The sequence below is a fragment of the Aphelocoma coerulescens genome, chromosome 23 (genome assembly GCF_041296385.1).
Source record: "Aphelocoma coerulescens isolate FSJ_1873_10779 chromosome 23, UR_Acoe_1.0, whole genome shotgun sequence".
In the NCBI taxonomy this organism is placed as follows: Eukaryota; Metazoa; Chordata; class Aves; order Passeriformes; family Corvidae; genus Aphelocoma; species Aphelocoma coerulescens.
The window spans coordinates 5113096-5250373 of NC_091036.1; the positions used below are offsets into that span (position 1 = coordinate 5113096).

Sequence of the window (137278 nt, forward strand, 5' to 3'; positions counted from 1 at the left end):
ACTCCTGGACCACTGACCCAAGAAACCACCAACCCAAAAGAGGAGAAACAACAAGCATGACACTAATTATCATGAGAAGCAAGAGAATCATTAACCAATAGATAGAACACTAATTAAAAGAGAACTATGTAACTTCTATCCAATGAACACTGATGGCTTAGTAAGAAAACTTTTGAAACTATGTGTGAGATACAGGTTGTTGAGGTTTTTACTGTGAGCAATGTCAGACATTCCCAGCACCCACAAGTTGATAAGGACAATGTGTTCCTGTCTCTTTAATAATTAAATAACTTATCTGCTAATTAAAACTTGGTCTTAAAGGAAATCTCAACTTCCCAGTTTATCTGATTTGCACAATTAAAGGCTGGTGCTAAGCAGCAGCTGCATTTCAGTGGTGACTGAAATGATCCTTTTATAAACACTGTCCTTCAGCTGGCCTGAAATGCTGGGTACAGAATATTGGGATTCATTTAGGAAATCCTGTCAGGTCTCTCTTAGAAATCATGGCATTCCAAGGACAGAGAGATAATGAATGTGATAATTTAATAATGCTTTTCACTTATGCAATAATCCTCATCCTCAAATCTAAATTAAAAGAATCCTTATCCTGAAGTCTAAAATAATTCTAGTTGATGAATCATTTTGTAAAATTTCTCAAAGTATTTGAAGTTTTTTAATGGCAAAAGATGTTACATGTGGAGTGTGAGCCTACTGTGAAATTCTATAGTAATTTAAAAACAATTTTATCTTTAGATAGCTACAAATGAAAAGAATGAATATTTTAATCTTCTTAAATGCAAACAAAATACAGTAGCAATAAAAAATTTAATAGGGATTTATATTTAATTTTTTTGAGAATTAGGAATTCTAGAATATTCTCAATATGGGGCTGCACATTTCAGGGTTCCCCAGGTGCTGTGCATAAAAGGCCACTGTGAACACACAGGTGTCCCAAAAGCATGTGGGTCACAGCACACAGATGCTGTGGACCAGCTGAAAATGCACAGAATTCTGAATGGGATTTTCTAGGAAGACAGAAAATAGAGAAATAAATTTACTACATATAAATATAATAAAGAATAAATATTTATTAATTTAACAAAAACGTTGAGAAATTCAAGTATGAGGAAGACCTTAAAAGACAAGTTTGGTTTAGGAATTAAGGTATCTAGGAAAATAAACTTACTGTTTCTTTTTGCCCTCTGGTTTCTGAGGCATTGCAAAGGCTGCCTTCACATTTTCAGGCTAAAGTTTAGAAACTGTGTGTGTTTTTGTGTTGACTAAACCTCTGTTTTCAAGTAATCCCAGTGCCAAATGTGCAGCCACTCAGGGTAACCTCAAATATCATGAGAGCTCCAGTGGAGTCACAAGACTCAAGGAAACTGCTGTAACTTCTTGGGGCTACATTGTAAATTTCCATAGTTTCATATAAAAAGGACTTGTTCAAGCATTCTAATGGGAACAGACATCTTTGTGTCATTGCGTGGTTCTCCTAAGTAGACTAGGGAGTGATGGAAATATCTGATCTTTCAACATCCAACAGAAAATGCTTTCAGACCACTATACAAAGTTGTGCTAGTTTGAAAACAAACCAGTGGGAGACACCAAGTCAGAATAACAATTTAATAGGAAAACAAAATAAAGGCAGAAAACACTGGTTCAAACTGACAGAGTCAAGACACAACCTGACTCCCTGTTAGGCAGGGTGGTGGTGGCAGTCTGGTAGAATGGTGGCTGCAATCCTCTGAAGTGGTGATCCTGTAGTAAAGGGGTCTGCTCCTCCTAAGAACGTCCAGTGGTGGCTGTGTAGCTCCTGTCCTCTGGAAATCCAGTGGGAAGGTTCTTTCTGGTGTTCAGAATCTCAGATTATATCCAGGATGGAATGCTTGGTTCCTCCCTCTGGGTGGAGCATCTCACAATTGGGTAATGAGTCATGAGGCCAAGTGTTGATTAGGCTCATCAACAGGAGATAGTCCGGAGGGAGTTATCTGGGGGTCATCAACAGAAGATAGTCCGGAGGGAGTTAACTCTGAGTCATGGGCAGGACAATGATGGGCCATTAACAGAAAGATAGTCTGGGGGGAAGGAGGCAAGGAAACACTGCCTCACCTGATTTCAACAGCTCATGAGGATGGGAGTAGAATACACTGCAACCCAGGACAAAAGTATTCTGTGAGAAATAGATCCTGTCACTAGAACAGGTCATAAATCAGCTGTGTGCTGTTGAAATCTCTGCCTGCTGCAGGTTTGCTGATGCTGATGCTGTGATGGACAGACGAGGAGGTGACAATGAGAGCCACCATTTAAAACCAGACCGACCCCAGTGTGGTCTGAGACATCCTAGCCCATTCTCTGTAGGGTGTTGGAAGCAGAGCAGGACATTCTTCAGCTTGTTCAGACCTGGCTTACTCCTGACTCTTGGGTGTTGCTGGCTCAGCATTGGGGAGATCTGATTGTGGCCTTCCAGTACCTGAAGAGGACAACAGGAAAGATGGAGAGAGACCTGGAGTGACAGAACAAGGGGAAATAGCTTCTCACTGCCAGAGGCCAGGGTTAGATGGGATATGTGGAAGGAATTTTTCCCTGCGAGGGTTGGGAGGCCCTGGCACAGGGTGCCCAGAGAAGCCTTGGCTGCCCCTGGATCCCTGGCAGTGTCCAAGGCCAAGTTGGATGGGGCTTGGAGCAGTCTGGGATAGTGGAAGGTGTCCCTGCCTGTGGCAGGGTCTGGAACAAGATGGTCTTTAAGGTCCCTTCCAACCCAAACCATTCCATGATTCCGTGATTCTACATGAACTGTCTGTGTACTAATGTGCCTAAAAAAGACACTGCAGAATACATAGATAATGTGGTGATGACTCCTGCAGAACAGACCAAGATAAATGCCTGGATAAGGCAGGAAAAAGATAAGATTATTCCACACTATTGTTTTTGAATTGCTTTTTAATTCACCCCTAGAGTGCCCATATTCCAATCTGCTGTGCAATCCTGCATGAGACTATTCCTCTTTAAACCAGTGACATTTAAAAAGAAACCACAAAACCCCCTCCACATGCAGGCTGCAGTTCAGTGAACTGGATGAATGATCTTTGCACATCCCCACGGGCATGCACAGCTGAATATAGATCACCCAGAAAACCTGCCAGCCGTACGGAGTAGGGCTGGGCACTCCTGAAAACCTGCCAGCCCTGTGGGTTGGGGCTGGGCACTCCTGCCTCTGCTCCAGCGCAGGGTCTCTGCAGAGAATTCCAGCGGCAGGTGGAACAGCCTTGCGATGTGTTTTGGGCCAAACACAAATTAATAACAACAAATAATCTTGTTTTCTTTCCAGTGAGCATCCAAATAGGACAGTTTTGGGAGATGGGCAGAGGAAAACATGGCTGTTGCAGATGTTGTACCCGCAAAGAATCATGAAATTGTTACTGTTGGAAAATACCTCTAAGATCACCAAGTCCAACCATCAACCCAGTACCACCACCACATTCACCACTAAACCATGTAGTGCTTTGGGCACTTCTTTGTCCTTGTTGTCACAGACTGAGAAGGGATGTGTAGATGAGCAGTTCTGTCCCAGAGATGGGCAAAACTGTGGACACCTCTTAATTTTAGGTGCTCGCATACTGCCAACTCTTCCAAGGCAGGGCTGTAACGCTGTAAGAAAATACAGAGAATATTTCAGTGGAAAAACAATTGCAGTGGTGTCTCCTGTTGGGCCCTGAGCAGAGGGGGCAGACCTGGGGGCAGTGAGGACGTGGGTTTGTGTCCCAGCTCAGGGGCTGCTCTGGCTTTGTCCCTCCACATGCTGGGTAGGATTTGCGTTTCCCTGGCGCTGGTGATGTCAGGGGCTGCCAGGACAAAGGGGAACAGGAGGCTTGGAAACAACAAGGATCAAGGAAAGAGAAAAGCCAAGTTTTTAAAAGCAAACGCTTAGTCATAGAGACGTAGACGCAGGAGGGCTGGCAGGGGCCTATTTCCATCCTGAAACTCCCCCTCATTCCCAGACTTGCTCTGGCTGTGTTTGCTGTTGAGATAACATCCCCTTCCCCCACCACCCACAGACAACTGAAGGAGCAGCCGTTGAAAAAGGAAAAAAAAAAAAAAAAAAGGCAGTTGCCTTGCTCTGCCTGCAGGAGAAATGTCAGGAAGTGTCTGGTGGTGGGTGGGATGAAAGGAGGAAGATGAACTCTAAAGAGAATATTCTAGCTCTGCTCGTGCAAACAAATGCCCCTCTGTATTCTGCTTGATAAGAACATCCAGGAGCAGGTCCTCCTGCGTGCAGGAGCATGGAGTAACTTATGCACCTCTGAGGGATTTATTTGTACACACTGCATTACCCACAGCACTCCATGAACTGGATGGGAAAAGATGGAAACGGCTCAGGAAAAGCACAAGCATCATCAATAATTAATAGTGCCTTTTTTTAATACAAATGATCCAATATTAATTATGAAGTTAATTTCTGTTTGGATGGTTTGTGCATGTGTATGAAATTTGGACCAGGATTTGAGTTCAGTGCAATCATGCTTTTATTCTAATTACAATAATTATAAATCTATTTTGCATCCTCTTTTTAAGTCTCAATAACACAGGCTTTTGTTTCCAAACATGCCAGACAGCAGTTCTTGCACACCAAATATGGCAGCTCTCAGCTCCCCAAAGAGAATCTGGTTATAAATACAAAAGAAATTGGTTTGATTCATTGTCAGTGTGCAAACGTAAAAATAAACCCCGAACACAGGTCAAGATAAGTACTTTGGATTTCTAAAGTCACAGAGTCAACAGGGAGGAAGGAACTTAATTGCACACATCATGAAATATTTAAACAGACAGTGACCAACATACAGATGTGGGATGCAGACTTTTATAGCTAATTCTGTGTTACAAACAGCTGATGCTGCTCTGCATCAGGGACTGTTTTTCTTACTCTGGAGCGTTAAAAATCATCAGTGCACAATTTTGAAGCTTTTTTTTTGTACTGGGTGATCTGTTGGGAAAAATTCTACACCAGAAGAACAAAACCCAGACAGAGAACTGAGTTTCTTATTTAACTGTAGACCATCAGCTTGATGCCCTCTTGGGACATGAGTGCATCTCATCCACAGTTGGCAGGTGGAGGTTGCCATAAGAGCAAGCAGAACATTTCTCTTTGTTGCACTTGTTTTTCTTATACAGTCATTATCTATTTTCCAGCTATATTCATGCCTTGCTTGTGCTACCAGGACAGATATATTGGAAAGTTTTTCTACCAGAAATCCAGTTTGTAGTAACAGAAGTTTTGTAGCAGGGTCATGGCAGATTCTTCTGTTGAAGCAGAAGAGAGGCAATGTGAGTTTTCTCTTTGCTTTTGGGTCTTTTCTTTTGTTTTTCTATCTGCTCTTGTCTCCCTGAAGAAAATCTGAACTCCCATCCCAAGTAAACCTATTCCTTGTGACAACCCCGTTGTCCTTTGGCAGTGGGAGAGTTCATGCTGGCACCAAGCTGTGCCCTCTGAGCCCCTGGAGTAAGACGGGGTGAGATCAGTAAAACCTGCACGACACATCTTAGACTGCTTGCAGGCTCTGCTAGACATCGTAATACCATGATGTTTAGAGAATATTTGCCGTAATAAGATGCCAAAACTAATTTTCAAAAAGGGAACTGTTAGACTTTTGCAAAATCTGATGGTGCTCAAGGTCTGGGGTAGGTGTCAGGTTGTCAGACCAGTAATCCCCTGGGAAGTCTCTTCAAGTGCCTGATGCTACAGCAGGATTAATTTCATCTTTCTCTTCTAAGAGTCACTGAAGAATGACACAAATAACCTCTGGAGTTCTTGGGCCATTTGTGTTGTTTGGAGACCTCCTCTCAAATCGTTATTGGGAATTACTGCCCACTCACAAACTCTGGTTGCTGCTTTTTAATATCATCCTGAATTCATGCTGTGACTACATCACTTTTTCCAAATGCAGAATAAAAGTGTTTATTTTAATATTTCCACCATTTTTGTGTTATGAAAAAAGAATGGTTTTAATTTTCTGTTCCCCTTTTTGTGTGAGTTTTTCATTTGGAAATAGCAATGGATTAAAAAAATATATATACAGAGAAGATATTGCCAGGCTTTAGATTTTTGAGAAAGTCATGGCAGCCTGATGAAATACAGCATTGTGAGTCTACTCCCTTCTGCCCCACTGACATTCCGTGCGTAGCCAAACATTAACCAGAGCTCAGCTCAGAACTGCTGGGATTTTGCAGAGTTGATGTATCTGTTTCCCTGTCTCTCTCTGAGATGGAAAAACAGGATTCTCTGTAACAGTTACATCTCATTCTTGCCACATATTTATTGTCACAGATAATAATAATAAAACCAGACTGGTTTGGGTTGGAAGAGACCTTAAAGCCCATCCAATTCCACTCCCTGCCATGGGCATGGACATCTCCCACTATGCCCCATCCAACCTGGCCTTGGACATTTGCAGGGATGGGGCAGCCACAGCTGCTCTGGGCAACCTGTGCCCACCCCCACAAGCGAGAATTTCTTCCATATATCAAACTCAATTTCCCCTCTTCAGTGGGAAGCCATTCCCCCTTGTCCTGTTCCTGATGCAGAGTCTCTCTCCAGCTTTCCTAGAGGCCCCTGCAGATTCTGGAAGGTGCTGTGAGGTCTCCAAACAACCTTCTCTTCTTCAGCTGAACAGCCCCAGCTCTCCCAGGCTGTCTCCACAGGGAAGGTGCTCCAGTCCCTTTATTAAGTTCATGTCCCTCCTCTAGATTTGCTCCAGCACTTTCATGCTCCCCTTATGTTGGGGGCACCAAAACTGGATGCAGTATTCCAGGGCAGTCTGACCAGAGAGAAGAGGGAGAGGACCCCCTTCCTCAACCTGCTGGCCTTGCTCCTTTGGATGCAGCCCAGGGCACAGCTGGCTTTCTGGGCTGCATCTAAAGGACCATGGCCAGCAGGTGACAAAATATGACAGTTTTAAATTCTCTTAATTGAAGAAATACAAAATCAAATTCTTTATCATGGAAAACCATAGAAAATTAGATTCTCTTAATAGATGACATGGATACTGTTAACTGTAGGGCAGTGGGATAAATTCTAGTTATGTCTATCTCATTTCTCTCCACAGCTCAAGGACATGTCTGGATTGACAGCTTTGTCGTACAACTGTGCTGAGTGTTCCTGCATGGCAGTGAGCATCCTTAACTCCAATTAACAACATTGGGAATGGAGGGCTCTTGCAGCCTCTTGGAAGACAGTCTTGGCATGCTCAACTGTCCAAGGATCACTCTGCCCATTGGCAGTGCAGCTACTGCTGAGAGAGGAGACACAGGCAGCAAGAGAAGGGAAAGACCAGTTTATCCAGATGGTATGATCTTGTCAGGTCACAGAACTTCCCAATCTCAGAGCTCTCTATTTTTAAGCCTATAGGCATATTTGTCATGGTATAGAGGGAAAACCTGTTGGAGAGCAGATTTAATCTGTGTTCAAGGAGAGGTGAAAACAGTGCTGGAGGGAGAGGAGAACCCTCATCACTGAGTGCCCAGGAAAGCTGCTGTGAGCTGAAGAGCCACTGCAGCAGCTCTTGGCCACTCCTGCCATCCCGCCTCAGCTTTGGGTACCAGGTGATGCTGTTGGCATTTTGCTTCTTCCTTTATTCTAGCAAAGATGATATTTCTTCATGACACCATGGTGAGCCCCAGAATGATGAAATGTTCTGCAGGAATCCCTGTTCTTCCAGGCAGGTTTATCCCAGTGCTCCACAGACTTGTTTTAGGAGAATCTGCAGCAGGGCAAGGACTCTGCACCTTCTGGATGCCTCCCTGCTCTGCTCTCCCTTCCCACTCCTCTCTTTGCTTCCTGATTCTTAAAATTCCTGAGCACCTCTAGTTCTGGGACATACTGGAATTTGTGCACACAGCCCTTAAACTGTTTTCTTCTTGGTCAAAATTGTCCAGGGAGTGCCCAGGGAGTGCAGACACGGCATCTCCTCACAACATTTAATTGCTTCTTCAGTGAAAAGGGATGTTAGTGAGATTTGTGTTTGTTTGTATTTGGGACACTTACAGAACCTCATGGGGTAATTATTCCTAATTAGCAGCTTGGACACACGCTGCTCCTTCCTCCTACGATCTGCAATTAATAATACAGAGATAATTCAGATTTCTCCTTGCCAGTCTTGTGTTTATGTTTATAAGAGGAGGAAACAGTTTAGGAAAAAAAATTATCTAAATCAATCACCTGCTGAGCTCCACACAGGGATTACCTGAGGATTATCCTGTGCTTGTGGCAGCTGAGACATTCAGAACTTTGGGCCCCTCTGTGTCAGCCTGATTCCCTCTGTCATATTCCTCTAAGGCTGCTACAGGTCTTTTCCTTATTAGTCACGGACTGCTTCTTACCATGGCTTAATTCAATTTCTAGATCAGTTGCACAGTATGAAAAATCTTCAGAAGTAGTAACACTAGTGTTATTTTTAAATAGATTAATATTTTGAGGGCGAGAAAGGTCTGGAGTTCTTCCGCTTTTGCTTCTCTCAATGGCCCCTATTGAACTGAACTAATGTATTTATGCACTGAACATCCCAATAAATAGATCAATGTGAAGGATGGAGAAACACTTCAACTCCTACCCCAGGTGTCACAAGAATTTTCAGTCTCAGATGTGTTTGTTTACAGTGGAACATACTGGGGAGAACATCCCAAGCTTTCTTCCTCAGTGTTTGTTTTTATATGAAACCAGCAAGCTGCCCAGCATGAACACTTACAAAACAGGTGATTGTTAACAGAGGTTGTTTTTACTTCAAGTCCTGCCCGGGCACCAGTTTTTCTTTGATTTGAAGACCAGGATAAACACTCATATTGCAGTTGCAAAACGTGGACTCTTACCCTGGCCTCTACTAGATCTGGAGAAATTCAACGCCACTTTGTGGACTTCAGATAAATTCTACGGATTTTTGTTGTACAGATTTTTTTCATAGAGTCATAGAATCACAGAATATCTCAAGTTGGAAGCAACCCAGAGGGATCATCGAGTCCAGCTCCTGGTCCTGCCCAGACACCCCAACAATCCCACCCTGTGCCTGGGAGCATTGTCCAAATGCTCCTGGAGCTCTGGCAGCCTTGGGGCAGTGACCATTCCCTGGGGAGCCTGTTCAGTGCCCCACCTGCCTCTGGGGGGAAGAACTTTTCCTAATAATCAACCTAACATCCCCCTGTCAACAACTCCAGCCCTTCCCTTGGTCCTGTCCCTGGTCACACAGAGCAGAGATCAGAGCTGCCCCTCCCTTTTTCTGTTCTGATTTTTGTCATGCAGATTTTTGCAGAATTAGGAGTAGAATTATACTCTTTATTTCTTTTGAAGAATGATAAAAATTTGTAGCTCCCTAAAATACAGTTCACTTACACTTAAGACACAACAAAGGCAAACTCAACCCTTTTCCACTCAATATTATTTGTTTCCTGAAGAGACAGAACCAGACGTGACAGCGCTGCAACGCCAGTTGTTTGTGTGTGATAAGAGCCAGTCCCAAATTTGTTCTTGCAGTGATTTAACCTCTGAGACACCTCGTGGTGGAAACACTCACTGCCGGCAGCAGGGGCACGGCCAGAATCCATTTTAAAACAACGTGGAGTTTCCATCCTACAGTGCTTGGAAGTGGCTGAAGTCCCACAGCCATTACACCACTGATTCGGGGCCAGGATCAATCTGTGGCTCCTTTTTGTTTAAAAAATATAAAGCCATAGGGAATTTGTTGTTGTTGTTGTTGTTGCTCTCCTGCAAGGAAAGCCTGGGAGAATTGGGATTGCTCGGCTTGCAGAAAATAAGACTTTGGGAAGACCTAATTCTTTCCAGTACCTGAAGGAGCTGGCAAGAAAGACGGACAGAGACAATTTACAAGAGCCTGGAGTGACAGGACAAAGGGGAATGGATTCCCACTGCCAGAGGGCAGGGCTAGGTGGATATTGGGAAAGAATTTTTCCCTGTGAGGGTGGGCAGGCCCTGGCACAGGGTGCCCAGAGCAGCTGTGGCTGCCCCTGGATCCCTGGCAGTGCCCAAGGCCAGGCTGGGCAGGGCTTGGAGCCACCTGGGATAGGTGTCCCTGCCCGGGGTAGGGGCTGGAACAGGATGGGCTTTAAGGTCCCTTCCAACCCAAAACTATTCCATGATTCAATGAAGAATGAAACTGGCCTTTGACCTCCCCAGGGTATCAGAAATATTTATGAGATTGATGATGTTGTATCACAACACTGCCACAGTTCCAGGTCTGTGCAATTAACATGGGACTTTCCCTTGGGTTTCTCACGCGGTTTGTTTTTTTGTATTTTTCAGACCTGAAACTGAATGTGAAACATCCTTGGGAGCTTGAGGGGGGGATGGACTGACACACTGGGGAAGGGAAGGTATAAAAAAGTCGTGCTGGAGTGTCTCCCGCGCAGCACTGCTGAAACCAGGGACACTAAAGAGATGGAATGTGCTTTTGGCCTGTTTTCTGTAATGGAACATGGAGTGTCGGGACTGTAACCACTATGGACTCGGGTACAGCTGCTTTATTTTTCACCTCAGACCGCACCGGGTACATGTTGGGAAATTTCCGTCGATTTTGTTCGCATCAAGCCGTGTCCTGCATTCCCAGGGAGTATGGAAACCGCGGATCGCTGTTCCCAGGGTTTTTTTTTGGTGATTCCCTGCCCAATTTTTCACACAAAAGAGTGAACGTGACCCTCCATGTTGGCGCCGGGGCTCCGCTACCACCCTTGAATGCATAAATCGGACATTTTTTATGTCAGATTGGGTTTCAAAGCAGAAGCGAAGGCTCCGGCCGCGCCGAAGCAGCGAACTGTAATTGAAATTACGTTTATTTGACATTTTTCCAGCCGCAGCCGGGGCTGAGGGTGCCCTGAGGCGCCGCGCAGACAGGCCGGGGCCGCGCCTCCGCCTGATTGACAGCCGACCCAGCCAATCACGACGCGCGCTCCCGCCGTGACTTCGCCTCCCGCCGCTCAAGCTGCCCAATCAGCACGCGGGGGGTTAACGGACCGTCCCGTGCCAACGTCGGCGGTCAAACGCGCCAATGGACAGAGGGCAGGCTCGTTACCAATGAGATCAAAGAGCTTGCGGACTTGCGGCATCCTATTGGTGATTTCGCTTGTCAGTAACCTCCGCCGGTGCCGGTGGTTGGCTGGTGGCTCGGAGGGGGCTTCCGGGGGCGGGGACACTATATTAAGGGCGGACAAAGGCGGCGGCGAGGCCGTCTAGCTCGCCGCCATTTTGCGCAGCGGGCGCTGAGCTGCAATAGTCGCCGCGGCCGGAGCTCTCTCCTCCTCTCTCCGCTCCACCATGTCGCGGGATCGCTTCCGTAGCCGTGGCGGCGGTGGCGGCGGCTTTCACCGGCGTGGCGGCGGCGGCGGCCGCGGCGGCCCCAACCACGATTTCCGCTCGCCGCCGCCCGGCATGGGCATGGGACAGAACCGCGGCCCGATGGCGGGCGGCCCGCAAGGCCCAGGCGGTCCGCCGGGAGGAGGCCCGAAGCCCGAACCGCCGAAGCCGCCTACGTCCACCCCTGCTCCGCCTTCTTCATCCTCTTCAGCGTCCGCCACCACGGCGGGACCCACCGGCAGCCAGGCGGGAGCGCCTCCATCCTCTGCGCTTCCCGCGGGGCAGCAGCCACAGCAGCAGCCGCCGGTTTCGGCTCCCTCCTCGTCTCCCTCCGGCCCACAGCCGCAATCGAAGCCCAGCCCCAGCCCCACACCGGCCGGCGGCCCTAAGAAAGGACAAGGACAGTCTCCCGGCGGCGGCCCCAAGGGGCCGGGTGGCCCGCAGCAGGGGCCGCACAAGGGCGGGCCGGGGCACCGCGGCGGGCCGGGCGGGGAGCCGCGGGGCCGTGGGCAGCAGCACCAGGGCCAGCAGAGCCTCGGGGCACTGCAGGGCTCGGGAGAAAGGAGCGAGAAGCTGTCGGACGAGGTGAGTCACGGCGCTCCCCCCCCCCCCCCCCAACATCCCTCAGGCACAAGATGGCGGCGGCTCCGCGCGCCCGCGCCGCCATCTTGAGGGGAGGAGCGGGGGAGAGGCGGCGGCGCCTCAGCGGGACCCGAGCGGTCCCTGGTGTCGGGGCGGTCCCGGCGCTGCGGTTTGGGTCCCGTCGCGTTGCCCGGGGCTGCGGTTTGGGTTCCCTCGAGGTGCCCCTCGCGGTGGCACGGTAGTATGATTTGGATCTCCTCGCGGTGTCCCTGGCGGTCCCGGGGCTGCGGTTTGGGTTTCTCGGTGCTCCTCAGGGCTCCTCGCAGCTTGGTGTGCAGCACCCAGTGATGGCTCGAACTGGTGTGATTCTTTGTAGGGTTTTAAAGCGAACCTCTCTCTCCTGAGGCGACCCGGGGAGAAGACGTACACACAGCGCTGCCGGTTGTTTGTTGGGAATTTGCCTGCTGATATCACAGACGAAGACTTTAAAAGACTGTTTGCCAAATATGGGGAGCCAGGAGAGGTTTTTATTAACAAGGGGAAAGGCTTTGGATTCATTAAACTGGTAGGCATTCATGTTGTGTGTTCTTCCGTTTCGTTTTCGCGGTGTGGTCATGTACAACTTAGTTTTCTAAAACTGGGTTTTGAACTTTTCCCCAGGAATCTAGAGCTCTTGCAGAAATCGCAAAGGCAGAGTTGGACGATACCCCCATGAGGGGCCGGCAGCTCCGCGTTCGCTTTGCCACTCACGCCGCTGCCCTGTCGGTGCGGAACCTCTCCCCCTATGTATCCAACGAGTTGCTCGAGGAAGCTTTTTCCCAGTTTGGTCCGGTGGAAAGAGCTGTTGTGATTGTAGATGATCGAGGTAGATCAACAGGAAAAGGCATTGTTGAGTTTGCATCAAAGCCAGCTGCAAGGAAAGCGTTTGAACGGTGTACTGAGGGGGTGTTTTTGTTGACAACGTAAGTACTTTGCCAGGATTTTTTAATTTTAAGCTGAATAAAGACTGTAGGATTCTAGTTTCTCAGAATAAAGGCTTTTAGACGAGTAAAATGAGTATTTTCTTTTCAGCACTCCCAGGCCAGTTATTGTGGAGCCATTGGAACAACTGGATGATGAAGATGGTCTTCCAGAAAAGCTTGCTCAGAAGAATCCGATGTATCAAAAGTAGGCCACTTTATTTTGCTATAAAGAGGGTATCAGTGATGTTTTAAGTAGTACTGTCCCTGGCACTGAGGAATACGGAAAATTTTTCAGTAACAGGATTTAGATTTTCGATTGTATTTCCAGTTCTTGGGGGTTTTGTTTGTTCGTAGTTGAAAGTAACATAATGATTTGCTTAGTGTATTTACTGAGTGTTACACAAGCAGTGTTGTACATTGTATTACAAAGAAATAACATCTTGACAGATGGTTTTGGTGTATGTAGAAACTTGAAAAATCAGACTTAAACTTTCATGCTATTGTTGCGAGCTGTCATCTCCCTTAAGGCATGTCTCGGGTTGATGATCCCATTGGGAATTTGGAAATTTACATTCGTGGTTTGAAATGAGGAAATAAAGTAAAATTTTAACTCGTTCCATGATTAGTATGAACTTGTTGCGTGTGGATTTGCCTTATGAGCTGACTACTGGCATAAAGGAGCAAAGACTGTAGAGTAGTATTAGGGTAAAGAGAAATCTTTTCTGAAACAGCAGGTTTGTGTTAGAATCTGTATATTAAATCTGTTTGTTGTAGGAATTTTATATTTTCCCAGATCACAAAAGGGAGTGCAGGAAGGGAGATCCAGTCAGTCTTGTTTGGCCTAGAAAGTGTTCAAAATTCTTGCTTTGATCAAAAATTGTAAGTAGTTTAGAGGCAGCTTGGAGAGGAGTGTGGATTAATGCAGCGTTTCAAAATGTTAAAATACTTTATATGGGTAATGTAAGGAAAGCTTTTGAACTTGGTAGTTTTGTTCCATTAATGACTGAATTTTAAGTTCCAGTTTCTTTATATGACAAAACAAACTGTTGGCGCTCGGGCATTTTGAGAACTGTTTGTGTGAAGGTGAAGGCTGTTACTTGCCTTTGACACAGAGTGCTTTGGCACTGGGAAAACCCACCTCGGTTGTGCCTGCTCAGGCAAAGGCCTGTCTTGTTTAAGGATATTTTGCACCTGGAGTTGTCAGCAGTGAGGTGTCTAAAAAGAGTTAAGAATGAGGTAAACAAGCAGTAGCACTCTGAAGATTTGCTTGGATGAGATAGTGCAGGAGTCTCCATATATGCCATGATAATTATTTGTATCTAGTGCTGTTGTCTCAGTGTGTAAGATGTAGCACTTCCATCACAGCTAGTTCCCTATCCCATGGTTGTCAGGTATTTTCAGGGTGCTCTTGATGTTCCCTGATAATTCAGTTATTTTGCTTGTGATCTTGTATTGACCTTGAGCTTCCAGGATTGCCCACTCTGAGCATCTTCCTTTCTGCAGGGAAAGAGAGACTCCTCCCCGTTTTGCTCAGCCTGGCAGTTTTGAATTTGAATATTCCCAGAGATGGAAATCTTTAGATGAAATGGAAAAGCAGCAGAGAGAGCAGGTGGCAAAAAACATGAAAGATGCCAAGGACAAACTTGAAAGTGAGATGGAAGATGCTTATCATGAGCATCAGGCAAACCTCCTGCGTCAAGGTAATTAGTTCTGAATTCTTACTATTTTTTGGCTTTAAATGCTAACTTAAATATATGGCTGTTTAATGATTTAGTGAGTAAGTTTATACTTCTGACTATGAACTTCAGAATTTCAGAGTTAAAGAGGAACTGGTAGTTTTTTGATACTTATATCAGTGGGTATTGGTAAGAACGGTGATGACACTGGAAGGTACTTCTCTGCCACAGTGCAGCTGAGGCGTATCTAATTCAGATATAATTAAAATGTGACATTTTGTGAAAAAGCTGCTCACAGGCTTCATTCCTGCAGACCTTATGAGGCGCCAGGAGGAGCTGAGGCGTATGGAAGAACTCCATAATCAGGAAATGCAGAAACGCAAGGAAATTCAGCTGAGGTTAGTTTGGCTTTCATGGGATTTTATTCAAAGTTACATTTATGCTTTTTTTTTTTTTTCCCAATTACTTACATATGAAAGTTTTTATTTTTCAAGAAACACCATTGCTGCTTCAGTTTGTGTTTGCGAAATTGAACTGCTATGTAAGTTTCTCCTCAAATGTTTGAGCATCATAGAGTATGGGTTTTTTTGCTTATGTGTAATGGTTTAGTGCCTTTATATTGCTGGAGCAAGGGATGGTGATATGTGTTCAATGTGCTCCACTCCCGTGGTTTAACAGTCTGCTTTGGGGTGACCAGGCAGGAGGAGGAGCGTCGCCGGCGGGAGGAGGAGATGATGATCCGCCAGCGGGAGATGGAAGAGCAGATGAGAAGACAGAGGGAAGAGAATTATAGTAGAATGGGTTACATGGATCCAGTAAGTGACATCATGGTGGGTTTGGGATGCATTACCACGTTCAGGAGTTGTGTTGATGTATTTTCAAGGTCGCTGTGTTTTGCTTCCTTCGGGTTGGCGACTGCACTGTGTTTGTGTGGGGGCAGTGGCAGTAGTTGGCTGTACATGTGCTTTGTGTCCTGAAAAGTCTGGATTTTGGTGGTCGATTATCCAAGGGTAAAAGGTGTTTTTTCTATGCAGAGAGAGCGAGACATGAGAATGGGTGGTGCTGCCACAATGAACATGGGAGGTAAAGAATCTTTTAAGTAATTACTTCATTTGGCTAACCTAGAAATTGTCAGAATATGATTATGTATTTCTCTCTCTTAGATCCTTATGCTTCAGCAGCCCAGAAATTCCCACCTCTGGGAGGTGGTGGCGGCATAGGTTATGAAGCTAATCCAGGAGTTGGCCAAGCAGCCATGAGTGGTTCTATGATGGGAAGTGACATGGTAACGTATCCTGTGGTGGCTTTAGCTTAGCACAAGGGAATTGTTGTGGTTGGGAATGAGTTCTCCAGTGTTCGGATGGTTGTGGAAATGTCACTGTTAACTGCTGACTCTCTTAGCAGGTGTTTAACAGAGGACAGCGTGGCAGTGTGTAGCACTAGAGTAGTTGATAACCTTTATGGTAGCTTACACACTCAGAAAATTGTTTGTAAGTGAATTCAAATGTGCTCTTCAGCATATTTGCAATTAACTGACTTCATTGGACTTTGGAAATTCTGCGTCACTGTTAGGCTTGGAAGGATTTTTTACGAATTCTAGAGAATCTGACAAATTTCATCAAAATACTTAATGCGGTAGCTTTTCAGTAATTTGATGTTCTGTATTGATGGACAAGAGAGATTTTTTTTTGTTCTCCTTCCCAGTGTGTAACACTGTTTTGGCCCTTCCAAGCCTAGGTAGGCTGGATGCATGTTGGTCTGGGTGTGCTGTTCAGTCCAAAATCTGCGCTCAGGTCTGTTCCAGCAGCAGATTACCTTAAGTAATCAATGGTAAACAGCATATCCCTTAGTCTGTGCTGATGTTGCTGTAGAAGAGCAGAAATGCTGGTTTTTAGCTTCAGGCATGTTCCAGCTATCCTGGACTGTAGCCGTTTGTGGTTCCTGTCCCCCAAAGAAATGATAGCCTGATCTGTTTTCCCGTGTTGGGCATGTCACAAAGGTAGAGCCTGTTAAAGCTACAGCGTATCTCCTGTTCCGAGGTATGTTTCCAAACTGTACTATTTTTGGCACACTACATGTGTGACTGGGCTTGGAGCCTGCTTGGTGTTCCTACACTGAAGCACCATGGATATAGATTACAGAAGTGCTTAATGGGCAGGATGGGAATCTGTTGGCTTAAGTGGCGATACCAGTGTGCTTTCACCCTCCTGAAAGGGTGTACACTTGTAGCACAAGCTGAACTAAATGATTTTTGGGCGGGTTTAGGCCTCTGGCTTAATGTGCTGAGCTACCATAGTAGCTTGTCAGATATCTTCTGTTTTATCTTTTTGGGGAACCATATCTTTGGAATGGTAACTTCAGAGAGCATCATGGATTCAGTAGACAGTGCTGTTGGCCTTAAGGTATCTCAATAATCTACTGATATCTAAGCAGTTCCTGAGCTTCCTGTGAGCAGTTAGGCAGTGTGTGGTGCATACTGTGTACATATTTCTCCTGGAAACCATGGTACAGGTGCATGTTGAACTTGTGTAGTACCTGAAATGTGATCTGGTCAAAAGGTGTGACAGTGAGGTGGATTAACTGCCTAGAGTTTCTTAGGCTGGAGATCTCTGCCACACAATGCTGTCACAGTTCCTGGGCTGATACCTTTAAACAGAACTGGAGATGAGCTGAAGCTGCCATGAATTATGCAGAAATAACCTAAACAATATTTGTGAAACTCCTTTCTTGGGTGCTGACTTTCAGAAGTCAGGAGCTCTGAAGTGTGCATTTTCAGTTGCAGATACTTTTTGTTACAAACCACCTACCATTGTTCTGTGACTCGGTAGTGGGAACCTTGGTTGAAATGAAAATTTAAAGCTCTCTTTGACCTCATCATGTCTTTAAGTTCTGTAGGTTGAATGCTGATCACACCTAGTAATACAGTAACTGAATGAAGTACATGCAACTAGAGGTACAAGTAAATAGACCCGAAGTCTCTGCTTTATTGCAGAGTAACTTAGCTGTTACACCTTGGTGTGAAACCTTTCAATGCTGTTAAGCTGTGCATTTTCCAAGAGCTTGTGGTGAAGGTGGGGTGGGAAGGGAGATACTGCCTGGATGCACACAACCCTCTGTGCATTGCTCTAACTGGAAACACTGAGTGCTTGGAACACGTTTTGCATCTGATGCAGCACCAGCAGCTCCGGAGTACGTGGGGTTTGAACAAGTGCCAGTCTTTGCTCGAGCAGTTGCGTTGGTTAGGTAAAGCACTGGTCAGTAGCTTTTTTCACATTTTTTTTTTTCTTCTTGCAATGCAGTAGTGCTCACAATGAGTATTGGTACTGCCAAAGGCCTCTGCAGTTTAGTCAGCAGACCGTAGTCTTAACCCCATCTTGAAAAGCACATGGTCTCTAGACAGCACATGCCAGTCCTGGTGAGTAGGCATTCTGTTACATTTGATGAATGTCAGCTCCTGCTTCAGCCAACCGGAGCTGCGTTCTCTCATTAGGCTTATTTGGAAATGACAGTGATGTAATCTGAGCTTTTACTGCACTAAAGGTGAGAAGTTTGCAAGCTATTTGCATTAACTTGGTTGAAAATTTTGCTAGAGCTCATTTGGAAAAGTTGTTAATTCACATCTGCACTAATGCTTACATTTCTAGCACTGCAGGGAGGATCTGTTCTTTGTAACAGATGTATGAGAATGCATCAAGTGGGAACATACCTCAAGGCATGTATTACAATAAACTAATTTTTAAATTACCCTTTTTTCCTTTCTATGTTCCCGGTACCTGTGGATCGGCTCAATGGTGATTGTATCGACGAACCTTGACTACGGAACCTTCTAAAAATATATACTTAACACACATGGACATCAACTACTTATAATGAACTGTTAATTCTGTTCCAATAGCGTCCTGAACGCTTTGGGCAGGGAGGTGCGGGGCCCGTGGGTGGCCAGGGTCCTAGAGGAATGGGGCCTGGAACACCAGCAGGATATGGTAGAGGGAGAGAAGAATATGAAGCCCCAAACAAAAAGCCCCGATTTTAGATGTGACCTGTAGTTTCATTCCAGTTTGTTTTTGTCTGTCTTGTTTAGACACCGACTTCTTAATTCTTGCATTTTAGTAAGAAAGCTACGTTTTTATGGATGTTAGAAACTTACTGACCTAATATTTGTAAGTGGTCTGTTTGGGCGAGTACAATTTAATTATGTAATGCAGTGTTTCAAAATCAAATTTAGCTGTTTTTTTGATGTATAACGTCCCTAACTTGATGGCAGTGTACCTTGTGCCACTGAATTCCCAAAGTGTACCAACCTTTTTTTTACTGTGCTTCAAATAAATAGAAAACTAAATGTAGTAACTCTTCTTGCCAGTCGTGGTTAAACAAAGGAGGCCAAATACCACACCTGCCACTGTAACCCGAGAGCCTCGAGCTGAGGTCGGACTAGACCAGGGTGTGGAACTGCAGTGAAGAGTGAGATCTCTTCCCATAGTGCCTCTCTAGCCAAAGATTGGGTTATATTGTAGCTGAACTTTGCAGTAGGTGCAGATTTTTTGAGCAGTAATTGTGCTGCAATAAGGAAGCAAATGGAAATCTTACAAGTGCTGTAAGATACATTATTTAAAGCTTCACTGCAAGCAGTGCAGTAATGAATTCCATATTTTAGCTATGGGTGGTGGGATGGTAGCACTTACCACCCTGGCAGTTACTGCTTGGAATCTTTCAAAGACTTTAAGCAGAAGACTAGCAATGGTTATTTTAAAATAAATTCATAGAATGCCTTGTATTGGCTGACTTCCTAACTAAAGGATTGTTAATGTGATATTTATATGCTCTTAAGCTGTCTTGAGATTACAGGATCTGGCCTTGCTCCATATTGTACACCTGCCTGAAATTGCTTGGCAAAAAGACCAGAAGTGTTACTCGAGTGATTAAGGTTAACTTGCTTATGTCCTCATGCTAACAGTGGACTAATTTGCCTAGTTCAGAATACAATCATTTGTATTATGGGGACTGCAGGAACTATTCTTAAATCGTGTAGCTGGTGGGCAAATCCTAAAATCCTGTATGTAAAATACAGCAATCAGCTTGCTTGCATGATGGTTATCGCTCTTTTATTATTGATGTTTGGAGATAATGCTTCAAAAGTAGTATCTGAATCTGGAGTTTTAAGAGTTAATACTACACAGTGCAAATAAACTCCCTTTAAGGTTCTTTTTGTAGAAGATCTGATGAATTCGTTAGTTTGCTGTTCATTTTATTAAGCCCCAGAAGAATTTCAAAGCATTCTGGACTCATTGGTAAGGTAGTTGCTTTGCTTATTATTACAATATACCAGGTAAGCTGGGAACGTGACTTCCCAGTGTCAAATACCTCGGTGTTAATGCAGGATACATCAACCTGCTTGGCACAAAGTAGGTAAACTTAGCTTGGCTGTACCTTCACATGATCCCCAACCATTGGAGTTCTGTGAATAGCTTTAATCTTCCCAATATCTTTCCATTCCTTGTGCTAATCATTGGCTAATTCTAAATTTTCTGCTAAATTTTCCCTGTGGTTAAAACTTAAGTGTCAGATTGCAGGGTTTTAGGGTACAGATGTCTGATCCCTCTTGAAGTACTGTTACCCCTTAAATGACAGAATAGCAAGTTGGGAAATGCTGATACAGATAACACTGACTTGGAATGTGAAGCTCACTAAAGAGCGATTCAGCTTGTTCGGTGAATGCTTTTTGTTTACCCAGAAAAGTTTGGGGGTTGATAACATGCTACAGCAATGAATTGCTCTTGAGGAAATTCCAAATTGGCAGTTCATAAACTGCAGACCAAGCATTTGGAAGTTACTTGTATTGGATAGTTTACAAATGAGCAGTATCGATGCAATTTGCATTATTGAAGCGGATTTAAACAATATCTTTTCCGGAGGGTGTTCATGGGACACCCACAAAAGGTGAAGGTGTCCGAGGTGGGGAATTCTGAACGTGAACATTAAATTAATTTTTTCAGTTTATTTTTCAGATTACATGTCATTCTTTATTAAAAGAGATGCTGGTGCATATCCTAAAGTATGTTCTTTTGTAGTTCTGTAACTTGGAAGAGTGAAGGATGCTGCTGTCTTTGTACCTTACAGAGCTTGTCTTTGGGTACCCCTGTTTTGTACGTAAGCTACTGTTGCGAGGTATTAAAATAGCTGAGCTGCAAAACGATGATTAGTAAATACATTGAAAGATTTGGCGGTTTTCAAAACATCTGCAAGTTTGGTTAAATCTGGCTTTGTTGTAGCTGCATAAGCAGAATTTCTAAAACAAGTTCTGCTTTGAGTTGCATGTACTAAACAGGCATATGATGACCTAGCCATCTTGTTTTCAAGACCTTTTAAAGATGGTGTCTTAAAAGCTGGCAAACATGTCAACTTTAAAATCTGATAAAAGTTACTAAATGTGGGAGGCGAGAAAGTGACGTTCCTTTGATCTGTTCCTATGAGGTTTTGGACTTTTTTCATAAACTCAGATTTATATAATTGAATCTTTTAAAATCTTTCAGAAAAGTTCTTTGCTGGTCAGACCTGTTTTTGGATGGTCTGGATCACATAACATTTTTGTACTGGACTTGGAGGACATTGGCTGTTGCAATTTAGCTTGTTTTATCAAAATTGAGTCCATTTTGACACTTGGAGCTCTAAAAACTGCAGCAAGTAGAAACTGGTATCGTTACACATATGTCTTCACACTTTCTCAGAAATGAATACAGAATAATCTTACCTTCTGGTGTAGATACATTACACTAATCATTTATACAGCTGATGAGAAACTGAAAATGCTTTTGAGATTTTGTGGTATTTTTGTGGTAGACAAATTCTTGGCTTCTCCTTGGCAACCATTTACTGTGGCAGCAAGTTCTTGCTGGAGTTTGAGACTGCAATTTACACTTTAAACTAGTGGCCTGCTACATAACTGCACTTAGCCAGCATTTCTGCAGTTCATAACTGTGAGGAACGTAGTACCACAAATGGCAATGGACATTAGGACCCGGATGTAGTATTCCTGCTTGCTCCAAGATTCTCATTGCCGACTGCGTACAGGTAGGTAACAAGCAATATAATATAACTTGGTGACTTTCTATGTAATCTGATACTGTGGGTATTCTGACATCACACTTCTGACTGTGGAATTACAGTGCAGCACTCCATACCTGTATGCTGAGCTTGCATCAAAGCTGTGTGGTTTTCGGTTTTAAGCTTTTGTCTCATTCAGAGACAACAAGTAACTTACTGTGGTTCTTAGATGAGGATTTCCAGACCCGATTCCTCTGTACATACGACTTGGCTTGGGTGGATTTTTCTTAGTTCCGATGTAACAAAGATATTCCTAAATGAGCACTGTGGGGAAAAGGGAATGTGATCTTAAACTCACTTGACTAGTTGACAAGGTGCTCTCAAGTGCCTAGAAAAGAACACGTTTTAACTTTCTGTAGTGATGAAGTGGCCCATCTGCAGCTCATCCCTGTGTAGAGTCTTGGCTCGGTGGGAATATGTTAGTAACCACTGCTCTTGCCTTGTGTGTGCTGTGTAAGAGACACCTCAAACTACTGGTACAAGCAGCTCTGAGACTGATCCAGGATACTTTTGAGGACGTAAATGAGTGCTTGATTGAATATCCCTGTGAGTTTCATAAAGCTTATTGGACATTGCAGTAGTCTTTATTTTAACCTTTGATTGACAAGCCTGATACATTCCTCTGCTTTAATTGACAGTGATGAGATTCTGTACTTCTGCCTTGCATAGTCATCTTGGTAGTGTAATGTACAATTTCATTTTTCATCAGTCTTGGGATGTAATTCTAAACTCTTCATTACTAGAACTCCTGACTATAGTGTTCCAGGATTAACATGCTTATGTTGCCAGACATCCAGACGTGCTGATCTCCAGCTCTTCTGCATTAGCTCTTGAACCTGAGTTTCAAGTTCCCTTGTTCCAGCAAATGATCTGGCTCTTGTCTGATACTCAGTTTATTTCACAGGTGTTGTAATGTGTTTTCCCTTGTTCTGCAAAGTTCTGCTTTGCATACTCGTTTCTGGTGTTATTGTCACTTCTGGACCCTTCTTTGTTACCTTCCAGGCAGGACTCTCGCTGGTGACCAGGGATCTGCTGGACAACCTTGCCCTCTGCTGTACCCACCGTTCCATGTTCCATTGAACCCTTGAAGTAGCAGCTGCACCATAAGATAGTGTCAACAAGTCTTTGGTTACACCACAGCGAGTGTAGCCCATGCCAGCTGGTCACAGAGTGACACCTTGTCACAAAGTCAGTTTGGCTTTTGATGATGGTTTACCTTACCTGTGACTTGAATCCATTTTGTGATGGCTCATCCTTACCTGGGACTGGGATCCAGTAGCAAACCTGCTGGCAGCCAGTGTGCTGTCAGGTAGCAAAACTGAATTAGTGATCTTAAACCATTGCTCAAGATCTGACTTAAGTTTTTCCAGTGTGTTCTGGATACTTGACTTGCAGGAATGTCATAAAGCGGTTATTGGCACATCTGCCTCATTCTACGTACTTGAACTAAGCAGGTTTTTGACACTCTTGGAGCAAGCAATTTGTGACTGAACCATGGGGCTCAGACCAGCTCTGGCTGCAGTAATGAAACTTGGTGCGGTAGCAAACTTAGTCATGTCTGCTCTTAGTCAGTCTGTAATAAGTGGGTACAAGAAATGACATTCAAGTGCTTGCATTGTGTTTCATCTTGGTTTTATCTGTGTGTGAAATACACTTTTTCTCAAAAGCTTACCTGAAGCTCAGAAGTGTGGTGTCAGAATACATCTGCGTACTGCTAGGCCCTCCGAGCAGAGCCTGGTGCTGGCAGGAGAGCACAGCACAGCGTGGATGGGGCTTTATTGTAACATTAAGCATACAAAGTGTTGATTTGCTTGCAGTTCTCCCCATAGCTAAACACTGAGGCCTGTGAGTAGTTCTAGGACTGGAGCAGTAATGGGGTTGCATGTCTCTGTTAATCATTGCCAGCTGCAGTGACATGATCAGGAAGGCCAGTGTTCTGTTCCATTCTATTCAATGAGGCTGAGCATGTTGGGAAGGATGCATCCAAGTATGCTGCTCTGGGGAATCACTTGGCTTCTTCCACTACCAGCAAGTTTTGGAATCAGCTAATTAGCTTCAGATTTTTTTCACTCCATACCAGCTAGTGGGGCTGTTAAATAGCTGCTGCCTGGAAAAGGAAAAAAGGGAGGATTGGCCTTCTCCCACCTGTGTCATTGCTGCTAGGTAATGATTGACATGTTAGGACTTGGCTGTGCAATCCCGCAGTGGTCTGTGAACACCCCATCTCTATAAATGTTGCTTCTGAACACCAGTACTGAAGAGCTAACTGGGGAGGGCTGGGGAGGAGTGTGGCTAGCAGGGAATATGCAGTTTTCAAAGGATGCACAAAGATATAGTATCCCTTATGCATGGTGTTTGTTGCTATGGCAGAGAAAACGTGCATAACTCTCCTGCTCCCGAGGGCCGTGAGGAAACCCAGGTGGTGGGTTGGAGACTAAAGCCTGAAGCTGTCCCTGCCTGGTCAGATCATACTGTGCCCATGGTGGGATCTGCCTCCCAACTGGAGCTGTGCAGAGCCTTGCACCACATCCCCAGCTCCCACCATTGCGGGCTGCCCTCAACTATAGTAAAGGGGGGTCTTGAGGAGGGAAGAACCTTGCTGAGGGTAAAAGCAGTGACAGTGCCAACCTCTAGTGTCTGCCTTTGGCTTCTGAAGCACTTGTAGGACTATAGAAAACGAGGGCTCCAGGAGGCCAGGGCCACTGCACTCCCCCAGGAAGGGGAAGAGAGGGGCCATTGCTACAGGAGACAAATAGGGTCATAGAGTTAAAGTAGCTGACAAAATTAATGCCTTCACATAAGGGATAGTATACCTCTGGCTGCAATCAAACCTCACTGTGCTCAGACCGGGGTTATGGTTTGTGCTCAGGGTGCAGTTCTTCAGGCAGCTGCCTGTATATTTCTTCAGCTCTTGATGAGTATTTAGGCTAGCCTATTTCTGCCCCTTATTCTTCCACGTAATAGTTTGGAATAATTGATAAGTTCCCCCTTGTAACTAATCAGTCCATGTATGTTAAAACCTTATTTTTAAGTTAGTTTTGAAATGGTCACAATTTGCTGTGTATGACTCTAATAACTTCAGTTGTTATCCTTTAGGTGAAGATGAAAGCTGAGTGACACCAGAGTGCTCATCCATGGGAAGTGAGTATTGCTTTTTTGTCCTGGATGGATGAAATCATAAAGGTTTCTGGGCACTTGGTGTTCAGTCACTCAGTACCTTTGAATTGGGGAACACTGAGAAGTTGGGATGAGTGAATGCATTAAATGTGTAGGGTAGAGCATGGTCCCTACTGTCATGCTGTGGGCTTGAGCACCGTGACTCCATCTGGGCTTAATACCTTGACAGCAGCGGCTAAAAATACCTTTTTAAACGTGGGTTTGTACAAAAGATTTCACAATCACTGTGGGTTTAGTAACTTGGGAATGTTTTTCCAGTTGAGGAGTCGAACATGAGCACATCCAGCACGGTGCCCAGTGGTGTGTGGAAGGGACCAAGGGAACAGGTGGACAAGTAAGTAGTTGGTGTCTGTGAGGGCTTGGTAGCCCATCACCCTGTGTTGGGTTATGTAATTCCTGCCTGAAATGTGTGATTAATATCAATTTTATATAAAGTTTCCGAATCTTGCTTTTGTAGAGCCAAAATGTAACCGTTGTCCGAGGCTTTTCAGCCCTGCAGCAGCAAATAAATTCTGTCCTTTGTGTGCTGCAGGTGGTCAAACAAGAAATGACCAGTCCTGCACTCAGGCTGCAGTTGGTGATTGTCAGCGTGGAAAAAGGAGAATAGAGCAGCTGCTTCTCAGATGTTAATTCAACTAAACCTTGTTAAAAAGCTGTTCTGCTGAAATACTTTAACACTGAATTTAAAAAATAACCTAGTGTATAAATCGGCATGTACAGAAGCACAGCAAATAGCAGTTCAGGGAAATAAACCAACTTGCAGAGCTGGAATTAATGACATTTTCCCTCTAATTTGCCACTAAACTACAAAGGGAAACTTCAAATATTTAAAATCTTGTTTGAGGAGCAACATGCTGAGTACCGTAATTCAGGAGTCACAGGTAAGTAACAGTAGACCTGTAAGGTGTGAAGCCAGTGGGATTCAGTTGGTGAATTCCTATTGAATCCTGTGTGGTTTGTCACTGCTGCTCCTTGCTCTGGGGTAGGAAAACACTCAAAGCCATTTCTGATCTTAGAAGTATATGAATTATGTTCATTTAATCTCAAATCTGATATGAGTACTTGAGAATATTTGGCAGGCAACATGGCCTGTGGTTCTGAATGGTGATTCCATGTCGTGTAGTTCCTGCTGTTTTCTGTCTTTCTTTTGCAGTCTTTCTAATTATGTGCTTTGCACTTGCAGAAAAAGAAGTCTGAGTGCAATGAAGAGGAACCAGGAACATACAGCTCTTAAAAATAAAATATTTAAATATTTTTATAAATGACTTCTGTTTTATTCCGGAGGGTATTCAGTGAGTAAGCAGTTTGTCAGTGTGGAGTGTTATGGCTGGGTCTGAGAAACAGGAATTTCTGGAAATTTCACTCATTCCTTACTCCCATTTTGTGTGTTACATAGTTTTGTATCATAGAATTCCAAATGTTTGCCGGTGCTTGGTTAATGGCTTTCTTGGTGATGACTGCAGTAATTTAGCCTGAGATGCCAAGAGTTAAGAGTTCTCTAGAAGCCAGAGCAGTGCTGCGTTTAGCTCTTGCAGCACAAATTGCCATGGTTCATGTTGCTTCACTTGATGCTTTGGCAGCTGCACTGTGTACCTACGTGGTTCATGCTGTCATTCATTAAATACAATCCTTTGTTTAAATATCAAGTTGTTTAATATGTCGAAATACACCAGTGGTGGCTCTGCTTATTGTGGCAGGGTTTCCTCCTGCAGTGGCATGAAGAGTCGTGAACATTTGGCTGGGACCTGCTTTGCCAGATTAGAAACACGAAAATAAATTTAATTTCATCTGGCAAAGTGGTATGAAATGCTTGAGAGAGGTACGAATGCCTGAGAGTGCTCGTGGCAGGGAGGGGTTGGTGCTGCACGAGGAGCTGCTGCTGTTCTCTCTCAGGCAATCAGGTGCTGGGTGCAGGCGATCTGAGGTGTTTCACTGATTTGATGACTTCATTGCTTCATGGCATTGTCTGGATCCTTAAAAGGCTTCAGTGAGGTTTGTGGCTCCTCAGTAGTCACCCTGCAGGGACTGGGGTTCAGTGTCTTTGTCTCCACAGCTACTGCAGCTCGTGCAGCCTTTTTTCTTCAGGTTCTGTTGCTTTCTATTAGCTTGTCCTCATTTCCACTGTTGCAGCGCTGGCTGCTTCCTATGTGAAACTGTTCTGCTGTTCCATGTGCTGAACTTCACCTCCTGAACTCCCTTCTGTGAACAAACCACAGCCTGTGTTCTGTAGGGATGGGATGGGTTTTCCCTGGCTGTTACTGTCACCTGGGGTGTCCTCTGGCTGGTGAGGCTGACACCTTGTTCTACCAAATAGTTCATTAAATAGCTTCTGTAATCAATAAAAAGTCAGGGGCTGAGAGCAGGTATGCTTAAACAATGCCCTGATGCCACAGCCTTGCATGTGCACTGAGCTGCTGCAATCCCTTTTTCAGGGTTTGATCTTTATTTTTTAATTCCTTTTCAACCAAGGAGCTTTCCAAGCCATGAAGGCCTGGAGCCTGCCCTGGCCCCCTGCTCTCTGTCATTCCATGGTGTGCCGACCCGAGCTCCAGATCATGGTGAGCAGCTGAAGAATCATGTGCTGCCAGGAGTAAAAATAATGTCACTGCCCCTGGGCCCTGTCCAACCAGTGCCTGTGGCAGCCCCTGCAACGTGGTGGCTGAGCTGGGGTCGGTGCAGGTCCAGCTGACCGTGCTCTCTGTGCTTCCTCGTGCCTGGAAAACACTTCGGGCTCTCGTGCTTTATTGGCATTAAAAAACCATTTCCACTTGAATTGTACAAACGTCAGCGCCTGCGGCTCCCCCGGGCCTGGCTCTCGCCAATCCCGGGCTGCCTTTCCTGGGAAGCTCGGCGTGTGCCGGTGGCTGAGCAGCGCAGGCGGTGACGCAGAGGCCTGGGGAGCGCGGCTGCCTCCGTCACCCCAAAGCGGCCTCCCTGGGGCCGGAGCATCCTCGCTGCTGCTGCCTCCTCAATCTGCTCTTGCCTGCTCCCTCGAGCTGTGGTCAGCACTGCCTACACCATGCTTGATCTGTGCTCCCTGCAGCCCCTCGCGCCCCAAGCCAGCCGGTGTTGCCATGGTCCACACTCGCTCAGAGAGGCCACGAAGCCCCAGCAGTGGGATTTGTTGCGGGGGCGTGGGGGCTCCGCTTTTTCCTCCAGTTCTGTTTTGCTGGGATGGTGCTGCTGGCGAGGACGTGTCACAGCCTGGGGGGTGACGCTGCACATCTGAGCACCCCCTGCCCCGGCAGCACCCAAGGGCTCGGGGGTCCCTGTCCGTGCGGGGCCGGGACTGGGTGGGCCGGGCTGAATCAGGCAGGGGCCGGGCTGGGAGCGGGGCCGGGCTGGGAGCGGAGCCGGGCTGAGCCGGGCACGGAGCGGGGCCGGGCTGGGAGCGGAGCCGGGCTGAGCCGGGCACGGAGCGGGGCCGGGCTGGGAGCGGAGCCGGGCTGAGCCGGGCACGGAGCGGGGCCGGGCTGGGAGCGGAGCCGGGCACGGAGCGGGGCCGGGCTGGGAGCGGAGCCGGGCTGAGCCGGGCACGGAGCGGGGCCGGGCTGGGAGCGGAGCCGGGCTGAGCTGGGCACGGAGCGGGGCCGGGCCGGGCTGGGAACGGGGCCGGGCTGGGAGCGGGGCCGGGCCGGGCTGGGAGCGGGGCCGGGCTGGGAGCGGAGCCGGGCTGAGCCGGGCACGGAGCGGGGCCGGGCTGGGAGCGCGGCCGGGCCGGGCTGGGAGCGGGGCCGGACCGGGCTAGGGAGCGGGGCCGGGCCGGGCTGGGAGCGGGGCCGGGCCGGGCTGGGAACGGGGCCGGGCCGGGAGCGGGGCCGGGCCGGGCTGGGAGCGGGGCCGGGCCGGGCTGGGAACGGGGCCGGGCTGGGAGCGGGGCCGGGTCGCTCCGCCCCGCTCCGCCCTCGGGCCCGCCCGTCCCGCCATGGCGGCGGCCTTCACCGCGCTCCGTGTCCTGCTTGGGCTCTTCTTCTTCCTCACGGGCGCCCTGAAGGTGTCGGACTGGCTCTCGGCCGACCTGCACCGGCACATGGTGAGCGAGGCCGCGGGCTGGGTGGGCTCGGGGGCCGCAGGGCCGAGCCGGGGGGAATGAGCAGGTTGGGGGCAGCGGTGCAAAGGGCACTTTGGCGTGCAGGGTTGAGCTCCGGGGGAAAGGAACGGATTGGGGTGCAGGGTTGAGGCCCTCGGAGTGCAGGGTTGAGCTCCGAGGGAAAGGAACAGTTTGGGGTGCAGGGTTGAGGCCCTCGTGGTGCAGGGTTGAGCTCCAGGGGAAACGTGCAGGGCTGACCCTGATGTGGTGCCGGGGCTGAGCCTTGAGTGAGAATGAGCAGGTTGAGGGTACAGGGGTTTGGGGTGGAGCACTTTGGGGTAGGGGCCTGAGCCCTTACTTGTAACTCAGCCAGAGTCCCTTGGAACGCGGGGCTGATCCCCCTGGGGGGGAATGGGCGGGTTGGGATGTTGGGCTGCAGGGCCAAGCACTTTAGGGTGCAGGGCTGATCTCCTTGGGGTATGGGGTTGAGTTATTTAGGGTGCAGAGCTGATCCCCCTGACAGGGCAGGGCAGAGCAGACCCACTGGAGAGGCTGTATCCCCCCAGCCCCAGGCTCAAGGCTGCCTTGCTCCCCTCCCACCCTTCTCAGGCGTCGGAGTTCGTGCGTTTCGCCAAAGTGTTTCCCCTGAAGGAGTTGGGGTTTGTGCCGGAGCCAGGCGGGTACCTGGCGGCCGTGGGCTGGGTGGAGGTGACAGCTGGGCTGCTACTGGCATTTGGGCCACAGCTGCTGCAGGAGATCAGCAACTTCATCCTCAGCGTCGTCATGATTGGTGAGAGCCGGCGGCGCCCACTGCCCTTTGTGGTGTCTTGGGACACCCTCAGCCAGGGACCCCCATTCCCACGCTCTGCTCCCTGCCCAGGTGCCATCTACACGCTGCTGGCGCTGCGGGAGCCACTGGCCATGTGTGCCCCAGCCACCCTCTGCCTCGGCTTCCTCCTGCTGCTCAACATCCGTGGGTACCCGGCCACCCCTCGGCCCAAGTTCGAGTGACCAGAGGTGGGAAGGACAGACTGCTTGGCCGGTGGGAAGCAATGCCTTTATGGTATTTTCAGGGACGGCATCGCATCCTGCAGGGTAACTTGCTGCTGAGACACTCTACTGCCTCTGCCAGTGAGTCTGGTGCTGGTTCTCCCCACGCTGTGGGACCTGGGCCAGTGCTGTGGGACAGTGGCCATGGCACTGCTGTGACACTGCTGTGGCGCTGCTCCGGCAGCTCCGTTGCTAAACTCGCAAGTGTCCAGCTCTTCCCAGTGTTTGGCCACACTGAGCAGGGGCTGGCTCTACTCTCTCGGGGGCTTTCAAATTTTGGAATAAAACCTCTTGTTTTTCACGTTTTGCCTCCCTGTTTATGTCTGCCTCCCCCCCGACACTAAGGCTCGGGGGCTAAGGGGATGTCCTGGGGCTGGAGGAGCTGGTCCCTGGGGACAGTGCCTGGAGACAAGGCCTGGGGACATGTGGGAGCTGGCACGGGAGCTGGCACAGAGGCAGATGGACAGCAGGGAGAGCCCATCTGGGGTGGGATCCCTCGGGCACCCACAGCCGCCCAGCGATGTGCCAGGCCCCGTGCTGCACATCCAGGGAGTGACAGGAGTGAGTGCCCAGGCAGGCATGTGCTTTTTGTGGATCTTGCTCCCACAGGGAGCCACCCTCTGCCACCCCAGATGGGCACAGCACACACAGGATGAACCACAGTTCATGTGAACCCGGTGCATCTCCCGGCAAGGGGGCTGGGATAGCTGTGTGGGGAGTCTGGCTGTTGGGATGAGCAAGGGGTGTAAGACACCCCTGTACCCCCGGTGGGACCTGAATTACCTTGGGGTGACGTCTTTAGTGTCCTAAAGGAACACACAAATTGCAGGGCCACACAAAGCAGTGAGTCAGATGCTCACAGAGTTTGGGCCTGTAGGGCTGCTTCCCCTAAAACCAGCTTTGAAGCCAACAAAAGCACAAATAGCCAGAAGGAGGCAGATTCCTGCTTTGATGCCTTTGGGGCATCCCTCTTCTCCCCAGCTGCCGGGTGCAGAAACTTGACCCTCTGCTGCTTTCATCCAGGCGTGGGTGGGAAAAGGGGCCTGGGAAACGGTATTAGATGTGGCTGGGGGCACGCGGGGGGGTCAGCCAGGCCAGTACCAGCCACCCCTACATTTGCCCAGCCCCGTCAGCCGGCGCAGGGGATCTTAGGGTGGCTCCAGCAGGGAATCCCCCGTTACATACACACACAGGTGCTCTCCCCACTCCAGCTGCTGTCCCACAGGCACTAAGACACAGGGGGGCTTGGGATGGTGGGTGGGTGTCAGGCAGCCCCTGCCTCCCCCCGCACTTAAAACCGTCCCCAGCCTGGCTGGATCAGAGTGAGGAGCAGCCGGAGGGGACGCAGCCGGAGGGGACACAGCCACTCCTGCCCGACCCGGCAAGGTAAGTAACAATCATGGTGTGGGTGAGATGGAGCATTCACTGTGCTAACGATGGGGAAGGAGGAGGAAAAGGGGACCACTGAGGGATCCAGAGGCTCCTTTGGGGTCCAAATGAGGTTCCCCAGGCTCAGTAGCTTGTGCTCTCCGTGCCTCAACCCGGGGCTGGCTGCTGTGTGTGCCGAATCCAGCCCCGCTGTGCTGGAAAACACCGGCTGGTGACTCAGTGCCTTCGTTGGCGAGGTGTGGGCAGGCAGTGATGGGAGGTGAAATAACTGCAGCCCTGGATACAGCCACTGCAGCACAACGTGGTTTTCCATGGCCAGGACCAGAGGCAAACCTGCCTGTGCAGGACTGGGGGGCAGGGGGGGATGCTGGCCCCGTGCTTATACCCCCTGTCCATACCTGGGTCTCATCTGGAGCTTGCTGAGCCATGCCTGGCTCCATGGGGAGTTTGGGGTGCTGGGGGAGGGCTGGGGTGGGTGGCCCCACAGGCACGCGCTGCGTGGGAGGTGTTAAGCCCCGCAGCTGCTGACTGGAGCCAGTGCGGCACCTCCGGGTGCCTCCAGCCGCAGTTCTGTCCCTTGGCTGTGCTGCAGCTGTGCCTGCCGCTCCCTGGGAACTCTAGCTGGGCTGTTGACAGTGGCCTCTGGGCTCCCTTTTGGCATGGGGGGACATAGCTGGGGTCTCCTCATCTCCTGTGGAAGCTGAGCCGTTCCAGCAGATGATGGCATCCCCGCGGGGCTCTACCTCCAGTGCCCAGCAGGTACCGCAGGTGCCAGCCAGAGAGGTTGTCCTGTCCAGGTGAACATCCCTCCCCTGTCCCCGAGGGCTGTGCCACTGAGTGTTCCCCATCTTTGCAGGAGCCCGGGATGAACGGCTCGGTGCCGGGACCGCTGCCGGTGGAACACCCTGGCGAGTGCGTGCCCAGCAACCCGGTGCAGTTCATGCTGGTGCCTGTCGTCTACTGCCTGGTGCTGTGTGTGGGGCTGCCAGGCAACCTGGTGGCATTGCTGGTCTTCCTGCAGAGTGCCAAGGTGAGGAAGGCCATCCGCATCTACCTCATCAACCTCACGCTGGCCGACATCCTCTTCAACCTCACCTTGCCCCTCTGGATCCACTACTACCTGGCCGGGGGGGACTGGCTACTCTCGGAGGCTGCCTGTCGCCTGGCCGGGGCCGCCTACTACCTGGCAACCTACAGTGCCATCACCTTCATGGCGCTCATCAGCTTAAACCGGTTCTGCGCGGTGCGGGCGGCACGGCGGGCACTGCCGCTGACGGGGCCCCGTGGCGCCACGCTGGCCTGTGCCCTGGCCTGGCTGCTGGGACTGGGCTGTGCCGTGCCCACCCTGGCCACCCACCAGACCTTCCCCACCCGTGCCGGGACCACTGCCTGCTTTGAGCAGCACGGGCGGCAGCGGGGCTATGCCTACGCCATGGTGGGCTTCTTCTCCGCCACCTTCCTGGTGGTGCTGGGCACCTACGCCTCCATCGCCCGGGCACTCTCGGTGCCCGCCGCAGCCTCACCAGGCTCCCACAGGCAGCAGGCCCGTGCCATGGTGCTGGGGATGCTGCTGATCTTTGTGGTCTGTGTGGCCCCCTACCACCTGACGCTGGCCCCCTGGGTGGGCAGCCGGCCCCCCGCACCGCTCTGCGGGCCCCCCGACACCCTGGACGTGCTGCACACACTGAGTGTGGCCCTGCTCAGCCTCAACAGCTGCCTGGACCCCCTCATCTACTGCTTCTCCATCCGGCGCTTCCGCGCTGACCTGGGACGGACCCTGCGCAAGATCGGCCGGTGCTTCCCGCTGCCCCCGCCGGCCCCTCCCGGGGCAGCGCCTGGTGCCCGAGCCTCCTCCTTCACCTCCTCGTAGCAGGGTGGGCACCAGGGTCCTGCCCCCGGCTGCTCCGGTGCCACAGTCCCGGTGGGATGTGGTACCTGTTGCCAGGTGAGGGATCGGGAGCAGCGTGGGGGGAGCTCTGGCTTCGTGCACCCCCCTCCTCCCGCCCTGCTCTGCTCTCTGTGCATTCCCACGCGCCCACAGTTCCTGCTCAAGCACAGATCCTGCCCCCCGCATTGCAGGCACTGGGAGGGCGTCACTGGCACTGGGACAGCGTCATTGGCACTGGGAGAGCGGCACTGGCACTGGGAGAGGGACTCGCCCAGCAGTGGGAGCTGAGCCATAGTGGGGTGTGGGAAGACAGGATGGAGAGGGATGCTCAGCAGTTGCTGTCGTCTCCCGGGGGTCTCCATCCTGCATGCACGACCAAAGACGCCCACGGCATAAGTTGGGTTGCCCAGGGGGCTGTTCGAGGTGCCGTGGCCACTCCTGTCCTGCAGTGTCCCCAAGCCTCATGCCTGCGCCCCTCCTGCTCTCGGCCAGGATTAAAAATGCATGAGCCAAAGGCTTCCCCGGTCTCTTCGCTGGTGGGTGCCTGTGCCCCTCACCAAACAGTTCCTGCGCCCCGGGGACGGCTGGATATGGGGCAGCCCCGGTCCCCGCAGCCCTGGCCCCCCAGCCCAGCCCCGCTCCTGAGGCAGGACCCTTCCCCAGGGCGGCTCTTGCACCGGGGGCTGCTGAGCCCGCACCCCCTGGCCCGTCCCCTGCCCTGCCCATGGGTGGGCGGCCGTGGTGAGCGCAGCCCCCACCCCGCGCCTGCCGCCCCCTCCCCGTGAGCCCCGGCGCGGCAGGGGCGGCGGAGCGGGCGCGGGGCCGTGGGCGGCTGTGTGGGCGGAAGATGGTGTTTTCCCAGCCCTGGCTCATTCCTGCTGCCAGCACAGCCCCGCTCTCTGTGCTGCACCGGCGGCAGAGCGGGTGCTGTGCAGCCGCGCGGGTTCTGGGGATGCTGGGGGGCAGGGGTGCATCAGCTGCCCCCCAGCTGAGGGTCCTGCTCCCCCAGCACAGGGCTGCTCTCCAGCGCGCTCCAACCCACGTGCGTGGGAGGAAACGTGAGGCACCGGGCAGGAGGAGATGCGCTGCCTGGGGGACTGCTGGCATGGGATGGGCAGGGGGGCAGTGGGCACCAGGATGGGTAGGTGATGCTGTGCCTGTGGGTGGTGGATTTTTAAGGGCTGCCTGGTTGCCAGCAGAGAGGTGAAGATGCGGGGCAAGGCCTGACCCCGGGGAATGGGGTCTCCATGTGCCATGGAAAGTGTGCACCACTGTGACCCAGGGACACCGTGGCTCAGTAAAGCCGGTGTGGGTTCATGGCATGCCCGTGCTGCCCATGCTGCCTGGACACTTTGCTCTGGCCCCCTGGATGGGGCTGGATGATGTCTCCATGTGCCTCAGTGCTGCTGCTCAACAGAGCTGGGGCATGTCCCAAGGTGCCTCTGTTCTGCACCCAGCTCCAGGCCAGCTGCCTTCGACCACCCAGTTCTTCCCCTTTTGAAGTTCATATTAAATTTTAATCCTTTTATATAACTGCTGAAGGAGGGGGCAGAGCTCTGCTCCCCGTATGCAGCAGGAGCAGCCGTCAGCAATGCAGGACGCTGCAGGGCCTGGTGGGGTCTGAGACTGGAGATCTCTTCCTGGGGGCACCAGGACTTTCGGGGGGCTTTTTGCACACCAGGATCGGGACAGCCCCAGCTCTGGCCCTGGCCCTGGCAGGGTGTCCTGTTCAGTGGGAAAGCCTGGGGCTTTGCTGGCTAAAGACCACAGCACTGGGACATAGACATGACTGCTTAAAAACACACACAGGGCACTTGCTTGGGCCATGTATGTCCCCCCACGCACTGGGCAGGGCCTCACACGTGGCGTGGTGGGGTGTTCTGGGCTCAGCTTGGCACCAGGATGGGGCATGTTGCCACCACGCTGCTCCTGCCACCGTGCAGGGCGTTACCCAGGTTATTGTTCCTGCACTTCCAGCTCGCGCACGCTGTAATTATTATTATTACAAATATTATCAAATTACAGGGTGTGGTGCGAGTGGCTCAGCGGGCAGGCGGCAGCGGGCGGCCCCGGGTCTGCTGGGGAAAGGTTGAGCCGCTGGGGCCGCAGCCTGCCCGCGCTGTCCCAGCACCCTGGGGCTGTCCTGGCATCCCAGGGCTATCTTGGCACCCTGTGGCTGTTCTGGCACTCAGGGACTATCCCGACACCCCGGGGCTATCCTGGCACTCCAGGGCTGTCCTGGCACCCCAGGGCTATCTCAGCACGCCGGGACTGCACTCTGTCCTCTCCCTGCCAGGTGGACAGGGGTGGGTGACGGTCCCGGAGTGCCCTCGGCTCCCCGGGGGGACCAAAAGGGGTGCCCACGGGTGGGTACCCCTTGTCTCGATGCCAGTCCGCTCTGCAGCGTGCCTCAGGGGATGCCCACGGGTGGGTACCGCCTATGCCGGTGCCAGCCCGGCTCCGCGGGGCAGAGCCCACGCCTTGCGTCCCGCCGGCGGCATCTCCCCGGCCCCACGTGCGGCTGCCCCCGCTCCCCCCCCCCCCCGGGGGTCCCGGGGCGCCGGGAGGCGGCGGCAGAGCCGCACCGGAGCCATTTTGCGCCGCCGCCGCCCGCTCTGGCTCCCGGGGAAAATCCACCGCCGTGTCTTGGCGGCGCCGCGGCGGCCCCGCTCCGCTCCCGCCGCTCCGCGCCCGCCCGCGCTGCACTGCGGGGCCGCCGCCACTCGCATGCTGCCGCCCGCCGCGCTCCCACGCGCGGGGCGCCGGCCCGGGCCGAGCCGGGACCAGCCGAGCCCAACAGAGCCGGGCCGGGAGCAGCCGGGCCGGGGGCGGCCGCGCCGGGCCGTCGGGGAACCGCCCGGGAGCCGCCGGAGGATGTAGGAGGCGGGTGCGGGGTAAGAGCGGCGGGGGCGGCCCCGGTCCCGGGGCTACCGCGGTGCCCAGCGCAGAGTGGGGGGCCGGTCCCCGGGGATCGCGGTGCCCAGCATGGGGGTGGGGGGAAGCGGCGCTCGGTGCGGGAGGGCGGCTCTGCCCAACGGGGCGCCGGAGCCGTGCGGAACCGGCCCCGCGGGAACGGGACGTGTCACCTGCGGACCCATCCAGCCCCGCCGGGCGGGTGTCCGGGGGTGAACCGGGGGGATGGCGGAGGAAGGAGCCGGGGGGTGGCCGGGGGCGTCTCACCGTGGTGCTCAGCTCCGCCAGGATTCCCCGGCGGGTGCGGGAGAAGGGGTGCCGGCGGGCATCCCCATCTCCTGCTGCCCGAGGCTTTGGGGAGGGGGGCACAATCTGCAGCCCCCCCAGCCTCTCGCGGATGGCGACGCCAGCCATCCTGCGTTCTCCCGCTGCAGAGGGCTCGGGGCAGGCCCAGGACCCCTCCCCAGCCCAGTGGGCTCTCCCTCCCCATCCTGCCGGGGGTGCGCCGCTGGGTGAGAGCGCCATGCCCGGCCGGGTGCCGGGAGCTGGCGCGGGGCACCAGCTGAGCTGTGCCCATCACCGTGCATCCAGGCGCCATGGTCCAACCCAGCCTGGCAGGCAAGCAGAGCTTCGGGGCCCCGGGTCTGGGTGTCCCTGCTGCCGCCGCCTTCCTTCCCCCAGACTGCTGGGTTTTGTTGGAGGAGCCGGTCTGGTCCCTCCATCCTGTGCCAAACCTGCAGAGCAAGTTGGCGCTGGGACCGCTGCTCTCTCCATCCTGTGACATCCAGCCCCGCATGTCACCTCCCTCGTGGGGTCCAGGGCTGCGCTGCCCACGGCCGATCCCTGCTTGATCCCCTGGCCAGGAAGGGGGGACAGAGCCCGGGTGGTGGGTGTTGGCTGTCCCCGTGGGAATCCAGGCTGGGAGCAGCCAGCCTTCCTTGGTGTAAATTGGAGCAGGATACGGTCAGCAGCACAGATTCTCCTTTAGGAAATGGATGTGATTTTTGGTCTTTCTCAGTTTCTCACCCCCGTGCTCCCACTGTCCCTCCGAATGCATCCATGGCTCCCGGCCCTTGAGACTCTGTGCAGGGATGGAGCAGGGGGAAGGCCACTGGGAGATGGGCATGGCTGGAAGGAGCATGTCAGCCCTTTCAAGCATTATTACAGCGCCGGCAGGGCTGGGAATGCAGAAATAGCCATCAAAGTGACCGTGGAGCATCCGAGCCTGGAGGGGCCCCTTTTGGCTGTGGGGGTGGCAGGAGCACTGACGTGGGAAGGTGTTGGTGTGAGCCAAGTTTGGGGCTTCCCTGGGTGTTGTTACCCCACTGAGCCTGGGCACCAGGACCAGCTCCAGGCATCCCTGCTCCAGAGAACAGAGTGACAAAACCGTGGTGTCCCCCCTCCAAGCCTGGGTGAGATTGGTGCTGAGCTTGGTGCCCAAATCTCCCTCCCAAGTGCCAAGGCTTGTGCCACGTGGGCTTGGAGGAGCAGCCCCCAGCCCTCTTAGCCCTCCTGCTGGACCTGGCTCCCAGCAGCTTGGGCAAGGCATGGGAGGAGCAGAGGGTGTTGAGAAGCCCAGTCTGGGGCTCCTTGGGAGGCCCTTCCTTCAGCCTCCCCACCAGTAGCTCGGAGGCAGAGCCATGCCGGGACGTGTGGGATGCAGAGCCTGTGTGGGTGGCTGGCGGCTGTGCTGCTGTGTGTCTCCCCAGCTCTGCCCACCCTCAAGGGCAGGATCAGGCCCCGTGCTGGGGTCTCATGGGTCAGGTGGTGCTGCTGCGGTGGGGGCTGGGGCTCCAGATCCAGGTTTTGCAAACGCTCGCATCTCTCCAACAAGCTGAGCCGAAACCCTGGATCCCACCCAGCCAGAAATTTGGATCTGGAGCCAAAGGTGACTCTTGGCCCTTACTGCCAACATGGGTGAAGCTAAAATCTGGATCTGAGCAGAAACAGGAGGAGCCTGGATCCAGCGCAGGGGCTGAATGTGTGGCTTGTGCTCCTTCTGGACATCAAATTGGATTTCCTGAAATAGCCTGTTGAAGACCAGAGCCCAGCAAGGACCGAATGACAGGTCACCAGGGGTGTGGAAGCCCCATCACGATCCTGGCTGCCTGCTTCAAGACGTTGGCAGCCAGCAATAATAGTAATATACGGTGCCATTGCCGGGAGAGCGCAGCGCTGGAGAGCTAAGAATAGCAGGCGAGACGTGCCAGCAGCGGGGGACTCACGGGGCGGGCAGGGGGCCGGGGGCTGCGGCTGGACGTGTCCCGGGGGACACCCTGGTGATGGGGTGGATGGAGGTGGCATCTCCTCGCAGCGGGGAGGACATCCCTGTGGGGCAGGTGGCACAGGGCATGGCAGGTGCTGGGGAGGGTGAGGGGAGGGGGATGTGGAGAGCGGTGCCTGGTGCTGCAGACCCTGTGTAGTGCCCCTTCAGCCTGGCCTCTGGGCTTTGCCATCCCCAAGAACCAGGTGTAAAGCCTGCTCTGACAAAGTGGCCTCCAGATCGTGGCCATCTCAATGGCCCTGTGATGCCTGGTCCTTCTACGAGCAGCAGCACGGGGGGGGGCACCCGGACAGCCATGGACAGGGCAGACAGCTTAGCACTCCGCACTCACCTCCTCCAAACCAGGCAGGATTGAGCCCCTTCTGCTCGCTCTGCCCTGCCCAGCAGCTCATTCCCAGGGCTGTACAGTGTCACTGGCAGGGGGACAGAGAGGGCCTGGCCACCACGGCCCCACAAGCTGAGCTGCAGGGAGGCTGGGCTGCTCTCTGTCAGCTGCCGCGGCACGTGGCAGCAGAGCAAGTGCCCATCGGATTAAGGAGAATTAATTTGTACTTCCCCCCTTTCTGCAGGGCCAGGGGTGCTGCGGCACCCAGTGTCCCCCTCCCACAAGCAGCTGTGCTCCTGCAGTGCCCATGTCAGCGCCTCTGCAACCTGCCCTCAATCCTAATTAGATTTTCCACGTCGCCCCCCAGCTCACTCCTCCCCAAATGCTGGAGCGGGAAGAAGCCATGACATGGTTTCTAATCAGCTTCTGAATTCAGATTCCTCTTGGCTGTTGTTGGAAGCTCCCCACAGCCTTCGTTTGGTGCTGCACAAGCAGGGTCTGCTCTGTGGCTCCCCTTGAAGCCAGTACCCCTGGGAGCGAGTGGCTCGGCACCTCGTGTGGAGGCAGCCGGGAGACCCTGTGGAAACACCGCGATGCTCAGTGCCAGGGACTTGAAGAGCACCCCCAGCACCCACCAACCCGCCGTGCCAGAGCAGGCAGCCTGCCTGCTGCCACCCGGCTCCGGCGGGCACTGTGGCTCTGGCTACTCCTGCCAAGCACTGGGCACCACTCCTGCTGGGGTTCATTCTGCGTCGCTCCCGGGTGTCCGTGCAGCTGGTGCGGGAGCTGGGCACGGTGCCTCGCGGCCGGTCCCGGTGCGGCTCCACTGCGGCCGGTGCATTGCCGGGTTTGGCTCTGTCTCTGGCACCTAGACCTTGTCGGCAGCGAGTTGTGGCTCTGAGCAAAGCCAGGGGATGCAAACAGTTCCCAGCGCTGCCAACCCCCAATTAATAGCCTGTGAATCATGATGCCGTTGGAAGAGCAGATGTTTGCGGCGTGGTTGCCAGCGCTCAGTGTTTCACCAGGAGTCTGGTTGGCCTTAAATTGGCAGCTCGGGGCAGCGGGTGGTGATGGGGCCCCACTGCCTGGGCCCTCTCCTGCAGGAGGATCAGGAGCTGTTGGGGATGGGAATTAGCTGAAGTTTTTGGTGGGCAGAGGGAAGGGGGAGAACAGCCTGTCTGTGGGCATGTGGGGGTGCTGCACTGGAGTGAGAGGACTACAAAAGCTGAAGGCATCAAGTCCCAGTGTGACAGAACCTGCTGATGTTCCGTTCCCGGGGAACCTCTCATGTTCCCAAAGGGAGGCAGGCGCTGTGGTGGCACAGGGGATGCTGGGGCACTTATTTGGGAATGGTGAACTGGTTGTTACTGGGGAAACACTATGTCTTGGAGGTGGCTGTCCCTGCTGCGGGTGGTGTCCCCAGCTGTGGGGTTGGGGTGAGACCCCATGATGGCTGATGCACCCCAGGTCAGCGCCATTGGTGCAGCTGAGCTGAGGGATGACCTCATGTTTCATGTTTTGTGTCACGACACCCACCTGCCTCAGGCTCCCCTGGGCCCTCTCTGGGTGGGGGGACATTGCGGACAGCCCCACAGTAGGGGAACCACAGTGGGTGCCAGCAGGTGTGAGTGTGGGGAGCTGGTGGGGGCGAGGGCTGCGCTCAGGTGCCTGTGGGGTGCAGAGGAGTGAGTGGGTGGCGGGCGTGTGGGACGCTGCGAGTGGGAGCAGCCAGGTGCACGTGGCCCCGTAGTCGTCCAGGCGCACGGGGAGGATGCAGCGGTGCGGAGATGCCGAGTGTCCATCTGGGTGTGCGGGGCCGGGTGTCCTTCCATCCATCAGCGTGCAGGGCTGCGTGTCCGTCTGGGCGTGCGGGGCCGTGTGTCCGTCCATCCATCAGCGTGCGGGGCTGCGTGTCCGTCTGGGCGTGCGGGGCGGTGCGTGGGCGTGCGGCGCTGCCGGCGTGGGCAGCCCCTTCCCGGGGGTGCGTGTTGGTGCGCGGGGGTGGCCGAGCGCGCCGGGGAGCGCGCGTGGGTGTGTCCCAAGCGCGCGGGGGCGACGGCTCCGCCACCGCCTCTCGCCGGCTGGAAGGTGCCGGTGCCGGTGTCGGCACCCGGAGCGTGGCCGCCGCCGCTGCGCTGCCGTGGGTGGCCGTGACCCCGGGGACGCCTCCGGCCTCACTGCGCGGCCTGGCCGCGGCATGGGCAGCCCGCAGGGAATTTGCAGGATCAGAGGGAATCCAGCCGCTGTGCCGCGGCCATCCTCCGGCTCCTGCCGAGCCCAGGCCGGCAACTTCATGGCTTAGCAGCGGCGACGGGTGAGTGGGGTGGTGGGTGGGAGGGGAGAGGGCCTGGCTCCGTGCAGGGGGCTCCATGCCTGGCAGAGCCCCAGTCCTGGGAGAGCCCTGCTTTGTGCAGAGCCATGCCAGTTCAGCGAGCCCCCTCCGGCCCGGGCAGAGCGGGAGCCCCCAGGCAGCCCACAGCCCTAACCCTTTCATGGCCGAGCCCTCCTCCCTGGCAGCCACGTTCTCGCCTCAGTATGCAGCCTGTGGCTCCCGGTCAGCCCTCGCTCAGACGAGCCTCGGCACAGCCGGGAAGCTCGCCCGACCGGGATGGGGAGATCCCAGCCCGCAGGTCTCTGCTCCCGTTCCCTGCAGAGCGGGGCTGGGGGCTGTGTGTGCTGGGCCGGGAGCTGTGCGCATTGAGGGGGGCACTGGGGCTGGGGGCTGTGTGCATTGGGGAGCGTCTGCTTGGGCTGGGGGCTGTGTGGGTTGCAGGGGGGTGTGTGCTGGGCCTGGGGGGGTGGGAGCAATGGGCGTTGGGGGAGAGGGTGTGCTGAGTGGGGGCTGTTCATTGCGGGTGTAGGGAGCAGGGCAGGGCTGCACCTCTGGGTACACGAGGGACAGGGTCCCCTCTGTGTGTCTGTGTGTTGGGCCGTGGATGGAGCCGGGGAGCCCCAGCTCTGCCTGCCAGACGGCCCCGCTGCCAGGGAGCGGCACAGCCGGTGCTGACATCTGTGCTTCGAGCCCTGGCTGTCTTCAGTTAGCTCCTTGGCACAGTCACAGTGGCAGTTGGGTCCCTCCGTACCTCTCCGTGGTTTCCCCCAGCACCGTGCCTCTCCGTGACACAAACCTGCATCTCTGGAGTGTTTTCTTGGAGGGGAAACTGAGGCAGGAGTGAGGGAAGCAGCAGAGCCCTCTCCTGATCCCTGTCATCCTGAGGCTTGATCCCACGCCTCACCCTGCCTTGTTTTTTCCTGCCAAGTGATGCCAAGAGCAGGGGGGAAGCGAGGGCGTCCTGGGACACAGCTCCAGGGCCCTGGAGCCGCCCGGCTGCTCCTGCTGCTGTCTGGCACATCCCTGGCCTGGGGCTGCGAGAGGGGCTGGCGGCGGGGCCGCAGCGGGGCCGCCTGTGGCACATGTTGTTGGGCGGTGTGGTGACACTGGTGGCACTGGTGGTCATGGCGGCCGTGGTGGGCAGTGGTGGCCGTGGTCACAGTGGCGTCTGTAGAGGCTGTGGCGGTGGTGGGAGTTCATCGTGGTGGGAGTTTGTAGTGGTGGCCGTGGTGGCGGTGGTGCCATGGCAATGGCAGTGGTGGCTATAGTGGCAGTGGTGGCCATAGTGAGAGTGGTGGCCTTGGTGGTGGCGATGGTGGCCGCGCTGGCCATGGTGGCGCTGGCCATGGTGGCGCTGGCCATAGTGGCGCTGGCCATGGTGGCCCCGGCGGGCGCTGTCCGCGGTGCTGATCCCCGAAGGTCCGAACTGCCGAAGCGGCGCCGAGGCGGGTCCCGACCCTCGCTCCCCCCGGGGGTGCCCACGGGCGCGCTGGGGCTCGGGGTCCCCCCGCTTCCCTGGGGACGTCCCGCCCTGCCCCTGGCTTTTGATGTGCGGTAGCTCCAGACAGGGCTGGTGGGACGGGAAACCATCGACAGCTGTGCCCGTCACCCCACGCCCTGCCACCCTCAGGTGTGCCCGTCCCCCACACCCTGCCCGCCGGGCCGGGCACAGCCTTTCCTCCACCGGGCGCTGCTGATCGTCCTGCCGGGCAGGTCGGACAGGGACGGGTTGTTGTGAGTCGGGCTGGAGAGCGGGGCAGGGCAGAGCAGGGCACGTGGGGACATGGGCCACCAAGGCTCCATCACTCCCTGACGGGTTTGGGACAGCCAGGGAGGGGCTGCCGGGCCTGCTTGGTGCTCCCGGGTAGGCGCAGGTTGGCTGATGGGAAGTGCCTGGAGCAGCTGGTTGGTGACACTGTGCTCACCTCGGCCCCCCAGAACCGTGTCCCCAACCGCAGTGCCGGTGTCACTGCTCCCAGAACAAAATGTCAACCCATGCAAATGAGACTGCGGGAGCGGCTGATTGAAGGGCCCTGCCCCGCCCCGGAGTTGCAATCAAATATGCAAATGGCTCCCGAGGAGGCTAGTGAAGGCTATTAATAGCGGGGACAAGGCTGGGAGAAAGCGTGGTGTTCCTGAGGGAATGAGCCTGGGGATGAGCTGGTTCTGCTTGTCCCTCTGCCCAGCCTGTCGCTCTCTGCAATGCCCTGGGCAGGTGACAGGTAGTCCCTGCGGGGAGCCCATGGGCACCAGGTATTGCTTTGGGCACCGTCAGCCTTTGCAGGGCAGGTGCTGCCCGTGTGCCCACTACCCAGTGCCCAGAGTGTGTCTTGGTGCTGGACAGCTGGGAAAACCTCTGGGAAAATCATAGAAAACCCTGGACTGAGATTTCATCCCTGGGGAGTCAAACCAGGAGGGATGAGGTGCCCGGTGGGACCTGGGCACTGCTTGGGGGGGGGTTACTGTGGCTCAGCCTGGGCAAGGAGCTCAGCCTGAGGCAGCTGTCACCATGCCACGGTAGGGAGGGAGGAATGGGCCCCCTCCCACCCCCCACCCTTCACCCTGAGCTTCCATGACCCCTTCCCCCTCCTGGTTTCCCTCCGTTGCCATTGAGGCAGAGGACATCCCTCTCCTGCCAGCTCTGGTGCGAGCACAAGGCACTGGGGTGTCCCCAGTGTCCACAGCCAGCGCAGGGGTCTCGGTGTGCTTGGCCCCTGCTGCAGTCCCTCCACCCCGTCTCTTGGGTTTGGGGCTCCAGGAACCATCTGACCTTTTTTTAGAAAATTGCGGAAGTCAGGCTGGAGTCAACAGTAACTAATTATTTAAAATCTGAAACTGGAATAATTAGCCCAATTAACAGTCTCAGGTGATGTCTGATTCCATCTGATAACAGCCCAAGGAAGAGGGAAATTAATTAACCCATCAGCCTGACATTTGTAGGTCACCACTGGCTCCTCATGACGTGGGGGTGGGAGCAGGGCTGGTTTGGGGGGTCCCATCTCTCTTGGTGCAAGGAGTCTGCACCCTTTGGGGTCTCAGTGCAGGGAGGGGGCTGCGGGTGAGCCCAGGTGCCGCCTGGGGGAGATGGACTGGGGGTTGCTGGGTGTGGGGACGGGGTGCTGCTGTCTGAGGCCAGGGTGCTGGGCAGGGGGACGGGCTGGGTGTCCCCCAGAAATGCCACAGCCGGTCCGTGCGTGAGGCAGCAGCTGTGGGCCTTTAAGGTTGCTGTGGAAACGGTGCTGCTCGTTACCGGGAGGAGCCTCCTGCTCTCCAGGCAGGGCCCCCCCCATCCCTGCAGGAGGGGACCCCCACCCCGGGCACCTGGGACTCCACAGACCCTCGTGTCTGCGGAGGGCACGGCTGTACTCATGCAGGTGGGTGGCCTTGGGTGTGTAGCCCCCTCCAGCACGGACCCCCCACCCCAGCTTGCCCTTGGCATGGCCGGTGGTGCCAGGTAGGGCTGTGTGTGCCTGGACGCACCTGGACACACCTGGACCCACATGGACACGCATGGCCACAAGTGCATCCTGACCTGCCCGTGCAGCCCAGCCGTGCCCCCAAGGCCCCTGGGGACCCTGTCCTCACACCTCGGCTGGCACAGGGACCTGGCTTGGCACCCGGGCTGTGCTGCCTCCCCCCGGCATGGCGTGGGGCCCGTGGGGAACAGAGTGTGCCGGGGCAGAGCCCCCGGCTGCAGCCCGGTGCCGCGCACAGCTCTTGGAGTTTTAATGAGGTAAATTGTATAAAAAGCTCAGTTTGCCCTAAATGCCCATCCCTGCGTGAAACTGCTGCGGCGCAGCCCGGGCACACACCGGGAGCTGGGCAGGGGGCTACGGGGCTGGGCACATGCTCCCGGGCTGGGCACGTGGCAACAGCAGGAGGAGGAGGAGGACGAAGGCGGTTTAGCACATTTGCAATCATTTCCCTCCTCCCCCCCAAGTTTACAGCTTACCTCAGCGGCTTATCAGCCTCCAATCTCATTAAATCAGGCAAATTGTAGCATCTGATATTTTATGGAGATTAAGGTGTGCGCCCAGACTCTATAATTATCAGCAAAGATGTATTTACAATACCTTGTTGCTAGTAAACAAAAAATAACTTCAGATCAAAGCTCTCTTACAGGGGAATAAATCTGCCCATCGAGCCCCGCTGCGGCGCACGGCAGGGAGACACCGGAGCCGCCCGGGGTGGGTGGGCATCACGGGGGGACATGCGGGGGGCGTTTCGGGGATGTCCCCGGCCCCACGTGGCCGCTGCAAGTCCCATGTGCTGCATCCATCCCCAGGGTCTCCCTTGCTGGCATCTCCCATGAGAGCCTGGTTGCACCCACCCCTCCGGCCACGGCTCCACCGGGGATTTCCACCCCAGGGACCTCCCTGCTGAGACAAGTCCGGGATTTATCGGCACATGTGCGTTGCCCCTGGATTCCTCACGGCGGTGGGAGCGCTGCGGATTACCGATGTGGTGACGCTGGTTTATTGCTGCCTGAAGTGGATTTATCCGTGCGGCAGGGCCCGGGCTCGCTGCCGGTGTAAATCACCGCGGCACGGCTGGCAGGAGCCTCAGCGCCGTGGCTGCATCCTGACAGGCCCTTGGCATTCCAGCCTCCCCGGGGGTTTTGTGGCCGGGCTCCCCATGGGACCGTGCGCTCCACACCACGGATCAGCTGCCCCTTCTCCATCTCACTCTTGTGCCCACTGAAACGAGAATAAAATGGTGATAATGCTGCAGACGTCCTCTGGAAAGGGCTCTGAGGCAGATGAAAAGCCCTACTTAAGAGTGAGGCCATTATTATTAATAACTCGGAGTGAGGCTGTAAATTCAGCCGACACAGCTATTATGGGAAATGAACCTGCTCCCGTGCCGGATTGCAGGCTGCCAGGTGTGGGATGGGAATGGGCACGGGAGAGCGGGGCTGGATGGCCCCATGGCTGCTGGCTGGGTCATGCCCACAGCCCTGGGGCAGCATGGCCAGAGGGGACAAAACCTCTTGGCTGTCACTGGCTCCATCTGGGCTCTCTGGGATGACTTCTTGGCTTTTCTGGGAAGGCTGGAGGTGTGAGGGACGGATCCTGGAGCATAGGTCTGCTCCCAGCGGGGAAGGTGACCGAGCTTTGCAACAAGGCTGAGACCTGGCCCAAACTCAGGTCAGGGGTGATGCAGGATGTGAGGAGCATGGCCAGAGCTGGGTGCTGGGAGAGGTGCAGCTGGCATGAGGCTGGGCTGGGCAGGAACCGCCGTGGCCGTCTTGGGCTGACTGTGCCCATCTGGGGAGTGCCCAGGGCAGTATCACACCTTGGCAAAGGTTGCATTAAAACAAAAATAACCTGGTGCCATTCAGTGCCCGCTGCCTGCAGCCAGTCAGCAAAAGGCAAAGAGCTGCCGTGGCTCCCATTCCTTCGGGAGGATTTCACCTCTGGCACTGCCACCCCTGAGCGGGGCAGCCCTGGGGCTGGCGGGTGCCCAGGGAGCCAGAGCTGGGCATGGGGCCGGGCAGGGGGTGCCGTGAGGGTGTGGAGTGCCATGAGGGTGCCACACGGGTGTCACAGGGGTGCGGAGCAGTGGCCATGGGCTCGTGGTGCTGCCTGCACCCGGCTCAGGAGCTTCTGCGGGGGAACGAGCTTTGATATAAATATCTTTTTGCTCAGCACACGACCTACTTTCCAGACAATGCCATTAGCCTCCCGACTCCCTCATTCATCTTCTGCCGTCCTCCCCCAGCCCGCCCCGCACTGGCACCCGCGCCAGCACGGCACACGGGCCGTGGAGTGGTGAGCCAGGATGGGCACCTGGCTTGGTGGCACCATGGGGACCCCGTGCTGGGCTTGGGGCCAGCCAGCAGCCCCGTTCCTGCAGCTGGCAGGGGGCTGTTCCTGCCTGTCCTCTGTCCCTGCTCTGGCTTTGTAGAGGGTGGCTGGGTCCCCTTGGGGGTTTCTCCACCCCATCCCACAGGATACTCGGATCTGCCTCCCTCCCTGCTGCCTCCAGCCCCGTTCCCTGCAAAGTCCTGGCTGGCAAATGGCCTCATGTGGGAGATAAGTCTCTGTGCCTTCTTTTCACATTGCTACAGCCTCATCCAGGGACATCCTCGCCCAGGCACAGCTTTGTTGTTGGGTACATCCTGGTCAGGGCAGAGGGGAGCACAGCGAAGCAGCCACGCTTTGGCTCAGGGCTGGCCCAGGGGCAGCGTGTGGGGTCAGGACCCCTCCTGGGCACCCCCAGAGCATCCCTGGTGCTGGCCCACACACGTGGCTCATCCGAGGACGATCTTGAAGGAGCTCCCATGTGCTGTCAGAGGCTGTGCCAGGCAGCTGGCAGCCAGTGAGCTGCTGGTGGGATTAGGGGCAGGTTGCGCAGAGGGTGTCCAGTCCCACCGGCATGACACTGCCCAGCCCCTCTGGCTTGTGGGGACAGCCCTGACATCAGTTTTCACCCAAGAGCTGGAAACCCTTCTCCAGGCCCACCACCTGCACACCTCTGTGCACCCCCATGATGAGCCCCCGCTCCTCCCCTGCAGCTAAAATTAAATATTCAATTTGTATTGCTGGTAAATCCTGCAAATCTCTTTTATCTCTAAGCTGTTGTAGCAGGAATATCGGTGGTGTAATCTCCATGGGGCTCATCTGCTGCCCTTCACGGCTCCTCAGCTTGGACCACGCTCCTTTTTCCCCGCATTTCGCTCTGGGATGCTTCTGGTGGTGGAGCAGGTCTCCAGTGCCAGCAGCAGAGCACCCCACGGCACCCATCCTGCGGGTGCTGCTGGCTTCAGGGACAAGGGTGTGGGTGGTCCCCAAACTGTGATGGAGGTGCCCTTGCCCAGGTGATGCAGGTGATCCCACCAGAGTGTCCCCCATGCCTGCCGTGTCCTCACTCACCAGCCGTGCCCCCCCTCCCCTCTGTCCCCGCGCTAAGAGCATTGTGCAGAATTATGTATTTAAATATTTAGGTTTTCATCAGCTTTGCAAATTAAGCCCATCCATTAAAGCGGCAGTTTGGGTCCTCTGCTGGCGAGCCATGCCTCGGGCTCACTGTGCTCATCCCAGCCCTGGCCCCAGGGGATGCAGCCTGGGAATGGGACGTGATGGCCCGGAGCATCCCTGCTGGCACAGGGACCGAGGGCTCCGCTTCCTCGCCGTTCCTGGAAACTCCGGCCCCTGCGGCCCCGCTGCGGGAAGAGCCGTGGGAGGGGACGGTGCTGTGAAGGGAACCGGTTGGGATGGGTGTTATTTGGGGTTGGAGCGGGGAGTGCCGCGTGCCAGGGAAAGCAGGATGAGGAGCAGCCAGCGCTGGTGGCAGGTGAGAGCCCTGGCTCAGCCAAGCCCCTGGCAGGAGCAGAGCAGGGATGGAAGTGCCAGCCTGCCGGGGGCTCAGTGCGAGTGAAGCTGGGGATGGAAGGGTCAGCCTCCCCAGGGGCTTGGAGGGAATGGGCAGGGGGTGGCCAGAGATTGTCACTGCTCCCATGCTCAGTGCTAAGGCTGTGCTGCCCCGAGATCGCCAAAGAGGCTTTGGAGTGATCCCTGGCTTAAGTCATTACCACGGCATGGCCAGGAAGGTAAGTGGCTCTTTAAGCCTCGGCAGCACGGCCCGTCTGGTGGCTCCGTGCGGGTGGGAGGGAAGAATGGGGGTGATGGGGAAATGGGGTTCATCCAGCACCGCTGCCAGCTGGGGCCCCTGGCACAGCTGCAGGGCCTGAGGGGGCTGCCATGACCCCCAGTGCCTCTCGAGGGATGCTGGAACCCACCGCCCGCCTGGGGCACTGCTGGTCCCTGGAGTGAAGTGCCCGGTGGGAATGTGGGCAGAGCCCCCAGGGTGAGCGCGGCACAGGGGGATGTCCCTGCTCGTCCCTTCCCTTTGCTGCAGGTGAACATCCGGCTGTGGTGTCTCCGTCCCGCTGGGCTCCCCGGTGTCACCTGCGTGTCCCCCTTTCCCACCAAGCCCTGGAGGACACCGGAGGAGCGTGCCGGCTGCCGCTGGCCCCAGGCAGTGCAGGCAGATGTGGAGTGTGTCCATGGGAGGGGAGCTGTCCGTGGGCATCACCGGTGATGGGTGCTCATCCATGCGCTGCAGTGCCCACGAACCCTGTGCCAGCTGGGGTCCCTGGAGCCCTGCCTGGCCTGGGGGTCCCTCCAGGGTGGTCTCCCAACACAGTTGGCTGCACTCCTGATGCTCTGGCTGTGGGGTCCCAGCTCTGGCAGTCGATGCCCCATGTGCCATGTCCTGGCTCCTGTGGGCGGGATGAGCATCGCTGCGGGGCCAAGGGGGCTGGAGGTGCCTGTGCCATGGAGCTTCTCACCCCAGCCAGCCCTTCCTCTGCTGGCACCACCACAGGGATGCTGCCACGGCCCGTTCCTCGTGCCACCTCTTTCCTTCTCTGCCAGCTTCCTGGGATCTGGCTGCCAGGCCTGGGTGCTCCCCATCCTAAAGGGCTTTTGAAGATGTGGCTCTTCCACCATGATCTGGGTTTGGGCTTTGCAGGGATGGAGTGCCAGACTCCTCTCTCCGCTGGCTTTGCCTTGGCAGCTCCAGGATGCTCCAGCTCCCTTGTGCACCTGGCACAGCAGCACGGCTCTTGCCCCCAGAGAATCAGGTCTGGGGCCAGGGTGGGTGGTCCTGTGCTGTGGGTGCTGTGCAGGAAGGGGGTTCCTGTTCCCCCTGTGGTGGCAGCAGCCAGAGTCACTGGTGTTGTGGCGGGGAGTCCCAGTGCTGGCGGCCGTGCCGAGATCCCTGGCAGCTGGGAGTGTCGTGGCCGTATTTCCTCGCTCTGCTCCAGGAGTAATTGCTCAGATGGGGACGTGGGGCAACTCCCATCCCTCTCCCGGCATGGTAATGAGTGAAGAAGACTCAAAGACAAATGGCTCATTAAGAAGCAGTGCTGCATTGCAGGATTTTTCATCCCACCAACCGCTGCATCAGCAGAGGCAGCACCTCTCGCGCTCGCTCTCCCAGCCCTGGAGAAGGAGCTGTCAGGCAGCTGGGGCTGGTGCCAAAATTAATCATGTGCTTAATAACGTGCCCGGCCCGTCGAACGGGCTGTCCTCAGCCTCCCGGCGTGCGGAGCGGGGCGGCCGTGCCGGGCTGGAGCCCTGGGGCACCGTGGGTTTGGGTTTGGTGCCTGGGAAGCGCCTGTGCTCAGCAAGAAAGGACGTGCCAGGGCAGGGCTAAACCAGGGGAGATGCCCCCGGCCTCGGGGTGCCAGAGCCCCCCAGTTACGTCGGGATGCCAGAGCACCCCAGCTCTGTGGAGGTGCCAGGTTGCCTAGATTTGTTGGGGTGCCAGAGCCCCCCAGGTTTGTCGGGGTCCCAGCCGGCTGTGCTGGGCAGCGCAGTGCTTACGGCCCTTCTCAGTGGCCTGGGTAAACATTTCTTTCTCCACTCACATTTGCAGTTCCTCGGCTCGTGTTCATCTTTCATGACTTTTTAAAAATCTTGCCTCATCCCTTTTTTCCAGTGGTGCCCGGTTGGATCCTGCCCCTCACAGCCCTCTGCAGGCAGTGCCTGCCTGCAGCTGCTCTGTTTTCTTTTATTAACAGTAATTGGTTTTGATTTCCTGATTGCAGCCAGGGTATTTTCTGTGATCTTTGCATCCTGCTCACACTGTTTTCCTCTTTCCCTTTTCCTTTCTCCCCTTCCCCCTTTTCTCTTTCCTTCTCCTCTCTTTTTCCCCCCCTTTCCTTTCCTATTCCCTTTCAGTTTCTTCACCACTCCCCTTTCCCTTTCTTCACCTTTCTCTTTCCCCTTTCTGTGCTAAATTAGGTGATATCTTACTAAGCCCCTCTTTTTTTTTTCCTCCAGGCTGAGTAAATTTTACTAATTCAGCCTCATAAAATAACAGAGCAATTAGTAATAAAATAAAATGTTTGCTTTCCACAACCCTTGTCGCTTACAATGAGCTGGGAAAGAGTAAATAGATTAAAAGCACGGCGGAAATGACCTGGCGGTATTCCATATTTATTTTCTTCCGACGACCGTAGATCAAATTTGCTCAGCCCCTAAGTGGGAAAACCACTTTATTTTATTTTTTTCCCCGGCTCCAGCTCGCACGCGGTGCCGGGCGCTCACGCTGCGTGTTTGTTCTCTCCTGCTTTCATCCCAAGCCATAAAGGTCCCCAGCAGGACCCAAGCTGGCAGAACCTCGCATTAATTTGCAGAGCAGAACGGGCCGAGCTCGCGCCTCTCTCAGGCTGGAAGCTGGAAAAAAGTCCCTTTGCTGACGCTGGAAAGCCGGGGTGGCGGGAGGAGCCTTTGTGGAGCGAGCGGCCGGAGCTGGAGCAAATGAAAGTCGATGGCGAGGTGGCCGCTGGGCCGGCTCTGGCACCCGCTGGCAGGGAATTGCATAACAGGATGGGACTGGGGATGGTTTTGGGGCTAAACTGGGTGAAACACGTGGCTGTGGCCGTGCGGAGCTGTCCCCGTTGCTGCGCTGGTGTGGGGCGGCCTCGGGGGAGGATGGAAGGCTGGGCTGATAAAAAATACACAGGGAGGTGGGTCAGGCTGGTTTTGGGGAGGAACACCCTTGTTCTGGCTTCATCCCCCTCCTGCTCCTCCCCCAGAGCCTGCTGCCCCCGGGATTCCCAGCGTGGAAGAGCTGCTGCTGGCAGGGCCATGAGGACAGCATCCCCCTGAGCGCCGGGCGGTGAGTGCCACCAACAGGCTTCACTGGGACCCTGGCATGGGCTACCCATGGTGGGGCTGCTGGGGAAGGGCAGCGGGCCAGGACCTCCCCGAGTGCAGGGCCATCAACCCCAGCTCTTGAGGTTAGACCTGGAAATGTTGGAAAACCCAGTCTTGCCCTGTGTCAGGGAAGTTTGCCAGACCCAGACATTGTGGTGGGGTTTTGATGTTCTCTCACCTCCCCACTGGTCTTCCTGGAGCTGGAGGAAAGATGGGAGGATCCTGGGTGCTGTGAGGTCCCAGGGAAGCTTGGGCTCCTGATGGGTCTGCCCTGAATCTCTGTAGCCCTGGGCCTCGGCACGGCACTGCCTCCAAGGCAGGGATCTCATGGGGAGCTGCTGGGAAGTGGAACTGTCTCTGCCAAGTGCTCCTATGGGAAATTAAGCAGGAGGCTGAATTTCAGGATGGCCTGGAGCACCAGGGACTACGAGCCCCTCTCCTCCCTGTGTTGACCCTTGCAATAGGGAGAGACATCAGAGGGAGGGGGTGGTGGGGAGCCACTGGTGGGAGTTTCTCCAGGCTCTGGATGCAATAAAGGCAAGGAGTGAGTTATTTGTAATGGTAATTATGCTCTTCCAGTTTATCCTAGCACATAATTGTGTGGGCGGTAGGTTCCCACTGGTGGTAATTACCCTGGTGTTAAATGGCACAAAATTCAGCTGGGCTGGGTTTTTCCCCCCTGACTTGAGTCTGTGCTTTGGTGGCACAAATCCCTCCATCCCGAGGGCTGCGCAGTGGATCAGCCTTCGACGGGACATCTCGGCCATCTGCCCACGAGCCACGCTCTGGCCGGCTGCCCCAGTCCCATGTGCCAGCCTCCTGCCCACACTGCCCTCCTGGAACAGGGGAGAGGAGCGGGCTGGGCGGCCTCTCCCATCCTCTGCACGTGGCCATCCCCGCTGGCACATGGCAACAGGGACCCCGGGCTGTGCTGCCTTGTGCTGAGCCCCACAGGATCACTCCCGACCCCTTCTCCAGCCCGAGGTTGCCCTCAGGGAGCCTGGCTGGTCCCTGGGCAAGGCATAGAGGCGGGTGTCGCCTTGGTGAGCGGGGACATGGATCCTTCACCGCGGCACGTCCCCACCCGCTGCCAGCGCTCCGCAGGTGCGGGGGAGCTGCGGCGCTGCCTCGCCGGCGGTTCCGGCGTTGTTGAATTCCTGCACCTGCTGAGCACAAAAGCCCGGCGGGCTCGTGCTGACGGGCTACGCAGATATTTTGACTCCTTCTTGCCGCCGCGGCAGCAATATTTGGATCAGCTGAGAGCTTCCCTCCCCGAGCAGGAGATGATAGCTCAGCCCGTGGAGGCAGAGCTGGGCTGGGAGCTTGTCTGTCTGTCTGTCCTTCCATCCTGCTGCTTGATCCCAGGGCAAGGAGGCAGCTCCATCCCACGCTGCTGCTCCTGCTCCTCGCAGCAGCTCTCCCGGGAGGGGAGAGGCGTCTTCTGTACCAGCTGCAGCATCCTTCTGTTCAGGTTAAGATGCAGCAATTAGGGAGCCTTGTCAGAGCAGGAGTGGGATCTGAGGGTGGGGAGCGGTGCAGGACGGAGCCATCCAGCCTCGAAGCCAGGAAGGAAGGTGGTGGTGGCTTGGGGCAGATGTGTTCCCAGGGCCCTGTCTGCTGCTCAGGGCCAAAACGCCATCGCTGCCTGCTCCCACAGCCCTTGGGGACCCACAGCCGCTCTCCCCTCTGGGGCTGCTCAGGGACACAACCCCCTCCCACACAGCCCTGGCCCTCCCAGTGTCCCTCGGTTCTAGTCTCCATGGTCTAATCCCCACATGCTGTAGGGAACGTCCCACGGTCACCTTTCCCTGCAGCCAGTCTCCGAGACATGCTGCCCACAGCACCCTGCCCAAATATGATAACAAGAGTGTTAACGATGCCTGTTAATTAGCCGAGATGCTCCGGAGAATAAGTAATTTGCTCATTTACAGTCAAACCAAAGACAGAGTCTTTGAGGGACCGTAAGGCACACAAACCTCCATGGGTGCAGGTGGCTCGATGCCGTCCGTCCTCCTGCTTCGGCCTGGGGCTGCCCCTCACACAGCACAGCCACCTCTGCTCCTGGCTCCCCATCCAGAGGTGTGGCAGGGCAGGAGAGCCCTGAATTGTGGGTCTCCTTCCACAGCTCCATGTGGGGCTGGATGGAGACATCAGAGCGCGGCCCCCCCGCGCCCCGCGGCAGCTCATTAGCGGCGCTGTGAATCGCAACGGCTGAAAAACCCAGCCAGAGCCGCTTTCTAATGGAGAAACACTTCATAATATTTGGTGTTGGAGAAGAAAACAAGGATCTGCTGATGGCAGCGTGTCCTCCCTCGCCGTCTGCAGGCCCTGCTGCCTGCATCGCTGCCGGCAGCACCTTCTCCTTCCCACTGCCCCCTCTGAGCACCTGAGCTGAGGCTGACCCACGGTGCCTGGCCCAGGCACTGTGCTCTTGTCACCACGTGGAGAGCCAGGATTCTGGTGCTTCACAGGGCCTCACCCAGGGCTGAATCCTTCCCTGGAAGCTTCACAGCCTCCTTAGCTGGTTCCTGTGAGGTAGCCCCAGTGTTCTGCTGGTGGTGGGGTGCAGAGGGGATCTTGACACTCTGCCTGTCCCTGTCCCCACAGATGAGCCCGCAGGGACATCCCTGCGAGATGCCGACGCTATGGGGTGGGTGCTGAAATGATGAAGGGCTACCATGGGGAGCGTAGCCAGACACAGCCCTCCTCCGGCCACCGCTGCCGCTGCATCCCAGAGGACTGCGAGCATCCCGCCGACTACATCCCGCACGGCCCCGAGGGCCGGCCGCCGTACCTGCTCAGCCCCAGCGAGCCGTGTTCCCTGGAGCATCCCTACTGCCCGGCGCAGAGCCCCGGCACGGCCAGCGAGTGCCCGGGCGGGCCCCTGAGCGAGCCGCCCTCCGCCAGCGCCAGCAGCACCTTCCCGAGGATGCATCACGCGCAGCAGCCCTACGACTCCTGCGACGAATGCATGGCGACCGCCCACCCTGCCAGCAAGATCAACCGCCTGCCCCCCACGCTGCTGGACCAGTTCGAGAAGCAGCTGCCGCTGCACCACGACGGCTTCCACACGCTGCAGTACCCCCGGGCCGGCGGCGCCGAGCCCCGCAGCGAGAGCCCCAGCCGCATCCGCCACCTCGTCCACTCCGTCCAGAAGCTCTTCGCCAAGTCCCACTCCCTGGAGGCGCCGGCCAAGCGGGACTACAACGGCGCCAAGATGGACGGCCGCGGGGACGGCTACCACCACCACCACCACCACCATCACCACCACCACCACCAGTCCCGCCACGGCAAGCGCAGCAAGAGCAAGGACCGTAAGGTGGACTCCCGGCACCGGTCCAAGATGTTGGGCTGGTGGAGCTCCGACGACAACCTGGACAGCGACAGCAGTTACATGGTGTCCGGCCGGCACGCCGCCGACCAGGGCACCCAGTACTGCGTGGACGCTCCCGAAAGTGCCTTCAGAGACTTGACCTTGAAGAGTCTAAAGGGCGGCGGGGAAGGAAAATGCCTGGCCTGTGCCGGCATGTCCATGTCTCTGGATGGTCAGACGCTCAAGAGGAGTGCCTGGCACACCATGACCGTCAGCCAGGCCCGTGAAGCCTACCCCAGCGCCGGCGGCACCGAGAAGACCTTGATGCTTCAGGAAGCAAAGGCCAAAGACCGAGCGTACCAGTACCTGCAGGTGAGGGGCTGGGCAGGGTGAGGGGACTGGGGCTGACCATGCCATGGGGCAAGCCAGGGCTGGGACCCTCCATCCAGCAGCCTAGGGTGCTGTGGGGATGCTCCAGATCTGCTCCGTGTCGCCAGTGCCCATTCCTGTGCCGGTCCCTGCTTGAAGCCCATCTGCTGCCTTCTGCCCTGCGCTGGATTTGGGGTCAGACCAGCTCTGTCAGCTCAGGGCCACCAGCAGCCCTGTGTCTGCTCCCTTCTCGCTGCTTTTATCCTGCCTGTGTGCCTGGCTGGGTGCCACCGCCTGCCTCATCACCAGGCTCCCTTCTAGGTCACCCCCCTTCCAATTAAAAGCTAATTAACTCTTCTCTCCCTTTCCCGGGGGAAGGAGACAGGGAGCAGCAATGCCGTGCTGGCCAGGGGTGGGGGTGGCCAGGGCCAGTCTCTGCCGGCAGCTGGGGCATCGGGGCAGGGTGCTGGCCCCACCACCCTCACTGTGGGCCCCGGGGGACACCATCCCCCTGCCACTGCCCTGTAAGGACCCCGTGGTGCTGGCGTCAGCGGCACGTGGCGGGACTGGTGCCCGATACGTCAGGCGGGTGCTGTGCTGGCATGGGTGGGATTTGGCCCAGACGCTCCTGCCGGGGGGGCTGTGAGGTGGGAGCTGCTGCGCCACCCCACACTGTGGGAATGGGGAGCTGTGCCTGTTAGGAGGGACCTGCTCTCCTGGATTTTGGGGCTTTCCAAAGGGGTCAGAGCCCCCAGGGTCTGTCCCTGCAGCTCTGGGGTGCGTGGGGAGGGCAGGGGAGCTGGGCACACGTGCTGGACTTGGGCTGGGCTTCAGCTGGCACATGGCTCGGCTCTGCATCCCACCTGTGGGACCCCGGCCACTGCGTCCTCCCACTCTTGCTTCCTGCTCCAGGTGCCGCAGGACGAGTGGAGCGGGTACCCGGCGGGCAAGGACGGGGAGATCCCGTGCCGACGGATGCGCAGCGGCAGCTACATCAAGGCCATGGGCGACGAGGACAGCGCCGACTCGGACATCAGCTCCAAAGTGTTGCCCAGGGCGGCCACGCGGCGAGACAGCTACCGCCGCTCCTCCAGCGCCGACCAGGCCAGGACCAAGTAAGGGTTGTTGCCTCCCGGCCCCGTCCCAGCACTGCAGGCAGCAGCCGGGGCTCCCTGGGAGGACAAGTGGCATGTCCCTGCTCACGGCAGTGTTCCTGCTCATGGCATTGTCCCCACTCACGGCACCGTCCCCACTCACAGCACTGTCCCCGCTCCCAGCTGTGCTCCCCAGTGCAGCGGCACCGAGCCCTGTCCCTGCTTTGTGTCAGGGCACTGGGGGGGAACCTGGCTGTGCTGGGCTTTGGGGGGAATCTGCTGCTGCAGCCACATGCAGAGCATGGGGAGAAGAGGCATGTTCAAAGGGGGATGACTGGAACGTGCTCCAGTCCCAGCGGGTGACAGTTTTGGGGGCAGTGAGGAGTGGGGACAGCAGCGGTGTCCTGCGGGAGCATCACTGCGGCTGCGTTTCCGAATGCTCTGCTGGAATGTGTTGCTTTTGGTGCGATCCCTTCTATTCCCACTGTCTCTCATTAGGTTTGCAAGTAGGCACTATTCTGATTCATATATCTGTAACTGTCCCAGCTGCTGCACGCCACCGCGAATGCTCCCGCGGGGACAGAGCTACGGGCGTTCCTTCACCACCGGCCAGGTACGTTCCATGGCACGGGTGCCACGGGGCAGGTTGGGGCAAGGATGTGGTGGACGTCGCTCGGAGCATCCCTTGCCCTGGCTCAGCCTCACCCACCGCTCTCCCCAGATCAACGACGAGCTCAACCACCAGTTTGAGGCTGTCTGCGAGTCGGTTTTCGGCGAGGTGGAGTCGCAGGCCGTGGAGGCGCTGGACCTGCCCGGCTGCTTCCGCATGCGGAGCCACAGCTACCTGCGGGCCATCCAGGCGGGCTGCTCCCAGGACGACGACTGCCTCTCGCTCTTCTCCATGTCGGCCCCTCCTGGGCCGCCCATCACCAGCAGCATCCTGAAGCCCAGCACTTGTGAGTTCTGGGGGTTGGTGAGGGCTTGGCCGCGTGAGGGGCCCCCACATCTCCCTGCCTGCTCACCTGGGCACCTGCCAAGGGCTGCTGCTGCCCTCCTCCTGTCCCTCGACCCCTATAGTGCCTGGCACAGGGTGTGAGTGTCCTGCTGGTGGCTCAGTCCCAGTCAGGGGGCTGCTCTGTGTCCCCAGCACACATTTGCCATTCCTTCCTTCCCTCCACTTCTGTCCCCATCTCTGCCCCTTGCTGGGTGCTGCAGCAATGTGGCCAGTGTGGGTCTGGGGTGTTTTTGAACCCCCAAAACTGGCCAAAAAGCCCCTCTGAGCTCCAGCCCGGATCTAACCCAGCTTAGGGGCAAACCCTGTGGGGCCATGAGCCCTGTGCTGTGGGAGGAGACGGGCAGCATTCCCCGGGGCCCCTGTTGGTGGCGGGAAATGAGCAAGTGTCTGTGTTTTCACGTGCCTTTTCATCCTGCGCCTTTCCCACCACAGCCTTCAGTTACAGAAAAGCTCCACCTCCCATCCCTCCAGGAACCAAAGCCAAACCTCTCATCTCCGTCACGGCGCAGAGCAGCACCGAATCCACCCACGAGAGTTACCTGCCCAGCGAGGTCGCCCGCAGCCCCGCCTGGTCCAAAGATGCCACGGCCCGCTGCAACTCGGCCGAGAGCCTGGAGAGCTCCAAGGTGACGGCCGTGGCTCTCGACCTGCCCCCGGTCCAGCCCCGCGCCGCTCCCAAGCCCTCCACGCTCATCATCAAGGCCATCCCCGGCCGGGAGGAGCTGCGGAGCTTGGCTCGGCAGCGGAAGTGGCGTCCGTCCATCGGCGTCCAGGTGGGCTCTGCTTCTCCCTGTGGGCTGCCCGAGTGGTGTGGGCGATGCTGAGCCTCCACGCTGCATCTTGGGGCTGCCCTCCAGCGCTCTCCTTCTGCCCCTTGGCAGGTTGAGGCCGTCTCTGACTCGGATACGGAGAGCCGGAGCCAGAGGGAGTTCCACTCCATTGGGGTGCAGGTGGAGGAGGACAAAAGGTACCACATGGCTGGACTGGGCTGAGACCTGCCACACTCGCTGCACTGATGCATTGGGTTGCCAGCGGCTTCCTGAGCTCTGCACACCACCACTACTGCACAACATCTTTTCCCTCTCTCCTCTGGCTGAAACCCCAGAGCTCAGCACCATACCCATCCCAGGCCAGCTGCCCCCACCTGGGGCAGGATCTGGCCTTCCCTTTGCCCTCTCTGCTGCCCAGGGAAGGGGCTGCCCTCTTCCTGCCCTGTGCTGGGTCTCCTCTGCTGGGCTCAGCCCTTAGCTTTGAGCCCACGCCAGGTGCAGATGAACCTTTGGGCACTTCTGCAGCTAACCATGACATTTTGGCTGGGATGGGAATGCCAGGTGTGCCAGAGACTTCATGGCCCGCAGGAGGGGAGCTCCGGCACTGTGCCCATGCAGCCCCGTGCATGCTCCTCTCTATCCTCGGTCCAGTGCTGGTAGCCATGGAAACAGGCTAAGAGCAGAGGAGATGAGGGACTGGCAGATTGCAGCTGCTCAGGGCTGTTCGTGTGGCCCTGAATGCTCCGGGACCCACCCCGGCATCCCCAGCATCATCCTGCCTGTGGGCATCCCCCACCCTGCCCCTGCCACTGCGGTACCTGATGGGGGGGGTCAGGACAATCCCCGCTGGCTGCGAGGGTCCCCACGCTCTCCCTCTCTCCGCAGGCGAGCGCGCTTCAAGCGCTCCAACAGCGTGACAGCGGGCGTGCAGGCGGACCTGGAGCTCGAGGGCTTCACCGGCCTGGCCGTGGCCACCGAGGACAAAGCCCTGCAGTTTGGGCGGCCCTTCCAGCGGCACTCCTCGGAGCCCGAGTCGGGCCGGCAGTACGCCGTGTACAAGACGGTGCACACGCAGGGGCAGTGGGCGTACCGCGAGGATTACCAGCTGCAGTACGACACGGTGGAGGTGCCCCGGCGGGACGCCTGGATAGAGAGGGGCTCCCGCAGCCTCCCCGACTCCGGCCGCGCCTCCCCGTGCCACCGCGATGGGGAGTGGTTCATCAAACTGCTGCAGGCAGAGGTGGAGAAGATGGAGGGCTGGTGCCAGCAGATGGAGAGGGAGGCAGAGGACTATGACCTGCCCGAGGAGAGTGAGTCGGGTGGGGTGTTGCAGTGAAGAGAGGGGCTGGGGATCCTGGAGAGCTGGGGGGGCACAGTCATTGTCCTGCAATGCTCCCACCTTGGAGCATCTTCCCTGCCACGGCTGAAGAGGCTGGATGAGGGCAAGAAACACTGGGAAACCCTCTGGGGCTAGAGGGGTCTGAAGGAGAGAAGAGACACGATGTGTTGGAGGGGTCTGAGCTGCTTGTGACTGTCTGCTCTCCCCCCCAGTCCTGGAGAAGATCCGGAGCGCGGTGGGCAGTGCCCAGCTCCTCATGTCCCAGAAGGTGCAGCAGTTCTACCGCCTCTGCCAGCAGAACATGGTGAGTGGGCAGCGGTGCTGGGGTTCAGCTGTGGTGGGGAAGGGGTGTCTCACACCCTCAGCCAGTGACTTTGTACCACCATGGAGGAGAGCTGGACACAGAGCCCCCCAGCACTGGAGGGTGGGATGGCCCCATGGCCAGCAGAGCCAATGTCCCACCGATGGACGAGGATGACACTCTGTCCCTCTGCCTCCACAGGATCCCAACGCATTCCCTGTGCCCACCTTCCAAGACCTGGCTGGCTTCTGGGACCTCCTGCAGCTCTCCATTGAGGATGTCAGCATGAAGTTCGGGGAGCTCCAGCAGCTCAAGGCCAATGGGTGGAAGATCATGGAGCCCAAGGTAAGGGCAGGGCTCGTCCCTGTCACCTCCCCCTCCCTCCTCGTCCCCAAGCACATCTGCACCCAAACCAGCGCTGGGCCCTCACTGGTGGCTGCTTTAGTGAACCCCTGAAAAACAGAGCTGGGAAAAAATGAGGCTGGAGAAGGGCTGTTCTCCCACTGACATATCCCAGTGGCCTGCAAAGGGCCGGGCAGGGTCCTGGCACGGGACGGATGAAGGGATGTGCAGTCCTGCCTTGCAGCCTGTGGGAGGGTCTGCGGAGCCTCTCACCGTGACTTTGGCTTTGGCACCCACAGCAGCAGCTGCGGCGAGGCCGCTGGGATGCCCATTCCCAGGAGGTCCCAGCCTGAAGCCTCTGTTGTCTGTGCAGGAGGAGAAGAAGGTGCCTCCCCCGATACCAAAGAAGCCGCCGCGCTCCAAGGTGCACCCGGTGAAGGAGCGCTCCCTGGACTCGGTGGACCGGCAGCGGCAGGAGGCCCGCAAGCGGCTCCTGGCAGCCAAGCGAGCGGCCTCCTTCCGCCAGAGCTCGGCCACCGAGAGCGCGGACAGCATCGAGATCTACATCCCCGAGGCGCAGACCCGGCTGTGACCGCAGCCTCCGCTTTTCTACCCGGACTGGACGGCGCGGCCGTAGCTCACTGTGATGGGGGGCCGCGGGGACACCCTGGGGCAGCTCTTGGCCCCACTCACAGCTTCTCTCTTTTCTATCTTAGCCCTTTCGTGGATCTGACGGCGGGTGAACGCAAAGCCCGGTTCTGCCCCATCCCCTTGCCCCCCTGCCCGCATGCCCCTGCCAGCCTCTCCTGGGGTCCGGGGCTCTCCCTCCCTCTGCCCTCCCTGGGGCTGTGTCCCAGCTTTCTGTCCCCTTCCTACTCCCCAGCCCTTCTGCACACCCGCCCCTGCATCCCAACCCAAAGAGAGGTGACCTTCAGCACCTGGCCCAGCCAGGCTGGAGGGGAGGGGGCTGCGGGCAGGCCCCCCCGCCTCTCTGTACTCAGTGCAATCCCCTGGTTTGTGGCAAGGAAGGGGCCCCAGCCCTTGCCCAGCCACAGCCCCCCAGCCCTGCCCTGCCGGCACGAGGCTTTGGGACGTGGCAGGGACAAAGGGGTCCCCTCGCTGCTTCCCCCTGCCTGTGGCTCAGGTGCCGTGGGGACCCAGGGCTCCCTCCCCTATATACATATATAAATATAACCCAAGGAATAAACCAGAAACTACACGTGACCAGCGCTGTGTCCTGCCTGGTGGGACGGGCCAGAGCAGCAAAGACCCCCGGTCACGGCGAGCCGCCCCGCTTCCCTCGCACGGAGCATCGTCACGCGCTTCTCCCCTTCCTGCTCAGTCCTCCTTCCCCTCAGTCCATCCCTCATCTGTCCGTCCTTCCCTCCTGCCAGCCTGGAGTCTGGGAGCACCTCTGCAGTGTGGCACTAGCCAGGGACAGGGAATAATGTCCCTGTGCCTTGCTGCAGGTGGGAGATGCTTCCCTGGTGAGCCTGTACCCACCTGCGCTGACAAGGACCACACCTGGGCTTGGCACCAGTGGGTGGGATGGGAGCGTGGACATGGCCAGCAGCTGCCCCTTGAGTGTGGGGCTGCTAGAGACCCCCTCAGGGGGTCACACCTTCCCCCTGATGGGGGTGGGGATGGGACACCCCAGGATAGGGCTGTCATGTACCTGATGCCTCTCAGGGCCAAGGAACACTCTGGGATGTGGCTGTTCCCAGCTCCCCCATCACTGTGCACAGAGCCAGGAACAGGGTGGAGAGTCCCCTCCAGGGCAGAGCAGTGTGGTGGGGCAGGAGGCTGCATCTGCCTCATCCCTGTCCTTATCCCCGTTCTCCAAGCATCCTGTCCCCCTCAGTGTCCCTTTTGGCGGCAGAGGGGGGAGGACCCCACTTCTGTCCCTCACCCTGCCACGCCAGCAGCCCCATGCAGCATCACCAGCCACCCCCCAGGGCAGGGCCAGTGGGTGCCAGGTAGCTCCCAAAATCTGGGGCCAAACCTCGCCCAGGCCCTCAGGCAGGGCGGTGGGATCAGAGGCAGCTGGGGGACGCCTCGCTGGAGTCCCTCGCTCCTGGGGGTCCGTTGGTGCTAAACACCTCCGTGACGGCAGCGCCCACTCAGACACCCAAGGCCCTTCCCCACCCCACTCCCCCTGCACCCCGGATTTAGGGATGTGCCTGGGAAGGGTCCCCGGCCCCCACCCTGGCCAGCGCCGTGCAGTGACCGTGACACGTGGCTCCCTTTTTATTGTAACGAACCGCCGCAATTAATAAAGATGACTTTGGTTACTCCGGGCCAGCGGCCACTTCCCTGCGGGGACATGGCCGGCACCGGGCTCGCCTTTCACCTGTCTCCCGTCCTTTTGTGTCCGTGGGGTGGGAAATGGGTGTCTGAGGGGTGGGGAATTGGTGACCGTAGGGTGGGAGAGGGCCTTTTTCAAGTCTCCTCATGGATCTCCCCATGGAGACCTCCCACGGGTCTCCCCATGGGTCTCTTCCAGTGGGGTCTCTGCCTGTGAGACTTTCCCCATGGCTCTCCTCCTGTGGGTGTCTCCCAGAGGATCTCTCCCCATGGCTTCCCCCTGTGACTCCCCACGTGAGTCTCCCACCATGACACTCCCTGTGACACCCCCGTGGATGTCTCTCTGTGACACTCCTTGTGACTCCCCGTGGCTCTCCTCCCCGGGACACCCTCCGTGCCTCCCCCTGTGTGTCTCCCGGTGGGTGACACCCCGTGACTCTCCCCAGGGGTCTCGCCCTGTGGGTGTCTCCCCGTGGCTCCCCCCGTGACACCCATCCATAACACCACCGTGGATGTCTCTCCACGACACCCCCGTGGGTGTCTCTCTGTGACTTCCCCCAGCCTTCTCCCGCATGACTCCCCCCATGACGCCCTTGTGTCCCACACGACTCCCCTCCATCATCCCCCCTTGTCCTCCCTCGTGTCTTCCTGTGTTCCCGCCATCTCCCCTGATGACTCCCCCTCCTGTCCCCCCCGTGTCCCCTCCATGCTCCCCTTTGTGTTCCCACCTCGTGTTCCCCATTACTTCCCCTCCATGTCCCCCCGTCCCCCCCGTGTCCCCCCATTACTCCCCCTCCGTGTCTCCCTCTCCGTGTCCCCCTGTCCCCCCATGTCCCCCCCGTGTCCCTCCATTACTCCCCCTCCGTGTCCCCCTGTCCCCCCATGTCCCCTCCGTGTCCCCCCTCCTGTGCCCCCCGTGTCCCCTCCATGCCCCCCTTCGTGTCCCCACCTCATATTCCCCATTACTCCCCCTCCGTGTCCCTCCATCCCACCATGTCCCCCCCATGTCCCTCCCTGTCCCCCCATGTCCCCCCGTGTTCCCTCCCATGTCCCCTCCTATGTCCCCTCCGTGTCCCCCCGTCCCCCCCTGTCCCCTCCGTGTCCCTCCGTCCCCCTATGTCCCCCCGTGTCCCCCCTGTCCCCCCATGTCCCCTCCGTGTCCCCCCTCCGTGTCCCCCCTTGTTGCCCTCTGTCCCCCTATGTCCCCTCCGTGTCCCCCATTACTTCCCCTCCGTGTCCCCTCTCCGTGTCCCCCCTGTCCCCCCATGTCCCCCCATGTCCCCCCGTGTCCCCTCCCATGTCCCCCCTGTCCCCCCGTGATCCCCCATGTCCCCCCATGTCCCCCCCTGTCCCCCCGTGTCCCCCCCGTGTCCCCCCTGTCCCCCCGTGTCCCCCCCCGTCCCCCCCGTCCCCCCATGTCCCCCCGTGTCCCCCCGTGTCCCCCCATGTCCCCCCGTGTCCCCCCATGTCCCCCGTGTCCCCCCGTGTCCCCCCCGTGTCTCCCCCATGTCCCCCCATGTCCCCCCCATGTCCCCCCATGTCCCCCCCGTCCCCCCATGTCCCCCCGTGTCCCCCCATGTCCCCCCATGTCCCCCCCGTCCCCCCCGTCCCCCCATGTCCCCCCCGTGTCCCCCCATGTCCCCCCCGTCCCCTCATGTCCCCCCGTGTCCCCCCATGTCCCCCCCGTGTCCCCCATGTCCCCCCATGTCCCCCTATGTCCCCCCCGTATCCCCTCCCATGTCCCCTCCGTGTCCCCCCTGTCCCCCCATGTCCCCCCATGTCCCCCCGTGTCCCCTCCCATGTCCCCCCTGTCCCCCCGTGATCCCCCATGTCCCCCCATGTCCCCCCCTGTCCCCCCGTGTCCCCCCCGTGTCCCCCCTGTCCCCCCGTGTCCCCCCCCGTCCCCCCCGTCCCCCCATGTCCCCCCGTGTCCCCCCGTGTCCCCCCATGTCCCCCGTGTCCCCCCGTGTCCCCCCCGTGTCTCCCCCATGTCCCCCCATGTCCCCCCCATGTCCCCCCATGTCCCCCCCGTCCCCCCATGTCCCCCCGTGTCCCCCCATGTCCCCCCCGTCCCCCCCGTCCCCCCCGTCCCCCCATGTCCCCCCGTGTCCCCCCATGTCCCCCCCGTCCCCTCATGTCCCCCCGTGTCCCCCCATGTCCCCCCCGTGTCCCCCATGTCCCCCCATGTCCCCCTATGTCCCCCCCGTATCCCCTCCCATGTCCCCTCCGTGTCCCCCCATGTCCCCCCCTGTCCCCCCGTCCCCCCCTGTCCCCCCGTGTCCCCCCGTGTCCCCGCCCGGTGCCGCTCCTCCAGCGCTGCGGTTCCCGCGCTGTCCGCCAGGGGGCAGCGCCGCCCCGCCTCTCCCCTCACGGCAGCGCCGTCGCCGTGACCGGAACGGGCGGGGCCGGGCCCGGGTGAGCGGGGCCGGGGCCGGGGCCGGGGCCGGGGCCGGGCGGGGGTCCCTGCGGACCCGGGCGGGGGTCCCGGCGCGGCCCACGCGGGTCGCCATTCCCTGCGGCCAGCGCTGAGGCGCCGGTGCGGGCGGGCCCGGCCGGTGACCGCCGCGCCCCACCCCCGGCAGGCATGTGGTCCGTGCTGTGGGCGGCCGTGCGCTCCAAGGCCCCGTACGTCACCTTCCCGGTGGCCTTCGTGGTGGGGCTGGTGGGCTCCCAGCTGGAGTGGTTCCTGCGCGGAGACCCCCCGCCCACGGCCCAGGAGGAGAAGAGCATCTCGGAGCAGCGGGAGGACCGCAAGCTGCAGGAGATCGCGGGCGAGGACCTGACCAAGGTGGTGAGCCTGAAGGACAAGTTGGAGTTCGCCCCTCGGGCCGTGCTCAACAGGAACCGCCCCGAAAAGAGTTAATAAAGGGTGATTTGGGCAAAGGCAGTGCCCTGGAGCGGCTGCTGGGGGCTCCCCTGACACCTGCACTGCTTCCACCAGTCTCCTGCACCTGCTGCTCCTCACCCTCCCGGGCCCTTCGGGGGGTCAGGTTTGCCCACCCTATGGATTTGCTCAAGGTACCCAGAGCTCGGTGGCAGAGCGGGCAAGGAGCCTTGTGTGGAGATGAAGTGAGTCTGAAACTCCTCAGCTCTCACCAGGCCCGGCTCCTGAACCACAAAACACTCTCGGCGTGGTTCCATCTGTGTCTCCTCAGGTTTGATTTCTTCTATGGTGTGAAGATAGAAGAAGTTTAGACCTGAGTGCCATGGGATGGGGTCAGGCTGCCTGCCAGTGACAGGAAGAACTGCTGACCTGCTTCCAGATCCCCTGTGGCTCTTGATGAACCCCAGCACAGCCCCACGCCACAATGCTATTCCAGCAGCCATGGAGCTCTCTGGGGACCCCCTCCCTGCATCATCCCTCCCAGCAACGGTGACAGGGGGAGGTGAAAGTCCTGCTCCTGCCCCATCGTGGTGCTCTGAGCGTGGCAATGTGTCGGGAACGGGGAGATCTCTGCCCTCTGCACAATAAACTTCTGTCAGTCCTCGGGCCTCTGTGTCATCTGCATCAGCACAGCCCCAGCCCTGTCTCAGAGCATGTCTCTGCTCCCTGTATGTTCAAGAAGCAGCTCCTGCAGTGGGACAAATGCCATTGCTGTCCCTGGCCAGGCACTGACCTCCAGGCCTGGCAGCAGGGTGGTGGGCAAGGAAGGAGGGGGAGGCACTGAATTCCCAGCCCGTGCTATGGCTGTGCCTCCCTCCCAACTCCCCCAGCTGCGTCATCTGCTTCCCTTTGACCTCTTCATCTTGAGGAGAAGGGCTGTGACAACAAAGGGTGGGGTCCCAAGGGACAGGGGTCCCACTGGGGTGCTGAGCAGGGAGAGGCTGGCAGCAAGCGCTGGGGCCAGTGGCCAGTGTCCCCTGCAGGCTCAGGCATTGCTGGCACAGCAGGGACAAACCCCAGCCAGAGCTGCCTGAGCAGGGCCAGGGCCGGGGTTATCGCTGCCTCCCGGCTTGTTTTTTCCCGTGGTGCCTGAGCAAGGCCCCGGCTCTGCCCCGGCCCGGCCTTCCCCTCCCGGGGACGATAAATCTGCCGGGCCCGGTGCGAGAGCCGAGGTCAGCAGCCAGTCAGCATTCACACCGCGCCGTCCTGCGCCCCCGGCCGGGGCCATTCCTGCCCTGCTGACAGCTTTACTGCCGGGCTCCCGGCTCTGCTTGCCTCCCGAGCTGCAGTCCTGGGCTGGATCGCTGCCCTGGGCCGGGCTCACGGCCCGGCACCGCCGGGAATGCTCCGACCTTTGCTGCGAGGGCAGCTGAGCCTGAGGGAGAAGGTGCAGGAGGAGCCTGGGTGTGATGTAGAGTCAGTCCCAGCCTGTCCCACTGCCACCTCCTTGTCACCCTGGCAGGCTGGCACTGTCCCCTGAAGTAGCCCCTTCCCTTCATCTCCTGCTTTCCCAGCCTGGCTGTGGGGTGATGGCTGTTCCCTATTGTGGTGCTGGGGTGGGAATGGTCCCGTTCCTTCTCCCAGCTGGGACTAGCTCGGAAGCTGTCTCTGAAATGCCTTTGTTCACCCCGCGCCGGAGCGGCTCCCCCGGCTGTTTATAGCCCATTGATCCTCTTGTTCCCAGGGCCGGCTGGGCACAATCGGGCTTTGGGGGGGCCTTGCTGCCCCATTTCCTGCCCCGGGCCCACGCAGTGTCGGTCGGGGAGGCTGCTCCAGCACGGTGCCGGAGTGATGCCCTGAGGAAGGACTGAGCCCTGACGGTGACAGCTTGGGCATTGATGGCACCTGGCTGGCAGCCCCTGCCCTGCTCCCACCCCCTGCCTGTGGCACTTCCAGCTGTTTTCCGTGTGTCTGGGGACTCCTGTCCATCCGCCGGCATTGCTGCAGCTCTGTGGATTCCCGCAGGCACTGGGACAGGGGTGAAGCTGCTTCCCAGACCCGTCGCCTTTCTCCTAAGCCCTCGGTGCTGTACACCCACCCTTCCTCCCATTGAATCCCAACAATGTGCCGCTTGGGAAGTGCCGGCGGGACAAGAATAGGAGCGGACAGCTCTCAGGGCTGGGGTGAGCAGCCACGGCGGCTCACGAAGAGCGAGAGGAAGCTTTGCTGAATAAACCATTATAGTAAGCCCCTGCCCTACCGAGCCTGCGCCCAGCCTCTCATGTGCGAATGCTCGGTCTGGTCCAGGGGGTTTGTGATCCAGCTGTTCCCAGCACAGCACAGCTGGGTGCTGCTCTGGGAGCCCTGCCTGCAGCGAGCCTCTCCCCCAGCAAGGAGTCCCACGCCTGGCCAGGAGGCCAGTGTTGGGTGTGAGAGCAGCCTCCAAGGCTTGTCCAGCTTGAGGGATGTCCCTGCACCCAGGGCTGGCTGTGACTGCACGGTGCCATGGATCCGGCAGCCACAAGTGCTCCCAGTCCCAGCCCAGCCCGTGATGGCTCTGCCCCAGCTTCATGGGGGTCAGGCTGACTGCAGTACTCTTGGCATGGCCCGAGGGCAGCTGCAGCTTGCCAACGGACCCTCTGCCCTGCTCCCAGGATCCATCGTGAACAGCTCATGAGAGGAGCAGGTGGTGGTTTCTGGAGGCAGGATGCTGGGAGCGAGCTGTGCCCCAGCTCACTGGGGTGGCTCAGAGGACCGGGACAGCTGCTGTGTGGGGGGAACAGTGAGATCCCCCTGGCCATCCGGCACACCTGGGTGGCTGCTGTGGATGTCCGGTTAGATCAGAGCGGGGATGCTCCAGCTGTGCAGGGCTGGGGATGAGGTGACCCTGTTCTGGCACAGGGATGGCCCAAGGCCATCTGGGCCCTTCCTGCAAGGCCGGGAGTGATGATGCTTTGGGAGGAGAGGAGCAGGGTGGAAGCTGGTGGGGAGAGCAGGGGCCTGCAGGGACTGACACTGGTGTCCCGTCCTGGCGCAGCGCAGTGACCCCAGGACGGCCTGGACCTGCCCATAGTGGGGTGACCCTGGGACACCTGGACCTTCCCACAGCACGGTGTCCCCACAGCCCCGGGACATGGCGGGTGCTCACCCCAGCTGCACTGGAGAGCAAACAGAACATCCCCTCAGCGTGTCCCCCTGGGGACTTCTGCTCCCTCCCAGCTAAGGCTTTTCCCAGGCTCTGGTTTTGCCCTTTTCCTGAGAGCAGCCAAGTCTTTCCCAGCCTCCACGTGTCGCTTCCTGCTATGGCTCCCTCCATGCTATGTCTGGTGGCTCCTTCTGTGGCCAGCAAAAGCCCTGAAGTGCCGTGGGACAGGAGCAGCTCTGCTCTATATCAAGTCACATCCCTTGAGCCGTGGCTGGGGACAGCTACAGTGCAACATGTTCCCATTCAGCACTGGCTCTTCCTGCAGGTACAGCTCAGGGTTGATTCCCCATTCCCAGCACCCCAAGACCACTGTGGGTCCTTGTTTTTAGGCCACATCGACCTTCCCATGCCACAAAAAGCCCCTGGCTCTGCAGGCAGCAGCCTCTGCTTGCCCAGTGTTGCATCAGGATGATGCCCTGTGCTGCTGGCAGGGTTAGGACCCATCCCAGGGTGGGCACAGGGTGCCAAGCACCGCAGTCCTGGTGCCTCCATGTGAGGAAACGGCCAGGGGTGAGTGACAATGTCAGGATGCGGCTATTGAGCGCGTTTCCTCCGCCTGTGGTTCTCACACAGGGCCGCATTGTCTGCCATGCCCGCGCGTGGAGGGCTAAATATAACCCTGGGGAGGAAGGGAGCTCCGTGGGGTTTGCTTTTCCTTTGCTGTGCACCGTTGGCAGCAGCTGGAAAGGGCAGGATTATTTCTGGTTTGGGGTTGCCCCAATGGTGGGTGCTCTATGCTGTGGGCATAGAGTGTTGGGGTCAGGGCTCTGTGCCTGGCCGAGGAAGATGCTCCTGACAGCTCCCACTCCCCCTGAGGACACATCCAGGAATTGACAGGGCCCTGTGGGCAAGTGTGGCCATGCTGTGGCCTTGCCTGGCACCCCTCTGCCCAGCTTTCTGCCCTTCCTCCCCCTCAGCTGTGATTCTGTTCCCACCTCGGCTCTCCTGAGTGGGCCAGATTTAGACACTCACTGTTTGCTGTATGCTGGGAAAGCTTAAAAATAAACTCCTTGGTGCTTGGCCAGCATCTCAGGCAGAGCCTTTCAGGCAGGACAGCCCTCTGTCCCAGGCCATGGCAGAGCTGAGCAGGGAGTGGCCAGCATGGACTTGTCCTAACTGGGAGGAGGGCAGAAACCTCCCTGCAGAGGAGCCCCAGGGCTCCTGGGGACTGTGATTGGTGTTAGACCAACACCCCCAGCAGGAACTGGGGTTCTGGGGACTGTGTGCTCCCTCCACGACTGGCAGAGCTGCCTCAAAGTGTTTCCTAACTCTGGGGGTGCCCATGGAGAGCCCCTCAATGCAGCCCCCAGGCTCCCTGTGCCAACATGGGGCTCAGCATCATCGTCTAGGGCTGGGTGTCAGGGGAGCGACTGCCATTCCCACAAAGGACCGGAGGGGCCTGTTTACTCAGGAGGGAGTGCGGAGGTGTGAGAAAGGCCCTTCGTGTCAGTCCAGCCACTATCTGTCCCTGGGCTGTGCCAAAGGGCTCTGCCGGGCCAGCCTGGGCTCTTATCAGCTCCAAACCTTTATTTGCCTAAGGGCTGCCCGCCCACCTTCTGAGGGGCTGCTGCCAACCCCAGCCCTGCTGCTGCCCCCTCCCCAGCCTGGCCCGCAGGTGATCCCCTTGCTGTTGTTGGCAGCGCGTCCCGGCGGCGTGGGGTCACTGCAGTTGCCCCGAGCCACTTTGTCACAACACGGGAACAATAGTGGGACATGGAGCTGTGTTTGTGCAGCGCCCGGGCCCCGTGTCCAGGCAAGGGGGGTCTTGGCCGTCTTGTTTTCCACCTTGCAGGGTCGCTCGGAAAAGCGTGATGCTCCCCTGGTGCCAACAAAAATAGGAGTCCAGGAGAGCAGAGGTGACCCGGGGACAATGAGGTGGGTAAACATGGAGCGGCTGCTCCGTTCTCCTTCACTCGGGCATTTCCTTCTGGCCCAGCACGCTGAGCTGCTCCCCCCAGAGCTGCAGGGCTCTGCTGATACCTGGGGAGCACTGGGATGCGACCTCCCGTTACCCTGGGGCGTCCTGGGAGTTCCCAGCTGGGCAACAGTGGGAGTAGGGCAGGGTCCCTCCAGAGACAGTTGGGAGCAGGGCAGGGTTCTTCCACAGTGGATCTACCCCAGCATCCTCCAGGAGGGCACAGGGAAGAGCTGGGAGCTGGTGGTGTGCACCCCAGATGCCCACCCCGGGGGGTTTCACCCCCCTTATCCCCAGCAGGGAGGAAGCTAAGGGTGGGTTCGGCTGCCAGCCCAAGGGCAGCACAGCCGGGTGCCTCCCTCCTCATTTCCTCCAGTGGCTGATGGCAGCGATACTGCCCCGTATCACCCATATTTCATTTTCTCCAGGGTATTTTTAGCCTGTCCCACCCTCACTGGGGAGGCCCTCGACAGAGAGCAGGCTCTGCTCTGGCTTGACTGGGGAACTAAACAACAGCCCCAGCTACATTGTGTGCCTTTATCTGCAGCTCATTTCCACCTATTATGCAGCCATGAGCAGCCCCATGGCTTCTGCTGGGTTTATCTGCAGTGAAGGGAGAGGGGCTGAGCTCTGCTTTGGACTACCATGAGCCTGGGACGTGACAGTTCTGTCAAAACCCTGAGCTGAGACTGGGCTCAAGGGGACAAGAGGCCACAGCAGGGAGGGATGTGCTTTCAGTGTGTGAGTGGCACCCCCAGCACAACTGGGTGTCCACTTTCCCCTCCACCCCAGACCCTTCACTCCCACAGGACAGCATTTCTCCCTCCCTCAGCCCCAAACCCTCACCTGCCCTCCTGGAGGAAGCTGGAGGCTGCAGGAAGCACAGTCACACCACCTTCACCTTTTCTCATTCATCCAACTTTATTCAACAAGATGCAACACAGAGTCTGCCAGGGGAAGGGAAACAGTGCTGAGAGCAGTGCCCACATCCCACACTCACACCTGGGTCACACAGGACCTGCAGCCCCTTGGTCATAGTAGGACAATCCCCTCTCACAGCATCAGTGGGCTGGGGAAGTCGGGGTGACAGCTCCTGTGACAACAGGTGGTTTCTTCCATCCCCCCTGGCCCCTCAGCCCACAGCAGGAGATGACTAGTGCAAAGTAATAAAAATCCAATAACCCCCAAACTAACAGGTGCTGGGCTGATTCCTCCCTAAACCCATCAGGGCTCCAAGGCACATGACCAGGCTGGACACGGCTCCCCAAAGTCCCTGCAAACTGCACCTTTAAGGCAGAAAGCTCCGTGCTCAGGCCAGCAGGTTAAAAATAACTTAAAGGCACACATCCCATGGGAAAGAGCCCAGGGCTGGGAGGGGAGGAACTCGCACTCCTGGGTCACCCACAGTGACCCTGCAGCCACTGGGATTTGCTGGTCACAGCAGAGCTGGCTTAACCCCTCTGTGTCCCATGGGGAGGGGGCAGCTCCTGAAGCAAACCCTGGGCAGGTGCCAGGGCCACTGGAATGGGATGGGGCTGGTGGCCAGGATCTGTCAACGCTGCCCCAGCCCAGCTTTTCCCGGCAGTCACCAGCTCAGCCTGCTCCATGTGGAGGCTGGAGACGAGCAGCTTCCCATGGCTGCGCTCCTGGCTCTGGGGTCCGGCCGAGCCACAGCTCCCAATGGCCAGCAGCCTCCAGCCATGGCCTCGGGGACAGCCTGTTCCACAGCGTTGCTCCAGGGCTTTCTCTTTCCCATGGCAAGGCACACAGGACACGGCATCTCAGGGAACTTTGCGCAGTTTCCTTCCTTGCAGGGTCTGTGGGGAAAACTGGAGAGAGCGGAGGCTGCGCTCCACGGCCGCACTCCCGAGCATCCCGTCCCAGGACAGGCAGGTCTCTGGAGCCTCCAGAGGGGAATGTGCACGGCACAGCACCAAGCAGGAGGCAGCTGCCTGCCCACAGCCAGCACCTTTGCAGGCACGAGGGACCAAGGAAGGTCCCCCTGCCAGCCGGGGCCAGCCCGGCACTACACGTATTGCTTTTTGGAGGCTGAGCTCCCGGGCCGGCTGCCTGGCTTCTCCTCCGGGGCAGAGGCTTCAGCAGGCTGGGGGGCGTGGGGGTCTGACAGGGGCCTGCCGCTGGCCAGGGCCAGGTTCTCCTCGTTGCGGTAGTTGGCCCAGTTCTGCTCGCTGGAGAGCTTGTTGTAGGTCAGGTAGGAGGGTGCGTGGCTCTCGGCCATGGGCAGGAAGGGGTAGTGCTTGGGTGCGTAGGGACTCGAGACCATGTCATCCACAAAGGTGTCCTGGCTCGGTCCAGCTGGCCCCGACGCCTTCTTGATGTTGCTAAGCAGGTTCTTGCAGCAGAGGTGGAAGAGCTCCAGGAGGTTCAGGGTTAAGGAGATCAGGCCCATCACCAGCATGAAGATGATGAAGATGCTCTTCTCAGTGGGGCGGGAGATGAAGCAGTCCACCTGGTGGGGGCAGGGGTCCCTCTTGCACACATAGCGGGGCACCATGGAGAAGCCATACAGGTACCACTGGCCCACGAGGAAACCGGCCTCAAAGATGCTCTTGCAGATCACACTGATGATGTACGTCCACATCAGCGCCCCTCGGATCTTGAGCCGCCCACTCTCTGTCATGTAGATCTTGGATATCTTCTTCTCCACATCTGCCAGGGCCTGCTCGATCTTTGGGTCTTTGCTGTGGTTAGCCCGAAGCTCACTCTCCTGCTTCTTCAGCTTCTCCTCCTTCCGGGAGAGATAGACAACGTGGCCCAGGTAAATCAGGGTCGGAGTGCTGACAAAGAGGAACTGGAGCACCCAGTAGCGGATGTGGGAGATGGGGAAGGCTTTGTCATAGCAGACGTTGGTGCAGCCCGGCTGCTTGGTGTTACACACGAAATCCGACTGCTCGTCCCCCCACACAGACTCCCCGGCCAAGCCCAGGATGAGGATGCGGAAGATGAAGAGCACAGTGAGCCAGATCTTCCCGATCACGGTCGAGTGCTCCTGGACTTGGTCCAACAGTTTCTGCAGGAAATCCCAGTCACTCATCTTCTAGGAACCCTTTGCCTCTGCCAGCAGAGAGAAGAGAGCAGCCACATCAATTCCCTGTTTCCATGCTGGGGAGAACAGGGCAGATGTGACCAACTAAACCCCCTGCTTTCTCAGGATATAGCTGCTCTGCAGAGTGTCCCAGCAAACCCACCGAGGACCATCCCACTTCTGAGGGAGGGAGGGTTCCAGGTAGCATTTAGAAGCCCCAGAAAGCTCCTCCTACACAGCCTTGCCCTGTGCAGGAACATGGGGCTAGGAGAGAAGAAGCATCACAGGGATTCTCCCCTCCCAGCAGCGCCCACAGCTCGTGGCTGTCCTGGCTGCTCCGGGGAGAGCCCACAACCAGGGACTGTTTTGGGGCTGCCCAGGGAGCTCAGGGTCGTAGCCCCTGGAGAGGAGGCACGCTGGGGGCTCACAAATTTGCTGCTACCCTGGCTTTCCCAAAAAGCAGAGAGCAGGATGGTCCAGACGGGAAGCACAACCCCTTGGGGTACGGCTGCCACCCCGATACCTATTCAGGGCTCACTCCTAACTGAACGGACAGCCCCCCCACCAGCTCCCTTGCTGCAGATGGACCCCAGCCCCAACACCCTCCCCTCACCAGAGGACCCCCGGCACCGCTCACCACCCTGCTGCCACTCCGGGGAGCCAAGGCCGCGCCCCGCGGGCGCTCAGCTCGGCTGGGAGGGTGGGAGAGGGCAGACGCAGCACCGGCTCCTCATTAACCGCTGCTAATTAAGCACAGAAGTGCCAGCTGCGCCGTTAAAGGAATACCCCCCCCCACCGGCAGCGGTGGGGCGGGGGGCTGCCCCGTCCCCAGCACGGTGTCTCCCAGCGGTCCCGGGTGCCCGCACTCACCTCCGCCGCGCCGGGCACGTCCCGCCGGGCTCGGGCCGCGCTGAGTGTGAGGGATAGGACGGGGTGGCTCCGGTTGTACGGGGCCCGGGGAAGTCGGGGGAGGAGTACGGGCAGGAAACAGGGGGCCGTGTCCGTACTCCTCCCCGGGGATGTTGCGTCCCTGCCCGCCCCGGCCGGACCGCGGCTGCGGCGCTCGTGGTTTTGCCCCCGAGGGTCCGTGCGGCGCGGCGGGCGCTGGGTGGTGCTGGAGCCCCACCGGAACCCGGCTGCGGTCCCGCATCCCGCCGGTTCCCGGAATGAACCCCACCGGTGCCTGGCCCCCATCCCGCATCCCGCAGGTTCCCGGGCTGAGCCCCACCGGAGCCCACCGGTCGCGATCCCGCATCCCGCCGGTTCTCGGGATGAGCCCCACTGGAGCCCAGCCGGGAACCCCACCGCGGGTTCCAGACGGAGCTTTGCTGTCGAGGGTCTCAGCACAGCCCACACGCTCGTGGGGCTGCGAAACGCGGGCGGGCTGAGCGGAGCTGGGAACAGTGGACCCTGCGCTAGCGCTGCTTAAGGAGAGATTAAATGGAAATCATTTCTATTTATTGTAATATTTATCAAGGTTTAGTAAATAATTGATACTCATCCCTCCTTGATTTCCTTGGGGGTCAGCATGCGGTTCTGCTGAATTAAAGTTTAATGATGCGTGACAAGCCAGGACAGGCGGAATGGGCGGACGTGAGCTTGGCCGTGGGCTCGACCGATGCCCAGCTCAGGTGGATGAACTCAAGTGGCTGCGGGCTCCTGGGGAACGTCTGCAAATCCATGTCTTCTGCCCTCACCAGTCCCCCAATTTCCAGCATGCAGAGGAGATCCTGGTGTCTCTGAACATGACATTTATTGGCTATTTGCTCGTAGCTCGTGCCTTGTGTGACGTGCATCTGAGGTGAAGGGGGGACACAGAGGCACCAAGGGAAGCAGCAGAGCCAGCAAAGGCATTTGGGCAGGACATGCCAAGGGGGAGAAGCTGCCCTGACCCTGGTTTAGCAACCTGGGCAAACTGGGCCAGCAGAGCAGTTGCCAACAGATCGGAGCCCTGCTCCTCTGTCATTACTTTGAGTACATGAAGAGAGCATTGGCCGCGGAGCCCAGAATTCCTTTGGTTTCTTGGTACAAAAGAATGCAGTGCTCGGGACTGTGCATGTGTGAGGCACAGTGAGCTGGGAGCACTGGCGCTGCACTGGGTGACACCAGCCCTGGCTGGACACCAACTGGTGCCCTCACTCCCAGCAGAGCTGCAGGGCCCAAGAGAAGCTGCTGGGCACGGAGGATCTGTGTGCTGCTGTGATGTCCATGCTTGTGGCACCACCGCCTGCAGAGCTCCAGGGCCGCCCTTGCCTTACCTGGGTCTGCTTAGGTACACATGGGTCTCTCTCCAGGGACATTATTTTGTGGGGTTTTATTCATTTTTTCACACGGGTTGGCTCTTGAGAGTTCAGGGACTTGGCAGGCTGGAAAAGCCAAGTCGAGGGGAATGTGAACCGGCTGGGACGGGCGAGCTCACAGCTCTTCTCTGTGGGAAGAACAGACACCCTCAGGCATGGCCACAGGCAGCCAGCACCCACCTGCCACCAAACATGTCCACCCACGGTCCCAAGCAGGAGAGTTCCCATGGATGTGTCCCCCTCCCCTTACAGCCATCAAGGTCCTGGCTGAACAGTCTGGTGGTGGCATCACTGGTGGTCCAGCTCTGGTGCCAACCATCCCTGGCACATGCCAGGACACTTCTTCCCCCCACCACCCTTCCCAGCACCCCTCAGACAGCAGTCAGGGCTGTCACACACCTAGGCTGGGACTTGTTGTCCTTCTCCTCCGACTTGACGTGGCAGTGGCAGGTGGAGGCCTTGCTGTAGCTGACAGAGCGCTTGGTGGACTTCTTCCACTTCCTTGCCCTCTGGACAACTCGCTTGAAGATGAGGTAGAAGATCTCACAGACGGTGAGGATGATGCAGATGGAGGAGGCTCCGACCATGAAATATGTGAAGACCCTTTTCTCAGTTGGCCGAGCGATGTAGCAGTCCACGGTGTTGGGACAGGGATCCACGTTGGTGCACTTGACCAGCCGTGGCAAATCAAAGCTGTCCCACATCTTGTGGAGGAGGTAGAGGAACAGGATCTCTATGATAAGCTTGAAGAAGAGGCTGAGCAGGTAGGTCCACCACAGCCCGCCGTGCTTCTTGCCCGTGTTGCTGTAGAGCTTGGGGCAATTCTCCCCATTCTTCTCCCTGTTCTTCTTCTCGCGGTCCTCCCGGTAGGCCACGTGCATGATGACCAGGAGGGAAGGACAAGTGACAAAGATGAGCTGCAGGGCCCAGAGGCGGATGTGGGAGATGGGAAAGAAGTGGTCATAGCACACGTTGGTGCAGCCCGGCTGCCGCGTGTTGCAGTCAAAGTCCTTCTGCTCGTCGCCCCACACACGCTCAGCCGCCACCACGTAGACCAGCACACGGAAGACAAAGACCACGGAGAGCCAGATGCGGCTGAAGGCTGTGGAGTACTTGTTGACCCCGCTGAGCAGCCCCTGCAGCGTTTTCCAATCCATGGCAGCCGAGGGAGTCCAGAGTCACCTGACCTGGAGAGGCAGAAGGAGCGGTGGGTGAGGAGCAATGGGAGACACCACTGGGGCCGCACATCTCTCACTGCACTAAATCCCATCGACCTCTGAACACTCTCCCCCACCACGTTACACTCATCTGGGATGGGGGTTCTTCACCCCTGCAGACAGTACAGCCCATCCTCACACACTCCTGGGGACAGAGGTGACTCAATCTCTCTGTACTTCTGACAGAGCCTTTGCTGTAAGGGTTGAGCCACTCGGCCAAGTCCCTGCCACCAGCTCCCTGCCTGATTGTGCATGTTGGTGCAAACTGGCAGCACAATCTGCTGAAGCAGGCCAGGATCAACAGCCAAAGGGGAAATGGCTGCTCCTGCAGTGCTGGGGTGCTGGGACATGCCAGGGACTGGTTTTCTGTCTCAGGTGATGCCTGAGGCAGCCCAAGCACAGGTGAGAGCGGGGCTGCAGAAAGTGAGAGTCCGTGTGTGTCACAGTCCGTGTGTGTCACAGTCTGTGTGTGTCACAGTCCATGTGTGTCACCAGCAAGTCACCCTGGCCAGTGCTCCGCTCCCGGCAGCAATGCTGGAGGTCCCGACGGTCAAACCGGCTCCGCAGCTCAGCCTGGGGCTGCCCTGTGTGAGGAGGGTGACACGCTAAGCCTAACCCGGAGCTTTTCTGCACCTGGATTTACAAACCCAGGTGGTTTTTACAACCCTCTGGGCTGTGAATGTGTCTGCCCTGACAAAGATTTACAGAACGCTGGGTCGCTCCCACTTTTAAGGAATTGCCGCTGCCTGTTGCCCACCCAGCGCTTTCCAAGACGTACCTGGAGGAGGCTCAGGCTCCTTCCCTGCTCACCGGGGGCTGTGGGGTGGGAAGTGTCCAGCACAGGGCATGGCTGGGATGTGATGGCAAACTGGTGATCAGGGTCCTCTCACCCAGTGCACTGCGGTGTCCCAGGGCTGCAGGGACAGAACAGAATCTGGAGCACTGCCTGGAGCCCATGGAGCTGTCTGGGAGCCCGTCTTTGGCCAGGGCCACCCTGCAGCAAGCCCCGAACCTGTGGCTGTGCTCCCAAAATTCTGGCCCAGGGACGCACCAGGAAGGGCGGCTGAGCTGAGTGGCCCCAGGCTGGGGTCCCCGGCAGCGTGTGCCGAGTGCCAGGGCCGCGCCTCTGCCCATGCCCACACACCTTCCCCCACTGCCCTGTCTGAAACCAGATCTTCCTCCCTGGCAAACCCTTGGTCGGGAGTCTGGGTGGGGGGCAATCACTGTGTTCCCACCCAACCCTTGGATTTAAAATTGGGAGAGGGGAGCTGCTGTTCTGCCCCCGAAAGCTGGCGCTGATGGAACCTGCAGCCTCTGCATGCCCCCAGAGCCTGTGCCCCCTCGCCAGCCTGCCAATTCACCCATGCCCCCATCCCTGGGGCCAGTGAGACCACCCAGCACTCACCTGCCCATAACCTACCTGCCCAGCACCCGTGTGCCCGGTTCAGGCCAGCGCTGGCCCCAGTCATGGACCCGCAGTGGGGCAGGAAGCTCTGTGCTTCTTCGTGCCAAGCTCTGTGCCAACCCCGTGCCGGGGGGTGTGTGCAGCACTGTGTGAGTCCCACAGGCCCCCCCAGTGCTGGTTGGCAGCCAGACAGAGCAGGGGCAGCGCTCAGGTGTGCTCAGCTGTGCCGGCAGTGCCGGTTTGCCTCCCGCAGAGCCCGGCACCCTTGCCAGCCCCCAGGATGCCAACCCCCTGCGTCACAGCTGGGTCCTGCCCCATGTGGGCGCAGGGCGTTGGACCTGACAGCGCCCGGCTCCCACCTGGGGTGCAAACTCAGCAGAACCACTTTTCCTGGGGGGTCTCTGCCTCTTTTGGTCCCTGGGGAGGGCGGTGGGACAGAGGAGCAAGGTCTGGGGTGGCCATTGCTGCTCCTCGGGGTGCCATACCGTGCCATCCCCCTGCATCACCCCATGGGATGGGGACCCTGGCATGGCCTGTCAGGTCCTGACGTGGCACTGTGTGATGTTGGGATCCCCACCTTTGACCCCACAGTCACAGCAGCCCCAGGTCCCACCTGCACCCCAATAACACCTTAACACAGGTCCCACCTGCGCCCCGTTACACCATGGGGCTGTCCCCCCTCAACCAGCAGCTCCCTGGCAGCCCCACAGTATCCTGTGCCCCAGGCAGTACCTGTCCAGGTGGGAAAGGGCCGGAGGAAGGTGTCTGGATCCGGGTGCCTCTCGGAGCAGGGAAGCTCCTTCCCAGCCGCAGCCCTCCTGCACACCCAGGGTTTGTCTGAGGCGCTGAGTGTGCGAGAGGAGGGGAAGGTGGTTGGTTCGCTTCCCAGTAACTGGGTGAGTCTGGCAAACAGCTCCCGGAGAGGTTCTTGTCTGCACACATGCACACACACGCTTGGCTTGAACAATAAAGGCAGGTCAAATCCCGCAGGGAGATCAGCGGAGACGGATTCCTCCACAGGAAACGCCAGCAGCTCCTTCCAGGTGATGTCCCATCCCCTGCAAGGATGGTCTGGGCACTGCAGACTCGGCAGCAAGACTAGAGACCTCGCACCGTCCCCAGCTGTGGGCCCACCAGCAGCCATTGCTGAGAGTCCCAGATTACGCAATTGTAACCCACTTTTTAAATGATTTTGCCTTAGTAATAGTTTTGCAACAGCTCATCGGTATCTCCAACCTACAGGAACTTGCAGCCACCGCCCTGGCGGGACCGGTGTGGCCAGATGGGACCTTTCCCGCAGAGCAGGGTGGCAGGAGGGTCCCCATGCAGTGGGACCCTGCCCTGCTGCTGCCTCACGCCGCACCCCCATGGGACCTGGGACGTGTCCCTAAGGGGGTGTCCCTCTCCCCAGAGCACCGGTGGCTCCCAGGAGGCTGAGTCAGCCGCATCCCACCGTCTGCCCCATGGATCAGCCCCAGCAGATGCCTGTGCCGACGTAGCCGGGCAGGAATGTGCTTCCCTTCGCCTGCGGCTCACGCGGTCTCTTGAGTGCCTCGAGGCTTCCCTGGAATCCTCCGGCACACCCTGGGGCCGATCAGCCGTGCTCCGAGCCTCACACGGCACCTCGCCAGGGCCACCCCTCCCATGGGGACACGTCTGAAGAGCCCCGGGGTGCTTGGTGCCCGGAGAGATTTGTTCCCTGCTCTCCCGGCAGACAAGGAGCCACTTGCCAGAGGCGTTTTGGCTCCAGGAGGTCAAATGAAGCCAGTGAGGGTTTGCCAGGCTGGGGACACACAGGAGTGGGAGCCCAGGAGACCCCAAGGAAACCCTGGTGGGAGCCTGGGGGCGCAGGACGGGGTGAGCCTGGAAGAGGGGGCAGACACGGGTACCCCCATCCCGGATGAGAGCCAAGCAGGGGCTCCGGAGCCTTCCCTCGCCCCGGAGCTGCCCGGATCAGGAATTTGAGCTATGCTGTAGCAGAGAGCTGGTGTGGCAGGAGTTCAGCAGGAATCTGGGGGCTGTGGCCTGTGAGATGAAAAACCCTGGAGAGAGGGAAGTTGACGAGAAGCACCGGCAGCTCTGGTTCCTTGCAGAGGCAGCTGCTCCCTGCCCCACGGCCAAACCCTGTGAGGGCCAGGTGAGGAGTGGGGCTGGATCACCCCTGGGCAGCCTCTTGCCTGCAGTTTTGGAATTTCAGGAGCGGCCATGTGGCCACGGTGAGAAAGTTCAGGTGCTTTTGGCACGGGCAGAAGATTTCCCTCAGGCAGCTGGGTGGGGAGTGGAAACACCCCGAGCTTTGCAGTGTTTTGAAATGCTGAGGTGGGTGTTTGGGTAACATAAATCCATCAAAGGGCTCATCCCTGCACCCCCTCTACTGTCCCTCTGCCAGTGTGGGCACAGGGACAAGGTGCCAGCAGGGTTCTGCAGACCTCAGCACCTGGGAGCCTTCAGGGATATGCCCAGGGCACGTCACGCTGCTGCCACCCTGCTCTGACACGGCAGGGTGACAGGTGAAAGGCCTCGGTGCCAGATGTGAGCACCGGAACACCCAGTGACTTAGAGAGGCCCAACCTTGGCTCCTCCATAAAGGAAAAACCCAAACAGTGGAGCAGGCAGATGCCAAACCAGCAGAGAAACATCAAAGTCCCTTTAAAAGGGTCTTAAATGGGGCATGGCCAGATTGTGCCTGCCAACAGCTGACCCCCTCCAGGGCCACATCCCCAGGGATGAGACTCCCCCTTAAGAGCAGGGGCACAGGAGTCATGGGATCCTGGGAGCCAGCAGCCGGGGCTGGACATAAATCAGGGAGTTTCGCCTCAATTCCCAGCAAACAGGCGGGTTTTGGCCAGGGAAGAAACAAGCCCAAGCTGGGAAGGCCAAGCTACCCCTGACCTGTGCACGCAATCCCCTCCACATCCCTGCCTGGGCTGGAGTTAGTGGTGGGTTTCTTTAAAATCCCCTCACCCCAAGATTTAGGAGGTCCTCTGGGACCCTGCAAGCAAATACAGGGAATTTCCTGTGTGATGACGCAAAATCTGGGAAATACTCAGCTTTTATTGTGGCACAACCCCTGGTTTGCTGACACTGGTCCTGCCTCTGTGTCCCAGGAGGTGTCCCAGCATCCAGTGCCCTGTTTTTGCAGCACCAGTGGGGGGAACACATCAAAAGAAGCGGCCGAACGCTCCTGTTTTTCCGGCCAACCGCTGCCTATCCCAAGCCTGGATGGTGCAAGACACCCGGAGCTCTGCAATGTTTGCTCCGAGCATGACAAAACGGCACAACAACATCCAGCAACTGGATCTTCAGGAGTCTCGCAATGGGCAGCGGCTCCAGCTGTGCTTTGATGTGCAGAAGTGGGACAGGGTGGTTTTTCTGGGGCTCATCTCTGTCCTGATTAGCGCCTGCAGAGGGGAACACCTCGGGGTTTCACTCAGCAGCCTGGAGCAGGAGCGGCCAACCTTGCTGGAAAACAAACAGCCCAGCCCATGCTCTTTAAATCGGGGCAATGGCTCGCACACAAAGAACAGCTTGTGTCCTCTGATGTTACAGGCTTCATAAAGAAAACTTTCAGGTGGATAATCCAGCAACAGGAGTGGATGGAAAGAAGGCAGCACCAGCACAGCTTCCCCTAAGCAAAAGTGGAAAAAAATCTGTCTGTATTTCACCTTCTGCCTCTCTGACCGCAAAGATCCCCAAACTCACCGGTGTCAGCACAAGGAGCTGCTGTGTGCTCAGACAGTTCTGTGCCGGTGGCTGGGATCTCCCCAGGGCTTCTCCACCATCCTCACCCTCATCAGTGGCTGGTTCATTCCCTGCCCTCCCATCCAGCAGTGCTGCAGCCCTGCCTGCTCTTGGCTTCCCTTCAGCCCTGCCTGTCCTCGGCATCCCCCTGGCCACAGCGGCCCCTCTGCCTCCCCCTCCAGCACATCCAGCTGGTCCTCTCCCCAGGATGGGTGGTGGGAAGCTCAGTTTTGCCCACAGAGGGTCTCAGCTGGCTCACTGCAATGATCTGTCACTGAGAATGGCCTCAGCCACAAAGGACACAGCGATGGTGTTCCCTTGCCCCCTGTGCCACTTCCTTTGGGACAGAGCCAGGGAGCGCTGGCACCGTTGCTGCTCATGGAAAAAATAATTATCACACCCTCGAAGTAAAGGAAAACCAGTAACAGATTGTGCTACATGTTCAATGTTAATGTTACTTGTGAGTGCATTTGCCATGAAATTATTGTTAATTATTCATGCCAGCTAACGCTCAGCTCCCTCTGATGGCCTCGGAAATTGCAGCACTGCCCATGTCACGGCCGAACGCGAAGTATTACAACAATAAATGAGATCAGATTTTGCCATTTAATGTTATTGTTTAATCAGTGGCTGGGTGTTTTTCCTCTCCTGTGTTTGGCTGTTTTGCTCAGGTGTTTTCTCCCGGCCAGGCAGGATGATCCAGCAGCCCACGGCGGGCGCTGCCTGCCCAGCCAGATCCTCATGCCTGCACTTGCCGCGGTGGCTGCGGCACCAGGGACCTGCTCTTGTCCCCACTCAACTAAGGAATGTTATTAATGACGATTGCATCAGTCTGAGGTGGCCCTCTCACCCACTGAGTGGGTGATGTAGGGTGAGACATAGGAAGAGGGGTTTCCTGGGGGATCAGGGTGTCTGTCCTGGCTGGTACAGGCTCAGAGTCTGGGCACCACTGTCAGTTCACAGCTGCCCCGGAGCTGCTGGTCCCTGTCACTCCCAGGAACAGCATGTGTCCTACAGCCCCTGCTTTACCCCCAATTCAGCAGGATGATGTAAAGTGCCTTTCCCGGGACAGGAGAAGCAGAGACCCCTCAGGCACAGCCCAGCTCCAGGGTGCTGCAACCCTCAGCGCTCCTGCATTGGGGCACAGAGGAGGAAGAGCAGGATGGAGTTGTAGGCCAGGTGAGCGGCTCCTGCTTTCCCCTGGGCAGCTCTAGGAACGAGCCTCATCCTTGGACAGCGTGCTGGGGCAGGAGGCCGTGAGTGGGATGGTGGCCGTGGGGGGTTTGTAGTCCACCCCATGGAACACCTGCCCGCCCGTGCCCACGGGGTCAGCGCAGGAGACGGGGCAGTCGTGGCTGTGCCGCCGGCTGTCCCCCCCGCCGGCCTCCAGGTGCTCGCGGCACCGCTTCCCGATCAGGTAGGCGACCTCGATGAGGCTCAGCACAATGCAGATGCAGGCGGTGACCACCATGAAGAGGGTGAAGATGTTCTTCTCGGTGGGCCGGGAGATGAAGCAGTCCACCACGTTGGGGCAGGGCGGCAGCTCGCACTTCACCACCCGGGGCAGGGTGTAGTTCTTGTAGAAGCGGTAGAAGACGTAGAGGAAGACCATGTCCACGCCAGCCTTGAAGATGAGGCTGAACAGGTACGTCCACCAGAGCCCGCCCCGCTTCTTGCCGGGGTTGGGGTAGATGCGGCGATAGTTGTCCCCGGTGGCCTCACGGAGCCTCTGCTCCTTGGCCTCCCGGTAGGCCACATGCATGAGGACCAGGAAGGACGGACACGTCACCAGGATGAGCTGCAGGGCCCAGAGGCGGATGTGGGAGATGGGGAAGAAGTGGTCGAAGCAGACGTTGGTGCAGCCCGGCTGCCGCGTGTTGCAATCAAAGTCCTTGTGGTCATCGCTCCACACCCGCTCGGCCGCCACCAGGTAGACCAGCAGGCGGAAGATGAAGACGAGGGAGAGCCAGATGCGGCCAAAGGCTGTGGAGTACTGGTTGATGCCTTTGAGGAGCTTCTCGAACCCCCCCCAGTTCATGGCTCCCTGATCCCGTTAGCCGGCCTGGGAAGAGAGAACATACTGTGACACTGAAGAAGCAGTAAGAGGTCCCCATCAGAGCCCCTGTGTGCCTCCTAGGACCATCTCTGACCCGTGCTGGCACGCAGGGACACCACTGACACGTGCCCCAGCACAGACCTGGTCCGGGTGATGCATCTCCTCCAAGCACCGTCCCCCACTCTGCGAACACGGGGACCCGGTGACGCCTGGGGCTTCTGCCACAGCCACAGCATCCTCCAGCCACCACCAGGTCCAGCCCACGGCTCGGCCCCCATCCCGCCCCAGCTCCCGCCTCGTTGCCCAGGTATTTGTTATTAATTTTCCTTACGTTGCCAGCCTGGCCCAGGCGGACAACAAATAGGAGCAGCCGGGGCGTGACTCACCCGGCTGCGCTGCCGCGTCCTCTCCCATCTCTGGAATCTGCTGTCACCTCCGTGCTCCCCTGGGCAGTGCAGGAGGAGCCCTGTGCCACTGCTCCGTGTCCCCACGCCGTGCCCACGCACCGGGGAGCCCACGGCAGGGCAGAGGCAGCGGCTGGGCTGGGGGGCTGCACAGCCCCTGCGATGCCGAGGAGCTGCCGTGGGGCCGGGCAGCCAAAACAACCAATTTTCACCAGCCCCACGGCCCTGCGTGGCCGAATTGACCCCGGCTCGCATCGTGCCAGACAAACACACCCCGCGCGCCGTGGAGCTGCAGCCGAGCCGGACTCCCAGGGCTGCGTTTGGCACTGGCTCTCCTTAAATATTTTACCTACCAGTGAAATAACAAGATTCCCCCTCGCCGGGGGGCTCTCGGGGGTAAACACATCCCCTGCTCTGCACAGCCCATCCAGTGCACCCACCTGCAGGACTGGAGTGACCACGGACGCTCCCAGTTCTGGTCCCTCCCGTGGGAGCCGGCGGCTCCCGTCTCACGGTGGATCCCTGGAGGAACATGCAAACCTCAGATTCCTCCTTCCCTGTGCACTCCTCCGGCAGCAGCCCAGGCCGTGCCCATCTCCCTGGTGTCAGACGCATTTCCCCAGCGCCCTCCCCACCTCCCCAGGGCCGGGGGTCGCGGCAGAGGAGGGTCCCCAGGCCGCTCACCTGCGGGTGTCCCTCGGCGGCGCTGCTGCGGGTCGGCGCCTGCCCAGGGCAGGAACGCAGCGCCCGGCGCAAGAGACAGCACATGAGTCACCCCCGCGCTCCTGGGAGCGAGGAGGAGATTCCCGGGGGAAGGGATGAGGCTCCAGGCAGATCCCCACGTGTCCCATGGAATGCCAGATTTCCCGAGGCCAAGGGCGGCCCCGCAGCGCTGCCGTGCGGGGTAGGGCTGAGCCGGCTGCTCCGCCGTGGGGAAGGGTGGGAGCTCAGCGCTGTCTGCCCTCAGCTGCTGCTGTCCAGCACAACCCGGGGTCCCTCCATGCCTTCCCTGCACCCATCCCCCTTGCTCCAAAGTGGTCGAAGCCCTGGGAACCCCCGCCCACGGCACCGGGGGCCTCTCAGCCGAACACCGCCCTTCATAATCCTTTTTTATCGAAACTTTGCACCGTGGCAGTAATTTAGCAGAGCCTTTATCCCTCACCACCCTCTGATGAATGGGTGGCAGCTGATTATTTCACTGGCAATTAATTAACTGCTTACCTGTGGTCCCCTCACCTGCAAGCTGCACAAGTCTCTTCCCCATCACCCCCCCTTGATACCAGAATCTGGAGCCCTCCCAAGATGAACTCCCAGCTCAGAGAACCCCCTCTTTAAGGTCTGACCCCCATCTCAGAGCTCTGGGGTACAGGGATGGGGGGCAGAGGAGAGGGGGTCCGAGGAGAAGGTGCGGGGTGCAAGAGTTCACGTACGGCTGGAGTCATTTGAGGAGCAAACACACGTTTCATTTGCAATTCTGCTGGGGTTTAAAAAAAAATGTAGAGAAACAAATCTAAACAGCTGTAAAGTAAATTACCAGTGTTTGCGGATGGCTCCAGGGAAGAGTTCTGCAGTTTGAAATCAAACAAGCCCATTTTTATTTTTTTTTAACATGCCTGTGTAGTGGCTGTGCCGGGAAGGGGGTTCCCAGGGGCTGTGTCCCCCCACGGGCAGGCAGGGAGAGCCCAGAGCAGCACCCATCCACCAGCACCCAGTGGTGGATGGGGGGGACCTTCTGCCCCAGGTACCCCTAATTTTGTGGGTGTCAGAAGTGGCTCTTTGTGGGTTTTTTTTTGGTGTTTTTTTTTTTTTTTTTTTTTTTTTTCTGGGTTAAAATCTCCTCTTTTAAAAAAATCCCTCTCTTTTGGGGAGCTGCCAGGTGTGATGGGCAGTTTCTGCTCTGGGTAGAGCCCCCTCCAGCCCTCCACAGGTGAGTCCCCAGCGCAGGGGACACAAAGGTGTATTAATGGCAGCACTTTATCTTCCAGGAACAAGCCCCATTAGTACATTTTCACTACAACATGAAATATTAATAACACTTTGCATTTATATAGCGTCATTCATCCCGCAGTCACCAGCCAAGCCGCTGACATGAATCAAACACCGCAGCCAGCTCCGGAGGAGACAGGTAAACGGGATTAGACCCATTTTCCTGCTGCACACACTGAGGCACAGGCTTCTCTCCAGGTCACTGATGACACTGAGGACGGACAAAACCCAAACACACGAGGCATGGGGCTGCTCTGACCCGGGCTTCCTCCTCCTGCAGCTGGTATTTGCTGTTCCTGATACCGCGCTGACAGTGCAGGGAGGGGAGTTAGGAAACCTGTCAGCCCACGGAGAGCCAGGCCCTGACACAACCCGAGGGCTCCAGCAGCACGGAAGAGCGAGCAGAAAACCAGTGGGGAAAGAAAGGGCTCTTTTAATCTTGTTAAAGAACCTTGTAGTTAAACCCTCCTGCAGCTCCGTGGCACAGGGTGATTGCGAAGGCTTTTACACACCAGCTCAGCAGGACGCGCTCCTGCTGCCGGAGACGCTGCATGCAGATGCTGGTTAGCAGGGCGGAATCCCATGATTGATGATGGATAAGGACAGACAAACAACTCCTGGGCAAAGCTGCGGAGCGGTGCTGAGCGGCAGGGAAGGGGTGTGGGCACAGCCCGGCCGCCCACTGCTCGCTGTCCCCAGCACCATTGTTATTCCGTGAAGGAGGCACCTTGTTTGCAGATAATTAAAAGCCCCAAACAGATTAGCGAAAATCAGACACACAGGGCAGGCTGGATGTGGGCTCAGCCACCGGGAGAGTCGCGTGAGCATCGCTGGCTGCTGCTTCCAAACCGGCTGCTCCGCGCCTGGCTCAGCCCTGGGACCCCTTTCCTCAGCCCCGGGACCCCTTTCCTCAGCCCCGTGGCTGCACCGCCAGCTGCATTCCCCGTCCCACGGGATTGTTTAGAAGTTTTTCCACGGAAAACCCGCGTTCCAGGAGTGTCTGGATGAGAGCAGGCAAACACCCTCCCAAGCCTAGCCCGGTCGTGGCCCTCTAACACGGCCAGCACCCATTAATCTTACATTTATACGTGAGGCTGCAGGGAGTAACCTCATTTCTAGGGAGACCTTAATTAATCACCGACTCAAACTGCCTCGATGAGATGGGTTTTCTACCGAGGAGATAAATTCACATGGTCAGCAGTGGCTGAGGATGAGGATGAGGTTAGCAGGGACCTAAATCACGGCAGCTGACGGTGCTGAGCAGAGCGGGGGACAGACAGGGCGAGCAGGGGACAGGGCACATCTGTCCTGTGAAACCTTCCTCTGCACCGGGAGGCGGATGAATGGGGCACAGGGGAGGTGCTGCTGCCGCTCTTTGCCCCTAAAAAGGCAGAAATAAGAGTGTTCTCAGCCTCTGCAGACCATGCCCCTGCAGTGGTGGCAAGGGAAAGACGGGGAGGACAAATTCCTAAGCAGTAGGGGACCGTGGGCAGTCACACAGCCCCAGAACCCAGGCGGGGAGGGGTTGGGGGACTTGATGCCCTCACAGTAGGAGCAGAGTCCAACCCAGCGCTCAACCCCGCTGACTGTCAGGGACGGACCCATTAGTGCTTGTTTCGGGTTGTTTGGCCAAATAATCACCGTGCAAAGGACATCGTCGCCCTTGCCACTGACCTTGGCAGCCTCCAAATGGGCGACCCGCAGGTCAAAGTCTTTATATCCCATTACCAGTCTCCTGAGTCACGCCTGTCTCCTGGCAAGTTACATTCTTTTCAGATGGCAGCTAAACGGGAAAGAGGTCGCGCTCCCAATACGGCGACAATAGGACATGACAGCACTTTTCTGAGTGATTAAGCCTCAGGTGATGTCGGGGCTACGAGACAAGTGGCTGAAGGCTGAAAGACTTTAATCACCTCGGACACGGCATTGCATCCTCGCACTCCATCCTGCCAGGGTGGGTTTTTGGTGCGAAACAGGAGCGATAATAAAAATAATCCAGCCCAGCCTGAGCACCCACCCGTTAGTTATCCGTGCTGCTGTTAATAACCAGCCCAGGCAAGCCTGTTGGCCCTCAAAGAGCCTTCTGCAATAAATCAGCCCTGATGCTTTAAAATAACTGTCCGGGGCCGCCGGAGCTGACACTAGATGGCATTGGGAGAACGCGCCGCGCGGCACCGCCGCCTCCCCCGGAACAGTCTGGCAAAACAGAGCAGAAAACTCAGGATGACGGAGCAGAAAATGTCTCAGCCGGGGAGAAGCCACCAGTTCACCTCCATCCTCACACCCACCAGTTCACCTTCATCCTCACATCCACCAGTTCACCTCTATCCTCACACCCACCAGTTCATCTCCATCCTCACATCCACCAGTTCACCTCCATCCTCACACCCACCAGTTCACCTCCATCCTCACACCCACCAGTTCACCTTCATCCTCAGGCCACCACTTCTCCTCCATCCTCACATCCACCAGTTCACCTTCATGCTCACATCCACCAGCCCTCCTCCATCCTCACACTCCCCAGCTCTCCTCCATCCTCACACCCACCAATTCACCTTCATCCTCACACCCACCAGTTCATCTCCATCTTCACACCCACCAGTTCACCTCCATCCTCACATCCACCAGCTCACTTCCATCCTCACACCCACCAACTCACCTCCAGCATCTCACCTGCCTTGAGACCACGATGGTGGGGCAGAGCTCAGGGTGTTTTACAGTTTCTCTGAGCTAATAAAATAATTTGTCCCCATATTATTGTTTTTTTTCCCAGTGAGGGGCTGGGGCCTGGACAGAGCCGCGCTTGTGGCTCCCCAGAGCCTGGCTGCCCCTGCTGGCACCAGTACAGCCCTTTGGGACTCGTTGTGCCCTTACCTGGCAGGTGTAGGTGCACCTGGGCACCTGCAGAAGGGATGGTGATGAGGAGTGGGGCTTTAAAGTGAGTCCCAAACCCCTAATGATGCTGCTGCCCCGTCCATCCCCTGCTGACCCCAGCATCCTGCCAGCTCCCTTCACATGGAAAGGTTTTCCTGCTGCAGCCTGGGCTCGTGCTTCCCCTGCCCCAGTCAATCTCTCCCTGCAGATCAGCCCGTTTGTCTGTCTGTCCATCCACCCCTCTGCGTCTCGCTCACGCCTGGGTGCATCCCTGTCTCCAGGGCTGGTGCAGACAGGTCCCTCCTGGGAACAGCCCCGGGGATATTCTCAGTGGAGCAGCACAGCTCACTCACCCTCCCAGACCTGCAGCCCGGCTTGGAGCCAGAAGCCGTTTGCAGGCGCTGGGATCAGTCTGGCTTTCTCCCCATCACTCCCGTCTCATTCTACCTGTCAGAGCCCGTCTCTCCTTTCCCCAAATCACCTCCCGCACCCCACTGAGCCGAGCTGACTTTGCCTCTCAATGCTGCATTGTGCCGGCAGCCCGAGAGCCACAATAGAGCTCCTGATTGCAGCTCCCTCCCTCCCCCAAGGCAGCCCCGGCCTCGCGTGTCGGCCCCGCTGGCAGCACATGGCACACGGCCCTGCCACAGCCCACCCTCCCCTCCCCTCCCGGGGGCACCCCAAAAGCCTCCATCCTCTGGGAAACGGCACACAGTTGGATTTTCTGTCACTGTTCGTGCAGGGGAGAGCTGTTGGGGTGGTGCTACAGGTTTTGGGGTGTGCCTACCCCAGTTTACCCCCATGTTGTGGGGCTGGGGCTCTCCTCCCCTGTTGTCCCTGCAGGGTAAAACACAGCGGAGCCAAAACTCAAACCCTCTCACAGGCACCTGAGCTGGGGAGCTCCGCTTCTTTGGGGTTCTCTGCCCAGGGAGCCTGATGTTATAGGATTCTTCCAAAGGCTAAAAACTTTCTCGCACTGTAAGGACAATACTCCATTAAAAACAACCCATCACCCCTCTCAGCTGGCTTGCACCTCTCCTGGAAACTCGGGGCAGCAGAACTGAACTCTGAAAAGGACCCAGACTTGGCTTGAAGCAAGAGATTTCACATCATCATGTCTTAAAATGTCAGCACTTTAATTAGCTCCATCTGAAGCTGGAGTGGGCTTGTCACCCCTCTCTGCTTTCGGTTCAGGTTGAGGAATTTGCTCAGGCTGACCTTTTCCCTCCCAGACCCAAAAAAAGTTCCCAATCCATATTGGCATTTCCTAAAAATAGGACAAAATATCCCCCCAAAAATACCAGCCAGCTGTAGGGATGATGTTGTGCAGCATCACGCCAATGCAGGGAAAAGGACTTCAGCTGTGAGATGCCTGCCCTGGGAGAGCTGAGGGGATGTTCCCAGGTTCTTGTGTCAGGTTTTTCCCTTTTATCTCCTTCAGACACTGCTGCCAGGCCCCCTTTCTCCAAAGGGAACCCCCCAGTTTTCTCAGATCAAGGTGTCCCCAGATCAATGTTTTCTACAGCGCCACTTAAATCTCCATCTCACCCACCCTTTTCATTTTATATTTTGTACCTGTAGGGCTGCTGGAGCCGTAACTTACACTCCAGGGTAATTTCTTGCTCTAAAGGATACAGTGAACTTCTTCACAATTTGTTGGCCAGCTGGGGACGTTTCTCCAGGTGGGATACGCTGGGTAATTATTCGATATCAGCTGCTGGAGATGGAGGTTCGAGCCCACTTATGTTCCGTGTGCGTGTGATAAATTAATGAAAGCAAAGCCAGAGGAAGCACCTGAAAAAACACAGGGAAGTGGGAGGCCACGATGCTCCACTGCAGCTGTTGGGCTTGGAAATCGTGGTGCTGAGGTGTCACAACACCTCGAAGGGCTCTGCTCCCCACACCAGGCTGTCTCCAGCATGACCTCCAAGAGCAGAAGCCACCGAAAGCCAGTGCCCATGTCAGGAAGGGTCACAGGCGTGTCCACCATTGCGATGGCTGGGTGCTGTGGAGGGCTCAGGGATGGTGGGTTTGGGTCTGGCCTTGGCCAGGCGCCCATTGAGCACCTCCTGGGGGATGGGCCGGTGCTGCCGCTCTGCCCTCTCGGAATGGCAGAGCAGCAGTTGTTCTCCTTCGCAGAGCGAGGCAAAGCTCCAAGCTGGAGAAACGCCTTCCTCAGAGCCTGATAATTCTTCAGCACGTCAGAGGAAGAAGAGCGGCATCAAAAGCATCCTCGCTGCCTCCCCGCTCATTGACGGCGAGCCTGGAGCCCTGGCCTCGCGGTGCTCGGGCTTTGGTGGAGTGTGACACTCATCTGCGGCGTGCCACGCAATTATGGCTCGGGAAAGGAAGGGGCAGATCACCCCGGGCGGGGGAAGAATGAGAGCCGGCCGCCTTTCATCCGCACCCCACCGGCCGCCGCCTGCCGCTCGCTATTCTTATCCCTCCTGATCAAGGCGAAGCGTTTCCTCCTCCTGCCATTGAAGCCCAGAGCCCCGACATCGCTCGGGCAGCGCGGGGAACCGGCGGCTGCGCCGAGCTGGGATGGGCCTCCCCGGCCCCACGCTGCGGGGCACAACCCCGCCGGGATGGCTTTCTCGAGGGGACGGGCATTGATGTGGAGATGCAGGTACAGCTCCGGCACTTCCCGCCCGCCGGGGAAGGTCAGCCTTGGTTCACGCTTGATGTGGGAAATGCCGGAGCGAAGGCGAAGGCGGCGGTGGAGGGCCCGGTCCTGCACCTGCGTTGGTGCCACACAGAGGTTGTTCCTTAGGGAAGAGGAGGAGAGGAGCTCTGGCAGGGAAATTTGGTCATTGGGATTTAAAAATTCCCTTGTGCTTTCATGGGAGAGACTCGGGCTCTTGTTTCCTTCTTGGGTGACTTTGCCCCCAGCTCTAGTCCTTGTGAGAAAAAGAAGATCCCATGAGTTGCGATGGCAAGTGACGACTCGAGGTTATGTCCTGCTGCCCTGGAAGAGGATGGAAGTTGTTACTAGCACCAGCCATGGTGCCTTGGTGGCAAGGCGAAACATCTCCCCAGGAGCCTGTGTCCATCCCATCCCCACGGCAGGGGCTGGTGGCCAGGCCAGATGGTGTAACACAAGGGCAGCCAGTGCCTGAAGAAGGTAACTGGACCCATCTCTGCTACAGTGAGGCCAAATCAGCAGAGCCATCCCAGGGACCAGGAGCCTCTGAGCAGGAGACTCCACACTGCCCTGGTGACGCTCACAGCTCACATCTGCTGCAGGAGCACTTCCCTCGTGCAGCAGACAGGCCTTGCTGGTCCTTCCAGGCTGCCTTTGCCACTTTCTGGTTCTTACAAACTGCTCCAGGAATTAACCAAACCCAAGGTTTCTGGAGATGCTGGAAGAGCACACCAGGGAGCACTGGGCAGGTCTCCAAAAGGCAGCTTTCCCTGCCCTCAGGAGCAGAGCCAAGCCAGGACTGCAGCCCCCAAACAACCCCAGGCTGGCCTGGAGAGACCACACCAAACTCAACTTTCTCCACCACCATGTCTGGTGCTCCCACCTCTCCCCCAGCCTGTCTGGAAACAGAGGCTTCGGAGTTCATTCTGTGTGTCAACAGAGCTGCAGGAAACCAGCTCCATTACCTTGAAGGATCAGGAACTCTTCCCAGATGTCACAGATCCTGCAGAGAAATAAAAGCCCAGTAAAAATTCACCCTTTACTTTGCTCCCAGGGAACTCCTCACCACCAACCCCAAGCTCGATGAGGGCTCTGCTCATGGATGAAGCCTCGTGTTTCAGGAGCCAGGGCTGCTCTCTCCCAGGCTCCAGGGTCACCCGTGCTTGGTCCTCTCAGAGTTAAGGATTTTTGGCTTGTGGCACTGGGGGTGCCTGAGCATCCTGGGGAGATGCTGAGGTGGAACCGCTCCACGGAGAGGAAAGCAGCTCGTTCCCACTCCTCCTTGCACTGGGCTCCTTGCTGCAGGTCCATGCCTGACTGCAATCAACGTAACCTTTTAAAATTAATCTACTTTCTCTCCTTTTTGCACAAAAATACAGTTGCTGAAATTCCTCCATTTCCATGACATTTGGGAAAAAATCGTGCCTCAGTGGAATGCTTTCTTTACACTGTAGACGTCATTACTTTAAGGGGAAACGAGAGTAAAGGTGGTGGGTCTTTTTTTGTCTGTGATATTGGAAAATAAAGGTTCTTTCTCCCCCTGCACAGTTCAAGCGACTGCCAAGTGGAACGAGCAGAGCAGCCAGGAGAGCTGGGGTCCCAGTCATCCTGCTCTGAAACCAGGGGAAAATCCCTGCTAAAAGCTCATGGCCAAAGGTCAGTCACCAGAGAGCCAGGGCAGCAGCCCCAGCATGAGCACAGGGAGCTTCTGCTGCCTTCTGCTCTCGCTGCTGATTTCTCAGTGTAAGAGGGAAATGGGGAGCATGGGCTCTCAATCACCTGCTGTGGGACGGGGGGAGGCAGCAGCTCCTGGCTGGTGGATTGGGAAGGAAAGGCTGACAGCCCCAATTTACACATCACTCTGCTTTTGGACCTAAAATACAAAATGCAGGCCTTCTTCCCTGTTTTCCAAAAGCAAAGCCCAGGTCCCACCTTGCCCTCTCCAGCCCTGGAGGGTGAGGGTGTCAGGAAAATTAATCCACAAACACCAGAGGTTTATGTCCAAAAAGGAGACAGAGGAGCCTTGTTACCTTATTTGAATAAAGGGAGAGGCCATGGGGCATTTCCCTGGGGTGTCTCAGGTTGCTGGAGGGCGCAGCCTCCTTTTTATCCCAATTTCCCGGCCACATTTCCCTCTCTCTTCCCCATTGGCTGAGGTACTTGAGAGGTACAGACTCCCCAAATTGCCTAATACAGACCCCCTTCTAATGCATACCCCCCTTTTTTCTTTTCCTATGCAATTTATGGTTCTTCCCATTGCTTCTTTCATCTCTCAGCATCTATCTTTACCTATAAGCAGACCCACAGTTTGTCTGTAAAGACAAATCTATCTCATTCCTTTCAGGAGGGGACAAGGAGCTGTGCCCTGTGTGCCACAGGAACGGAGCTGGATCGGGATGCAAAGGGACACCTTGTCAGCCAGCGTGTTCCCACGGGCACATCCGTAAAAAAGCGGAATGGAGGAGGGTCTTCATCCATGGAAAGGGTGGGAGATGCTTCCTCTACCAGAGATAAACATGAACACCCAGTCAAGGTGGACCTGTTGTGCTCCAGGCCAGCAGCCAGACCGGCAGCTGCCTCAGGGAGAGAAGGAAAAGGGTTTAAACAGCTAATTCATGCTTTGTGTTTTCCTCAGGATCTGTGGGTGTTCCCACTGCTCACCCTCTATCCTGAAATCCCCACTCTGTGCTCTGCATCCCTGCCTGGAACAGCCCCACTCCCACAGAGCCACCTCTGCCAGACTGACCAGGGACGCTGCCATCCCTGGAAACATCTTTCTGTGCACAGCCCCCCTGCTTTTGGGCATCTGAGGATGCAGATGTTCAGGCAGAAGACATGGGCAGGGCAGCAGGACCCCCATGGACCACACAAGGTCCCCCGTGGACCTCAGAGGAGGATGGAAGGGATAGGGCAGGGCAGGGCAGGGCAGGGCAGGGCAGGGCAGGGCAGGACAGCAGTGCCCAGCCAGACATGGTGAGGCGTTCCCAGTGCCACACCATGTCCCCAGTCCTCTGGCATGTGCAGGATGGTGCCACTGCCCACACAGCCCTCCAGCCACCGCTCAGTCCCGACGTGGAAGACGGGGCTGGATTGCCTGGAACAAACCCAGCATCCTGCTCCTTCTCTTTCCCAGGCTATTTTTATCCTCCTCCCAATGACAGATTGAGGGCTTCAAAGCCCAGCCCCGTGAACTCTCTCCTGCTTCCCCGCCATGGAAATTACTGCGCCGTGGTTCAAAATGGGAGAGCAATTTGCAAAACAAATAAGTCTCCGATTAGCTAAGGAGCGTCGGGCTGACCTTACAGGGACCCCTTCATTAGGAGACACTGAGCACCGATTAACGGCTCTGGGATGGAGGGAGCCACTTCAGACTGGTTTAATGAATTAAATATATGCTCCTATTTGGCTCTTAATGTTAAAAAAATGTTAAGTACAGTAATTGTCACATTCCCGAAGTCAGTCATCTCCCTACCTCGCAGTTCACCGAGACTTTCCCCTTCCCAGCGCCAAAGTTTAATTTGTTAATGTGCTTCTGGTGTCACGGTGTTTCCCTGCATTAACGCCAGCCCATCAAAGTGTTCTGCTCAGGGAGCTCGGGAGTGCTTTCCTCCAGGTCTCCTCCCGCTCTCCAGGAACATCCCAGCCTGTGGATTGCTCCAGGCCATGTCCCGGCCATCAGCTCCTTCTGGGGCTGTATCTTCCCCTCTCCTGTTTCTCTTTGTTGCGCAGGACAAGAGGAAATGGCCTCAGGCTGTGCCAGGGGAGGCTCAGGTTGGACATCAGCAGGAATTTCTGCATGGAAAGGGTGGTCAGGCCTTGGAGCTGCCCAGGGAGGTTTGGAGTGCCCATCCCTGGAGGTGCCCAAGGAATGCCTGGATGTGACACAGCGACAAGGTGGGGATCGGGCACAGCTTGGACTCGATGCTCTCGGAGGGCTTTCCCAACCGAAATGACTCTGTTGGGAGCAAGAGACAGAAAGGGAAAAACCAGTGACAAGGCAACAGTGGAGGAATCAAATGGTTGTCCTGGCCGTGGGCTGTCCTGAAGCCCTGCCCGCGGGCCTGTAAACTCACACCTTTTGTTGATGTGCCTCTGACCGATGTGTAATTTAATTACCGCACGCTTAGAAGATTAAATCCACGATTAAAAGAATTTATATGGATTAGCGCAGGATGATTTTAAATCACTGCCAGCTCACGGCAAAGCAACTGTGCAACCTGCAGTAAGAGCAGTAGTGCTGGAAAGGGCTGGGAGGCCACCCTGGTCCTGCTCCATGTGCCAGGAGAGCCGGGTACGGGGCCAGCAGGGAACCCCCAGCCCCTTCCCAGCGGAGTTCCATGCTGGGGACAGCCATGGAGACAGGAGGAATTCACCTGCCCAGCACACTCCTCTCCTGACCCATCACTCCATCACACCCTTCTCTGCTTAAAAACATTCATCTCTTAGTCCCCAGATGTGGATTTTAGTCCCTTTTAAAGCCAATCTGTTACTTTCCTTAAGTCACTTATTAGATGTGGCTTTATGGGGGAATGAAAGAAGCCGGATGGGAGGAAAAGTAAAACATGCAAACTGGGAAGATTTACTAAATCAACTGGTTCAAATCGAATTCCCAGGCCTCCAGCTAAAGCTGTGCCCCAGAAAGCTTTATTGTTTTCCTCTCTGGGGTGAGAGGGAGAATGTGAAATTCATTTTTCTGTGCTGGGTGGGGAAGGGAGGATCATGGGCAGCTCTTTCATCAACTCGCTTCTTCCAAGACAGCCATTTGCAAATCTTCATCCCTTTATCTAAGCAGCCGCCTCACCTGGCTGGTGTGATCACCCCAAACTGGGCAGGGGTGGAGACTGAGAGGGTCCAGGTTTAAACCAGGATCTCTGGGAAAATCCTGGAGCGGTGCCCAGCGTGGCCACCACCCTCTCTCCGCTCCTGGGAGCGCAGGCACACGACTCCAGCACGTCCCTGACAGTGGGATGTGGCTGGAGACACCCGCCAGGAACACTCAGGCAGCCATCTGCTACCAGCATGGCCAGGCAGGGACAGAGAACCCCTTTCCCAGCCTCCATTCTGCAGGGGATGGGAGGAATCCGTTGTTTCCCCGTGCAGGATGGCAGCGCAGCGCCGGGCCCTGTGCAATCTGTTTGATTTGAAATATTAGTGAAGAGATTAGAAACAGTGCTCATGATTTTGTGATGCATATGGTAATTAAAGTGTTACATTGCAATTATGATGTAATTAAACTGTGGGATGCTCTTCAAGATGCAATTGCCACTCATTTGCATAACTGACGGATTTGCTTATTAGCACCCTTTTAATATATGTATTAAAAAGAGCATCAAGAGCGTTGGCTACGGAAGCAGCATTCCATCTTCCTCCAGCAAGCTGCAGGGCTGGGCTGCTGCTTCCCAGCTCCCAGTGCTGCTGATGCATTCCCTGGCTGGGGCTCTCCCCCGCCAGGACTCAGCAGAGGCTCTGCTGACCAACAGCCCCTTAAATTCCAGCCCCAGTTGGAGCAGACGCATCTTCCTGCATGTCCACCCTCTCCCTGAGGCCCCCCAAGCAGCGCCTGAGCAGCCTCTTGGTCACTTCCCTCCTCAGAAAACTCTCCCATGCCCCATATCTGCTGGGCTCTTATTCCAGAGGAAGAGATTTTCCCCTTTTCCAGCCCCCTAAGCCAGTTCTCACTTTCAAGGATTCACACTTTCAAGGATGTTCTTTGGGGGTCCCTGCCTGGAAAGCCACCAAACCTGGCCTTTCCAAGCAATTCATACAAATCCCTACAGCTGCTACACCCACCAGCTGTGCTCATCCAGCACAGCACTGCCATGGAAAGGCACCCGCTCTCTGCCACACAGTTTATCTTCACTCACAAGGACCTTTCTGGCTCTGTAGATTGCTGTAGGTACTGAAGAAAACCCCACCTTAAAAATCAGACTAATTTTCTCCTTTTTAAACTCATCAGAACTCCCTCTGAGGAGCTGAAATAAACCTACTCTCAGCACTGGGCTGTCCATAACCTTGTCCCGATCCCATGGCTGGGAGTGGGTGCAACACGAGGTTGGGAACACGATGGGGCTGCCAGGGAGAGAAAATCTTCACAGAAAGCCAAATCTTGTGTGTGGACTTTGCTTTTATCCTGAGCAGGCCATGCCTTAAAACGTCCCTGACTGCTGGTAATGCCTCCATCTGCCTCACTGCACAAGAAAAGGGAAAAGGACTTTTCAAATTGCTCCTTTTACCTGCTGCTTTTAACCTGCATTGGGGAATATGAGATTCCCGAAAAACATGATGTCTGGTATTCTGCAGGAATGGATCGATCAGGAAAACAGTGGTGCTGCACTGTGGGAGGATGATGGGTTGGGCTCTGTGGAGTGTTTCGTCCTCTGCCTGTCGAGATCCCAGAGAACATTCCCCCGTTTAACGCTCCACAGGCAGGACATGGAGCACTCCCACCATCCAACCTGAGGGGTCTTGAGTGAAGAGGCTGCTGCTTCCCCCCCCAAACCACGCCAGGACATGGTGGCCTTGGGAGGTGACAGCTGATGGAGGTGTCCATCAGTGAGGTCAAACACCAGCTCATAAATCACCAGCCCCATCTCCGAGCCACCATCTCCGAGCGAAAAACATTTACAGTCATTTAGAGGAAAAGCTTTTTCCCTTCTCTCTGAGCTACAACAGATCTATGATAGGGCTTTTCAAACTTCAGCATCCCCCTGGCAGCCTGTGTTAGGCCTGGAGGTGGAAATGAATGATTCCTTACCAGATTAAAAGATCTGTGTGACAGCCAAGCAGTGCTGCGCTCACAGCCCAGGGAGCGCTGAGCACAAGCTGGGCTGGTGCCCGGAGGGCACCCTTGGGGCTCACTCCCCCTGGCAGAGCCACCTGGGACCCCTGTGCTGGGAAACTGGGCTCCCAAAACAAGCCCCGAGCAGCCTCCAGCACCCTCCCTTGGCCACTTATTTTGGCTTAGTTGGGAAGCTGTAGACGCCTGCTAATTAAAATTGATGTCGTGTTCACCAGAGCCCAATTCCGCATCGAACTCCTGTTGCTTCCTTCTCCGCGAGAGCAGGTCTGCCATATTTAGCCAACTTTTACAGTCATTAGCAGAAGCAGATGCTTGGATCCGCAGTCCCTAATGACTCTAAATGAGAGTATTAGTTTATTGACTGATGGCCTAATTGTTGCCACCACGACCACAAGCAACAGCTCCAAGCCCAAGCGCTGTGTCTGTGCTGAAGGACACCCAGCCTGGGAGCAGAGGGACAGAGGGACAGTGCTGCCAGGGCTGCAGCCAGGACACAGGGACAAGCAGCCCCCACGATGTGACCCACATGCAGACCTCCAGATGACTCCAGCAGGTGAACAGCCAGCAAAAGTTAATTTGATTATGCTTCCCCCACCAGAGGTCAGAGCCCCGGAGCGCGTGTTGATGTGTGACCTTTTGCAGGGTGACTTGACTTCCCCGTGCTCTCTGCATGGTAATGAAGCGCCTCCTGGGGCCTGGAGCAGCAGCGTGTGCCATTCCTGCTTCCCTCCTCCTTCGGCTCTCCGTGCAAGTGTAGATGAATGGGAGGAGGGGAAAGTCAGAGCTCGGGCCCTGTGCACTCCTGCACTGCTGGGAGATGTGACTGTGTGACCGCCAGCCCCGCTCCTTCCCCGGCCCCTGATGGACAGTCCAGAGCAATTAACTGGGGCTGTGCTTTAATTAAAGCATCTCCAACCTGCCTTGACCCAGATGGGCACAAACACCCCCAAAATGAAGAGGTTTTGAGGATGTGCCTGAATGTCCCATGGAGCAGGGACGGACCTGAGCCATGGGAAGACATCCTGAGACATGGAAGCTGCCTGAGGATGCTGTTGGGAAGACAAGATGCATTGCAGCCTTTTTTGGCCATTATTTTATTGGAAATGAGACCAAGAGCTGCCACTCAGAGCCTGTGGGAGCTGCTGCATCACAGACCTGAACCCCCCAAAAGCTGACACGGCATGGTGCCTACCCAGCTGACTCTGGGGAAGAGAAACAGCCATGGAGAAAGTTGTGTCTGCCTTAAGGGATTGGTGGATGTTTTCCCAACACGTAGAAATCAACAGAAAAAAACAGATGTACAAGAGGATTTAAGAGGCATCAAGTTGCCTGGATACCAGATCCTGTAACTACTCAAAAAGTAATTATAAAAGCAAGAAATCTGTCTCGGCTAAGCAGGTGGATGGGAAATTGGAAATCCATTTGTGAGAGACTTTCTGCTTTCTAACAAGGCAGGTTACAGCTCAGCTTGGTTCTCTCCTGCTCCTGATGCTCCTGCCTGCCCTGGAGGAGAACGGAGTGGTGGCTCCTGGCATTCCCAGCACCGTGGTGTTCGCTCCTGAGCTCCTGGCACTGCTGCCCATCCCTCCAGGTGGCTGCCACACGCCCGTGCCCCGGGTCCCTGAACACTTGCACAGGCTCTGCTCTCCCCTGGCAGCTGCTCAGCTCCTGCTCTCAGGACAGGCATGAGGTTTGAGCTTCCCAGAAAACCTCCCCTGCCTGGTGCTGAGGAGCTGGAGCCCTCAATATCCCCCTGGCCACACCGTGGGGTCTGGCTGATGGAGCCAGCCAGGCATTGACACCACTAAAACACCTCCTGCTGATGAGAAACCTACCTTGAAACCACTTCTGGTTTTTGTTCCTGTTGGGAAAAGGCTGAGAAAAACTAATAATAATAAAAAAACCCCTCTATAATCCCCAAATCCAAATTTCTTTGCACAGACTTTTGCTCAGCCCAGTGGTGCATCGCAAAGACTTGTAATTGTGAGTGTAGAAGCCTTTTGCTGCTGTAACTGTTTCTGTGTGGCCTGGTAGGAGATGGGTTGTGCTGGAAGCAAGAGAGATTTTGCTGGAGCATGAAAAGCAAAGCCATTTAGTTTAGGTAACATCTCTGGAGCTCTAGGGGTCAACAATGAGAACTCCAGGAAAATAGTTTTCAGGGCAGGACGAGCTGGAGACAAGAGAGGAAAAAAGAACTGAGAAAATGCATTTATTAGATGTCCAATTTACCCTCTCCCAAGCTGTCTGCTCCTTTTCAGACACAAAATAGGAACAGTGGAGGAGAAGGAGCAGTGGCACTGCTGTCCGAGTCACCGAGCAGGCAGGGAGCAGGGGCACTGCGGTGGCAGGGAAAACAGAGCCGAGGGAATGCGATGGCAAAGGTGGATTTGGACTGCAAGAAGCTGCAGGAGGAAGGGGTGAGAGCTGAAATCGGCAGGAGAATCCTGGTCGCAGCAAGGCCCTGGCTTGGCAAATTTATCCCAGAACAGTGGTCACAGCTCCAAGGCTACCAGAGCTCCGGGAGCGTTTGGACAACGCTCTCAGGGATGCACTGGGTGGGATTGTTGGGGGGTCTGTGCAGGGCCACGAGCTGGACTGGATGACCCTTGTGGGTCTCTTCCAGGGGGATATTCCATGATTCTGTGGTTTGTTCTGCTCTAGCCACACACAGACCCATGGACTCCCTCTCCCTCAGTCACTCAAGAAACTTCCATTCAGGATCTCTCCCTTGCAGGCAACATTTCTCTCTACAGTAAGCCTCATAACTCTGCATTTCTGTGTTTTTGACAAGATAAAGCGCGGGTTGGAGCTCTCCCTGTGTAAATCAGCTCATTAATGCTGTGTACGGAGGGCTTTGGTGCTGTGCAGCAGGCAGGGAACACAGGCAGGGAACAAAGACAGATGTACCTGAAACATCCCTCGCTGTGGAATCACGGCAGCGCCGTCCCCGGCGGTGGGGCCGGCCGGGATATCAAGGAGGATGACAGGGATGTGGTAGGTGTAGGAGCGATCCTACAGCAAGAGGTGACCTTGACCCAGAAGATTTCTTCTTCTTCTTTGTTTTTTTCGTTCCACCTCTCAGCAGCACGGGGCAACCATTGTGTTTTTCAAAGGCGAGTTCCGGGCTCCAAAGAAAGGAATTGCTAAACGTTTATCACAACTTGCCTGGGGGGATGTGAAATACAAGAGGAAATCTCCCCCTCTCTGCCTCCCACTGCACCCTACCCTGAATTCGGGAGGAGAAGTCGTTTGAGTGATCTTAGCAGAATCAGAACAAGTGTTTACTGCTCTTTAAGGACCCATAAACCACTTCAGTAGTTTGCTGGTTTATATGTGACTATCTTCTACGTTAGACATTTAAATTAAAATATTTATAATTAATTGAACAAATAATTTCCTCTCCCCCCGTCCCCGCCCCTTTGGGGGTTGGAGCACGGAAGACTTCAGTAAATTTTGGTCTCCTAAGCACCATTTCCTCGAGAGGGTTGGTTTTCCTGTGGGGTGGGAAGCAAGGGCAGGCAGAGAGTGGTTTTAACTGGAAAATCAATTGATAGGAAAGACAAATTAATGCACATTTTTTCAAGAGGGGAAAAGAAAAAGGCACTGGGAGCCTTTTTCTTCCATAATGGAGAGCACCAGGAGCAGGGCTCTGGCAGGGTGGGTCAATGCCCTTGTGCTGGCTGGGAATGGAGAGCAGTGTCCAGGCAAGCAGGGGGTGAGCAGAGGGAGCAGAACCCAGGAGGGACATCACTGACCCAAGACACACCACCAAAGACTTCTCTGTGTGGGTGACACATGAGGTGACCCTGATGGGGCTCAGGAGTGAGCCCTGAGCATCCCAGGAATGGCCACTCTCGGCTGGGTGGCTGTGGAGGCGAGGGGGCTCTGGGACATCCGTGGTCTTCGCAGAAAATACAGTTTATTTTGATGCCCTGGAAATGCCTTTGTCAGCAGATCTATTCTTTCATTGTGAAAAAGCCTATTAGCTTCTGCTTTCTACTTCTGTGGGAATTTATTCCTCCATCAGATCTCCAATATAAAAGTGCTTCCCTCTCGGAGATTGATACCGTGTGTACGAAAAGCTCCGCGCGCTCCGGGCCAGGCAGTCCCTTCCCTTAGGAGCGATGAAGGATGGCTTTGAGAGCAAAGCACAGAACAGCTCCACAAGATAAAATCTCAATTCCAAGGGCTGCTATGACATCCTGGTGACCTTGGGCTCTCCCTGAGGTTCCTGTGCAGTGCGGGACGTGCCAGGCTTTCGGCAGGAGAGCAGGGGGTGGGCGATGCTGAAATCTCACCCCGCAGTTGTCCTGCACAGACCCACACAGGGAACATCCTGGTGCTGGGGAAGATTTACAGCCCCATCCATGGCCTCTCAGAAGAAGAGTAGGGACAAATCTGGGGATCGTGCTCAGCTATCTGGGGTCAGAGGAGAAGGGGATGGAGGACAGGAGGCTGTGCCCAGCTGAGCTCTGAGCAGGCCTGCACAGAGCTGATGTGGTGCTGCGACTTCAGCCCCAGCCAAGCGAAATCATCCCCTTCTCTGAGCTCACCCAGCTGAGCAGGGGTCATGTCCCTCTGTCTGACAGACTCGGTGCCCTCGTTTGCAGCACCAATGTGTGCAACACCCCCTGAGCAGCCACACCTTCCCCTGGACGTGCCAGGTGCCTGGGACTGCTCTGCCACAGCAAGAACAGCAGGAGAAACTGCTGAGCCTGCTGAGAAATGTGCTCAGCCAGCTGTGGGAGCCTCCCACTGCACAGAGTCCCAGCCTGAGGCCCGGTGGAGGGGGCCACACCTTCCTCCAAAGGGCTTTGGTGTCCTCCCACACCAGGCAGCGCTGGCACCGCACCCCCACACAGGGCTGGGGTCACCTCCAGGCAGTGCCAGCACACGGGGAGGGTCCTGCTCTGGCCATGTGGGTGCCAAAAAGATGTGGGTGCCATGCTGGTCCTGCCCCTGCCCTGCCAGCCCTCTCCAGCCAGAAGATGGTGCTGGTGTGGACATCAATGCCTTCCTTCCCTCCCCAGTGGAACTTCCCACTCCTCCTGCACCCCCTCGCTGCTGCCCATCTCCCCTCGCTGCCCAGCTCCTGTCCCCACACTCTGGAGCAGAGGCCTTGCAGAGCTCTGGCTCCCACAGAGGAAACCAGGGCCAGATTAAAATAATAATAATAATAATAATAATAATAATAATAATAATAATAATAATAATAATAAAACCCCCCAAAAATCCCAAAACAAACAAACAAAAAAACCCAATCAGCCTCTGCCCAGGCCACTCCAGACCCTCATTGCCATGGCAACTGCCTGCTGGCAGTGATGCTGCCTCGCTGATGGGAAGTATTTCCTTGGGACGGATGTGAATTCCTCCAACACAAGCCCAGTGTGGAGTGTCACTGCTTGGGAAGGGCCAGCAGGCAGGGAGAGGGTGACAGGGAGAGGGTGACAGGGAGAAGGTGACAGGGAGAGGGTGACAGGGAGAAGGTGATAGGGAGAGGGTGAAAGGGAGAAGGTGACAGGGAGAAGGTGACAGGGAGAAGGTGACAGGGAGAGGGTGACAGGGAGAAGGTGACAGGGAGAAGGTGACAAGATCCAGCCCTGCCTGCTCATCCATCTGTACTGTGGAGGGCCACAACCACCAACGCCACACCAGAGCACTCCAGTGACAGCCCTGACACCCACCAGTGACACTTCCTGGCACAGAGGCTTCTTTGAGGCCAAGTGACAGAATAAATTCTCACCAGCACGGAGCCATCATGTTGCTTTTAATTATCAGGAAAGGTCCCAGAGCATTGCACGCTGTTTAACTTGGGCTGATGGATCTTGTTTGTCACAAATCCTTGGGCTTTTTTTCTGTCCTGGATGTTTTTTTCTCCAAACAACCCTGCTGGAGATCCAAGCCCTGCAGGGACAGAGGAGTGGGCAGAGTGAGCCAGTCCTGCTCATCCCACCTGTGCTTCTGAGCCAGGACTCAGGATGGCTCTGGGGTGGGAAACATGACAAAAACATCAAAAATGGGAACTTCTCCTGCCTCTGCCTGCATGAAACACGGGGTTCACATTAAACACAATAAATAATTATTTAAACTCAAAGATGCCCTGGCTGAGCGTGTTCCTCCAAACTGTGGTGCCCTGGAGAAAAGGGCCAGGCCACTGCTGCCTCCTGCTTTATCTACCCAGAATCAAGTTTAATATGCTACAGCTTTACACCAGGCACTCTCAATTTATCACCAAAACACCTCGCAGAGGGTTGCCAGTTTCCTCCCTTCATCACTGCTGATATAATGAGGTGACAGTCAGCCTCGAAGGAGGGGGATGTATTTGTCAGGAGGGCTTTTGCTGCTGCTGTGGCTTGCTCTCCATTTGGCAGAGCTTTGGAGCTCAAGTGAGACAAAGGAGATTTGGATGTGGAGGAGACAGGGGCAGGTTTCCAACCCTCCTGCTGCCCACAGCTCCGGCCAAGCCAGGAGGATGACTCCAGCCCCAGTCCCTTGAGCTGTACCAGTCATGCTCCATGGCAGGGCACTCTGTACCAGTAAGAAAGCCAGGCACGTTTCCTCAGAATTGAGGCAAGAAAGGTGATGTAGACATGCAAAGAGATCCCCAAAAAAACCACCTGTCCTGGGAAAACTTGGCTGCTGGAACATCTGCTGCCTGTTGGGATCGTGCTCCTCCAAGGGGAAAGGAAACATGGTCACATCCATGGCAGGTGGATCCTTGCCAGGGGGTTTGGAGCTCAGGACTCAGTCCTCAGATGGTGCCACTCCTTTTGTTCCAGCAGGACGAGGAAGGCTCCTGCCCCAGCTCACCTCTGTCCTGACAACCCCTGAGGTGTGGACATCACCCCAAATCCCAGCCCCAGGATGGTTTTTGCTCCCCACAGAGCCAGCAAGGGCTGTGAGCTCCAGCCCACATTTACCCCTTCCCTGTGCCTGACACCCAGACGACAGCCCTGCCTATAAATCATATTTTGCCCAGATTTAGAGGAGAAAGGAGCTATTATGAGAAATAGATCAGAAGTGACACAGCTCATTATTGCGAGGTGAGTCCAAGCTGCAGACAAGGGCAAAGTTAATAGAAAACGTATCCAATCCACAATGGTAACTTTAATTGTTAGCACTAATGAAGCCTATTTAGGATGGATTATGTATCTGGCACTTCAGATGCAGCCCTCAATTCATCTTCCCCGTCACATGTCTCATCGCATCAGGTCCAGAGGCAGAAGGAGAGCTTTTCCCCTTCCGCTGAACAACTGGGGTTGAAAAACAAATTCTGTGTCATCCATCAGCCCAGAGGCCCAGCTGGCCACGGCAGGGACTTGTGGGGATGCTCACAGGGGTGACTCCCCTCCCTAGCATGGCCAGGAGCTGCCAAAGGACCAGGAGCTGCAGCATCGGTGTCACAGGACCTGCTCAAGAGCAGCCAACTCCCCAGCTGCCCATTGTCACCTCCCCTACTCTATTTCCAGCTCTAGCAGCCCCCGAGGTGGCAGCTCAGGGTCCCAGAGGTGGCACGAGGCTGTGACTCTGCCCTGGACCAGCCCCCTTCCCCCCAGCCTCCTCCCAGGCAGTTTTCCAGGCACACTTTTGGAATTAAGGACAAATTGTAATTACTTTTCTCAGTAACAAAACCTTTGGAGGAAAGGGCTGGTGATAGATTTCAGGCTTTATCGGAGCTGACAAAGAGCATTACTCACACGGCACGAGAACTGGCACCTCGTCAGACGGGGAGGTCTGTGGTGACCATCCCTGGGGCACCAACAGACACCAGGATTTTTTTTTCCTTAATATGGGAATTAAGCACGTTGTCTTATCGAGTTCCCTGGGCCGTGCTGAACGGTGAGCCCGGCCCTGGCACGTCGTCCCTCTTTGCCAAACTCTCATTTGAAAGGTCACTGCAACCCAAATATTGAAGAGAAGCGAACTGCAAAAGGCACCAGGATTTTGGTGTGGAATTTCCCGTGGGAACAGGGCTCTGCTTGGGTCCAGCCAATCCAACCCCAGCCAAAGGAGCTGCTGCTCCCGGGTCAGGGATTTCCCCAGTGACTCCCAGGAACCAGCAGCAAGGTTCTCCAGGAGGTGGACAATGCCAGTAAAACCTGTTCCAAAGGCTGAGGGCAGCCTCTCCAGCCCCCAGCTGCTGTTTCCTGCTGGAGCTCTGCACCAGCCCCTTGAGTCCCAGCAGCTCCTGTTGAGTCTGGATTTAGCTCGATGGATCCTGATCACGAGTGTGTCAGGAATTAATGCCTGCTGCAGCCTCCCCCGAGCAGGGAGCCGTCAGTCACCCCCTCAAATGGGATCATTCTCCCTTTTGTCCCCATTTTCCCTCCTCAGCAGCGCTGCACAAGCGGGCAGCAAGTGCCTCCTCAGTGCACTCGGGATTTTCTGCAGGGCAAACCAGAGGAATGAATTGTGGCAATGGTGACCCCAGTGTTCAGGAGTCACCATCCCGGCTGGCACCAGGTAACGGGGGCTGGCAGCCCCCAGGGACCCCCACATCACCCCTCTTCCAGTGTGAGCATGGAAAAAGTGCACTGAACCTACCCTGTTGTGTCCTCCAGCTTTCCTCACCCTGGAAACTTAAATCAAATGAGTAACGGGAGCCAGGGGAAGTCTGAGATGGATGGATCTATCTCATCTTCCACCCATGGTATCCATCACACCACTGGATTTTGTGTCTGTGCCCCTTTAAATAAGGCTCCTTGCTTTGCACTGGGGAGGGAAAAGAAGAAAAAAACCGATTAAAAAGAAAAGGAGGTGAGGGGGAAAAAGGATAATTATGTCCCACAAAAATTAAGGGAAAGAAAAATGATGTTAAAAAATCCCTTCTTGTATAAAAAGGGTATTTTATAATAGACCTTTAAAGCTTTCCATCAAGTGAAACCAACACATTTACTTGAAGTGTTAAAGAGGAACCTTCAATCAATCAGAGAACTTCATTTTTACTCTGTAATGAATTCAATTGACCTTCGTGTTGCAGAGATACAGCGGCTGAGGCAGGGGTGGAGGCTCTGAGACACGCCCTTGTCCCAGGGGTGCCAGTGCCAGGCTGGTCCCCTCGGGGGTGGAGGAGAAGCCCTGGGAGCTGCAGCCCTGCTCTGGGGCTCTGGAATTTAGGACACTAAATGGATGTGGCACTTGGGGAAGGGGACATCACTGGAAACTCACTGGGAGGGCGACACTTCTGCGTGAAATCCTGAGATGAAACCTCTGCTCTCAAAGCAATTATCACCAGCTAATGGGAGCTGGGAAATGCCTCTCCCTTCCCACGGATTGAAATCCCACCTTGGCCCCCACAAGCTGCACACGGAAGAGCAGTCGCTTGCTGACCCATGGAAATCAGAGATGGAGTTTGTGGCTGGAGATTGCCCAGCCACGAATGTTTTGGATGCACTGCAAGGTCACACAGATGTGGAGCCAGAGGGATTTTTTGGACATGGCTTAGGGGTCCCCAGGCCTGTGAGATTTTTGGGGGGCACAGGTCCATCTCTCCTGCACCAACAGAGGGTGGGAACAGCCCCTGCCCCAGGCCCCAGGGCAGGGGAGGTGCCCCATTCTCCACACCAGGTCCCTAAATCACCCAGTGACACTGAACAGTTCCAACCCCACCATCAGCCACTGGTCCCAGTCCCAGGGTGGCTCTGGGAGGTGCAGCAGCCCCAAACTCTGCTCTTCCAGGGGGGAGCTGCAGCCCCCAGCCTTTGCTCTCATCTCCTGGGTAAGTATTAATAAAAGAGTGGCTAAAAATACAGAAAAAGCATTTATTTCTGAGGGAAGAATCCCTTGAATTGCACCCCGGCTAATTAACATTTATCCAAAGTGCACTCATCACAAACATACATTAACCTTTGAGGCATCTATAAGAGCAATTGGAAAATATATAATGAGAGCAGAGAGAACCCAGAGCACGAGACCTCCCCTCTGAAAATGCCACCCTGGCCTCCTCTTGGATGCATTTTCAAACAGTTTCCCTTCAATTCCCAGTTTTTCAGTGCTTCCAAAGCAGGTCCTTGACACCCCTGAGCTGCTCCCTCCCAGCTCAGAGCCGGGGGAATCGCCCACCCACTCTTCCCTCCTCTCCTGCTCCTCCGCTGGGGAGCAGGGATCAGTTCCTGTGGTAAGCCCAGAGAAAAATGAAGGATTTTGTCCAAGATTTAAATTAAACCAGCAATCAATATCGCTCCTGAAAGCAGAGACGAGCAGCCACGGCGCTGAGATGTCCTTAATGATTCCAGTCAAAGTCATTAGCAAAGTTACTTCCCTGGATTTTTTTTTTTTTTTTTTTTTTTTTTAAATTGGGAATGGTGAGAGAGCCCCGGCATCCTCAAGGAAAGACAGAGAAACATTAAAGACGTCTGGGAAGCACTGGAGCTGGAGAGATAAGATGTGGAGTCGCTCTCCGTGTGCCAGCTGGGCTGGGAGGGGGAAAGGAAAACTTCAGAAAGAAAAATTCTGTATTTCTTCACCCCACTTACCCCGTGTGGGGGAAATGGGTGAGCAGCCACTGCCTTCCCTCATCGAACATGGAATTCATGAGGATCAACCCCCGCTCCTCAGCCTCCTCTTAGATTTATTTTATATATTTTATAGACATTTTTACATGTAAGTATATGTAAATAATATAGAAAACATTGTATCTTTATATGTTATATATTTCTACATAATAGAAAATAATATGTGAACTGGAAATATAGATACATAAATAGACATAGACAGATATAAATAAAATATAACCATAAATGGTAGATATTTATACATTATATTTATATAATATAGTTATTTAATAATATATTTAATAATACAGTTAACAATACAGTTATGTATAATATATTTACTTAATAATATATTTATATAAAACATATTTTATATTATATATTTTATAGCTATATTTCTATATAGATACTCTAGTATTTAGATTTTATATCTCATAGTATTTAGTCTTTCTGCATAGCAAATACATGTATTTACACACACACCCATTACATGTCCCCTTGGGGGGTTCAGGACTCTTTTGAGGAGTCACTGCTGGACCCCAGGACAGGACAGGGCTCTGCCCAGGGCACCCCAAACACCTCATCCTGCTCCTGGGGCCAGTGAAGGAGGAGCAGGGAAGGATTCCCTCCGGATCCAGCACTCAGCCCAGGGCCTCGGCTTGCTCAGCACTTGGATTCCAGTGGGGTGCAAGTCCTCACAATCCTCCTCGAGCCAACAAAACCCATTTGAGTGGGAGTGGGAAGGAGCTGGGCCGTGGCTGAGCACGAGGCTTCCCCCAGAAAAACCCTGGAGCAGCTCCCCTTCCCTGGGAGCTGGGGTGGGATCCCACATTTCTGCAGGCTGGTGCCAGCAATCACCGTTCATTCCAGCAGGCCTGGATGACACGGAGGGAAGATTTAGCTCTTCTAATTACTCCTGTGAATACCAGGGGTGCTGCTGATGAGGGAGGCAGGTACATGCACATCCACACACACACACTCGGAGCCAATTAGGAAAGAAAAACAGCAGCGAGGAGCCTGCAGGCTCGCAATGATTTACAGTAAAGAAAAAAGAGGTCTAAGCTGTCGGTGTCACTGTGAAGCAGCAGAGCTGTGATGGTCAGTGCCCAGCAGTGAGGCCCAGCACAGGGCAGGGGAGGATTCAAGCCATCAGCCAAGGGATAAAGCTTAATTTTCAGCTGATAAGAACGTGGTACCCAACAGCACCGTGCTCTGGGTGCTCCACCCAGCCGGGCCCAGCAGCCCTGACCTGGTGCTGCCGAGCAGTGAAGTCCTGCCTCTCCGGCCCTGGGGTTCTCTGCTCTCTCGGTGCCTGCTCTGTCTGATGCCAACCCCCCCCGAAGACACCTCAGCCCGTTGTCACCAGCCTGTACTGATGCCTTTTCCTGGTCTTAAAATCAAGAGTCAAACATGGTTAAAAGGGGAAAAGGGATTTCACCTTGGGATTTATTTTAAGGATCCTTAGGTGCACATGTCCAGGTCATATGCATCGAGATGCACCCCGCCGAGTCTCTGTGTCTGCCTCCCCCCCAACATCGGGTATATCATTATAGGTGTTACTAATTAGCAGATCTATCAAAGATTCCCCAAGGAGAGGCTCGAGTGAGCCCCCCCTCCCCAAGGAGCCTTCCCCTGGATGGTTCTATCTGAGTTTACAGAATGTGTTCTGGAGAGGACCTTGGGCTCTGGGGCACACTGATCCCTGGCTACGAAGCTTCTAAAATGCTGAGCCTCTCAGCTTGACAAACAAGTCCAAGAATGGAGGCAAAAAGCACTGGGAATACAGGAGTTGTAAAAAGGTACAACAGGGGTATAAAAGAAAAGGCAAAAAATCTTCATGGCATCAGTACCCCCTCGTACAGGGTCCCTATGAGCCCCAGGGCCTGGGACTGGCACCATTCCCAGAATGGGATCCCTGTGGCAAATCCAGGGCTTCAGCTCCTCCCACCTGCTCAAACACACACCGGATTCTCCGGCTCTGGCAACTCAGCTCCTCCACTGCACAGCCCCAAGAGCTCAGCAGGCAGCACTGGGAGGTGGCTGAACCACACAAAAATGCCCCTCCACCCCAACTTAGGACCTTGACAGCTCCGTTCCAATCCCCCTTTGGTGGGATTTTCTGTGGTTCTCTGTCCCTCTTTTCCCAAGAGCATCCCCACACCTTCCTGGGATATTCCACTGCCAACGCCCTCCTGCCCACCAAGCCTGAGGGCACAGCAGAGAAATTGCCCCCTGCAGCAGCTTCATTTCATGCCCCTGATTAGAGCTCTGAGCTGGAAATCAGCTGGAAAGGCTGATTTCTTCACAACCTTCTGTCCTGACCAGTCTGAAACTCACGGATGGGCTCGACAGGTTACAGGTGCCTCTTTCTGTCCTCTCCTTCAGCCACCCCCTGCAGGGACATGGAATAAAGAGCTTGGGGCTGCAAAACCAAAGAGGACTTCAGTCCTGGCTGGAAGAGTGGGAATTACCCAGGAAATCCAGCAGCAGAGGTGCTGTAGTTCTGTGAGCAGGGAGGGGCTGCATGGAGTGAACCCTGAAAGGAGAGACCCATCAGTGGTGGGAAGGGGGTTCTGGCTGCCCAAAAAGTGCAAGCAGCAGAATTTTTAAGCACCCCTGGAGATGCAGTGCTATTATCAATGTTATTACCAACGTTATTTATCACAGAAAGTGGCATTAATATTACCACACTTATTAATACATAAAGCTGTAGTGTTTTTACTAAACCAGCTACAAAACTCTGCATTGCTATTAATGCTGACATGAATATATTAATAATACATTAGCACTGGTTTGTTTTGTGGCTTCTGCTTCCCTGAAATCATTTTTTCCTCTAACTCTTGATCCCGCTTGTTCAGTATTTTGGCAAGGAGTGGGTCTAATCAGTAATCACAGAATCACAAAATCACTGAAGTTGGAAAAGCCCTCCAAGAGCATCGAGTCCAACCTGTGCCCAATCCCCTCCTTGTCTCCAGCCCAGAGCACCGAGTGCCACGTCCAGGAATTCCTTGGACACCTCCAGGGATGGGCACTCCAAACCTCCCTCGGTAGTTCCAAGGCCTGACCACCCCTTCCATGAAGAAATCCCTCCTGATGCCCAACCTGAGCCTCCCCTGGCCCAGCCTGAGGCCGTTCCCTCTCCTCCTGTCCCTGTTCCCTGGGAGCAGAGCCCAACCCCCCCGGCTGCCCCCTCCTGCCAGGGAGTTGTGGACAGGACCCATTTTTGTTGGATGCCAAACAAGGATATGGAACAGCTTCAGTGCTGGGAGAAGATCTGCCTGATGGGGTCAAATCCAGATGCCCAGAGAGGGGCTTTTCAAGAGAGCCATCAAAAGGGGCACATTTCAGAGGGTTACCCCAAAGCAGAGGCTGTGGGTGCTGCCTTGGGGGGGCTGCCACCACTTCACCCCCCTCTCCTGCAAACCCGGGGGTCTGGGTCTGCTCTGGGCATGGCAACCACTCCCAAAGCCACGTGGGCCACTCCAGCCCAGCAGCCTGGCACCCAGGCCCATGAGCAGAGCCTCATAAATCCTGGCAGAGGGTAAGTGACGTTCTGCTGGGCTCTCTCCCAAATCACACTCGTTCCTCATGCTGAAATCCTACCCAGTCTTGGCAGCAAAGCTGCAGAACTGAGCAGGCACAGCTCCGTGGGCTCATGCAGGGGGAGGGAAGCACGACAGAGGAAATGGGGCAGCGCTGGACTCCCAGGGCATCTCAAAATTCCTGTGCCGGCAAAGTCAGGCATGACTGATTGGGAGTTACGTGAGGATGAGCTGGACCCTTTAAGGAGCACGAGCCATTCATCCTGGACATCAGGAAGGATTTCTTCATGGAAAGGGCTGGCAGGCACTGGAAGGAGCTGCCCAGGGAGGTGGTGCTGTCCCCACCCCTGGAGGTATCCGAAGAATGACTGAACGTGGCACTCGGTGCTCTGGGCTGGGTGAGGACAAGGTGGGGATGACATGCCAAGGTTGGACTCAATAATCTTGGAGGTCTTTTCCAACCCCAATGATTCTGTGGCAGAGCAGCCTGGTGACATCACCTGCCCTCCAGCCACTGCTGTGCTTCTCTGAGACGGTCGCCAAGCCCTCCCTGCACCAGCTGCAGTCTGCAAGGCCACCAAGAAACTCCCCATGCAGTTCAGTCTTCATGCAAGGGGGCAGAAATCAGCTGCACTGGCTCAGTCCCACTGGATTTAACTTAAAAGCACGATTGCCACAGTCCCACATGTAGAAAGAGTCAGCGATGGCTGAAGAAGCTCCTTTGGCTCCAGCCCCTGGAGCCAGGTGACGGTGCAGAAATCTGAGCTTTGGTTTTCTGGTGATGTTTCCCTGTGTGGATGAATGCTGGGAAGCACAGCCTGGAAGATTTCACAAGCAGAAGACAAACACAAAGATCAGGATTTCCTTTGCCAGTGGTATCCTCAGTTACTGGTTTATTTGGGAGGGCTTGTAATGGCCAAGGGCTGCTGGTCCTGGAAGTTACAGTGCAGAAAGAGAGATGTCAGTGAGGGAAAAGGACTTTGTAGTGCAGGAAATGGCCTGTTTGAAGTGCTGATTTAGCTCGTGCCTCAGAGTAATACAGGGAACCTCCTGCTCCCTGCTTCTATTTAGAAAACTGCTTTTTGAAACAGATAAATACATAATGGAGACCCTTTTCATTTCCTCTGTGGTCAGGGGCAAATATTTGCATTCACAGTGATAAGAATTTGATGTTGTGGAAAAAGGCAGGCTCCTGCTGTCCAGAAAGGAGACATTAATGCAAATTCCTGCCAACTTCCACGTGTAACAAAAGTATCACCGCTTTCATCTTGTCCAGAGAGTTCTCCCACCAAACCTCAGCGCAGAGAGATTTGGTGACCTTCTGTCTCCTGCACTGGTGGGAGGGATGGATGGATGGATGGATGGATGGATGGATGGATGGATGGATGGATGGAGGGAGGGAGGGAGGGATGGATGGATGGATGGATGGATGGATGGATGGATGGATGGATGGAGGGATGGAGGGAGGGAGGGATGGATGGAGGGAGGGAGGGATGGATGGATGGATATATGGATGGATGGAGGGATGGATGGATGGATGGATGGATGGATGGATGGATGGAGGGAGGGAGGGATGGATGGATGGATGGAGGGAGGGAGGGATGGATGGATGGATGGATGGATGGATGGATGGATGGATGGATGGATGGATGGATGGATGGAGGGAGGGAGGGAGGGATGGATGGAGGGAGGGAGGGATGGATGGATGGATGGATGGATGGATGGATGGATGGATGGATGGAGGGAGGGATGGATGGATGGATGGATGGATGGAGGGAGGGATGGATGGATGGATGGAGGGAGGGAGGGATGGATGGATGGATGGAGGGATGGAGGGATGGATGGATGGATGGATGGATGGATGGATGGATGGATGGAGGGATGGAGGGATGGATGGAGGGATGGATGGGTGGATGGATGGATGGATGGATGGATGGGTGGATGGATGGATGGATGGATGGATGGATGGATGGAGGGATGGATGGATGGATGGATGGATGGATGGATGGATGATGGATGGATGGATGGAGGGAGGGATGGATGGATGGATGGATGGATGGATGGATGGATGGATGGATGGATGGATGATGGATGGATGGATGGAGGGAGGGATGGAGGGATGGATGGATGGATGGATGGATGGATGGATGGATGGAGGGATGGATGGATGGATGGACGGACGGGTGTGGATACAAAAATGCTGTTAGCAAGGAATTTTCCTGCTTCTTTCTAAGCCATGGGATACTTTTCTCTCCCACGGAAGATAGTAGCAGAAATTCTGTAAACTATGAACACCTGTGACCTTGCAGAGCTTTTTTGATGGTACAGTAGAAAAATATTTTGACAATGGATGTTTAGGATTTTAGCCAATCACCCCAAGGGGTGGCTGATCCTTTGTCCAATTAGACTATGAAGAAAAAAGTCTGTAAAAGAGTTTGTAAAATAATTAAATAAATCAATCTTGCTGCACAATTCCTGCCTGCTGGATCTCTCTTCTCTCCTCTCCTCCCTACGGCTGCAGGATAAAGTAATATATGGGTGGATGGATGGGTGAATAGATGGATGGATGGAGGGATGGATGGATGGGATGGATGGATGGATGGATGGAGGGAGGGAGGGAGGGAGGGATGGATGGATGGATGGATGGATGGATGGATGGATGGATGGATGGATGGAGGGAGGGAGGGAGGGATGGATGGATGGATGGATGGATGGATGGATGGATGGAAGGATGGAGGGATGGATGGATGGATGGATGGATGGATGGATGGATGGATGGAGGGAGGGATGGATGGATGGATGAAGGGATGGAGGGATGGAGGGATGGATGGATGATGGATGGATGGATGGATGGATGGAGGGATGGAGGGAGGGAGGGAGGGAGGGATGGATGGAGGGAGGGAGGGATGGATGGATGGATAGATGGATGGATGGAGGGATGGATGGATGGATGGATGGAGGGATGGAGGGATGGATGGATGGATGGATGGATGGATGGATGGATGGATGGATGGATGGATGGATGGAGGGATGGAGGGAGGGATGGATGGATGGATGGATGGATGGATGGATGGATGGATGGATGGAGGGAGGGATGGATGGATGGATGGATGGATGGATGGAGGGATGAGGGATGGAGAGATGGAGGGATGGAGGGAGGGATGGATGGAAGGATGGAGGGATGGATGGATGGATGGATGGATGGATGGATGGATGGAAGGATGGATGGATGGATGGATGGATGGATGGATGGATGGATGGATGGATGGAGGGATGGATGGATGGATGAAGGGAGGGATGGATGGATGGGATTGGGGGTGGCAGCCCTACCCTGCCCACCCCAGCCCTCAGTCCTGCTGCTCCTGCTGCCAGGGTCCCAAATCCTGGCTGGGCTAGTCCCAACCCCAATCCCAACATTGATCTGGGTCCTTTATGAGGGGAAGCTCACAATTTAACCACTCCAGAACTCAGGGGTGGGACTTTGATGATCCTTGTAGGTCCCACATGCAGATGGTGGTTCTTGCAATATTGGGTGGGGATTGAAAATGCAGGGCTGGATCTGCAGAGAGGGACAGACAGACAGACTCCACTGCCCAGGGCAGGCCGGACACGGGGCTGCCCCTCCACCTCCAGCATCAGCTCCTTGGAGCAACGTGCTGCTCCCTTTTCCTCCCTCTGCCAAGAAAATAGCACCTATTTAGGAAGGCCTTTAAAGTTACCTGGCAGCAAACCCAAACCAAGAAGAAAGCGAAATCCTCAGATCTTAAATATAAATGATCAAAAAGCCTCCTAAAAAAAAAAAAAAAAAAGAAGAAAATCCTGAAAAATTAAAGAAAAAAATCGAAAAGTACACAGCTGACTTTTAACCTCGATGCTCTAAAGTCCACGAAGAAACCTCTGTTGCTATTGATTTCCATGGAAAATGCTCTGATATGCTCTGGATGGGCGGCGGGATGAAACATGAGGATCCAGGCGGGGATCGCGACCCCGCGGCCTCCCACGTTCCACCCACGCCCCGCCAACGCCAGGGAGCAGGAGCTGCTTTGAAATTCATTTTGGTCTCAAACAAGGCTGGACACAGGATGCTCCTTCCCGTGGTTTCTTTGAATCCAAATGTTTTGCAGCTGGAGCTGGGGATGGGCAGAGGAGGAGCTGTGGCTGCTGCAGCCGGTGGAGCTCGCTGGGCTCCGGCTGCCAGAGCTGGGCGAGTGTAGATACTGCAAGTTCCCAAAAAACCCCTCACTTATCTGGCTGGGGAGGAAGTGCTGCCTTAAATGCTGTGTGTTCAAACAGCAAACACTCGTCTGAGCCTCTGAAGGGCTTTGCACACAACACAGACACGTTTTTAATTCGGGGATTTCCCCCCTCGCAGTAAAAAGCATCCTCTATCAATATTCTTTTAGGATTTTCCTTCCTCAGTGAAGACACATTTTCCTCTTTCTTTCTCTCCTCTGGCTGTGCCATTGCCAGGGCTTGGAGCTTTGGGCTGTGTTTTCATAAAGAGTTTAGGGGAGGAAAAAATTCCACTGCTGTAAAACCACCAGGGTTAAAAACCCAATTTCCTTCCCAGCTCTATCACTGAGTTAAGAGGAGAATCCAGTCATTAGTGACTTGCAAAAGTTTGTGGTGAGAATGGCTAGAGCTGAGAGGGGATCAAAGCCTGGGTCTCCAGTGAAACCCACTTTCACTCCCTTCCTTTGGCTCCAGACACTGGGAATGGCCTGCACTCCTGCACTGAGTGAGCAGGGAATAAGGACTGACCCTCCTTTACTTGGCTAAATTAAAGAATATCTGAAAATGTCAAAACTTGCATCAAAATGAATGGGACTTAGATGCCAAAATAGCTTTGTGTGTGTGGCCCTTTAGGTCTTTATCTTGATTCAATATTCTTGGGAAGTCAGTGTGGAGTGAAGGATGGGTTTTCATCTCAGATTTTGCTGACTAAAAGTCATGGGCTGTAGGTAAATCTCACCTGGTAATATCTTACCCGTCAGAGCCCTTTCAAAACTCTGGGTAGCACAGGCATCCATCAGGGCTGACACATTAATTCAAACAGTCTTATTTTCACATCATTTAAGGCTTCTCTTCCCACTTTTGTTTTGCAATTGGAAATATTTTCGAGGCATAACACAACTGCCATCCTCACGCTGCTGCCTGCAACCACGGGGCCCGCAGGGACTGTTTGCATTCCAGTCAGAATTCACCATTTGAAGGGGGTTAGATTTAATCCCATCCAAATATGCATTTTGCTTAGGATAAAAGGAAAAATAATATTCTCTTGCTGAGACAGATGGAGCCCAGGTGATGCTGAAGGTGGTGGGGGTTTCTCTGCACCTCATCCCATCTGCAGGGGACAAAGATCAGTCACAGGAGCTGGGAGCTCTGGGTACAACCTCAGCTGCCACAGCAGGATTGATGCATCCACTGAGCAGAGACCACAGCGTGTGTTCAGACCATCCCAGGGAGAGGGGGCTGGGGAGAGGCAGGATCTGCTCTCACTGGGAGGAGATTTGCTCTGCAGGCTTGGGAGACCTACAGGCAAATCAGTGGCCAACATGACAAGCCCCAAACATCCTGGGTGGTCCTGCTGGGTCCCAGCAAGGTTTGTGTAGGTGACAGGGGACTTTCCTGTCCCTCCAGTGGGAGCAGAGACGATGCCAAGGCTTGGGGCAGGGGGTGAGCAGAGTGGGAGAGGCTGGTGCTGTTCACAGAATCCCGGTTTGGGTTGGAAGGGAACTTAAAGTCCACCTCGTTCCAACCCCCTGCCATGGGCAAGTTCAGCTGCTGCTTCCAGGCAGAGACAATTCCTGGTTGCCACTCCAAGGCTGTGCTCATGGGAATGCCCCTCCCAACAGCGCTGCCTGCCAGGACACAGCACTGCTCCCCCAAAATCGCAGAGCAGAGGCACCACAAACCTCAGCTGGTGGTGGTGTGGGGGGCAAAGTGTGGCTCTGGAGTCACTCACCTTCTTCTCTGCCAGGTTTAATTCAGTTTTCCTCATTTTCAGCCAGATTTGGAATACCTAAAAACGGAATTGCCTTTGAGGATCTCCTTCCCTTTCCCACCTTCAGGCAGAGAGACACAAAATAGGTCCCAGATGGAAAATCAGGGACTGGCCATGAAAAAATCTGCTTTGCTCATGGGGAGAAGACCTGGGGCTCCAACAGTTGTGGACTGAGGTTTTCTCATTCTTTTCCTGCTGCAGCTTGGGAACATCCTACTCTGGAGCTGCTACATCACCCCTAAGCAGAGGGAGAGACTGACACCAGCATGGGCTCCCCAGCAGGGAGTCTCATCCAGCTGGTTCGTGACAGGCAGAAAAGTCAAATTGCTGAAAATGAAATCTGGAAGTTAAAAAACCGGGGACATACCCAATGAAAAATGAAACATTTATTTCCCTAACATTGATTTTTTCATCAGTTTAAAAAATGTTCATTTGGAACACTTTCTTTTTCCCATCAGTAAAAAGAAATAAAATCACAGTATATAATAAACATTTCCCTGCTAAAAAGTTGATTTTGATGCAGCTCCATAGTTCATTTGTTCAGCAGTAACTGCTCTGCTGGATATTTGGATGAACATTTAGGGATGAAATTTAAGGAAAAATAGTTTGCTGAGATTTTTCTTCTCCTGGGTCATATCCAGTCTGTATTTAGGGACCAATTGCCAAAGTCAGCATTCCTCTTCCAACCAGCCCAACCAGCTGGATGTGGACACTGCTGCATCCACTCATCCCCCGGGATCAGACACGACCCAGAGCTGCCCTGGTCACACCAGCTACAAACGACCTCCTGGCCAAAATGCCTCTGCTCTGCACTCATTATAAAATTAACTTAAACAAGCATAAAATGAAATCTATGGAGCTGAACTGTTGGACAAACAGGAGATGGAATTAAGTCCCAGGCAATGCGCTGCAGCCTGGAAGATTGGGATTGTTCAGCCTGGGAAAAGCCTGGGAGGATTTAATTGTGGCCTTCCAGGACCTAAAGGAGCAGTAAGAAAGATGGTGTGAGACTATTTACAAGGGATGGAGTGACAGGACAAGGGGGAATGGCTTCAAACTGGAAAAGGGGAGATTTGAGTGGGATATTGGGAAGAAATTGCTTCCTGTGAGGGGGGTGAGGCCCTGGCACAGGGTGCCCAGAGAAGCTGTGGCTGTCCCTGGATCCCTGGCAGTGTCCAAGGCCAGGCTGGACAGGGCTTGGAGCAACCTGGGACAGTGGGAGGTGTCCCTGCCCATGGCAGGGGTGGCACTGGATGAGCTTTAAGATCCCTTCCAACCCGAACCATTCTGGGATTCTCTGATGAGTTACCTTGTGCCCACACACATTTGGTGTGGGGAAATTCCCTGGGTGGGACTCAGTTTCTCCTTGGCCACGAACCAGCCTGAGCCACTTCCCAGGGGCTGAAGGCAGTGGAAAAGCCAGAGCAGAGAGGTCCCTCCAGGCTCCTGTCCTGCCCCACTCCCGCTCCTGCTCCTGGAAGGGCCCACGCATTGCTCCTGACAAACACAGCCCTGCAAACAGACACTTGATTAAGGGTTCTTTGCTCCTACACTGGAATTGAATACAAAGCTTTTTTTTTTCCTTTTTTTTTCGTCCTAAGAAGCAGAAAGGAGCTCTCGGATCCACTCCTTTTCTCATCCCTTTGTGTGATCAATCATGGCAGCATTATTCTGGCCTCAAATGCTTCCAATGAGAGGGGATATCAAAGTGGGGTTTCCTGGGTGAGCTTTTAAATGTCTTGTGGTTTCTCAGCCCATTTTCTTCTCTTTGTGTGGTGCATCTCCCTCCCTCCTCTTCTTTTCTTCACTCCAGGAAAGCTGAGATTTCTTTTTAAGCAAAGAAAAAGTGGGTTTTTTTCACCCTTCTTCGTTCTGCTGCTACTTCCTCAGTGATTCCTCCTTCCTCTCCCAGGCCCCTGTTCACCTTGCCCTGAAGCACCATGAAGGGTGAAATTCTGGAGAGTTTCAGGGCTCATGGGGTACTTCCCATAGGCTGTGGATGGAAATGGGTTGAAGAAAGGCATGGCACAGACTGAGATGAGCACAGCACAGGGGCATCCATGGGCACAAATTGGGGAAATCAGCTGGGAGGCAATGGCAGGGGTTCCCTGGCTCTGCACTGGTGGCAGAAGGGCTGGAGCTCCCAGGTGAGCCCACACAAACACGTCTCTCCTGGCCCTGAATGTCTCCAGAGAGGACACTCCACATCCTCCCTTCCCAGGGCTCTGACACCCTCATGGAAAGGAGCTCTCCCTCAGTTCCTCCTGCTCCTCCATCAGCTCTGCCACACCCCGTCACCCAGCACAGCAGGGCTGTGACCTCCAGCAGCTCCTCTAAAGCAATTAAGCACTAATTTCTGAGCCCAGTGTCATGAGCATCTCACCCTTGGTAACCCCAACAGCAAATCCAGGTTTAGGGCAGCGTCTCCAGTCAGGATGATTTATTCTGGCAGTGATCAAATGATTTTAACAATTTTCCAGACAGCCATCATAGAGCCAAATATGTTTATGATGAGGACCAGGAAGAAAAAGCGATTTGTTTAGTTTGTTTTTATCAAGTTGGGCCCAGACACCCCTGAGTTGTTAAGAGAACAAAAGTCAGCTCCAAAAAGCCAGAGCTGCTTGATTACAACAGGCACCACAAGTGGGCTTCCTCCAGCACAGCAAAAGACTTTCAAAGGGCATAAATCAAAAATTGCAGCAGCGTGAAATTCGACCAAAGCAAGTCAAATGAGGTGTCCAAAGCCCTGGGCACGAGGGGCTTTCTTTAATAGCTTTGGTGACCTTTAGGGGTGGGCAACCTCTCATGAAATGAGAATTTCTCTGTTTGCATGGTTTCTCTGTAGGTAAGCTGAATGTGTAAGCTGGGAGAAAGGGAATGAGGGAATGCTAGGAATGGGAATCAGGCTTTGAATGAGAACACCCGGGAGAGCTGGAGTGCCATGGGCACACATCAGCTGGAAGACCTGATGGCCTTAAACCACCCTGCAGGTCCTGTGCGACCTTGGGAAGTCAGAGTGAGGGCAGAGGTGGTGGTTAAGGAGGAAGTGGAGGGCAGCAGAGTTGGAAGTCTTTGGAACACCCCATTCCAAAGGTGCCAAGATCCAGCTCTGCTCCTGCTCACAGCGCCTTGGGAATCGATTCAACATCATCACCAAAGCCTCGGGGCTCTGCTTTTCCCAGCCTGGCGCTGTCACATGGACACAGCAGACACCACACACACCATGTGCAGAAGAAGCTTTGGTGTCCCATCCCCAGGAACAAAGCCCTGTCGAACAAACCCGCGCATCCCGCAGAAGCTCGGCTTTGCCGGAGCACTCCCAGCCAGCTCCGGGAGTGCAAAAGCACTTTGCAAATCCACACCTCATCTTCTATTCCATTTAAATGATCTACCATCTTTAGCAGGGCTGAGCCTCTCCAGAGCCTGTATCCAAGGCAACGAGAGCTACCGGGGAAAAAATGGATCCAAGAAGTTATTAAAATCACAATATCCTCTCTGAGCAAGGTAGAGATAATGAGCGTGTTCTGCCGGCTCCGGCACCATGGGCTGGCTCCCAGCTCCTGCTGGGTGCAGCTCCTGGCTGCTGACCAAACTCCAGCGTGGGGGAGGCATTTAAGGTCCTAAAGTCACCGAGCAGCATGTCCACACCTCCAAACCTCAGCCCAAACCCATACAGCCCCAGATTTTATTCACTGCCTGAGGAATCGCTCTCCAGCGTGGGACAGCAGCGTTTCTAAGCGTTAGGAAGGGGCCTGGATTTCAAATTTACAGATATTTGGGGAATTTTAAGATGCTGAGGGATCAGTAGGTTGCAAAGAGGAAAATGCAGTACTGCCCTTGTGGTGCCCCAGATTCGTGTGCCGTAGATGAGGCTGGGACCCCAGGATGGTTCCCGGGTCCATTCCTTGGCACCTTCTTCCCTTTTCCACGCTGCAAGAGCGAGCACGGAATGTGGCGAGCCCAGACCCGGGGGCACCGATGGTCCTGACGTTTCTGATCCCAGAAATTCCCCAGACTGGGGAGCCTTTGCTGCGAGAGGTGAGGGGCCCTGGCTGGTGGCCTCCGTGTGCTGCTCCCCAGCTCCAGGGCTGTGCTGCAGGGATGAATCACCTCCGTGTGAGCTGCCAAGTGCTTTTATAAATCCCGGGATTAGGGGAACGTGTTCAAACGCTCGCTCTCCGTGTGCGCCGGGCACAGGGCAGCACCTCCCGGAGTCAGGCTGAGAGAGAGATCGTGGTGTGATTTGTTTTGATGTCTCAGGACCCTGGAGCCTCTGGTTCCATCCCAGAAACTCCCGTGGGAGTTGAAGACAAGCTCCCACTGATTCTACAATGAAGGGCAGCTTTGCCTTGCAAGCTCAAAGTCAAAATCTGGGATTATCTTTCCTCCCCACCTCTCCAGAGCGACGCACGACGTTAAAGATTTGATTTGCAAAGAGATTGTGCAAACATTTCCCTTTATCCTCCCTCTGTTTGAGCTCAGAGGTTTTGAAGCAAAATGCTGATCTCTCCTGGGATTTATACTGAAACCAAGAGAGTCGGCTGAGCATCAGTTCCATAAACTGCATCCATATTTGCTAAAAAAGGGAGTGGATTCTCCTCAGAATAAACCCAGGAGCAGCCAGAGAGCCGAGGTGACCATTGGAAGGGCTGCCAGTGCCTCCAGCAAACCCACAGCAAGTCTTAGGGCTGAGTTCCCAAGAATAAAGAGATTTTTGTGGGTGCTGAATTTTGCCACGAATATTTGTAGAGTCTCAGTAAGTGGGTTCCAAACAGACCCAGGTAATTATTAGCAATTAATGCCTGGTATTAACATGCAGGCTGACACCTAAACCACATCCCTGGGCAAAACTGTGGCAGCTCCACCAAAGCCACCCCCCACATCTGCATTTCCTGGCTCCACTGTGGGCACCAGAGCAATTTGTACCAACACCACTGCATCTCCACAGTCTGTCTTGTGTAATTACAGCAGCAAAACAACTGGAACACTTTATGATATTCCTCAGCTTGCAAAATTCTACCAGGATTGCTTTTAAAATGATGATCAACCAGAATTCACAGCCTCAATCACCGAATCATTAATTCAGTGGTTTTTAGTGTATTTTTCAAATGAAATGTTCAGCAAAGAGTATTTATTCATCCTTCATTGCTTTCTCGCTGTAAAAATAATCAAATTAAATTCCACTCTCAAATTCAAACAAGACTTTAGAGGCAGAGACAGCCAAAACACGTGTACGAGAACGGCACAAATGTTCATGGCAATTGCCCACCCATTTCGGATCAAAACTCCAGGCTTTGATCACTGGGTTAGTTTGGCAAATCCTGCTGGAATAATAGGAGCAAAATCACCTCATTACAAAAGTTTGGACCTTTTTTCTTGGTTTTCCCTCACTCCAAAATCAAAATTTTGGTGGCAGTGCTTGTCAGACAATGCGTCAGCAGCTTCCCCATCACGCCGCAGCACCAAGTACCAGCACAACCTCTGTTTCTCTGAAGAGATGATCACAGCAATGCCCCAAAGGCCCAAACCCATATTTGTTTGTCTTCCTTTCATCCTCCCTGAGCTAAAATATTTATGAGGTTTCTCTAAACTGCAGGCCTGGAGCATTTATATCTGCCGGGTTAAACACCCACACACCTGCTCTGAGCTGGGCTTTGGGCTTTGCTGCCCCTCCAGCCTCGCTGTCTGCTCTGGAATGTCCCTGTGCTTCCCCCTTCTGCTTCCTGCGGTCCCTTCCCGGTGCCCAGCACCTCGGGACAGGCTCTGCTCCGCTCTGGCACAAGGAGCATCACCCCAGCACCAACCCAGAGTGCCCTGGCTGTGTCCTGGGCAGGTTGGTGCAGTGACGGGGGGTAAAGCTGGCAAAGGCAAATGCAAAGATGCTGCCATCGAGGGAATCTTCCAAGAAGCCTCTGGGTCTCTTGTTGCTAGCCTGACTCGATGCTGAGTTTACTGGAAAGTGAAAAAAGAGGAACAAAGTGAGGGGACACGTCCCTCCACTGCCCCCAGTTTGTCACTGCCCAGGGGAGCAGCGTCTGCAGCCCAAGTTTTGAGGGGGAGATGGGCAGTTTTGGGGTGCTCAGCCCTGTGTCAGTGATTGAAGAAATTTCCTCTGCCCTCAGACAGCGACAGGGCTTGCAAGGAACCAGGAGGGATCTCCTCTGCAAGGGGCAGGAGGGAGATTTTCGTGTTCCTTTTCCTTTTCTTAAAGGAATGCAAATAGGGGAAGCAGCAGCAATCAGGCTGCCGGCCCCAGGACAGATTCTCTGGAACTTATTCCCCTCACCGTGGGGGTTTGATGAAGGCAAACTTTCCCAACTCGCTGCAGCACATGCAGAAAGAGCTCCTCTCCAAGGAAACGGGGATCTTTTGCATGTCCAGCATGTGGTCGGAGAAGGAGAAAGGTTGTGAAGACAGAGCCTGCCTTCCTACATGGCTGCTGTTGCCTTCCTTCCCTCCCTCCTTTGCAGGCAGGCACGGAGCATTCCCAGCTTCCCTGCACTATCGGGGTGCTTGTTTTAACTTGGAGAAGTAGGAGATGGACAGAGTTCATCTCTGCATCACCTGTAAATTTTGGGGACCACAGCATCCCCCAAAAAAGCAGCACCTAGAGCCATAAGGAGGCTGAAAGACCAGGCAGGACTGGGTTTGTCATTCCGTGTCCTGCCTGGCCAGAGCAAATTGCTCCAAACCAGGAGCCAACCCCCAGGTTTTGCCACCTCTCCAGCCAGGAATGGAGAACAGGAGCATTTTACTGGCCAGGCACTGAGGTGAGGAAGGTGTCACGCTCAGCCCTCTGCCAGGTGGATGCTGCAGCAGCCAGAGACGTGTGACACCCCAGCATCACCTACCCCAGCCTGCTCTGAACTGGGGAGATGCCAATTACCTGCTGTGAGGACACCCCGAGACCCTGCGCAGTGAGGTGTTTACAGGGGCACAGGTTGGTTTTGGTCACCTTTTGGGGCCACCCTGGGCAGACACTGCCAGGACTGAGTGGCTTTGCCCACGGAGGGGCTGCAGCAGATGTGATCCAAACTCTCTCCTGCTGGGAAGCTCCTGGCTGCGAGCTGTGCGTGGCTCTGAACCCGGCTGCATCTGCAGCTCCGCGTTTTCAGACACTGTCTGTGTCTATAATTAATTAATGTTTGTACAGTGCTTTTAAGATAAAGTGGCATATAAGTACCAACTATCATTATTATTAGGCCCATCATGATTCAAAGCCATCAAAAGGCAGGAAATTGGGGGTTTAAGAGCCTGGCAGCCTGGTCACACGGCGCTGCTGCAACTCACGGCTTTGTGCTCGGGGTTTTACTCGGCGGAGTGAGTTAAGTCACGGACGTCATCTGGAGATTTGCAGACTGAGCCCAGAATTTACTGACTTTTGTGTCTTGAGGGGAGAAATCTCTGACGAAAGGGACCTTCGTTAGGGAGTCAGGAAATAAAAATCTCCTTAATGCATCCATCCAAGGGACCTTCGAGGCCCCTTCCCAGGCATGTGCTCCCAGGCTGGGTGGCAGCAGTGCCTGCCCTGCTCGGTGGCAGCTGGCACCTGACACCTCCTCCACGGGCCGCCACTAAGGCAGGGGTTTGTCCCCTCTGTGTTCCCATTATCGGCACTGAAAATCAACGACAAAAGTACTAATTTCAGCTGAGTTCATTTTAAATGTCAGCCTCTAAGAATTGGAGAGGACTAATTAGGAAGGGGCAATGGGAACGGGGATGTTGGGAACTTTAATTTCACTCAGTGCAGCCAACCCTGAAGGGAATCCGGAGCTCGTTATTAGCGACACACCTTTAATTTGACTCCAATTTTGAGTCACTAACACTGACAGAGGTGTGCTAATGCCAGGCCCAGGTGTTTTGGGGCCAGGTGCTAACTGGGGGCTGCAGTGGGTGAGGCTGGGGATGAACAAACCACCCCAACTACTGGATTCACTGGGATGCAAGAGGGGCTGGAGGCTGAGCCCCCACCGGAGCAGGGAACAACAGAGGGGTGTCAGAAATTTCACTTAACTGCTCTTGCACTCAATCTATCCAAATTCTGTGCCAAGACAGGAGAGAAGAAAGGAGAGAAGGAGAGGAAGAGATAGAAGGGAGAGCTGAGAGGGCAGAGGCTGCCGCATCCTTCCCCCAGGGCAAGGCTGGCACACTGGTGCTATGAGCTCTGCCAGGTCCCCACCTTGTGCTTCACCTGCTGCTCTCCACCTGGTCACCAGCAAAAAGAGAACAATTTATTCCTTTTGCTTCCAGAACTGCTTTTATCCTGTTTCAAACCTTTTCATTTCCTGCAGGATGCTGGATTGGCACAGGCTTGGGAACATCTCCCCTCCCTGTCTACAAATTGCAGATCTGGAGCTCAAATGGACACAATCAAGTCCTGCCAGCAACCCCTGCAGTCCCTTCCTCCATCTGTCCCACAACTCAGAGTGTTTCCAGCCTCTGGTCCATAAACCTTTTTCTGTCTCTCCAGTACCAGCATCCACATGGGGTTGCAAATGCACCAAACGTTTGGACAAGGTGAGGACCTTCCCATGCACCCCTGTCCTGTAGGATCCTGGACATCCCAGCTGAGCAACTGGTGGTTCTCATAACCCAGCTGATGTGGCCCTCCTGATTCTGGGCAGATACCAGTGGGCAGTGGGGCTGAGAAGGGAAAGGCAAGTGGTGGTGGGTCCTGGGGCTGTCTCAGGTTTTCCTTTCACCAAACACCTTCTAGAAAGTGATCCAAAAAGTTCTTGGATTCCTTGGATTTCTGGATATTGTGGGACTCTGTGACACTGAACTCCTTAGGGATCCAGAGCCCTTTTGGAGTTCTGTGATCTCAAAAGCAGCCAGAGCCCCTCACCCCAGCTGTGCATCCGAAGAGCTTTGCTGGATTATTCCCAGAGCCTATGTTCCTCTTCAAAATATTCCCAGGGATGGAGGGATCAATTTCTGAAGTCTCCACTAGTTAATTGCCTTCCCTGTTAAAAAAGTCGCCACTATGACTGGCTCGGATCAGTTGAATTTCCCTGTTCATTATTTGAACCTTTCTGTGACACATTTTCACACCCCGCTGGGTTCTCCTGGTGCAGGTGCCTGCTGGGCCCTGCAAAGGCTCCATAGAGCCCACTCACAGCTGGGGGGCTGCAGTGGGGTCCTCCCCTTGCCCCCAGGGCGAAGCTGAAGGCTGGATCCTACTGACACACCCACCCATCCCAGCTTTCATCTGCCAGGGCCAGGCCGTGGTTGCAGAAACTGCCTGTGAAAACTGTTCTGAAATTTCAATGCTATAATTTTATCTCCCCGCAGAACTGACAGGCGTATTTCAACAGTGCTATATTATCAATTATAAGCCTAACAGAGCATGTTCTCCCATCTGATTGTTGGAAAAATCACTTGTCAAGGGCTGGTAAAGACCACAGCTGTCTCCTTGGTACAGACAGCGTGTGTGTGTATCCTGTGGTACAATGCTTTCCCTTTTGCTTCCTTTCTTCCTTTTTTCCCCTCTCTGCTCTAATAGGGGAGAACTGAATAAGGTGATTTCTATAGTGTCTTTACCCCGACAACGTTTCTCACAGCAAAGCCTTAGATGCTGGCAGTGCAGTGACAACGTTAATCAAACACCGCCGTGGGCACAGGGACGGCTCCAGAGCCTCCGGGGGGAAGAGCCAAGAACAGCCCCGTGAAGGACTCTCCCCTTCCTCCCAAAACAGGGTTTTTGCTGTTTCCACAGCAGTCTCCTACACCAGAGGCCATACCCAGGGCCCTCCAGTTCCTTCTGGGAGCGGAGCTGGAGCCCCATCCCTGTTTCACCTCCATCGGCCACCTCAGCTGTCATCTGCTGGAGCACCCAGGGGCTCATCCGTGGGACGTCACCTCTCTCTCCCAACCCTGGGACGTCACCTCTCTCTCCCAACCCTGGGATGATCCTCCTGGAGCACAGGCCATGGGTCTCCCTCAGAGATAAGGAGTGACAACACTTCCCACCGTGTTTTTGTGCTCTGGTGCGTCACCATCCACGAGGACACGATGCCAATTAGAGCTCCTTACAGGCAGGGCGATGCCAATTATAACCACTTACAAACAGGACGGGGGGATTTCTAATTATTAAAAAGCTTTAGCGCCTTAAAAAGCTACAACAAGAGAGCGAGAAAGAAAAGACTTAATCAGTTTTTCTTTGGAGTTGCCTCAAATTTGTAATTCAATCAAACCTCCCATAGCAGGAAGGATGTCTTTCTGATATTCACAGGAGCTTTCCAGGGGCTATAATCTCTGAGAGATTTATTCATACTTTCTGCATTAGCTTAAGACTGTTTTGGAAGAAACATCTCTCCCTCCCTCGCATCAGCAGAGCTCGAGAGAAGACATTAATATTAAAACAATTCAATTACTGTGACTTGGGGAGAACACAGGGCCTGGGGAAGGGCTGCTCGTGCCAGGCCAGCCCTCTCCTCTGTCCCGATTCCCCCTGCTCCTTGTTCTCAAAGAGTTCCCTGAAAAATGGAGCACAGCTCCTGAAGACTGAGAGGAGAGAGCCCAGCTCCCTCTCCTTACACACAGCTCAGGGTGTGGCACTGCTGTTTGTGAGCCCTGGGGTCCTGGGGACACCCCAGGTGACACTGGGGCTTCCCAGCACTGCTTTGGGCTCCATGGCATCCTCCCAGCCCACGCTCTGCCCCCTGCTCCATCAACCCCAAACTAAGTCCCATAATCCCAAAATCCAAGACTGGTTTGGGCTGGGAGGGACCTTAAAGCTCACCCCATTCCACCCCTGCCATGGCCAGGGACACCTCCCACTATCCCAGGTTACTCCAAGCCCTGTCCAGCCTGGCCTGGGACAGGCAGCACCCCAGGATTCCAGGACTGTCTGTGCATGGCTTTGAGGTGCCTAAAAAAGCCAGTCCTGACATTTTGCTTCCAAGCTCCCTCGTGCAGCCCCCAGGAGGACGGGTCCAGCCCCTCGGCCATCAGCAGCACCTGGCAGGAAGCAGCTGGACTGAGGCTGGGAGGAGGAGGAGGTGACTTCGTGGGGGGAGAAGGATAGGAAGTACTTTACACTTCAAAAGACACATCATCTCCTTGCTTCACAAGATCACAAGGAAGAAGGAGTAGCAAGGCTGGAGGATAGATTAACCTTCCTTCTCCCTGCTGCTTCCTTGTTCTATCCAATCCATCCTTCATGCACCAGCTAATTAAACATGAAACAAGGAGAGGGGGTGCTGAGCCTCATCAGCTCAGCTCGACGTGCAGCACTCCTGCTCCTTCAGCCTTGCAGCACGGAATGCTCTGGTGGGGATGGTGCTGCAGGAGAGCCACAGCACGGCCCAGAGAGGGACACACCTGCATGTGCACCTTCACAGGCAGCCCTGCCCAGCCCTAACCACTCTGCTGTGCCTTCCTGTCACAGAATCCCAGAATCCCAGGATGGTTTGGGTTGAGAACCTCAGAGATTATGCAGTGCCACTACCTGCCACAGGCAGGGACACCTTCCACTATCCCAGGGTGCTCTGAGCCCTGTCCAGCCTGGCCTTGGGCACTTCCAGGGATCCAGAGGCAGCCACAGCTGCTCTGGGCACCCTGTGCCAGGCCCTCCCCACCCTCCCATGGAAGACTTTCTTCCCAATATCCATCTAGCCCTGCCCTCCTTCACTTAAGGCCATTCCCCCTTGTCCTGTCACTCCAGGCCCTTTCATGACACCGAGCTGAGAATCCCTCCCATTGTTGCTGTAATTTCTGACTGTAAGAACACAGCCTCAGCAATCAAATTAAACCCCACTGCTCCTGAGTTACAGCAGTACAAGAGATGGATGCTGAGCTGCCTCTGGGAAGAGGATTCTCACGACCTGAGCTGGGTCCCAGCGGGGTCTCTGTGCTGCACGACACGGTTTGTTCTCGGCAAGATAAACCCGACACACGACCCTGCATGGCCAAGGGAAAAAGCCTTTGCAGAGGGAGGGCAGCTCAGACACGACACCTCTGCAATCAGGGGATGTCCACCAGTGCTGATTTTGCTAATGAGTTCACTGCTGAGGGCTGAGACCTGACAAGCTCATTGGAAATGGAGCCTCGAGTTCCACACAGCTCCCAGCTCTGCTGACGAACAAGTCAGGACGGGCATGAAAATCAGCTGATGGCAGAGAAGAGGGATCAGATTTTGCAATGGAAAGGAGTCAGATGCCTGGCTGTCACACTCATCTGCACATCTCTATCCATAAATCCAGAGCGGTGACATCTACAGCCCTCGCTATCAACATCCACATATGAAAACACGAGAGGACTTTGAGAGGGAAATAACATCGCTGTGATGAGATTGTTTTATCTCCCTCCCTGGCTCTCAGGGGCAGCAGCCTGAGAGCTGGAGATGTGCAGAGCAACTGCCAGCAGAGGGGAGGAAGGTACCAACGTGGGAGCCTCTCTTTTCCCAGAGGATGCTGTTATTTTTCCAGCTTGCCAGTTCCATGAGTGCCTGCTGCATGTGTGTGCATATGCCAGCACTCTGCCCAGGAGGAAACGTGCCTTTGGAATCACCCAGCAGAGGCACAAACCCGTCCTACCCACACAGCCAGGCTGAGGCTGCCCCAAACACAGCTTGGGGTGGGCACAGGCAAGAAGAGGAGATGGGAAGCTGCTCCCTGCCGTGGGCATGGGTGCCTTCCTCCCATCAGGACATGCCTCTCACCCTCCCAGGTGAGACCTGGCATTCTGCTGTGCCAGAGGGATGGGAAAAGGGGAGACTTCTTCACCCGTGCAGGCAGCAACAGCAGCTCCAGGAGTGGGGAAGGGCCGGGACCCAATTCACTGCCAGGTACCACAGACTTTGTGACTGTGAGCTTCTGTTTTCAACCTAATGATGGGCCCATCCTGTTCCCTTTGCTGGCGTGACCTCACCAGGGGAGTTATTACAGCAAATTCCAACCCAACACCCACCACTGGGATGAGGTGGCCAGGGATGCTCTTGGGATTCTCTGCAGCCCACAAGGCCTGACCTCCCCCCTCACTCTGTGACTCAGAAAAAGGGGAATGAAGAGACTTTGCAAAGTGGGAGGAGACCTTCAGGAGAACGACAGGTTTCTTTTGAGCATGTGTGAAGCACAGTGTATTCTTACTTACCAGAGGGTCTGGAACACAACTTGCTGCTCCCCACATCGACACCTCAACATGTTTGTCATCAAGGAGGCAGCTCTGCAGAAGGGAGCCACCTCTGCCACTCCAGATTTGCTTGTAAGAAAAGCAGGAAGTTTATTCTGTTACTGCCACCCAGCCCATTTTCTCCAGTTCCAAGCCTTGCTCTCCCTCCCTCAAACACCAATGATTCACCTCAAAAATATCCTCTCTAAGAGTTTCCAGCTTTTGTCCGCTTCACCAGAACAACCAACCAGATTTTAACTTTTTTTGTGTGCTAAAGACGTATTTACCTTGTTATAATCCTGAATGGGGCATTCTGAGGACTATCTAGACCTGAGGATTACATAAATCAAGCCAGACCACACTGTCTGAGACCGAGCCTGGTTGTGCCCAGAGCAGCAGGACTGGCAGCTGATCAAGGGATGGAAATACCCTTTCAGGTCTGCTCTCACCTGGCTGTGGCAGCCTGGCTCAGCAGCTCCTCAGAGAGGGCTCTTCATTCCCAGGCTTTGCAAACACAGAGAGGTGTGGGTACTGCAAGGCAGCACAATGACCTCGGAAAAGACAACAGGAATGATTTGACTGGAATGGAATCAAGGGACTGAGCTGCATTAACAACAGGAAATTGCTCAGAGAAAGAGCTTGCAAAAACAGGCAGTTCTCCTGTCCCATGGCAACTGGGGATTAAGTGTGCATGTAGATAGGGGATAAACATGCAGATCTGATCTGGAAAGCAGAAATTTACCTAAAAACAGTTTCACTGTCTTCAATCCTCCCTTATCTGCGCTGTTTTTCGCAGCCCACCTGCTGTTCTCTCCAAGGGGCTGGCTGGTTCCACACGGGAGGGATTCACTAAGGAGGAAGGGCAGCTCCTGCTTATCCAGCATCTTCTGTCTGCCCCAGAGGTGTAGCACATCTGGGAAGGAGCACTGGCACCCTCTGGGAGCTGCTCAGGCTCCCAAAAGAGCGTCCTTAGGAGCAAAGCATTTTGTACTTTCCCAGCAAGTTCAAGCCCCCTCCCTGACCTTGTCTCCCAAAGGATTGGGCCATTTCCAGAGAATACCCTAAACCATGGAAAACAAACTCCATGATCGCACCCAATGATCCCCTGAAGAGGAAGAGGAGCCCTGGATGAACCACAGGCCCAGCTGTACTCCTGAAAAATGCCCTGTTTGGCACAAAATGGCTGCTGTCAGCCCTGACCATCTGGGAGGCCTCCTGAGTTCACAGAGTCCTCTCCCTGTTCGTGTTAAAACTTTGTCTTGAAAAGCCTGATACTGTTCTGAGGCTGATCTTGACCTTCATGGGCCTTGGAGGTAAATTCCCCCTGCTTGGTTCTGGCTTTACAACACAATTATTGGCCCATTCTGATGAAATTCACCCCAAGCAGAGAGGCAGCCTGAGGCTCCTCGTCCTCAGCCAGGTTCTGTGCAGGGGCCATGAATGAAATTCAGCCTTTTGTTCACTTCACAGCTCAATTCCAGCTCTTTCAGGTCTGGATGTGAAATCCTTTTTTAAACAATTGCCTGCCTAATCAGACAACTCTGGGATCATCCCCTGCTCTCAGGGCAGCAAAGTTTCCTGCAGCAGCTAAGGAAGAGTTCACTTTGCTTTTTCCACACCTCTGGTGGCTAAAGCCTCCCTGGGCAAGGAACAACCCAAAATTATGGGCAGAGGGCTCTCGTTTCTGAAAGTCGTGGCTCTTGACAGCTCTCCACTCTCTACTGTCATATTGCTTCGGTCTTTGGTGATGTTTTCCCTCCTTTTCCAAGTGATCAAAACTGTGATCAGATAACAGTTTGAAAAGGTGTCCCCCACATTCTAAACTTCTCTTGAGATGGGGATTTTCTAAAAACCATCTCTTGTCTACATTTGGAGATGTAACTTGCCCCTTGCTGTCCTGTGATGCCCTGAAATGCCCAAGCATTGGTTCTGGGCTGGAAGGAAAGAATTAACGAGATAAGTGACACATTTGGGGGGTGCTCCTGCAGGGTGCCCCTGCAGTACCACCCTTCCCTGCCCCTGCACCTCTGGCTGGTACCAGTGAGGGACTCATGGAAGCAGAGAGGTTGGAAGGGGTCAGGGATCAGCAGTGAGACAAAACTGGCTGGGTTGAGCAAGAACAGCTCCCAGATGCTGCAGCCTCGTGCTGAGGAATGATGTCTGAGTGAGTCCTGTGGCAGCCACATCTCCATTTCACTCAGTGCCTCTCCATCCAGCCCATTTCGCTCGGATAGTGTGGGGAGACAAGCAATTAGAGCCCTAATCAATAACATCCACAGCCCTCCCTGCTTCGAGCTCCTTAATTGGCATCCCAGCGTCAGGGGAAGGTCAGGCCGGGGCTGTGAAAGCAAATGGGAAGAATTCTCAGTGCAAAGTGCAAACAAATCCCAGAGCAGGAGGTTCTTCTTCAAACCAGGTTTTGTTCAATAACCAGCGGAGAGGGGAGTGATGGGAGGAGATGTGGCTTTGGTGCTTCTGGAGAGGATAAACCCAACCCACAGCTGGCCAGGTGTGCCCTGTGCAAATCCCCTGCCCCCCCATGGATCCCCACAAACCCCATTTTGTAGCATTCCCTGGGGGTGTTTCCAGGCCCCACGGCCTAAACAGCACCTCCTGCCAAGGGGCTGCAGCCTTGGCCCCTGTGCAAGCCCAGGATGTCTGTCTGAGGAAGCAGCTGGAGCCACAACCGGCCACGTGTGACCCCACCACAGCCTCCCCCGGGGCCAGGCAGCCCCCAACACCTCCGGACCACCATTGCAGAGGGATCACATCACATCCCCTTCACATTCACCTGGACAAGCAGTGTTCAGGCTCCTTCCCTCAGCTGCTGACATTGGGAAAGGCTCCAGGCAGGACTGGACCTGCGCTGTTCCCAGAGCTGTCACCAGAAAACACAGCTGGGGAATTCCCGGCCAAGCCACCTCTGCCACATCCAAATGCTCCTCAGCTCCTCCCAGCCCCAGATAATCCTGATAAATTTTCTGAAATAGTCCACATGAAACGGGAAACAAGTCTGGAAGGTTTTGTTGCTGAGGTAATTTACTAAATAATCCATAAATGTCTAATTTAACAGGAGCCATCCTGCCTTGAAATCACTACCTGGAGAGTTCAAGAGCATATTTCCTTTTCTTGATGGAAGGGATAGAAAAAGAAATCCAGCAACCCCCTAAAACTGATGACTTTGTTTAAATTCCTTCCAGAACTGTGGTTTCATACCAAGAGACCCAGGCCTGCTACCAGGACATCTTTTTTTCCAAGAAGATGACAATTTAATTGAGCCAGCATTCTCTGTGCTGAAAAAAGGGCACGGGGATATGTGAACTGACACAAGGAGTATTTCTGTAAAACACTCACACACTTAATCCTGAGTGTGTGCTTAGCCCTGCTCTGGCTCCACGTGTCAGGAATGCGATGCCAGCCTGCAAACTCAAGTGCAGCTTAACAGATGAGCTTGAAGACCTCGAACGACCAACAGGCCAGACCCCATCCCTCACAAACTGCCTGGTTTCCACTGAACATGAGGCCAGCTCGTCCCAGCTGAGGATCTATTGCAAGATTTCCTACTGAAGCATTAAATTGGAGCAGTGTCCTCAGCCACCCCTGAAGGAAGGGGTGCTCCTTCCAGCAGCAGCAGAGGGGTGGAGGTGCCACATTCACCAGAGATCTCCTGCTTTGCCCTTTCCCTCCACTTCAAATGTCCCATCCTGAGTGCCAAGGGTGACATTAAGGAAAGCTTAATCCCTGCCCTTCCCCCTGGCTATGCTGGAATCTCGAGGCAGCGCTGAGTGAGGCCGTGGCCGTGTCAGTGTCACAGATGTGTCACTCTTGTCACTGCAGGCTCTACCTGGGAGAGAAATAGGCAGAAATTAGTGGCAGATAGGAAAAAGTATCTTAACATATCCAGTTGCAAGAGGGGGGCAGCTCCAGAGGATCTGTGAGACAGAGCAGCAGCAGCAGCCCCTGGGTAAAATCAAGTTTTGCATGGCCGAGAGCCTCTGTGGGCTGAGCACAGCTGGAAGAGGCACCTCAGGAGCTGGGGCTGATGTGGCTGCACAAAATCCCTCAGGATGGGGGTGATGGGGTCTGCACGAGGAGCTTTGGTGTCGCTGGGCTGAACACAGGGGTGAAGAACCCTGGTGATGCCTTAGGTTTTAACTTCCATATTATTCAAATCCTGCACTGCCCAGTGTGTCACTCTGAAGTTTCTTGTGGCCTGTTCACTTCTGCTCTCTGTGCTGGGCAGACATAACAAAGCCTCTCCGGGCCTGCTCTCCAGGGACACCCAGACTGTCCAAGGCCCAAAATGTGTAAACCAAAAGCTTCTAAAGGGGGGGGCAAGCTTGGGGAAACTACATCATTAACTGAAGCTTTAATTGGAGAATTCACCCTGCTATGCAAATGAACCAAACCTATAAAAGTGTGAAGAACTCGTGCCCTGCCGTCCACCTTGGGGCCCATCTCGGCAGCGGCCTCTGGCTCCCAGGGGTACCTTTGAAGGCCTTTCAAACAAATCCCTGCCTTGATTCCCTTACTCCTGCCCAGTCTCTCTTTTAAGTGGCCATCTTCAGGCATACCACAGTGCTCAGTGTGGGACGTGGGCACCTCAACACAAAGCTCTGGTTCCTTCATCCAGGCTGCAAAGAGGGCCTGAGGCAATCAGTGGGGTTTTTGACAGAATATGGAAGCACCACAAGGTTAATCCATGTCATGTTACGGTCCCACAGTGAGGTGTTGGCAGACTGGGAAGAGAACAAAGCTCATAAAATCCTCCTAGAACCATAAAATCCCAAAATGGTTTGGGTTGAAGGGATGTTAAAGCTCATGCCATCCCACCCCTCTGACATGGGCAGGGACACCTTCCACTAGACCAGGTTGCTCAGGGCCTAATCCAGCCTGGGCTTGGTCTCTGGTTTTCCCAAATCCATAAAGCACAATCCCAGTGAAACGGGCACCACAAACCCTGCCTGTCCCCAGCTCTTCCCCTCCTGCAACACTTCCCATTTCAAGAGAAGAGATTATTGATTGTTGAGCTTGTTGTACAGGCTGGCATGATTTATTTAAGCATGTGCCAATAAACACCAGGATGGGAGGCTGTTTTTCCAGCATTCCCACAGTGGAACACTAGAGGAAACAATAA

At 55.6% G+C, this 137278-nt stretch overlaps 8 protein-coding genes across 19 annotated transcripts; 5 read left to right on the forward strand and 3 right to left on the reverse strand.

Annotated features, from left to right (window-relative positions):
• The first annotated feature begins 11210 nt into the window (after nucleotides 1–11210).
• Nucleotides 11211–25182, forward strand: SFPQ (splicing factor proline and glutamine rich). Of its 2 annotated transcripts, XR_011146546.1 has the most exons (12): nucleotides 11211–11935; nucleotides 12309–12497; nucleotides 12593–12894; nucleotides 13004–13099; nucleotides 14398–14594; nucleotides 14884–14968; nucleotides 15268–15385; nucleotides 15605–15653; nucleotides 15734–15855; nucleotides 18466–21638; nucleotides 24768–24812; nucleotides 25107–25182. XR_011146546.1 is itself a non-coding variant. In XM_068994418.1 (11 exons), the coding sequence occupies exons 1-10, from the start codon at nucleotides 11312–11314 to the stop codon at nucleotides 24786–24788; spliced, it is 1803 nt and encodes a 600-aa protein (XP_068850519.1). In that variant the 5' UTR covers nucleotides 11211–11311; the 3' UTR covers nucleotides 24789–24812; nucleotides 25107–25182. The 2 variants fall into 2 exon arrangements, 1 of the variants encoding a protein (XP_068850519.1); XM_068994418.1 differs by lacking the exon at nucleotides 18466–21638.
• Nucleotides 25183–28713: 3531 nt separating this feature from the next.
• TMEM35B (transmembrane protein 35B) lies at nucleotides 28714–30229 on the forward strand. 2 transcript variants are annotated; one of them, XM_069035962.1, is made up of 4 exons: nucleotides 28714–28881; nucleotides 29488–29668; nucleotides 29759–29851; nucleotides 29952–30229. In XM_069035962.1, the coding sequence occupies exons 1-4, from the start codon at nucleotides 28774–28776 to the stop codon at nucleotides 29975–29977; spliced, it is 408 nt and encodes a 135-aa protein (XP_068892063.1). In that variant the 5' UTR covers nucleotides 28714–28773; the 3' UTR covers nucleotides 29978–30229. The 2 variants fall into 2 exon arrangements, with proteins under 2 accessions (XP_068892063.1, XP_068892062.1); XM_069035961.1 differs by having other exon boundaries at nucleotides 28717–28881; nucleotides 29759–30229.
• Nucleotides 30230–32182: 1953 nt separating this feature from the next.
• On the forward strand, nucleotides 32183–33187 carry LOC138121918 (platelet-activating factor receptor-like). The gene has a single exon (XM_069035921.1). The coding sequence runs from the start codon at nucleotides 32183–32185 to the stop codon at nucleotides 33185–33187; it is 1005 nt and encodes a 334-aa protein (XP_068892022.1).
• Nucleotides 33188–54391: 21204 nt separating this feature from the next.
• Nucleotides 54392–60864, forward strand: DLGAP3 (DLG associated protein 3). Its single transcript, XM_069035982.1, has 10 exons — nucleotides 54392–55414; nucleotides 56324–56526; nucleotides 57004–57118; nucleotides 57227–57461; nucleotides 57953–58293; nucleotides 58402–58487; nucleotides 59176–59600; nucleotides 59842–59933; nucleotides 60132–60275; nucleotides 60646–60864. Exons 1-10 carry the CDS (start codon nucleotides 54392–54394, stop codon nucleotides 60862–60864), a joined length of 2883 nt encoding a protein of 960 aa, XP_068892083.1.
• A 4091-nt stretch (nucleotides 60865–64955) lies between these two features.
• On the forward strand, nucleotides 64956–66061 carry SMIM12 (small integral membrane protein 12). 2 transcript variants are annotated; one of them, XM_069035898.1, is made up of 2 exons: nucleotides 64956–64991; nucleotides 65159–66061. In XM_069035898.1, the coding sequence occupies exon 2, from the start codon at nucleotides 65161–65163 to the stop codon at nucleotides 65437–65439; it is 279 nt and encodes a 92-aa protein (XP_068891999.1). In that variant the 5' UTR covers nucleotides 64956–64991; nucleotides 65159–65160; the 3' UTR covers nucleotides 65440–66061. The 2 variants fall into 2 exon arrangements, 1 of the variants encoding a protein (XP_068891999.1); XR_011156298.1 differs by lacking the exon at nucleotides 64956–64991 and having other exon boundaries at nucleotides 65005–65645; nucleotides 65732–66061.
• Nucleotides 66062–71422: 5361 nt separating this feature from the next.
• GJA4 (gap junction protein alpha 4) lies at nucleotides 71423–75904 on the reverse strand. Of its 6 annotated transcripts, none has more exons than XM_069035993.1 (2): nucleotides 75825–75904; nucleotides 71423–73595 (listed from the first exon to the last, which is right to left on the reverse strand). In XM_069035993.1, the coding sequence occupies exon 2, from the start codon at nucleotides 73573–73575 to the stop codon at nucleotides 72547–72549; it is 1029 nt and encodes a 342-aa protein (XP_068892094.1). In that variant the 5' UTR covers nucleotides 73576–73595; nucleotides 75825–75904; the 3' UTR covers nucleotides 71423–72546. The 6 variants fall into 6 exon arrangements, with proteins under 6 accessions (XP_068892094.1, XP_068892092.1, XP_068892089.1 ...); XM_069035991.1 differs by lacking the exon at nucleotides 75825–75904 and adding an exon at nucleotides 74437–74525; XM_069035988.1 differs by lacking the exon at nucleotides 75825–75904 and adding an exon at nucleotides 74437–74479 and having other exon boundaries at nucleotides 71423–73643.
• Nucleotides 75905–75909: 5 nt separating this feature from the next.
• Nucleotides 75910–79615, reverse strand: GJB3 (gap junction protein beta 3). 4 transcript variants are annotated; one of them, XM_069035997.1, is made up of 4 exons: nucleotides 78504–78875; nucleotides 77862–77997; nucleotides 76266–77053; nucleotides 75910–75994 (listed from the first exon to the last, which is right to left on the reverse strand). In XM_069035997.1, the coding sequence occupies exons 3-4, from the start codon at nucleotides 77021–77023 to the stop codon at nucleotides 75982–75984; spliced, it is 771 nt and encodes a 256-aa protein (XP_068892098.1). In that variant the 5' UTR covers nucleotides 77024–77053; nucleotides 77862–77997; nucleotides 78504–78875; the 3' UTR covers nucleotides 75910–75981. The 4 variants fall into 4 exon arrangements, with proteins under 4 accessions (XP_068892098.1, XP_068892096.1, XP_068892095.1 ...); XM_069035995.1 differs by lacking the exons at nucleotides 75910–75994; nucleotides 78504–78875 and adding an exon at nucleotides 79221–79615 and having other exon boundaries at nucleotides 76238–77053; XM_069035994.1 differs by lacking the exon at nucleotides 75910–75994 and having other exon boundaries at nucleotides 76238–77053; nucleotides 78504–78879.
• Nucleotides 79616–82885: 3270 nt separating this feature from the next.
• Nucleotides 82886–85460, reverse strand: LOC138121983 (gap junction beta-5 protein-like). The gene is made up of 2 exons (XM_069036024.1): nucleotides 85374–85460; nucleotides 82886–84291 (listed from the first exon to the last, which is right to left on the reverse strand). Exon 2 carries the CDS (start codon nucleotides 84265–84267, stop codon nucleotides 83440–83442), a length of 828 nt encoding a protein of 275 aa, XP_068892125.1. The 5' UTR covers nucleotides 84268–84291; nucleotides 85374–85460; the 3' UTR covers nucleotides 82886–83439.
• Nucleotides 85461–137278: the final 51818 nt, after the last annotated feature.

Bases quoted from the DNA above. Each gene is read 5' to 3' on its own strand.
- SMIM12 (XM_069035898.1), top strand. From the start codon at position 65,161: ATGTGGTCCGTGCTGTGGGCGGCCGTGCGCTCCAAGGCCCCGTACGTC.
- TMEM35B (XM_069035961.1), top strand. From the start codon at position 28,774: ATGGCGGCGGCCTTCACCGCGCTCCGTGTCCTGCTTGGGCTCTTCTTC. The intron at 28,882-29,487 runs GTGAGCGAGGCC...CACCCTTCTCAG, and splicing joins CCGACCTGCACCGGCACATG to GCGTCGGAGTTCGTGCGTTT. The intron at 29,669-29,758 runs GTGAGAGCCGGC...CTCCCTGCCCAG, and splicing joins CCTCAGCGTCGTCATGATTG to GTGCCATCTACACGCTGCTG.
- GJB3 (XM_069035995.1), bottom strand. From the start codon at position 77,023: ATGGATTGGAAAACGCTGCAGGGGCTGCTCAGCGGGGTCAACAAGTAC.
- LOC138121918 (XM_069035921.1), top strand. From the start codon at position 32,183: ATGAACGGCTCGGTGCCGGGACCGCTGCCGGTGGAACACCCTGGCGAG.
- GJA4 (XM_069035993.1), bottom strand. From the start codon at position 73,575: ATGAGTGACTGGGATTTCCTGCAGAAACTGTTGGACCAAGTCCAGGAG.
- SFPQ (XM_068994418.1), top strand. From the start codon at position 11,312: ATGTCGCGGGATCGCTTCCGTAGCCGTGGCGGCGGTGGCGGCGGCTTT. The intron at 13,100-14,397 runs GTAGGCCACTTT...TCCTTTCTGCAG, and splicing joins AAGAATCCGATGTATCAAAA to GGAAAGAGAGACTCCTCCCC. The intron at 15,856-24,767 runs GTAACGTATCCT...GTTATCCTTTAG, and splicing joins CTATGATGGGAAGTGACATG to GTGAAGATGAAAGCTGAGTG.
- DLGAP3 (XM_069035982.1), top strand. From the start codon at position 54,392: ATGATGAAGGGCTACCATGGGGAGCGTAGCCAGACACAGCCCTCCTCC. The intron at 57,462-57,952 runs GTGAGTTCTGGG...TTCCCACCACAG, and splicing joins CATCCTGAAGCCCAGCACTT to CCTTCAGTTACAGAAAAGCT. The intron at 60,276-60,645 runs GTAAGGGCAGGG...TTGTCTGTGCAG, and splicing joins GGAAGATCATGGAGCCCAAG to GAGGAGAAGAAGGTGCCTCC.
- LOC138121983 (XM_069036024.1), bottom strand. From the start codon at position 84,267: ATGAACTGGGGGGGGTTCGAGAAGCTCCTCAAAGGCATCAACCAGTAC.